Source organism: Python bivittatus, unplaced genomic scaffold, assembly GCF_059951505.1.
Source record: "Python bivittatus isolate LINGU-HERP-01145 unplaced genomic scaffold, Pbiv_v1 ctg000580_np1212, whole genome shotgun sequence".
Lineage (NCBI taxonomy): Eukaryota > Metazoa > Chordata > Lepidosauria > Squamata > Pythonidae > Python > Python bivittatus.
In genome coordinates this window covers 11,344,310-11,488,488 of record NW_028277087.1, presented here as the reverse complement: position 1 = coordinate 11,488,488, position 144,179 = coordinate 11,344,310, and the positions used below count along the sequence as shown (strand labels likewise).

At 40.7% G+C, this 144,179-nt stretch overlaps 6 protein-coding genes across 12 annotated transcripts; 3 read left to right on the top strand and 3 right to left on the bottom strand.

Annotated features, from left to right (window-relative positions):
• Positions 1–40,449: 40,449 nt before the first annotated feature.
• CYB561 (cytochrome b561) lies at positions 40,450–58,772 on the bottom strand. 3 transcript variants are annotated; one of them, XM_007433149.4, is made up of 7 exons: positions 58,550–58,772; positions 57,078–57,255; positions 52,050–52,298; positions 50,766–50,864; positions 49,549–49,652; positions 46,813–46,970; positions 40,450–42,315 (listed from the first exon to the last, which is right to left on the bottom strand). In XM_007433149.4, exons 3-7 carry the CDS (start codon positions 52,255–52,257, stop codon positions 42,120–42,122), a joined length of 765 nt encoding a protein of 254 aa, XP_007433211.1. In that variant the 5' UTR covers positions 52,258–52,298; positions 57,078–57,255; positions 58,550–58,772; the 3' UTR covers positions 40,450–42,119. The 3 variants fall into 3 exon arrangements, with proteins under 3 accessions (XP_007433211.1, XP_007433214.1, XP_007433213.1); XM_007433152.4 differs by having other exon boundaries at positions 58,555–58,772; XM_007433151.3 differs by lacking the exon at positions 58,550–58,772 and adding an exon at positions 57,742–57,829.
• A 4,846-nt stretch (positions 58,773–63,618) lies between these two features.
• Positions 63,619–71,707, bottom strand: ZNF511 (zinc finger protein 511). 2 transcript variants are annotated; one of them, XM_007433148.4, is made up of 6 exons: positions 71,574–71,707; positions 71,380–71,453; positions 70,821–71,022; positions 70,248–70,372; positions 69,574–69,765; positions 63,619–68,540 (listed from the first exon to the last, which is right to left on the bottom strand). In XM_007433148.4, exons 1-6 carry the CDS (start codon positions 71,649–71,651, stop codon positions 68,471–68,473), a joined length of 741 nt encoding a protein of 246 aa, XP_007433210.1. In that variant the 5' UTR covers positions 71,652–71,707; the 3' UTR covers positions 63,619–68,470. The 2 variants fall into 2 exon arrangements, with proteins under 2 accessions (XP_007433210.1, XP_025025543.1); XM_025169775.2 differs by having other exon boundaries at positions 71,364–71,693.
• A 14-nt stretch (positions 71,708–71,721) lies between these two features.
• Positions 71,722–88,782, top strand: TUBGCP2 (tubulin gamma complex component 2). The gene is made up of 17 exons (XM_007433147.4): positions 71,722–72,007; positions 73,356–73,484; positions 74,679–74,867; positions 76,046–76,205; positions 76,536–76,743; positions 76,913–77,112; positions 78,147–78,336; positions 78,576–78,721; positions 79,499–79,679; positions 79,822–80,002; positions 83,770–83,942; positions 84,200–84,328; positions 85,205–85,325; positions 86,315–86,458; positions 87,028–87,156; positions 87,658–87,821; positions 88,128–88,782. Exons 1-17 carry the CDS (start codon positions 71,855–71,857, stop codon positions 88,240–88,242), a joined length of 2,712 nt encoding a protein of 903 aa, XP_007433209.1. The 5' UTR covers positions 71,722–71,854; the 3' UTR covers positions 88,243–88,782.
• A 2,701-nt stretch (positions 88,783–91,483) lies between these two features.
• On the bottom strand, positions 91,484–104,776 carry LOC103052219 (erlin-1). The gene is made up of 11 exons (XM_007433145.3): positions 104,517–104,776; positions 103,604–103,685; positions 102,765–102,811; positions 100,517–100,578; positions 97,061–97,186; positions 95,015–95,088; positions 94,253–94,311; positions 93,880–93,971; positions 93,242–93,331; positions 92,680–92,759; positions 91,484–92,462 (listed from the first exon to the last, which is right to left on the bottom strand). The coding sequence occupies exons 1-11, from the start codon at positions 104,663–104,665 to the stop codon at positions 92,256–92,258; spliced, it is 1,068 nt and encodes a 355-aa protein (XP_007433207.1). The 5' UTR covers positions 104,666–104,776; the 3' UTR covers positions 91,484–92,255.
• A 41-nt stretch (positions 104,777–104,817) lies between these two features.
• Positions 104,818–121,679, top strand: CWF19L1 (CWF19 like cell cycle control factor 1). 4 transcript variants are annotated; one of them, XM_007433143.3, is made up of 14 exons: positions 104,818–104,873; positions 105,429–105,513; positions 106,551–106,629; positions 108,288–108,389; positions 109,301–109,515; positions 110,982–111,100; positions 112,389–112,473; positions 114,666–114,806; positions 115,394–115,505; positions 116,041–116,120; positions 116,776–116,985; positions 117,496–117,615; positions 118,365–118,462; positions 119,008–121,676. In XM_007433143.3, the coding sequence occupies exons 1-14, from the start codon at positions 104,848–104,850 to the stop codon at positions 119,150–119,152; spliced, it is 1,617 nt and encodes a 538-aa protein (XP_007433205.1). In that variant the 5' UTR covers positions 104,818–104,847; the 3' UTR covers positions 119,153–121,676. The 4 variants fall into 4 exon arrangements, with proteins under 4 accessions (XP_007433205.1, XP_088005727.1, XP_088005725.1 ...); XM_088149601.1 differs by having other exon boundaries at positions 104,867–104,885; positions 106,551–106,628; positions 108,286–108,389; positions 119,008–121,679; XM_088149600.1 differs by lacking the exon at positions 104,818–104,873 and adding an exon at positions 104,883–104,901 and having other exon boundaries at positions 106,551–106,628; positions 108,286–108,389; positions 119,008–121,679.
• Positions 121,680–125,603: 3,924 nt separating this feature from the next.
• On the top strand, positions 125,604–142,879 carry LOC103051981 (cytochrome P450 2H2). The gene is made up of 9 exons (XM_015888911.3): positions 125,604–125,831; positions 127,981–128,143; positions 133,683–133,829; positions 134,122–134,282; positions 135,536–135,712; positions 137,633–137,774; positions 138,482–138,669; positions 140,447–140,588; positions 140,887–142,879. The coding sequence occupies exons 1-9, from the start codon at positions 125,655–125,657 to the stop codon at positions 141,066–141,068; spliced, it is 1,479 nt and encodes a 492-aa protein (XP_015744397.1). The 5' UTR covers positions 125,604–125,654; the 3' UTR covers positions 141,069–142,879.
• The last annotated feature ends 1,300 nt before the right edge of the window (positions 142,880–144,179 follow it).

Genomic DNA, 144,179 nt, shown 5'->3' with positions numbered 1-144,179 from the left:
TAAAAGAAGTGGCTGCTTTAATGAACTGAATCATTAAAGCAGTGAATTTTAATGCAACTCTTAAAGCAGCAGAGTTGTATGGAAGTCTCAGAAAAGACATGTGTGCTTTTAGGAATAGCAAAGAGAGGCTATACTTGTACATGATCTGAAGCCCTTCTCTCAAATTATTTTCCAAGTGTGTGCTGCCTTAATAAACAGGCTAGAGAAATAGCAATAGAAATAGTGATAGTGACAATAGAGATAGAGAAGGATATTCACAAGGGGAATCAAAACAGTCAGGATGGTGGTTGTAACCACACAAAGTCCCAGCTCTTTTGTACCTGCATTGATGTCACATGCACATACAAAGGGGCAGGCCTTCAATTATATGGTTGCAACTGTCATTCTGACTTTTTTGATATGCATACATGCACACACGCACACAAGTAGATGAAGCCACAAATAGAAATGGAGATAGCTCTCCATCTCTATCAAGATACACATATGATCAAGCTAACACCCCCTGCATCTAATAAAATCAGTTGTTGTTCAGTCGTTAAGTCATGTCCGACTCTTCATGACCCCATGAACCATATCACGCCAGGCCTTCCTGTCTGCCACCCTGAGTTTGCTCAGTTTCATGCTCATTGCTTCAGTTATGCTATCTAACCATCTCACCTTCTCTTTTTGCCTTCAAATAAAATCAGCCATAACCACAAAAGTTTTTGTTATATGAAAGGTCGATTAGTTGTTAAGGGTGTTAACATAACACCCTTGTTCTTTCCATTGCAAGAGACTAACATGGACTAGGCCTTTTGTAAATTCATCTTTCCATGCTCCAAAAATTTGGCTGTTGATTAACCAAAGTAAAATAGGAAAGACGCTTGGCATCTGAGGATGTCTTTCAAGGTGCAACTGTTGAGTCACGCAACTGTCATGTAGTAGCTGGTTCTTTCTTAGAGGAAGTTGGAAGGACATACCATGTTATCTTCCAAGTAGAAAGGCTCATAGATAAACTAAAAGCATATTTTAAAGTTGTCTCTTGTGAACCATTCTGGGCTCCTGTGGATGGAAGTATGGTATAGAAATCATCATCTTCATTATCCTCATCATCATCTGGGACTATCCATCCCAATGTTTGCCACTAAATCCAAAAGAAACTTTTTGAATATTCTCAACATTTTTCAAGCCAGAAGATGAAACTGCTTCCAAAATATTCCCCATCCCAATTTTTTTTTCCAGACAGTTCATTTGCATTTATTATTTGCAGTAAAGTTTATTTATACATTTTCACTCTAATGTTCAGCATTTATTTTGTGACTAGTTTATATAATTTTTATTAAGGAATTGTATACAATAGTAAAAGCAAATATACAATATAAATTTTAAGAAAAGGAAAAGAAGAGAAAGAAAGAAAGAAAGAAAGAAAGAAAGAAAGAAAGAAAGAAAGAAAGAAAGAAAGAAAGAAAGAAAGAAAGGCAAGTGAATAAGTAAAAAAAGTAAATAGAGAAAAGAAAGAAGAAAAGATATAAAGAATCAGCTTCCTATCTTCTTTACAGCAGTTATAAATAAATTTATTGTTTATCCTTCCTCTTTAAGTTTACATCATAATTCCCTTCTTCCCATATTTTTCCCTTTCTAATCATCAAATCTATAAATTCCCAGTTCATTTTTTCCATTTTCAGCAAAAAGTCCATAAAGCGTTTCCAGTCACTAATGAATGTACTTCTTGTCTTCTCCCTAATCAAACAAGTCAAGTTTGCCATTTCTTCAAGTTCTGTCATCTTCACCAACCATTCCTCTGTTGTGGGTATTTCAGAGTCTTTCCATCTTCGTGCATATAATAATCTCACTGCAGTTACCGTGTACAAAATCAATCTTCCACAAGTCTTTTCCAGTTGACTATTCATAAGTTCCAAGAAAAATTCTGGTTTCAGCTGTATATTAATCTTTAAAACTCTTTGTATCACGTATGTATTTGTACCCAGAATTTTCTAGCTGTTTTACAAGTCCACCATGCATGGTAAAATGACCCTACATGTTTTCCATATTTCCAACACAAATTAGACGTATCTTTATACATCCTGGACATTTTTTCTTGTGTCATATACCAATGGTATATCATCTTATAAAAATTACAAGTGGCAAGCACAATCAGGTCTTCGATCCACTGAATAAATGGGGCCATACATTTATCTTTCCAATGCTGCAATATCAGATTTTTGGCCATAGTAAGGCCAAAATCCATTTACATTGTCCAGATGTCATATTCCATGTACTAGGTATATAGTTCAAAAGAATATTATCCTCTAACAGTCTTAATGTTTAGTTCATTCAAATATTGTCATAGGATTTGATTTTTCTTCTTCTAGCTGCTTTTCCCCTTGAGCTTTATTTTTTAATAAACCAAATTGCAGAATCATTTTCAATCAGATCATTTAGATGTGTTGATGTGGGCTAAAAGCTATCAGTTTGATAGAGGATTCATTGATCAGGACAAAGCTTATTCTGTGTGGACAAGTGCTGAAGATCTCAGGGAAAAACTTTAAGGAATGCTATATGTTTTTCTCTGCAGTCACAAATAGCTATATAACAGACTAGCATGTTAAAGTACCTCTGGGTATATCTTATTTTAGCTTCGTGTACATTTATAAACAAGTCCTAGAATTTATTTTCATTGCAGATGAAGAAGCAGCTTTAAAAGGCTATATATTATTTGTGTTATACTGTGCTTACCCCTGTGCACTTGCCTTATGGTATATAGATTTGAAATCTGGCTCAAAAAGGATGTGGAAAAGAAATTAGTTCTACACCTGCCTACCAAAAATTTGAGGGAATTTTGGTCGGAGGGCAAATCTTCATGCTTTCCACAAGCCAGTTGGAAGAAGTGCTGTGCTTAGTTCTTGGGCAGTCATGAAGTGGAGGGAGTACAATGCTGAGGGATTGGGTGGCAAAAACATTGCGTGGTAATGCCCTCAACTTTCCCCAACTGTTTCTTTCCAGATATATTTAGGACTCAAACTCCCAAAATTGCTAGCTGGGCATTCTGGGAGTTGCAATACCAACAAATTCAGAAGATGCTGGGTTTGAAAAGGGTGGTCTAAATTTTAAATATATTCTTCTGCTCTTTAAAGAAAAAGCTAGTTCAAAGTAATTAGAAAATCTGAAAAATTGCCAATCTTACTATGATTCAAGGATGAAGAACAGCCATTTGTAAATCTTTGTCTTTTAAAATTAAAGCAGCCTAAAAAATCCATAAATACATTTCAAAGTGGAAAAACAGACATTTTATTTATGCCATCCCACAAACAAATGCTGAGCTATTTTGAACACTCGTTCAAAGTGTGTGTGTATCTGTATATATATTAAAAATGAGTGACAGAAAAGTTCATTCATTTGCATCCGTAATTTTGAAGCACTGCTGTCCTATGCAAATTTACTTTCTTCCGAACAGACATTCTTATTTATGCAGTTATCCATTTTCTATTCTGTTCATTCCTTGCCAAAGGCAATACAGTACCACAGTAGTATATATTCATTTTTAAAATACGATATTACTATAAATCTTAAATGACAGAAAATACTATAAAATCAGCTAATAAAAAATGACCAATCTAGATTTTATTTTAACTTTTCAAAACTTCTCTACAGCTGTCCCTGGGCACAGGGGGACATTGAATTTGGTGACGGAAAGGACATTGTCAGAACGGATGTTATTTCAGGAACAGGTATGCTGGGGATGATCAAGGGACTGGGGAAAAAATTCTGCAGGGAAAGATTGCAGGCTTTGCAAGGCTTTCTTAGCCTTGGGAAAAGATACAGAAGGGAAGTAAGATAGCACCTTACAATTCCCTGAAGGAGAAAGCCACAATGTGTTCTCTACCATCCCAGAACACAGAATAATGGAGTCAAGTTGCAACGTGGCATATTCTAGTTAATGTTAGGAAATGGTTCCATACAGTAACAGCAATTCAACGGCAAAACAAATTATCTTTGTTATGGGCAATGGTTGGATGGCCGTTTGCCAGGGGTACTTAAATTTAGTCCAAGATCACCGCAGACGGAGACTGCAGCCATGAAATTAAAAGACGCTTGCTCCTTGGGAGGAAAGCTATGGCAAGCCTAGATAGCATATTAAAAAGCAGAGACGTCACCTTGCCGACAAAGATCCGCATAGTCAAAGCTATGGTTTTTCCAGTAGTAATGTATGGCTGTGAGAGCTGGACCATAAAAAAGGCCGAGCGCCGAAGAATTGATGCCTTTGAACTGTGGTGCTGGAGAAGACTCTTAAGAGTTCCCTGGACTGCTAGGAGGTCAAACCAGTCAATCTTAAAGGAAATCAACCCTGATTGCTCATTGGAAGGATCGATAATGAAGCTCAAGCTCAGATATTTTGGCCACCTAATGCGAAGAGAGATCTCTTTGGAGAAGACCCTGATGCTGGGAAAGATTGAAGGCAAAAGGAGAAGAGGACGGCAGAGGATGAGATGGTTAGATAGCATCACTGAAGCAATGAGCATGAAACTGAGCAAACTCAGGGAGGCAGTGAAGGACAGGAAGGCCTGGCGCAATATGGTTCATGGGGTCACGAAGAGTCGGACACGACTTAACGACTAAACAACAACAACAACTTAAATTTAGATTCATGTAATGAACAGGAGGTCATACTCAGCTGCAACTGCCAAGTCAAGAACTCTGAAATTATTCTGGGAGGACATCCCAAAATCAGAGCACTACCACGGAGAAGGACCTCTCTGTTATAAATGTCTGGCATACTCTAATGATATTTCTTATTAAAAAGGGTGGCTATTATTTTGCATGACAGTGTAATACCACAGGTAGCATTCATTCAGATATTTGAACCTTTGACCATTCAAGTCTTATTGGGATGACTTCCACATTTTATATTATGCAAGAAGCAAATCGTTAAGCGGTTGAGTTCTTCCAAAAATTGTTAAATCATGGCTCTATCAATGTTGGCAATTATTTGAGGTTGAGGACCACTTTCTGTTCAGTTGCATTTGAAGGCTGTACTGTGAGTGAATGGATCCCATTACTAAGGATAGTATCAAAGGAGGAAAGGAGGTGAGATCTAACCCCCCCTCAAAAAAAAGCAGGGCATAATCTTCCATCAATGAAATTTTTAAAATGGTGGCCAGCGAGATGTTTTCAAAGCTCCAGGAGAAAGTCACAAAAGCCAAGAGTGCACACTTTCAAACTTTTTTTCTGCTGTTTATATTTTTTAGGTGACTAAAGCAAAGTGACTCTGATCTAGATACATCTGCGTAAAAAAATAAACCTCCAGATGGTTCACCATCTGAAAGCCACTTACTACAGTATGCATGTCTCATCACAACACATCCACCAACTTCTTGGGTACCTTACTCAAAATGGAATATTTATGAATGATGGAACAGTTTTTGCTGACAGGTTCGTTCCAGGTCCAATGAAACTAAATCAACTATTTCCTCAATAAGGCATTACTAACTTTTTAGGCCCAGCTGTGAAAGGCTTACGATAGGAGTAGTAATCATGATGTCTATGGGCAGCAATACACCCTGGACAACTCCTTGGTGCCAAAAAAACTTTGTGCCTCATCTGATTTCTTTTTAAAGATTCTTTTAACAAGGAAGCAGGTATTCTGCAAAGCAAACTATCAGACTCTGGTATCCTATTTACTTACTGAAATGTCTTTGGAACCCCCCATGGGTTCCATTGAAATGGTAGTGAATTTCCTGGGGGCTCGTTTGCCTTCTGGTAATGGGTGTTAAGGTAACTGATCATGCCACACAGGGCAGTGATTTTATGACTAGACAAGTCTCCTATGACAGTCATTTTGTGAATGCATTCACCACATGCTCTTAAAATTTCAAGAGCAGCTCAAGAAAATGATGTATCACTAGCTTAGGGTCACACTACATGAACAATACTCAGCAAAAGAAGAGTTATTTCTTTATAATGTTTGCATTTACTCCTCATTTGCATGTTGGATGTTAAGATGAACTATGATATTTAATATTTGTTTCTTCTTTGAAACAACATATCTGAGTTTATATATACCCAAAATAACATTTCCTATGTGTTTAAATCAAGGATTGCCAATATTTTCAAACATTGGACATACTGATCATCAGACATTTTTATCATTCTGTGAGATCTCAGAAAGTTATCCAAGATCTCAAGAGCTCTTTCATGAGAACACCAAAATCTCATGGATATACAAAAAATATCCATGTCCTTGGACAAGATCTCATGAGCTTTCAACATTCTCAGTTGGGATTGCATGAGACCTCGGATGAGATCATAGAAATCTTTCAAGATTTGGCTACTTTATTCCATTTCAACTATTTAAAAAAATAATAATTCATTGGAGAGGGAAGTGTTATGAGAATAAAATGTTGCAGCTGTGGTACAAATAGAATGGGATAACCCCACAGTTTAAATTGCTCTGAATTCCAGAAACATTAAGATACAAAACAAAAGGATGTTTTCATCAAGAATGCTAAAGAATAACAAATACTTAACATGTAAATAGATTGTTTAATCATTATTTTGACTCTGAAAGGGAGGCCAACTTCCTGTAGAAATCAAGACCTTACATCTCATCTACTCCAAACTCATGCTTAGAGCAGAATTCTGTGACTATTGGTTGAGAATTATTTGTGATGCCATTGCTGTCAAACTTCACACAGACATGGGTTGATTCACAATTCTTCAGATACTTGACCCTTACCTCCACCTCACACATCAGCTAATAGCACAACCTTAAAGAACTCAGCTCAGTTTGATATTGCGAACTAGAAGAAATCATATCTACGCAAAAGATCAGCCACTATAACATGCAAGAATCCAGATCTATGTATGTGTGTCAGCCCCAGGGTTTAAATCCTAGGTCTCTTTCTCGTACTCTTCTGTGGTAACTAACCCTTTGGTGCTCTTTTCTCAGGCTGGAATATGGCAGGTACCTCTAGTATGTTTAGATAATGCTCTTGGCTGGTCTGGGGTTCTTTGCTCCTTGTCTTGCCAGCTTTGTCTTCATAAACCCAATCATCTGCTGTGATATAACGTATTTTATCTATTTCCCCTTCCCAAATTGTACCTACACCCTAATTTATCCAGTTTTTACACAACGAAATTTACCCAGTTTTTACACAGCTTGGATCAAGCCAAAAGGGCACAAATGGTGTTTACAGCAAGCAGCACACACTCCAGTAGTGAAATAGACATCCTTATACTCTAGAACAGTGTTGTCCAAACTTGGCCACTTTAAGATGAGTGGACTTCAACTCCCAGAATTCCCCAGCCAGCCATGCTGGCTGGGGAATTCTGGGAGTTGAAGTCCACTCATCTTAAAGTGGCCAAGTTTGGACAACACTGAGTCTAGAAAGTGGCCAGCAGGCATGTCTGACTGGCTTGCAGAGGGACTCAAGCCAAGTTCAGAAGTGAGGTGCCAATGACAAACCCCTGCTATGACCTTTTGAGTGCACTTCTTGTCTGGACTACCTCACCAGGCTGACAAGGGCTTTAAATGTCGTATTAGCTATCGATCAGTAGGAGGCACTACACAACCTGTTTCATCCTTATTGGGACTCTTGGGGTGTAGGTATCCCCCATACTAGATGTTCTATGTTCAACACTAACGAGATTTGAATCCTCAGGCCTTGCACTTGATGACTGTACAGTGCATTTAGCTTTAGAGCTATCTTGACCTACTCTCCAGAATGACAGCATATAAAAATTAAAAAGGAAGATATATCTGTATGGTTTCTAAAAGACCACTCTTCCTGCAAGCTATTCATAGCCAGGCCAAGATAGCGCTATACTTCAATACACTGCATAGTCACCCCATTAAAGCATTGCACATAGAACACCTACCACTGAAGAGTCCCAATAAGGATGAAACCAGTCATGTAGTGCCTCCTACCGGTCAGTAGCTAATATAATACCCCAAAAGCCTTAACCTACATTTTTGTTTTAATTTTTATTTTTTCTGCTTTCTGAATGCTGTGGAAGGCCCCTGCTTCCTGTAATAAATAACAAGAACCTCACATCACATCACTCCATGATGATGATGATGAAACTGGGGGCAGCATATCAGCATATTTCTCCCCCAGCCATTTCTCCCTCTGAATGACCATTTAGACATCTTCATTCATGTCTTAATTGCCATTGGCTATATTTGCCACGTGGCACTGTCAAAATGAGCCATTTTTCAAAATGAACTTCCTTGCTGATGTAGGCTGCACTGAAAGTAAATGGCTTGTAAGCCCCATAATGTTAATGTTGGTCTTTTGCTTTAATGGAGAGGATAGAGATTTGAGGTCAACTAGAGCAATTTACCCAGATTGTTGTCAGCTTTTTGAGCTGGAGTTTCCATTCCTGCTTCTTCTACTGGCAATGACTATTTCCCTATAAAAAGTAACTTGTGCATATATGCCTTTTATTATTTATTTATACCCATTTTTATATGCCACCTCTCAACTGCTGGGCTGCTCTCCTAAAACAATGCATCCAAAAATACACATGAAATAGCCTCCATAGTTAATCATTTACAAAATCATCAAAGAATGTTGAAGCCTTCTCCAAAACTGAAACCCAGACAGCAACAATGATCCATAGCTACCTGGTATTTTCTGCCCTAAAAGTACTACTAAAGAGAGCCATCTTAATGACCTTTCTGAGGAAGGAGTCATCCTGACTGCAGGGAACTAGCTTTAAAAAAAGTAAATCATCCTTCAGGTTGATCTCAGTTCCTGGTGACCTCATGGACACATAGATACAGTTTCCTGGCAACAGAAGTGGTTTCATTTTCTTTCCTCCAGGGTGTCTTTTCTACTAGTCTAACCTATAATCTTGGTGGTTTCTTATCCAGACAGGCCTGGCCATGCTTAGGCTCCAAACCCAGACAAGTTCACGTGCTATGACCTGCTGAGACTATACACCAACTGCCTTTTCTTAATTGCACCTAACTATAGCACAGACATGCCTTAGTAACCTCTTTCCTGCCATGTCCACATTTTGACATTACATTCATCTGATCCCTAGCCCATACCTGAATCAGCCTTAAGTCAGTTGTGCTGGTCTACATATACTATTTTCCTCATTATCCTAACACAGGTTTTGTCATGGATATAATCTGATGCCCTTCAGCAACTGATCAATGTCTCATCAAGAGTCCCAGGGTGGTGGGATCAGCTGGCACCTATTGTCTACTATAGGCTAGTGTGAGCATGCCCCTCCATCCCTGAGCATTGTTTTTCAGAGCCATTCTGCCTCAAATAATGGGAGAGTCTATTTCTGTAATGGAATGTGAAAATGACCTTGGAAGATGGGGGTGGGGGGGAGAGATGCTGCCTAGGGAACAATCAGAAAAAAGGGAGAGAAGCCTGCAACTGAATAACAGGCAGAGAAAGAAACTTAGACCCACCCTAACTGATCAGGCAGTAAAAAGAGACGGCGGGAGATTTGTACTTTCAGACTTGCAAGATTCTGTTAATGTAGCCTAACAATAAAGTAGAAGTAGGTCATCTGGTTGTGTTTCCTGTCTGGTTACCTGGGAGGGCTGACAATTTCTTGCAAACTGGGTACTTCCTGTACATGCCATGTCTCCCAACCAATCCTGACTCAGAGACCTGGATCAGTCTGAACAGCAGCTAATTAGTGCCCATGATGAAACAGACACAGAAAGCCAGCTGTATCTCCATTACTATACAGTGCAATTCTCCCTGCTTCTGTCAGCTGTTCAGGTTGTTTCTGAACAGGGGCTTAGCATTCTAGAATAACACTAAACCTATGTTCAAAAGGAGCCCAACTATCAGATGACATCACCTGCATAAAACACTTGCACAAAATCAAGGTAAGTTTTGACAGATGGCTAAATCTGCCAGTCTAGCTATCTGTCAAAACTCTCCTCCTTCCATATCTTAGCCTCAGCCTATTCAAGGACAATGATTGTTCGATGTTTCCCCACTGGCTTGGGACAGTTGGTGGGAAGGGATGAAAACAAAGCCAGAGGAGTCTACTAATCCTGGTCCTTAACATGCCTATTGTTATGGCTGGAATGAGATGAGAGTTTATTTCCAGGATACTTCCCTCTGACCTTGAAAGTACGACAGGGACCAGTTCCAGTTCCCCAGATTACATAATTCTGTCAAACCCAAAAGAACTATTCCTGTCCCTAAACCAAGCCCACCACCACCACTAATCCTTTCCTTGCTGAAAAGAAAGAAGCATTGTTCACCATTAACAAAGGCAGACTGATAGGCACCTAAACCCCTCAATGATTCTCTGGTTGCTTACAAGAAACAGCACCTATTTCTAGCACCCCAGCCCCCTCTAAAAAGCCCAATATTTCTTAACAATAAAACAGCTCTCCTTATACAATCACATTTATCCACGTTTTTCTATACAGTCCCAAAATCCTAATAGCAATTCAGAGCCCTAGAATTTCTCATCCCATAATTCAGAATAAAAGATCTTCCTTTCTATTGTCCTCTGTTCCTCTTCCTTTGTAAGCTGAAATCCAATGATCATTGTTTCAATAAAGTGTGATCCTCCTCCTCAGAGTTACGCTCCACCTTCTGCATCCACAACACGTTGTACCAGTGCAGCACCATTTTCTAGCATTTTCTCTATGGTAGGTAGAGATTGCCAGTAGGGGCAGAAGGTTTACTAATTTAACTTTTTCCTGGCTCTAAGACTGATGGATAATTCTTTACGACAGCATGAAGAACAGACCTAAATGCATCAGGATTTACATATTTACAGTGTTTACATGTGCTTTTATACTGTAGTTGTTTTTACTGGTAATTGTTTTTATGTATTTATTCTTTTTAATCGTTGTACACTGCCCAGAGTCACTTTTATGTGAGATGGGCAGCTATATAAATGCGATAAATAAATAAAGATTCTGTAAAATTTCTTATTATAACACACACATTGCTTAGTCTTGAGTGGGATCATATCCACTGATTAGCATCAATCTTGTTTCTGAATCCCGGGGTTTGTGGGAAACAAAGATCATCTAGAGACAAATATAATGAACAAACAGATATGTAAAAATATATGTTCCATCATCCCTGTTCATAAAACCCAAATAGCTCCCATTTCTTCTCTGCAGTAAAAGTTTTACTAGAATCTCCCAGAAGAGCTGGAAAGTGTTCAAGTTCATGGAATAACTATTTCATATTAAAGAGATGCTCAAATAACTTCTGGCCACTTTACAGCCCAATCAACTCAAGGTCAGGAGAAGGACTCTGAAGACCTAGAAGCTCAGCTCTCTGTACTTCTCAAAAGGCAGATGTGCAGAAGCCACAGGGCCAGCCTGAGAACAAAGCAGAATGAAAGCTCAGTGGTACCCATATGCTAACCAGCTATTTCCATGTTGAGTAGTAAATAAAGACCAGTCTGGGTTCTTATCCTGTTTGGAATCACGTTGCATGTACATAGACATTTCATCCAAACCAATCTTCTCTACTTTGATCTCCTCCTGATATGTTTAACTACAACTCCTATCATTCTTAACCAGTATTAAGGTTGGGATTATAGTCTAAACTGTCTGCAGAGCATCAGGTTGAAGACTGAGAAGTCCCTTCCATATACTGTATACAGCAATGTTTCTCAATCTTGGCAACTTTAAGATTGAGAAACATGCTGGCTGGGGAATTCTGGGAGCTGAAACCCACACATCTTAAAGTTGCCATGATTGAGAAACATTGGTATAAAGACTCTGCCAGTGCAAAATCAGCACCGTAACCCTGGCTGCTACATCAGTCTTGGGAGACTTTCAGCAGTGGAGGCAATTAAATTCTGGCTTACCTGTGGCTCTAGACAAAATGTTGCAAAGATTGCAGCATTTCCTCTGAAGTTGCAGATATGTCCTTCTCCATTGTCCCATCTTCTAGGTCCTCAGAACTCTCTCCCCCTTCCTGAAGGCAATTCACCATTTTGTGCCTTTCCCTTGGCCTAACCAGTAGACACAAAGTATATTTTTGCCACTCCAAGAATGACATTTCCCCCACCCCCACCCCCTGAAAACAAATGTGGCAAGATAAGAAGGAGGAGGGAGCCCTGGTTGAAGAGCTGATTTCTATTTGCCCCAAATGGCTAGCTAGAAGGAACTTTGGTCAACTTCATAGCAGCAGCAGTGAGGACATTTATGGGACAGCTCAACATTTTGCAAGGCAAAAATGCTGACTGTGTGGAAATGCCCAGTTAAGTGTTGCAAACTAAATCCAATAATTTGGCAATATTTACATAGTTCTAAGCAAAATCCTCTGGCAAACCAAAATAGGTTTCCAACAACACAAAATATATATGCACACTGTACAAGAGATAGATAACCTGGTGTTCTCCAGATGTTTAAACTTCAACTTCCATCAGTCCCAGATAGTGTCACTAATGTGGGATTGTGGGAGTTGTAATCTAAAATACTGGAAGATAGCAGATTCCCTATTTCTCCACTACACACAGCCCATTTTATGCATCAAGAAAGTCCTGGTACCAATGCCAACTTCTATATGTGCTTCTTAGACACTTTGGGTACAGAATTCCTCATTAGTTCAATGCCCTGAGTGAGCCCAGCTGATTCATTTTTAAAGCACAAAGGAGAAATTAACCCTTAGCTTTTCAGTGTGATTCCCCTGGCATTGTTACTCAACAACTCAAGCAAATTATATCCCCATTCATAACTATCATATCATCAAACAAAAAAAAAGTCTTGGAAACAGGTCATGAAACTAGAAATCTGTCCAACATAGAACACCCTGACAAAATTCCAAACATAAGAAGAGTTTGAGGCTCTATCTGGCCAAATAAAGCTCATAGACTTTAGTGAGGCCATTTGATCCCATGATGATGGCAGGATATTTATTAGCTTTTGAAGGGAGATTGAAAATCTACTGCAATATGTAACATTGAGTTCTTTCTTTCTTTCTTTCTTTTCTTTCTTTCTTTCTTTCTTTCTTTCTTTCTTTCTTTCTTTCTTTCTTTCTTTCTTTCTTTCTCTCTCTCTCTCTTTCTCTCTCTCTCTCCTCCCCACCACATCAAAGTGCCTGACTCTAAACCTCAGTTCCTGATCAAGATTTGTCAGCTCCCCATCAGATTGACTGAGTGATTGCACTGCATTGCATTTTTAAGCTGTTCAAAAACAAAACTCCTCTGGTATATTGCATTAATGGAATATAAAAACTTTTCAAAACTTGGGTTAGCTTTCCATCAGCAACCTGCTGTTTTTATTACATCTTCGACAGAGTTCTGCCTTCCAAAGTTCTGCCGCTGACTTTTTTTTATTGTTTTATTGTTCTCGTTTAAGAGTGTATTGTATTTTACAGGGTGGTTTTTGTTTTTTGCTTTTTGTTTTTATTGTGAGCTGTTTAATTTTTTTTTAAAGCATCGCATTTGAATCATAAGTTAAAAAGCAGAACATTCTTGTAGTCTATGCTGCAGGGGAGAAGATAGGACACCATATGAGCAGTACAGCAGAAGGCTTCTGTGTGATATCCATTCTCAGCCCAGGAAGAAGAAGGAGAAAACGTGCAGTGAAACAAAAGATATGGAAAAGGTATAAAAATAACAGGATCAGCCAAACATGGCACTACTTTTCTTTCCATTTCAACTGAACCTGAGAGAGAAGCAAAATGATTAACTCAGTAGAACTCAGTATTTTAAAGGGAAGCCATGATGTAAACAACAAACATTGAACACTATTTATATAAACTCAGTTGAGAGGTTTGTATTGATTGTGGCAAAGTGTCCCCAAACAATTGCCAAAGTACATCAGAGAGAGAGGAAGCAAACAAAAGTGTGCTTAATATTTCCTGCAATGCAGCAGTGCCATCTTCTGGCCTTTGTCCCCTCAAGGATGAAAGGGAGAAGAAAGAACTTCCTCAATCTTCCCTTACCATAGATACGTGGCCGTCACACTGACCTCTTCCAGAGTAAGCAACATGATGCAAATCACAGAAAGGAAATAAGAGATAGTAAGCAAAAGAAATTAAGGCATGAGTTAAAAAATGGAACCTTAGCTAGTTTACTTCAACACTATTCACTATACTTTTCCATACCTCTCTATACATTTCTGTCCTCGCAGACCATCTTTGTATCACATCTACATTATTAAAACATCTCAACTCATTCTTGTTTCAAGAGCTCAGTTCTATCCAACCACAACTTTCTCTCAATTCAGCCACTTTTCATTCAGATATGTTTTGTGATTTTATCTTCATTCAGACAACATTGTTTCCTATTGGGCACTTACTTCTCTATTCACTTGTATGCATTCAACACTCATTCGTTTATTCTTGATCTATCTCTTCTTGCTTTACCACCCACATTAATTACCCTTCTTCTTTACCCTTTCCCTCTTGTTTTTGTTTCTCCTCATAGCCAATTCTCACTTCCTAGCATGTCTTATACACAGCCATTTTCACTTCTTTCAGCATTAATTCCTCACATACATATTATCTACTACTTTTCTACAGGATTTGTACATTTTAAAATTCCTCAATCCACTGTCCCATTTTTAGTAAACATTCTACAAAAGTACACAAATCAGTCTACTTGCTCTAGTTTTTCACTATTTATATATAACTTGCAGCTGGTCATTCCTTTTTCCCTGTCAAACACCATTATCTTGGTCTTTGATATGTTACTTCTCAAATCCATATTCCTTATTGCATCATAGATTCTATCTAACAATCACTGCAAATTCTGAGGCAACTATGCAGCATTTTCTGTATACAAAAGTACTTACACATCTACATCTCCAGCCAAGACACCTCTAACATAAGCATTCTTTATACATTTATCCAAAAATACATTAAACAACCAAATGGACATTACACGCCCTTATCTTACTCCCCCCATTTGTAAGAATGCCACTTTTTCTCACATATGCTTTGCTTCCATCATATATGACAATTATATATAATATATATATGGAATTATATATATATATATATATATAAATATATATATATATATATTAAAATCAATAATTGTCATATATGATGGAAGCAAAGCATATGTGAGAAAAAGTGGCATTCTTACAAATGGTTCAATGTAGAGTGGAGAGTAAGATAAGGGCATGTAATGTCCATTTGGTTGTTTAATGTATTTATATTCATATAATATATATGATACCCATCACTCCACAACCATTCCGGATTCAAGCCAATTCACTTTATCATATGCTTTCTCTAAATCAACAAATGTACAATAAACATCATTTCTTACATTCATATGCTCAGCGACCTGCTGATGAGCAAAAATTGCCTAGGCTTAGCCAGTCATAGAGCCATACCGCACTTCCCAAATTTAGTTCAGTGTCACCTCGTTTACCCTGTTGATTAGAATTTGGGCAAACACTTTCCCAGGCACACTTAACAAACTACACTCCTGTATTTTTACATTCATTCTTGTTACCTATCCCATTATTACAGAGGAACAACAATGACATTCTTCTAATTGTCAGCCACAGATACATTTAAAAAGTTGCCCAGTACTCTGTAAGCAAATCACATCCATATTTTAACATTTCCAGTTACCTGCTATACCTGCAGCTTTACTGTTTCTCAACATTCTCATGACATTTATGACTTCTTTTCATTCATTTTTTTCATGGACGCTGACACTGACAGCATAGATAGATGCAAGGTCCAAGATCAGAGATATAAAAATAAAACATCACAAACATCACAAAACAATAGTTAAATACATGAAGGAGACTGTATAGTAATGATAATGATTTGTGTTTGTATGTGTGTCTTCAAGTCAGTGTTGATTCCTGGCAATTACCTGGACTAGTCTCTGCAGTTTTCTTAGCAAGGTTTTTGGAAGTGGTTTGCCATTATCTTCTTAGGAATGAGAGAGTGACTTGCCCATTTGCCTTTGTACCTGGCAGGACTAGAACTCACAGTCTCCCAGTTTCTAGTCTGGTACCTTATCCACTACACCAAACTAGCTCTTGATAATGATATTACCAGCAGATTAAAAATTAAAAAATAACTCAGAAAAAAATGGGTAGCAGGTGAATCATGTGAAAATTAGTCCAGATGTTAAACCAGTTTTGAAAGATACTGAATCAAACCATACATCAGATCCATACAGTTCTCAAGACTGCCACTCTCTGAACCATGTGGCTACCAGATCTAGGCTGCAAAAATTCAGATATCCATTAGGTGACAGCAAAGAACTATAGGTTTCTATATCTTTCTCCTGCCATCTAGCAGTTACCTCATCAACTAGATTTTGCAAACAAGAACTGCTAGCCTTAATAATTCCCCATTTCTGATTCTGCGGTCTAGCTATCTCCCTTGCTGCCCAAAACAAGAGCATGTCATTATCATACATAAAAATCCACCAAGAAATATGCGTGCATGCACACACATACTCACAAATACACATGGCTACTAAGAAGCCACACAGTCCTGTAACCTTAACAGTCCAAGTGTTGCATTATTTATTGTCAAAAATGGTTTTGATTGATTGATTGATTGATTGATTGATTGATTGATTGATTGATTGATTATGTGCCATCAGGTCACTGTCAACTTGTTGCAACCACATAGATAGACCTTCTGCAGGATGATCTGTCCCCAACCTGGTTCTTCAGGCCTTCCAACAGTGCAGCCAATCACTCCTGTAATTAAGGCTATCCACCTTGCTGCTGGTCATTATTTCTTTCTCTTTCCTTCTACTTTTCCCAGCACTGATGTCAGTCTTACCAGGTAGACTAGACAGGAAACATGACCAGATGAGCTAATTTACTTTATTTTAAGGCTACATTAACAGAACATTGCAAGCCTGAAAATACAGTTCTCCTGCCATCTCCCTTACCCCTGAGAAATTAGGGAGGGTCTCTTCTGAGCTTCTTGCCCCACCCACTATCTAGCTGTGGAGCATCTGTCTCTTATCTGACCATTTCCTAGGCAGCCTCTCTGGATTCAGTCTCCCAAGATCATTCCCACATACCATTACAATTATGGACCTTACAGGAGAACTGGGTCTTGCATAATGTGTCCAAAATATGATAATTTGAGTTGTACAGGAGCATTATTTGTCAGATAAATAATATGCAAATATTAAAGGTAGAAGTCAATATCCTTCAGTGGAAAGTAGCTGAGCTGCAGAGCAAGAAATGATTATGCAACAGGAACTCTGGTAAGCAATCAGGAAAACAAAGGACATCTTTGACATATGATTCATCTTCTATATAGAGAACTCCCCCCACCTTGCATACATTTCAGATCCAATATCAAAAATATGCAGTCCTGCTTTGCTTTTCCTTGTTAGCAGACTTTCTGTAAAGTTGTGAGAAAATCTGGAAAAATTGGGATATGAGGTAGGAACTACAGATGAATAACAATGTTGTATAGAGTTCTTATAAAATATGAGTGTATCCCCCATGCTGATATCACCATAAATGGTCATCTAGAAGCAGCCTTAGAGAGAAGTCTTTCATAACCTTACCTATATAGGCCTGTGCTGAATCTGAGAGCTTTTTTAATGCAAAATAGATACCTTGCCAGTGACCTAAGGTCCTTTATTTATTTATGTACTTATTAAGCAAATTTATATAGCTACCCATTTCACAAAAAGCAACTCTGGGTGGCGTTCCTGATTGTCAGGTTTGGAAGATCTACATTCTTTGTTATGAAATGTGTACCTATATGAAAATAACAATACTTTTCTACAAAAAAAAAAATCAAGCTTCCTTTTCTCTTAACCTACCTCCATGTTTTGTTCTGTTTTACTTCTCAGCATAGGCTACAGCACTGGAATGCCTTGATGATCTCCTGTCCTCCAACTACTAACCAAGCCTGATCCTGCTTAGATTCTAAATGCACCCTAGATCTTTCAGGGTCTTGATGCCTGTTGAGACTCTCCAACCAATGCAGATACCAAATACAATGTTGATATGGTAGAGCCAACAGATCTTTTGAGCTGAAAAGGATAGATGATTAACATAGGCCTATTCATCAAGCATGCTTAACTGAAACTTGGAGGGGGTAGGGTTACCTTGTTGTGCAAACACTCTAATCCAGACAAATGTTTCAACACATAGCACAGAGAGTTATTTTTAGCCCAAAACAGTCCCTTGCCTATTTGACCTGTAGTACCTCCACCAGTCAGCCAGGTCATCCACACGCTTTCCTCTATCCAAGACAGAGGTAAATCCTAGAGAGCCTTTTTAATTTCCCCACCTAGACATCTAGAGGTTGGGAAAAGAAGAGAAAGGGATGGGGGTTGCAAGTTCCTCCTGTTCCCAGTGATGCCAACCTCAGGGAGAAAAAAATGATGACGCCATGAAATGAGAACATTTCTGAAAGCATCCCAGCCTCCTTAGCAGTATCTGGGAGGACTGAACAAGCAGCCAACAGATGGTTGAGCCATTTTTCCAGATGTGCACTGCTGGGGCACAGAGGTGAAAGAATTGCTGAAGGACAAGATGACCATCAGAGGTGTCAGCAGGATCCAAGACACAGCACAGATATAAAAGAATGGAGCTTATATCACAGTAGCATGACACTGCCTTTGTCCATTCATTCATTCATTCATTCATTCATTCATTCATTCATTCATTCATGTAAAGAATTCATGAGGTCACCATCTCAACCTAGTGTCTCTGGATGGCTAGTAATACAAGACTTAAAATAATATCCACCCACCCACTCCACCCACCCACCCAAAAAAATACAATAATGCAATGCAGTGCAACTGAGGCTTCTAATAAGCCTCTCCCCAAACACTTCATAATACATCCATACCATGCTCCACTAACATCCTGGCCCCAGTGCCTAAGGAAAAAACCAGGTCTTTGTGGCTTTTTGGAAGGGCTAACAGGGTTGGAGCCATCCAAATCTCAGGGAGAGGTTGTTCCATTGGACACCTCTGACTGTCATGAGCAAGCCAGCAAGGCCATAATGTGACCCTTGCCCCTTCAGAACTTTTGCATTCATTCAAATGCAAGTATACGAACAACTCAGATACAGTGGTACCTCGGGATACGAACACCTCTACTAACGAACTTTTCGGGTTATGACCAGCTCCGGCCGCAAAAATTTACCTCGATGTGCGAACTCCGCCTCAGGGTACAGTCATTTTTCCACCCTGACACGTGGTCCGCAGCCATTTTTCTGCCCCTGACACGTGGTCCGCGGCCATTCTCCTGCCACACCGCGCTGCGCCGCGCCCGGCCATTCTCCTGCCACGCCGCGCCGCGCCCGGCCGTTCTCGCGTGGTGCCCAGACGTTCTCCCGCCGCGCCACGCCGCGCTGCGCTACGCCCGGCCGTTCTCCCGCCGCGCCGCACCACGCCCGGCCTTTTTCCCGCCACGCCATGCCACGCCCGGCCGTTCTCCCGCCCCTGATGCATGGTCCGCGGATGCCAGAACGGATTAACGGTAATTACATTGAACCTTATGGGAAAATTTGCTTCGGGGTGCAACCAAATTCGGAGGGCGGAACGGATTAATCGGATTTACATTGAACCCTATGGGGAAATTTGCGTTGGGTTATGACCAACTCGGAATACGCCCAGAGTCACGGAATGCATTAAGTTCGTATCCTGAGGTACCACTGTACTTGGCTTGGCGAGCTAGACTTTCTGGGTTTACACAGGACCTTAAACTAACCCAACAGGTTAGTTAAACCATAAAAAGGAAAAGAAAAAAGACCTTAACACCAAGCAAGCTTAGCATATTGTGCAGATGGCTGGACGTTAACAGAAGTTGATGACCAAAACATGTGGAAGAAACCAAATCATGTAGCAGTTAATGACCTCACTAATGAGACATGCTACCGTTTAATTTTGCTGTGCTTTTATAGTGATCTTATATGAGTTTTAAAGGTAGTTGCAAACAGCTTCAATATTGATTTACTGGAAAACAATCTAAAATGTTTTAGTATACATTTTTCATCAGGTTATCTAAGTGCATGGTTGTTACTTCTTTGGAAGTTTTAAATCAAATTACACATTTTCTGTCACTGGAATGCTCAATCTACCACAGCTGAAAAGCAGATGCATTTTGTTGCCACATCTGGCAATTTCATATGTACGTGCCACAGTTCTATGCATTAATCTCCAATACTGAGATTTTACATTTTTAAAATGTTCAATACATTGCTTGCATTTTAAATTAGAGGTGGTTTCTTTTGCAATTAGCTTAATATTGTACTTTATTTTGATTGAACTCTACAGAGGCTGCTGGATAACTATGTACCAGGGAGTCAAAGGAGTAATAAAAGTAGATAGAAAAGTTGCAGAGAATCTGAATGAATTTGTTACATTTCTGGGTTCACAAATTAAGCCACAATTTGTTTAACCATACTCTTATGAATAAGCCCTATTGAGCTGCAAGCACATAATACACAATGTTATAAACTATGGATTACAAAACAGAATGGCTGGGTTCATAGAGCACACTTAATCAAAACAAATAAGCCATAGTGTGCTGTTTGAATCTAGCCCCTGTGTTTTCACTTTTTTATAATAATTTTATTAAAGATTATAATTACAATGGTAAAAACTAATACAAACTAAAAAATAGAAGAATAAAGAGTAGAAGGTGCAGAAAAGGAAAAAAGGAAAGAAAGAGAAAGAGAAAGAGAAAGAGAAAGAGAAAGAGAAAGAGTAAAGAAAAATAAGAATATAGTAAAGCAAACAGAAGATATATATAAAGTGACTTCCCACCTTCATCCCAAGTATAAACAATTTTAGTACGTTATCTTCTCTTAAAGTACAACAAATTATCTCTTCTTCCCATATCCCGTCTCTTATCTATAAACTAATCCATAAGCATCATCATTTCAGTCCTGGTGTCAGCAAAAAAACATTAAGGATTACCAGAGATAACAACATATATATATATTAACCTTGATCAAATAAACCAATTTTATATTCCTTCCTTTACTTCTAACAATCTTTTTAGTCCATTCAAATAATGTCCTAGAATGTATTGTCAAAGGCTTTCATGGCCGGCATTCGATGGCTGGTATGAGTCTTCTGGGCTGTGTGGCCGTGTTCTGGAAGTTTTGTTTCCTAACGTTTCGCCAGCACCTGTGACCGGCATCTTCAGAGTGCAGGAGCACAGACAGGAGCAGTTCTCTCTGTGCCCCAGAGAGAACTGCTCCTGTCTGTGCTCCTGCACTCTGAAGATGCCGGTCACAGGTGCTGGTGAAACGTTAAGAAACAAAACTTCCAGAACACGGCCACACAGCCCGGAAGACTCACACCAGCCAATGTCCTAGAACTTGATTTCTTTTCATTGTTTCTTTGTCCCTTCTCACAAGATTCTTCAAAACTTTAACAAAACTCTTAAGTCCAGTATAAGAAAATTATCCAGGTCGCTTTCTTGTTGTTGGTATATCCCTTTTAATTATTAAGACATCAACCGGTTTTTCTTGTATGTCCAGTGTAACATCTTTTTCCATGTCATTCTTGTAGCCTGTCATTTGTAAATCCACTTTCATCTCAGTCTTGATCTTGTCAGGTAGAACTCGTTCTTCTTCCATAACATATTTTAGCCACAGTCTCTCCATAGAGGAAGGTGTCTCTGTTGACACTATTAAAATTAACTTCTGAGTCCATTGTTCAAAAATATCCTTCAATATGATCAGTGTTAGAATATTTTGCTTCATTCTGTAATTGTAAATTGAGTTTATGTGTTCTTCTCCTTTAATTGTAATCTTTAGTTCCCTCTAGTGTCCAATTTTTAAAATCTTATTTAAAAAAAAAATTCAAAACAAAAGCATTTTCCCACAGGAAGGATTCTTTATAATTAATTCCAAAATTTGATTTCAAATTTATCTGGATCCTTGGGATTGAAAAGGAAGTATGCTAACTTAGTGTCCTTTTAAAGGCGTCAACCTCAGTTTGAGCAAGATGGCTATTCCCTCGTCTCTCAGAACTCTAAACCCACTGGAGACTGCTATCTTGTGTTCTCCTCGCGAGGAGCAGCTGTCTAGAGCACTTGTGGGTAATCTCAAGTCCTCTCTTTGTCCAGAGAGGAATTATTGAAGAGCCAATCTACTCGCTGGGTCTTCATTCCGCCCTGGTTGTCGGCTCCGCTTTTTGGAGCCATCTTCAGTACGCCATTTCTTCCTCCGGAAGTCCCTGTATTTTCACTTTTAAAAACATTGTACAAATATCTATGCCTAAACTGATGTTTTCAAGAAAACCCCCTAAAGAATTATGGCAAATGACTGATAAGAAATGAGGTTCTAGATCTTGTTGACAAATTGAAAAGAAGCAAAGTGCTGAATCCAGGCACCATCTATCCAACAGCAATTTCTTATGCATTTGTTCTTCTTTGCAGATAACCACACATACAGGTAGTCCTCAACTTATAACCATTAGTTCAGCTACCATTTGAAGTTATGGCAGCAATGAATGAAGGGAGTTATGACCCATGCCCGAAGTTACGGCCATTGCAGCACCCTCCAAGTCACGTAATCAAAATTTCAGCACTTGGCAGCCCGCCTGCAATTTACAACCACAAGGGCAATTCAAATCCCCCCAACCGCCTATCTCCCTCCACCTCTGCCCTTTTGGCCCCCTGCCACCCTGCGATCTGCCACCCCAGCTGACCTTCTCTGCCTTCTTGCTCCCACTGGTCACAAGGCATGCCAGGCCTGGCTGCTGGGCTGGACTGGGGCAGGGTTTCGCACTGCAAAAAAAAAAAAAAAAAGTAAAAAGCAGCCCCTGAGCCACAGCACAGCACAAAGCCAGCCCCAGCCTGGCCCAGGAACACAGCACAGAGGGGCTTTTGGGCACGCTGTGGCTCTGGGCTGCTTCTTGCTTTTTTTTGCTTTTTTTTTTTGGCAGGATGAAGCCAGCCCCAGCCCAGCCCAGCCCAGCGGCCAGGCCGGGCACACCTTGTCAGCAGCGGGAGCAAGAAGACAGTGAAGGTCAGCTGGGGCAGCAGAGCAGGGTGGCAGGGGTCTTGGAGTGCAAGGTGGCAAGGGCGGCTGCAGCTGGGACTGGGCTGGGGCAGCTGCAACTTCCCAGGACATGGCAAGCATCCCCAGAGCTGTGCGGTTCTGGGGTTGCTTGCCATCCCACAAGGCAGGGCAGCCAAAAGGGCAGAGATGGTGGGGAGATAGATAGGTGGGGGGAGTTGGAGGCAGTCCCTTACCTTATTGAGGCTCAGGGCTGGGAGGGACCAAGCCCGAAATGGCTTGGATGCAGGTGGGTACGCACTTAACAACCCGTGATCCTCAGTTAACGATGGCAACTGGGACTGCCAGGATTGCCGTCACTAACTGATGCGGTCACATGACATCTCACTTTATGACTGCATCACTTAGCGATGGAAATTCCAGTCCCAATTGTGGTTGTAAGTCGAGGACTATCTGTACATGAATATGAATGCAAGCAGGACCAAGTACCAAGTTCAAAATTAGGACTAGGAGCACAATTTATTCTTTTTAACTGCATGACGCACCTTTCATTCCAAAGTAATAAGTGTGCCTTAAAGCAGGATCAGATGGTTATCATTTCCTGCCTATGAGAAATTGAGCTTCTCGTATGAAAAACCGCATGTATGGTTCAAGCTATTTAGCCTCCCTAGCTCTTCTAAAAGGAACTCTCAGTCCTGATGAGCAACTGAGTCACATTGCCTCATTCTCAGTTATTATTATTAATTATTAATTTAAATTCATTGGCTGCCCAACTCCACTGTACTCTGGGTGGTGTACAAAACTAGAAAAAATGTACAGCTAAAAACATAAAGTCAGACAGCCCAGACTAAAATGATCTAATAAACAACAAAATCAAAAAAACAAAGCAGGGGCCTTAAATAAAACATAAACATCAACCCCAGGCTTAGGACCAAATCCAGGTTTTCAACGCTTTCTGGAACCCTAGGAGAGAGGCACCATCCTTATCTCTGGGGGGTGCTATTCCAGAGGATGGGGGCTGCAACAGAGAAGGCACACTTCCTAGGTCCCAAAAGATGAGTGTTTAATGGAGGGGACCTGGAGTGCACCCTCTCTCTTCTGGAACATACTAGGTGGGCAGAAACGATTGGAGACAAGCAGTCTCTCCGCTATCCAGGCCCTAGGTCATACAAGTTGAAATATTCCAAAGAATTTCTAAAAAAAACCACAGCCTCTACGTTCAAAGAATGTCCTGATAGCTGGTGTGGGTCTTCCAGGCTGTGTGGCCGTGTTCTGGAAGTTTTGTTTCCTAACGTTTCGCCAGCATCTGTGACCGGCATCTTCAGAGGGCAGGAGCACAGACAGGAGCAGTTCTCTCTGTGCCCAGATTCCGACAGACACGGAGACTAGGAACACTCCGGAACAGAAAAGCATACCTACTATGCTCCTTAACCTTCCTACTACGATGCAGAGACACTGGGACTATCCCAGCCTTTCTCAGAACGAAAAGGACTCTCAAATCTCCACAAGCTAACCGCATTTACAACCGACTCGAACAAGCCCTCCTGCGCGAGAGAATATGCACAACCCACAGAAAACTTGCCATCACAGACAAAGAACTATTTGACACACACATCAGCATCAGTCAGAAAATGAGAAGCCAGGACTGGGACAAGACTGACACCCTAACCTACAGGAAAACGGAAAAGGACATCATTGACCACACAACCAGGCAAAAGCAAAAATTTAACAAGTGCCAAAGCAGTCAACCAAAACTGGTGCTGGATCCCTCCCGCATTGTCATCAATTTGATGGAATGCCAGCTCGCTCCGGAAGAAACCACCATCCTAGCCAAGGGAGGAAACTTCGCAATCACACCCCCCAGAATTCCCATGGAAGATATCATCGCCAATGTGGAATCAGCCATCCACCACCGTCCTGAAGAGGAAGCAGAGGAAATAAGGGGAGAAATAGCAAGGATCCTACAGAGAGCAAAGCCCCCCACCAGCAACATAATGAAGAAAGAGAGAAATGCCATAGAGACCCTCAATTCGGACCCCGACATCATCATCCTGCCGGCTGACAAGGGCAATGCCACAGTCATTATGAAAACAGATGAATACAAAGACAAAGTTAGAGAACTACTAGACCCCACCACATACAGAAAACTAAAACGGGATCCGACCAGCAAAATCATGGAACAAACCAACACACTGACAAGGAGCTCCTCCCTTCACCCGAACGTACTTCAACACATATGCAAGACAGAAACCCTTTCAGCCAGACTATACGGACTCCCCAAAATCCACAAAGACTCGATCCCACTCAGACCCATTATAAGCGCCATTGACTCCCCAACATATGAATTATCCAAACATCTGGCCACCCTTCTACAGACGCACATTGGACAGACTCCAGCCCACATCAGAGACTCAGGACATTTCATCAACAAAACCCTGAAACTCAACCCCACGGACAAACTGGTCTCCCTGTTCACCAAGGTACCAGTGAGGGACACCCTGGCACTCATCAAACAGATCTTCCCAGAAGACATCACAGCTTTATTTCAGCACTGCCTAACAACCAGTTACTTCCAATGGGATAAGGAGTTCTACGAACAGATGGACGGCATCGCCATGGGAAGCCCCCTGAGCCCAGTTGTAGCAAATTTTTACATGGAACATTTTGAAAAATGGGCTTTGGAAATGGCACCCGTTACCCCAACAGTCTGGTTCCGGTTTGTGGATGACACCTTCGCAATTTGGAGTCAGGATGAAGAAGAACTAGAAAAGTTTCTGAACCACCTAAACAGCATCCACCCCAATATACAATTCACCATGGAAAAAGAAATGGATGGCAAACTTCCATTTCTAGACATGTTGGTCATACGCAAACGAGACCTCAAATTAGGACACAAAGTTTACAGAAAACCCACCCACACAGACCGGTACCTACACAAAAACTCCAACCACCACCCACAGCAGAAAAGAGGGATTATCAAAACCCTGATGGATCGTGCCAATCGGATCTGCGAAACACAATTCTTAAACCCAGAACTTAACCATCTTAATTGGGTCCTACAAGCGAATGGCTACTCCAAGAACGAAATAAAAAGAGCCATCAAACCAAGAAAACAACATGCGACTGAAGAAGAAAAACAGCCACCCACCAACAAAGTATTTCTGCCCTACATCAAAGGGGTCACGGACTGCATGGGAAAACTGATGGAAAAACACAACTTCCAAACAATCTTCAGACCCACCAGAAAAATACAGCAAATGCTAAAATCAGCAAAAGACAAAAGGGATCCCCTCACCGCCACAGGAGTATACCGCATACCATGCAGTTGCGGACAAGTATACATCGGGACCACAAAACACAGCATCCATACCAGGATAAAAGAACATGAAAGACTGCAGACTACAGCAACCAGAAAAATCTGCAGTAGCTGAACATGCCCTCAAGCACACTGGACACAAAATCCTATTTGAAAACACAGAGATACTGGACAACACCAACAGCCACTATACCAGGCTATACCGGGAAGCCATTGAGATTCACAAACACCAGCACAGTTTCAATAAAAAAGAGGAAAGTCTAAAAATCAACAAAACCTGGCTACCAATCCTGAAAAATACAGCCTGCAAAAGGTCAACGAACTCAGCGCAACCACCAGGATGTGTGAACAATTCACACAATGAACATGCTAATCATCCTCAGCAGCCACTCGTTAACAACTCAATAGAAAAAACCCTGCCTAACCCCCAGGAAGATACACACAGATGCTGACACCAAAACAAGCAGCCAATCATTAACCCAACCCAACCCCCCCACACACACACACACACCCTTCAGGCACCCTCGCTGATCTCTATAAATACCCACAACAGGGTCACATCATCCTGGACACAGAGAGAACTGCTCCTGTCTGTGCTCCTGCCCTCTGAAGATGCCGATCACAGATGCTGGCGAAACGTTAGGAAACAAAACTACCAGAACACGGTCACATAGCCCGGAAGACCCACATCAGCCATCGTATTCCGGCTGTGAAAGCCTTCAACAATACAATGTCCTGATAAATAAATCAGTGAGTGAAGAAAGTAAGAAGCAGCCCTCTAACCTATTGGCCAAACTTATCTGGATTATTTGTGCTAGGTCAAGGCACCAGGTGCCATCGTTCCCTGCCAACATCAAAAGACCAGCAAATCTTCTTCCAAAGTCCTTTCAGTTTTGACAACCTGATGATAAGGAAACTGCTATTACATAGCTTGGTTTTTTTTCCTTAGCACATTTACATAACGCAGCATAAACTTGCTAATTACATTAGGAGCCTATTAAAATAACAAGACTTGAACATGAAAACAAAGTAATTTTACCATTCAGCAGAAAGGAGATAGGAAAACAACAGGGCAGCATTGTCAGGCTTGCTGCTGAGACCCACTGGCTGCATTGCAAATTCTGTATTTATTGTTTTTAACTACAGTCTTATTTTATCGCTGCCTTTTGCATAAGTGGCCTTCAGCCTGGGAAAGGTAGCATCTAAATATTTAAAAGTTAAATTCCTCCAATAGACATAAGAACTTAAAAACCATTTGTTTTTAATGACAGAATCTCCATCTGAGGCGATTAAGAACCCTGAAGAGTCATCACAAAGCTATTCCAAGTATAGAGTATAACCAAGATCCAATTTCTAATACTAAAGTAAAATCTCAAACCCTCCGTAGACATCATATGGTGCTGCTTCCAGCAGAAAATGTGCGCTGGGGTTCGTTGGGTGATGTGAGGTACACGCATTTAAGTTGGTAGCACGAAACTGCAAATTTCCAAACACCATTTTTGTGTCCTTTAGAGCCACCCCCAAAGTTATAGGAACTAAGCATTTGGATTTCTTTTTCTTTTGCATTTTTAGGGGCAAAGGATACCTTAAGTACCTTGCCGATACATAAGGCACTTATTTCTTTCCTTCAAACTCTGGAAGTCTCTTCCTCAAACAGACCTGGGCCCTAGATGATTTTGAAGTACAGCCCTCAACTTGCCATGCAAAACCTGATGAGTCCTCAAACTGATGGAAGGTGCTCATTCCTGTGTTACACCCTTTCCTCTCATATGAATAGTCAACAGAGGGGACCATTAGAATGCCAACCACCTAAGGTAGGTAGGGGAATATTTTTTTCTAGAAAGAGCTGAAATCCCTTGGGAGTGTTCTATTTATGAAAGGTGAGGCTTAAGCAAATAGTAGGTGGGACCATTGCCCAATGTGATGGAGTCAGGCATTATATCTCTTTTGGACACTCTTTTCCATGCCTTTGTATGTACTCCCTCCATGCAGGAGGCTAAGACAGTAAGCAGATGTCTGAGTTTCTTGCTTACAGAAGGCTTTTCAAATTAGTTCAACATTTATGATATTAGACCAAGGGCCACTTCTGGCCTAAGGGCTGTGAATTGCCCAGCTATATTGTAAGGAGTGAAATCTATGCAAGGTTCCAAGAGCTGCACAAAGAGAAGGAAGGAAAAAAGGGGTTGGGGTCTACCACAAGGAGCAAAAAGAGAGGTTGTTTTTAAGCATAAAGAGTCCATCTGGTGTTGCTGACAAGTGACCCTATAACTCATTAGCTTGGGTTACAGATTGATGACTTCGAAGGCTTTCAGTAAAACAAATTAATCTATGGCTAATTCTTTATGTTTTATGAAGCTTGGCCAACGCAGCTGAGGAACAACCATCACTGAACAGGCCCCTTCTTGGGTGGGTGGAGAAAGTAGGTAATCAGAAAAGTAGTCCTTGTTAGGAGGGGGCAAAATCAGGCCATTTGTCATCCTTATAAAATGCTTCCAACTGCACCACTCGCTTATAGCACTCACAGTTCCTATTATGCCATGGGCTCCTTCTGTTAAGAGCATGTCCTAAAGTTTTGTGTGATACCCGTGATATCAAGTACAGTATTAGGACTAGGGTATTGTTTTTATTGGGCTTCTTTTTTGCATCTACTTTTAATCAAAATGCATTTATAAGATCCCTAAACACCAGAATTCTCCTGTAGTAGTAGGAGCCCTCTTCAGTCAATAAGCTTCCCAGTATGAAATTGAAAGGAATTATGCAGTTGGTCAAAATGAAAGGAACCCAAAATATCAGCAGGAGGTATGAAGCATTTTGTCCATAGTCAGAGACCAGGATATGCGGAGAGGCTATTCCACCTTACAAGAATGTTGAGTGCCCCACTGAAAATTTGCAGAATATTTTTGTCAGTTGCATTAAGTGGACAGCTGTCCTTCCCTGAGTTAAAGTGGTCCTTTGAAAGAAAATGATGGGGGGGAGGATGAGCAATTGCACACTGTACTTCGTTCTTCCCATCCACTGAGATTGGGGCACAAATTCCATTCATGGAGGGAATTCCATCAATCTAGAAAAGAAAGATTGGAATGATTGACAAGTTTTGGCGAGCACCTATTGATAGCTTAGGGCACCACCGGACTTTTAGGCAATTACATTCCGGTACACTGAATTATCCCATAACTCCTTTGTTTAATACAAAGATTATGGGATAACCGGAATTAATGGGAATTAATGTTCCCCTGTAACTTTTGGAATTAATTACAATTATTTATTTATTTATCAGATTTACACGCCGCCCATCTCACTATACAAGTGACTCTAGGCGGCTTACACACAAAAAATGATAAAAACAATTAAAAAATCTTTACAAAAAAATAGAGAGAGAGAAGGTTAAAAGACGAGGGAAGTGACATCAAACCACCAACCACCCCCAGTGCTGTGAGCCCCCATTAGATCCCCATGCTAGGTGGCACAGCAGGCCTTCATGCTCTTCCAGAAAGCCAGGAGGGTGAGTGAAAAATATACTTTTCAGCTCCTTATATAACGTAATCGTTTACATTTAAGTAAAAACAGAAGAGCCTTTCAAAAGCCAAATTAAAGGTATTTCCATCAAATATGCTATATGGTAGATTTCAAAAGATCCCCATCTCTCAAACATTATGGTATTGATCTTGAAATGGTGGATTGTATTTTATTGTACTGTGAATCTTACAAGAATTTTGGCAGGATATTATCTGGCCTATTTTAAAATCAAGACCAGGAAAAGATATTTTCTGAGTATGTTAACATTTTGCTTGCAGATGAAAATCCTAAAATTACAGAAACAACAGCCAGATTTTTAACTATGGCTATAAAAACAAGGTCTTTAGTAACACATTAATAAACTAGGGTTTAAAATGTTTTGTGTAATATTGATCAATTATTTTATGTGTTAAACTATTTTATCCAATGCCAAATTTTAGATTATTTTGTAATTTGCTATTTGGGTCTTTTGGCCATAAATAAATGTATTATTATTATTATTATTATTATTATTATTATTATTATTATTATTATTATTATTATTATATTAGTAGTAGTATGGTATAATAATTATAGTAGTATAGTATATACTATTATAGTAGTACAATATAATATATATTATAGTAGTATGGTATAAAAGTTATAATTATTATACTATAAATAATCAATTATTGTTATTATTATTCCAGTATACATGATCTTTCCTCTCTCTTTAGCTATCTAATCAGCAAAGTGTCAGAGAATGCTTTTGTCCTGATCCTTCTCTGTCCTCCCACTTTCCTCGTATGCCTGATACGTAGTAAATCGAAAATGTAGTGATGTAGTACAGCTAGGACGGGACTCTGGGGCCAAAGCCTAGGATCTCACAGTCAAGAGGCCCCCAAATGTCTACTAAGTTAACAACAGCTGATGGGGACTGCAAACTGTCCTTGTGTTTGATACATGGACTTACAAAGGCTATGACAGAGACTAATGGAGTAGGTAATCTATGGCCCTTCAGGTGTTCGTGAACTCCAACTCCCATCAGCCACTGGGGAAGAATGCTTCAAATTATAGGTCAGCAACATGGAGGGTCATAAGCTGAGTCCCCTTGGACTAGAATGTCTTTCTACTTATTTGGGAAAGTATGTAATCATGAAGGAGGGATCAGTTAGGCAAGAACATAATCATAGACATAGACTTTACTGCTCTTCTTTTTTAAAATATAGCATTATTTTCTGCTACAAAATTATGGTTATTCCTAAGAAAGCTATATGGCTGCCAAAGGAGTTGAGGACTGTAAGGCCATTAGTCCAGAACCTAAAATTGCCTAGCTGAATCACTGAGCAAAGCCTGGATGTGACTAAATTTAGTTCTATCTGACTAAACCCACTTTAGCTGCAGGAGTGCAGAGAAACAGCCCACTGTAAAATTGACTAAAACAGTTCCCTGTCAGTTGAGTAATGCCAGTCGTCCTCACATCACTTCTGCCATTGTCTCTGAGGGCTGATTAATTCCAGCTCAGTGCATATACCACAGTTTCAAAGCCGTTTGAACCACAGAATACAGTGACATTTCCTTTAAAGCTAACGAAGAAAACCTCAAACATTTCCCACCATCTCCATGATCTTACACTGAAGTCTCATTTAGAATAACTGTAGATGCCTTCAAATGCACCAATGCCAGGGTTGAGGGTTCCCCTGCTGTATATTTTCAATTCACCACCAAGAAAGCTTTTATTGACAGGTAGAAAAAAGTACACATACATACACACACAAACATATTGTGATAGAATGTATCTACGAAGAGGAGGGTGAGGTGGGAAATCAAGGCTATCAGGAAGGAGGGGATGCATTTCAGGAAGGGCAAGGAGACAAAAGACAACACAGTCCGCAGGGGGAGCGTGGGAAGCATAAGAGGTTTAGGATAGCCACTCCCTAGAATCTCCCAGGATATATCCACTAGGTGCAGTAGTATAGATTGAGTCTGGCAAGATTCTGTCTATATGGTGTAAGCTAATAAAGGAACTATACTCAACTGGACTGTTTCACCCTTGTTCTTGGGCTGGCCCTGAGATACACACACACACACACACACACACACACACACACACACTTCAATGAGGCAGTACTCTCCTTATGGCTGGGACCAACACTTCATCAACGCTTCCATCCAACACAATTTCCTTTTGAATCCACACTTTTGGTAGATGTAGCTCCCTGGTAATTTTTACCACTGATTTACCATTCTAAGAGCAGCTTCCAGAGGCAGGGTATTGCTTGGTGTATTGGGAGAGCCTTTTCTGCCTCACCCTGCAACCTCCCATGCCTGTCCATTGTTTTGGGGACTACTTCTAAAGGCTTAGCATTATTCAAAAACAGCAATACAGGTAGTCCTTGCTTAATGACCATTCATTTAACGACAGTTCAAAGTTGTGACAGCCTTGGAAAAAGTGCTTTACAACCTGTACTCACACTTATGACTATCGCAAACCATCATGCCACCCCCCCACAGTCACATGATTGCAATTTGCGACCTTTTTTACAATGGTCATTAAGCAAATCATGTGGTTGTTAAGCAAATTCCAGCAAAAAACATCCATAGGGGAAGCTGGATTCGCTTAATGACCACATGATTCACTTAATGACCACAGTCATTTGCTTAATGACCATCATAAAAATGGTCATAAAATCAGGTCTGGTCACATGGTGACTCGCTTAATGACCACCTTGCTTAGCAATTAATTTTCTGGTCCCTATTGTGATCATTAAGTGAGGACTATCTGTATTCTGGAACAGTGCTAAATCCATGTCTTCAAAGGCCCTGACTATCACAAAACACTTGTGCAAAACTAGGGATAGTTTTATGTCAGAATTAGTCTCACATAAGGGAGACCAATTGGCGGATGTTTATTCCCACTATCAGCCAACACTGGGTAGGAGGGGAATTTAAGTCCAGGGACTCTACCAATCACTTTCCTTAATTTGTCCCTCATTAAAAGTGTAAGTACTATACCAATCATCTGCCCCATTCCGGAGGCAAAATAGGGCTCGGCCAATCGGGCAATGCAATTTATATAAGCCAATTTTTCTGCCAGCTAAAGGACTGGAGAAATGCACTTTAACACAGCCATAAGAAAGAGCCTGTACATTTATTTTGTACAGCATATATCAAGTAACACTTGTCCTCTGTGGTCCCTGCTCAGAAGTCATTGGAGGGGAGACAGAAGTGGAATAGATACATGATGCATAATCAGACAAGTAAAAATAGAAAAGCTGGTGAATATATGCGTGGCAATCTATATACGCTGGGAAGAACATATCTAAGCATCTCTTTACACCATCAAGTAGTTCAAATGTAAATTATGTTTGAAATTAATGAAGCAAAATTATTCATGGGAGTGAATTGATAGAACAAAGAATGTTTCAAAATTCAAGAGCAGCACTTTAAAAAAATGATTCTATTATCATTGAATTAGGGGAGTTGAGGTATGCAATTTATCAGTGCTAAAATGTTCAAGGTGCTTTAAGATAATCAAGAGTGAGGGTAATGGTATGTCAGAAATTTCATTTGGTGGTACAATTGCCATTAAAGCCATGCTTTATTAAGGCTAAAGCAATGGCAGAAGGGGTAAGATTTATTATCAATGGAAAGGTAGGCCTCCCTGTTGTGCATAAATCTCAGCCAAGGAGCCATGATTAATGTGTAGCTGAGAGACAGCACTGCTGCATTCTGAAACATGTTGCATCTGTGGGTTGTTGTTTTTTTTAACAGAGTCTACAGGGAAAACAGCTTTTCAGTATGAAGAACATGAAGGGTATAGCTCTTGTCCAACTGTAGGCCCTATCCAAATCATACCCTACTCTAACAACATGGTGCCCCTTCCTCATTCCAGGTTACCCAAGCCAACTGGATTAGCATAGTTAACTATTTTAGGGACCAAGAAAGATTATGCAGCCTGCTCCATTCTGTCCTCCAAGAGAAGGAACCAGACAAAAAGGAAAAGCTAGGAATCTGCTGTCCAGCAGAATTTGCCTCCTGAGATAATCCTTTCCCTTGGCCTCAGGGTACTGCTGGCCCTGGAATGAAATTGTCAGTTTTCTTTCTGGGAATCAGCAACATGTTTGTCAAAAGAACCTGCTCTTTTGCTTTTGGGCTAAAAGGATGTAGATGGATCATTTGGTCATAAACTCTGCAGTGGTGTAATGGTCTCTGGGAATGTCTTTGAAAGACAGGAGGAGGAAGAGCTGCAGCTATGGCAATGGTCAGATAAGAGACATCTCAGCCCATAGGAGGAATGGGGGCGTGGAAAGTGACTCAGAAGGGATCGTCCCTAATTCCCTGGAAAGTAAAGGCAAGTGGGGAGAGATGTGCTTTCAAACTTGCAAGATTCTGTTCCTGTAACCTTACAATAAAGGTAGAGTTAGTACTCATGGTTTTGGTTTCTTGCCTAGACTACCTCAAAGGTCTGACACCGTCTGGCCAGCCATTATCTAGTTCATTAGAAACAACTTCATTGGATTCTTTCCATACCTAAACATGATCTATATCCCTCAGCATTGTAACCACACCTTTTTGAAGATCTCCCACTGGCATCAGGTGAACTATGGAACAGCATAGAATGGGTTTGATCTAACAGCCAGATAATTCTTACCTCCTTTCATCCTGAGTTGAATGAGGGGTGCTACATGGCCCTTTGAGACTACCAACTTGCCCACCACAACAGCAGCAATGGGCTTGTTGATGAAGAGAAAACCCTCAGCTCTGCATCATCAAACAAAGCACAGTACTCAGAATGTGATGGGAAGACATGAAAAGATTTCAATTAACATTATTTCAAAAGGCTCCAATCATTACACATTGACAATCATTCTTATCTGCTCTGTATCACACTAAATTAAAATGATTAAAATTAATTAATTCAAGGACCATGAAAGGACGCTTCAGCCAACCCTTCTTTGCACGCAGAGATGAGTACTCAATGTATCCTCTTAATCACAAGAGTGAAAGTTGAGATTTTGTCAGCAAGGAATTATTTTGGACTGGGATTTTATGGCTCACCTTCTTCACAGAATTTTACAATGCCTGCCGTTTCTCCCCATTTCTTCCATCATTTTTTTCTTTTTGAAGAAACTCAGTCAAAGAGGAAAATTCAGAACTTCTGTATAATGCCTTTTGATTGGAGACAATAGAATCTATCCAGCAGAAATGGATTCTATTGCATTTTATTTATTTCCATCATAATTACCATATCATCTTCATTATTACTATATCAACTTTCTTAATATCTCTGCTTTGGGCAACAACAGTGGCATCTTTTCCTGCTGCTTTCCAATATGCCATTTCTCTCTGAGAAGATAAGTGTGTGAAAATCCACCTTGCCAATTCTCCGAAGTTTACTTCCCTTGCAAAAAGTATTTCTATTTTTCTGTCATATTCTCAAGGTACCTGAGAATTTCTTTGGAATTCTTCTTGGTGGTGTTTTTGAGCAAATGTAATTGTTGGAGGTGTGGCATGATGGTTTTCTGTTTCACATCTTTCTGTCACTCTGTAGTTTTCTTGATTGCTCATTCTTGTCATGACAGTAATTCTCTCCTTATGTCTTCCTTTCAAATTTTATAGACATCTAAGAGGCTGCAGACTGCTGTAAAAAAAATGCTACAATGAATGACAGGGCATTCATACCCATTCCTTAGCCAACTTATAACAAAATAATACAAAAATATCACACTTCATCCATAAGAATTTCCCTAAAATTCTCTTCACCTTTGAAAAAAAAATTAAAAGCAAATTCTCTTTTTATCAAATTGAAAACTGCTAGGAAAAAAAGGTGTAGGATAACTTATTTTTGTATGACACTACTGAATATGGATAAGTGAGGTGGTTTCACTTTTTTTCTCCATGTGTGGAATGATTTGGCCTATGGCCAGAAGCATCCACGGGGGGTGGGGGGAATCAACCTTTGCAAGATAATGGGTACAGCATCTCAACTGAAGCCATGCCTACCATATTATAGATTTTGACCACCACCACCACCACTTCTTGCAAATACTCCTGCCTGTGGCAACTGATTGTTGGATTTACTCCAGGCCATTTACTACCAGCCATCCAACATGGGCTATTTATTTATACCCCTATAAGCTAACATGTAGTCCTTGTCATGACAGGGATTAGTGCACATGGGTTCCTATATGGTCCTTCCTCTTCTCTACATGCCCTTAACCTCTGGTCCTTTTCACAGCATGCTATCTCCTATCTTCCTTCTGTGCTGATCAGTAAGAGCCAGAATTGCATTACTGTATGTGAAAGAAAAACATGTGGATTTCCAGCTCGGGGAAGGAAGCTAAAGCCCCACTCTGCAGCCCAACACTGGACACAGTATTCCAGATGTGGTTGGACCAATGCAGCATAGAACAGAACGATCACTACCCGTGATCTCTACATATACCTCTGTTGATGCAGCCCAAGATTGCATTGGCTGTTCTGGAAGGTGCAGCACACTGCTGACTCATGCTTGTTCTGCAATGTACCAGGACACCCAAATCCTTCTCACAGGTCCTAATGCTGAGCCAGGTACCACCCATCTGTACATCTGACTTTTCCTACCTAAGTGCAGAACCCTACATTTCTTACCACTGAGCTGCATTTGTTGGAAAGGGCACAGTGATCAAATCTATCAAGTTCCTTGTTGTATTTTATATTTGTATTATTTATGTTTTTACTGATTTTAAATTGTTTTGTTGTGAACCGCCCAGAGTCCCTCCTTGTGGGGGAGCTGGGCAGTGATATAAATTTGACATATAAATAAATATAAATAAATAAGCCCTGAGCCTATCTTCAGATGTGCTAGCAGTCCCCCACCCCAGCTTTGTGTCATCTTCAAATTTGCCAAGCATCCCTTCTATCCCATCATCTAAGTTATTTTAAAAATGTTGAGGAGCACTGGTCCCAGGACAGAACCCTGAAGTACCCAATTGGATACATCCTTCCATTGTGACGTGGATCCATTAAGGAACATCCATTGGGTGTGGTTGTTTCGTGACAGTTTTCTACTGACTCAAGGATGAGTAGATAGGACTTCAGATCAACAGTGAGATAGGCCTTTTGCCACCTGTCACTTTGCAGGAAAGTCAGGTGCTGCTATGACTTGCAAACAGAAGGAACACAGGAAGGAACAGGATCAGCAGTGGAAACAAGAAGTTTTATGCACATACGGTTTTCTACCAATTCAGAGATTTGTTCTATAGCACTAAGGTTCAGTTGGGGGGGGAGGGGAGAAACAGAATTACATACTCCTGCTCTGTTACAAAATCAGAGGGGAATAAATTGTCCAAAAATATTAATGGAATCCACAACATTTGGGAACAGTCAAAAAGCCAGCACAAATTTAAACATTGTTTATTGATACAGAAGGGTTTTTTGTCATGAAAACCTTAGCTGTTAAATTGATAGGATCTTTAGGGTTCTTTTGTGTAATTATTTTACTCCTTTACACACATTAACCGAAGTTATGGAAGTACATTAAGGGATGGATATTATTATGCAAAAGCTGAGATTATTTTACATTCATGGTATAGCTATTAACACTTCTGCAAAGCCAGGGGACGTTGTCTTTGTTCTTCAGCTCTGTGATTACTGTACAAAGAACAAAGAAGCCATCTAGCATTCTCACTAAGAGGATTTTGCCCAAGCCTAAGATTGTCACAACCTATTAAAGCAAATGAAGCTTGGCATTTCATAAAAGGGGGAAATGCTTTAATTTGATTGTGAGAGATAGAATTTCTCATCTCCATGGTTTCTATTTCAGTCTGATCCTACTCTAATGGCATAAGTACTTTCCAACCAGCGATTATTTCTAAATCTCCACACTTGACAAGGGAAACATGACATTATTTCTCTACTGAGGAGTTACAATAGCTTTTTTTTTTTTTTTATGGTGGCAGAAAAAAACATGAAAAAGGGAGGGTAGAAGTGAATCCTCTTAGGAAAGGACCAGCAATTTAAGTGATGCCAGTCCAAAGCTGAAGGGATACCTAGCAGATCCTGGATGTAATCCATATTGCAGAGATTGAATTCTGTGACTCTGATCTGATGCCGTTATACATAAGACCCTTTGGCAGTGTAACAATTCCCTCTAACCAGATAAGCCCCTGGAGGCCCCCACTGGATCAAAATGCAAACAGAACTGACAATAGCCAAGTATTTTTTACTTTTAATAAGGAAAACCAGAAGGAACACTTGGCTAAATTTCTGTATAAACGCAACTCCCTTCCTCCCTTGAGGTTAATTAGTAAGAGAGGAAGTTACTCAAGACTTTTGCTTTAGAGCAGAGGTCTCAAACCTGTGGCTCACCAGCTACATGACAACCCGCCAAATCATTTTCTACAACCTGAAACAAGACAGTCAGTGCTGATTTTAAAAAATGCATATATATTACTCATCAACCCTGTCAGTGGTGTTCTAGTTAATGAAAAATGCTGTTAGCTAAGTGGCCAAAGTGAAATGTCTTTGTTTCACAACTCTGTTTTGCAGGAAAAGTTTGTTGCTGTGGTTTTAATTTAATGTTTTGTTTTGTTTAATGGCAAACCATGATCCTTAATGTCATCACTAGAGACTTTTGTACAAATGTAGGAAAAGGCTTCAGTGTGGCAGCCCTCAGGGTAACAAACTGTGTTTTTTCTTCTTTCTTATTATTGTGAGCCGCTCAGAGTCACCCGTTGGGGGAGATGGGCGGCATACAAGTCTGAAAATAAATAAATAAAATAAATAAACTAATCCTAGTCTGGTACTCATGGTGATTTGACTGAGGCCCATCTTAAAGTCTTCCTTGGGTAAAATGAAGAGAAAACAGGGCCCATTGCTGAAGTGAAGAGTTTCCAGGGCTCAAGAACGAATCAATCCCATACAGGCTTCTAGGATCAGTTAATCATACTATGTTAGAGTCTTGATTTTATACAGCTTTGCCCAATTCTTTTCACTCCTCTTTTTCCATGAAGCTCCATTTTTGAAGAGTTTCTGTATTGTTCCTTTGTTTACCCTTTCTCTTTGAATCGAATTCTTCTTCTCTAAACTTTCAAATCATCTGTGCTTCTTTGTATTGCAGCGGGTTTTCTAATAATGTAAAAAGTATTTTAAACAAGGTTGTTGCCTGAGGCAAAGTAGGAAATGCACCTAGACTCAGATTAAGGTGCATCATGCCCGTAGTATATGAAGTATAAAATCTCCTAAACACCTCTCCCCATCTGTAGCAGTAAATATACAACAAAACAAAAGGAAACTTCTATACTGCCTATGGAAACTGCCTCCCTGGGCTTAACTGTAGGGCCATAGTCTAAATTATACTGTATTAAATTCACCATATCTGGATGCTTCTGGGAACTACTCAGGGTTTACAAGATCCACTCCCCAATATGGATTATCAAGCTAAATCAGTGACCATTTCCTTTGCCTTTCATCTAGAACCCTTTGGCCCTATTGGAGATATTGAAGTGTAAAGGGATGTGTCTTGATCTCTTGCATCTTCTCATCTAGCAGAATGGTCTTCTTGCACATACGGATGTAATTCATGCACTTGGCACCCACAATTTGCCAATTTGCAGGCTGCTCAACCCCATTTTAATCTAGTAGTCTGTTGTACGTGTTGACCTAGGATATTCTCAGGCTTAAAGGCAAACATGACACATCCTTGCAGGTCACAGGAACTACTCCCTTAATGTCCTCAGTGCTAAGATCTTCAAGTAACTGCTGTTTATTTAGTCACTGTCTGAATCTTCTTCATTAAAGTCCAGTGCAAATTGCCCTATTTGTTTCCATTGGGAAATACATGTTCCTATAGATCTATGACTAACCCCAGTTGTAGAGGCCTCTACTGCCTGGTGCTTTCCTCCAGATGAGTTAAACTACAACTCAGATCATCCCCAGTCATTATGGTAGTTGGCTGGGAATTGGCTGGAACCAAATATCAAAGGCGGCTTTTTATGGTTTTGTCCAGCTGCTTGAAGTGGAATCATTAGAAGTGTTCTATAGTTTTAGGTGATATGAATTTTTATGCAAAATCAAGTTTGAACTTATTGGTTTGACTTCTTTGCTGCAATTCTTCTGTCCCTTTAATACTTCAAGTGTAAAAAGAAGAGTTGTTTTGCTGAGCAAGCAGCTCTGCAGCATTACTGTTTTGCTCTATGTGCTAATTGAGGATGTACTGTTTAGCTCTATGTGCTAATTTGCATTTAGGATGTAGGCAGCCAGGCAGGGAGGAAACGTTTTGTGTATCCTAGGATGGGGCCTCTATCCTGGCCAGTGTTCTGCTCTCTCTTTCCTCATTCTATCAGGCAGAAAATACTGATGGGTCTCTGGTAAGATGCAGCCCCAATGCAGATCTGCAAGTCCTAATATTCTACCCAAGAGGATGTAGTTCTGAACAGCCTTTTGCTGCCTCCTTGTGGTACTTGTTTTTGCAACTCTTTACAATCCCCCAGGCCGCCCTTGGGAACTGCTGTCAGAGAAAGAGGCTGTTTTTAACTCACTCCATTCAGCTACTGTCTTCATTGAGCCCAGCCACACACCCATGAGAGGGTCTGTGGTACATCAAGAGATAGTAAGGAGGTTGTTGGGAAATCTCACATTTTTAGCAGAATGTAAGTCTTTGACTTCTAGAACAAGCTTGGGTGTGGCTGGAGAGTCTGGAAAACACAAAGGGAGGCTAAAACACTTCGTTCAGTCATGCTAAGCACAAACAAGAGTCAGACTGCTTTTCTTTTTTGCTGCAAATATTTATTGGAATCCAGCTAATGTGTCAAACACAAGGGAAACAACTCCAGAATAAGAGAAAGTTCATTTGTTTCAAGGCAACACTTGAAAAAACAAAGTAAAGGTTGTTAGAGAACTGGATCACTTCCCCTTTTGACTCTGTTAAATATTTGGGGTCTGCCTTTGCTGAGAAAAGTCAATGAGTACTTGAGAAAATGCATAATTCACATGTAATACTTGGCATTTGTGGAGTGCCTTCAACTTTGTTAGCTAAGCATTCTTATAGCTGCGCCATGAAAAATATTTTAGGTCACTATCTTTTTCTTATTATGACAGATGCACTGAATATCTCTGTAACTGCCCAGAAAGAAAACTGAGATCTCCAATCTTTTTTTAATAATCCTTCTGATTTTTCAAAACATACCATTGTTTAGGAAAGGGCAAAGGAGAAAGACAGACATACTGAAACAAGCCTTTCCCTCTGCTACCTTCTAGATATCTTGGGCATGCAATTCCCAAAATTCTCAGCCAGCTTGAGAAAAGTTAGTTTATGAATATAAATTCACTTGGTTTTAGAGGCATGAATTGAATTGGCATTCCTTTCCTAAAAGAATCCCAAAGCTCCCAACCTTTTGCATATATCGGATGAAAGGCTTTTACCCACACATATTGCAGAGAGATTATTTAACAGTAAGTCCAGATGTCAACAAAATAAAGTCTGATAGCTCTCAAGGCAATGATGATGGAAAGAATGGACATTTCAATCAAATATCTGCTGGCAGAGGGAAAAAGATGTTAAATGGCAAAAAGAACACTTCTATTTTCTATCTTATCACCAACTGAGTTTGATTTCTTCATGGAAACAGATGGAAAAACTACATGTATACTTATGACACTAAATGGTGAAATATCATTTGAAATTTTATTTGCTATTGATCTGTCAACACTACAGTTTCAAACTGGAAGGAAACTGCTATCCTCCTGATATCTGATCCATTTGGGGTTGCCAACAATCCTTTGAAAGCAGTGAACACCGGAGTGGGTAGCTTGTGGTCCATAAGCATTTTCTGAATCCATTTCTTGCGCTTTCCAGAGGCCCCCAAAATTACTACTGAAATTTAGCAGCAAATCACCAAACAAAAGAGAGGTGTTATTTTCTGCTGATTATCAGCAGGAAGCAAAACAAAGAGGGTGTAAGTCAATTGATAAATTTAGCACATCCCCCAAATTACACACACACACACACACACACACACTCTGGAAGCCATCAAAATCTTTGATGGAAGCCATCAAAATCTCAGTCCCACCTCCTTCTCTACTGTGGCACTGATACCCCAAAAGTGCAATCTCTGTCCCCCCAAAATTGCCCACTCCTGATTTAATCCTATGGCATGATAACCAGTTGAATCCTGATCATGCTTTTATTCAACAGGGAACATGACACCAAATCTCCATTTGCACAAATGACTGACACAGCACAGGCGCTACAAATCCTTTTCACCATGCTACATTTATAGTGGCCATTGAAGAAAACAGTACAAAAATATAAGGCAAGTGGGAGGGGGTCATGAAACAACAGTGAAAGGACTGCTTACACATGTGCAACAGTGGCAATTGCATGATGCTACAGGACAAGTCAGATACCACATAGAAACAGATCCTCAATGTGGATGGCAGAGCAAGCCTCAATGCAAACTTGTGGGGCTGCCTTCTTCTGTGAGGGTTTTGAAATCCATGGACAATGCCAGCTCCTCAGCCAATGGGGGTCTCTGCCATTCATGCCGGGTCAAGATGTAACCCACAACTGCCCCAAAAGCTATTAGTACGAGGCCCAAGATGTTGGCAAGGATTCCTTCAGGAACAAAGAGGCTATAGGTATCCCTGCAAAAGCAGAAGGGACAATATTAGGGTTTTTCCGCACTGCTGAATTAATGTACTCTTCCCCCATTCTTGAGTTGGCAGAAAACCTATGCTGGTTTCATGAAATCTGCTGTTCCTATTGTTAATCTCTCTTTTGCATCTATTTCTAATCACTGCCAGTCACCTGTCTTGCCTACAAATTCACAGATAACAAAGCCTAACAGATTTTACACACTACTTTCTCATCAGTACAACCAAGGACAACTTACATATGTCTCACCCATAGGCTGGGGACAAATTGAAGGCAAGTCAATAGGGACAGAAAAAAGATGATCCCAGGGCAAGTTTCTGTTGTGGTTAGGGGTGGCTAATGAGGTCCTTAATGCAACAACCTTTTCTCCCTCTCTTCTCCCCAATCCTTTTTTTGTTTGTTTTATTTTCAAAAAGACCATGTTAAAATTCAGGGAACTCAGATATGCAAGACCAGCAGCATGGATAATATTCTAAATTAGAGATAGAAGATCTTTAGTTCTCTATATGCTATTGGATTTTAACTTTCATCAACAGCATCTGGCAGTCCACAGGTTCTGCTTTGAGTGTAGAAACTAGCAGGGAAACAAGGTTTATTTAGTCCAAGATTCTCAACATGGTTCAATTCAACGATTCAGAAAAACGTGTGCACAAAAATAAATCCTTTTCTATAGCAATACTCAAATATAATATTGGAAATAGTTCTTTAGGAATCAGGAAATAGTCCTGATTCTGCCCATCTTATGCACACTTCCACAAAGGAGATGCTTAAGGTCCTATCTCTAAAAGACGTCAAAGGGATATGGACCCAAAGACAATCCTTTGTGATGGCCCCAGTGTTGTAGAACATCTTGACCAAGGGGTTAGCCTGGTTTTCATAAAATGTCAAGACAGCTCTGAGTAGACTGTGGGGAGATGATCTGGATTTGAATTGTTTGATTACTAGAATTTGAATCTAATGTAATTACTAGAATTTTATATATATATATTTCTGGCTAGGGATGGGTATAATAAAGCTGGACTGTCATTTTTATTTTTTGTACTTCTTCTATTTGATTATATGTGTTTGTAGTCTGCATGTTGCTTTTTTGTCTTGGTAGGTGTGAAGTTTATAATGGGATTTTCCTTTACAGTAACTATAAAGTGTTAAAAAGCTACAGTGTCAATAAAACAAATATTTATTTCTGTTGTTGCTTTTATAATGTGTTGTAACCCATCCAAAGTATTTTTTTTAATTGAATTGGGTGGGCTATAAAAACAAATAAACAAATAAAAGGAAATCCCTACACTACATTTTTATGGACACCATTACACCCAATTTTACCATGCAGAGCAGCACTGCAGATGTTAATGGGCTACAGAACGTAACAGTCTTCTGCTCAGAATCTGTTGACTAAGGACCAAAGAATTTCATGGAAGTCCTGCCGCTAAGATATAACATCTCTCAGCTACTGAGATCCATATTTTTTTGCTCCTCATTGCCACAATTGGTCTATAGGATTGCTCTTTTGCAGCCTTAAAATATAATGTAAGGCAACCTTCTCATACTTCATGCTTCCTGTAGACATTGGGCAACAACTCCCTTCATTCCCTGCCAGGATAGCTGCACTGAGTTGAAAGTTATAGTCCAGAACATTTGGAGGGCATCAGATATTGGTTGAGGCTGACACAACCAGATAAATGGTCCATGAAGCACTCTGCTTCTGTAAGCCTAATTAACACATATAAAACACTACCTTGCATCCCATTAATGCATGTCTAATTATACCATCATACCGGTAAAAGGGCACTTTCTTGTCAAATTTAATACACAGTGGTGCTTAAAAGTTTGTGAACCCTTTTGAATTTTTCAGTATTCCTGCATAAATATGACCTAAAATGTGATCTGTTTTCCACACAAGTCCTAAAACTAGATAAAGAGAACCCAATTAAACAATGAGTCAAAAATATTATACTCATTCATTGATTTACTGAGGGAAATTATCCAAAGCTACATATTTGTGTGCAAGTATGTGAATCTTTGCTTTCAGTAACTGATGTGCTGTCTTGGGCAGCAATAACTGCAACTAAATATTTCTGATAACTGTTGATCAGTCCTGCACATTGGCTTGGAGGAGTTTTAGACCATTCCTCCTTACAGAACAGCTTCAATTCAAGGCTGTTGGTGGGCTTCCTTGCATGGACTGCCCACTTCAGGTCCTTCCACAACATTTCTACAGGATTAAGATCAGGACTTTGACTTGGCCATTTCAAAACATTAACTTTCTTCTGCTTTAATCATTCTTTGGTCATACATATGTTTTAGGTCATTGTCTTGCTACATTACCCATTTTCTCTTGAGCTTCAGTTCACAGACAGATACCCTGACATTTTCCTGTAGAATTTGTGGCTACAATTCAGAATTCATAGTTCCATCACTGATGGCAAGCTGTCCTGGTCCAGAGGCAGCAAAGCAGACCCCAACCATGATACTGCCACCAACATGTTTCACAGATGGGATAAAGTTCTTATGCTGGAATGCAATGTTTGCCTTTCACCAAAGATAACACTTTTCATTCAAGCCAAAAAGTTCTATTTTGGTCTCATCCATCCAAAGAATATTCTTCCAATAGCCTTCCAGCATATCCACATGGTCTTTCGCAAACTGCAGATGGGCAGCAATGTTCTTTTTGGAGAGTAGTGGCTTTCTCCTGACAACCCTGCCATGTACACCATTGTTGTTCAGTGTTCTCCTGCTGGTGGTCTCAGGAACACTGACATTCTCCAATGCAAGAGAGGCCTTTAGTTCCTTAGACATTACTCTGGGGTTCTTTGAGACCTTTGAGATTGCTCTTAGTGTGATCTTGGTTGGGTGACCACTCCTGGGGAGAATAACAATGGTGTTGAATTGCCTCCATTTGTACACGATCTGCCTGACAATGGACGGGTGGAATCCAAACTCTTTGGAAATAGTTTTGTAACCTCTTCCAGCCAGGTGAGCATCAACAAATGTTTTTGGGAGGCCCTCAGAAATCTCCTTTGTTCAAGCCATGACACACTTCCACATACATGTTGTGAAGATCAGACTTCGATAATGAAAACCCAGAATTCTGTTCTTTAAATAAGGCAGGACCTCCCACATTCACACCTAATTATCATCCCATTGCTTGAAACACCTGACTCTAATTTCCCTTTCAAATGAACTAGAGGCTCACATACTTCTGCTACACACAAATACGCAGCTTTGGATAATTTTCCACAATAAATAAGTGAACAAATATAATGTTTTTGATTCATTTGTTTAACTTGGTTCTCTTTATCCAGTTTTAGGACTTGTGTGGAGAACAGATCACATTTTAGGTCATATTTATGCAGAAATATTGAAAAACCAAAAAGATTCACAATCTTTTAAGCACTACTTTATATGTTAGGGTTGTTCATTTCACAGCTCACCCATTCATTTATTTATTCATTCATTTTACATGGCTTATAAAGCTGCTCCAAAAAGAATCAGCTTTGACCCTGAAAATCTAATGGCAGAAATTCTGTGGAAGGAAGAGGAAGAAACAGGGAAGAAATGGAGCCAGGTAAAGGAAATGTTAGGACAAAGTTAAAATTCACCAAAAGGAAATTCTGATTTTGACAGACATCATCTCTGAAAATCTCCAAGGAGATGTAGCCAGTCATCAACATGAAACAGGCTGATACTACAGGTGTTTGATCAAATGTAGTGCCATAAATCAGGAAAACACCATCAAAAGAGGCTGGCAATAACATTGTCTGGATCACCTTCCAGATGCACTGGATTGCAACACAATTCCCAGGCAACATGGCATTTGGCTAGTTGGAAATAGTAGTCCAATTGTAGTCCAACAAACCTGAAGGACCCAAAGTAATAGGGAAGGATAGTCTGTGCTGTCCATGAAAATGAAGCAAGCAAGGACTAAAAAAATAGCACAGATTTAGCCCATTCTCAGGCCTCAGCACTACTCATGGAGAAAGATGCTTGGAGAAAGAAATAACCCACTTAGGAAAAACATAGTTTATAACTGGTTGAAGGAAATCACCATGTAAAACATTTGCAAGAAAATGCTGAGAACAGACCACCAATATTCTACCAAGGTGGAGACTACTTGGTCATGTAACATTATGAGATGGTTCACGGATCTGTTAACATGCTAAGTTTTTGGCTCCAACTTCATTAACTAAACATGCAAAACCTCAATTAATGTTTTAAGACAGGGAAGAACATACAAGGGAAACAGTGCTAAGTTCCTACTACAAATGAGCATCAGGAGCTGGACAAAGCTGAAACATTGCTATTTTCCAGAATGTCTAGATTGTTTGTTTTCCATAATATCTGAACTATACCAAGCACCTTTATTTCAGTTATCAGCCATAAGCAAGTATTTATATTTCACATCTTTGCTGAGTAAAGAAGGCCCCACAATCACCAAACAGATCTAAATATAAACACTGTGTGCATAAATTAACAAAAGCATCACTTGCTTTATTTTGAAGAGTAGCAGTTCCAGAATTCCCAACAGGGCAGTGGCAATGGAAAGGATGAAGATGAAGGCTCCAAAAAAGACATGCTGTGGTTTGTATCTACTGCGGAGTGAGAATGATGCTCCAGGGAAGAGGAAGATGTAAAATCCAAACAACCACTGAAAAGGGAAAGAAAGCAGAATTCAAAAATCATAAATACTGCACCTATAACAGCTCTTCTCTTCCATGGAATGTAGCCTTGCTTACTCTAGAACTTGCCTAAAGTATCAGAAGCCAAGAGAAAATAAATCCCTAATGATGCTAAGCCCCATTAAACTTAGAGGTTTACATTACCCCACAATTTGAAAAATCTTTCTCTAAAAACATAAAAGCAACCATGTTGGATGAGATCAAAAGCTTAACTAGTCCATCATCCTATTTCTCCCATCTGATGGCTTTGGGAAGGCCACAAATAAGACATAAGGGCAATATTCTTCTTCTATCATTCTTCTGTATAAAGTTATTGATCCTTCAGTAGAATTATAGCCAACATTAGTAGAAACCATTCACTGCTTTATCCTGTTTGTATCAGTCTAACCTTCCTTAGAAGTCATTGAGGTCAGCACTCTATCTGATTAGAGCCTTCAGAACATCTTTATTATGGAATAACATACAGCTTTGTAATAGAACATATAGAGCTCAAATGGAAAAACATTAAAAAATTCTGATTTAATCAAGAAAAAAGTAGCAATAGAATATAAGCCCCAGACTGTTAAAACTATTTAAGACCAAGCCACTAAGTGATAAAGCTTCTTTGCAATAGTATAAAAGAAAAATATACTCAGTCATAAAGATATATTAACCCTAACATAAAACAGCATAAAACCCTAGATAAATTTATAATTTATGATATAAATTTAATAAATTTAAATAAATAAATTTAATATATTTATATTAACCCTAATATAAAATAGCATAAAAACCTAGATAAAATTGCCAAATTACGTTGTTCCTAACCAATATGATCCCTGTCACGCTTCACTGTTTGTTTCCTAGCAATACAAGATCCAAAAGAAAATTTGGCAAGTTTAAAGGTGGCATCATCATTATGGACTGCAAGAAGAAAGAAATACAGGATTTGTCTAGCCTACTGGAGAATTTGCTTCCAATTAAATACGGGGGACAATTTCATCATAAAATTGGCAGTACACCAGCACATGGCTCAGAGTGTCAACTGTTCAGAATGGCAAGTATGAAGCCTCTCTGTGAAGAGACAACACTGATATCTTCCTTCCAGCAAGGCAGTGTGTTGAAACTTGCTAGGGTAAAGGCCCTAAAATATTTTGCAGTAACAAGATTGTATAGATGTTTAGCCACAGCAAAAGGTTTACTTGGGTTCCCCTTCTCAAAGCAAAAGCAACTCCTAACATTATCCCTCTGCAAAGTGTTTGGCAATTTTTTAGCTTTGGGAAAAAACAAAATGCAGGGCTGCTACAGTCAAGCCAATATACTATTGTACTTTCTTCCTCCAAGATCTTCTTAGAAGCTGAATAAAAATTATTTAATGATGTCAGTGAGGATAGGGCCTCAGGGATAAATGAATGGAGCAAATTCCATACCTTGCACTACTACAAATGACATTATAATTCAAGGTGTGAACATAATCTGCATACGTGCAATGTGAAGTTTTTGCCTCAACACACATCATTTGACATTAATTTGCAATTAACAACATTTGCCATTTTATTGTCTATTCATAAAGTTTGGAGAGATTGTTTTCAAGCCTATTGCACTTTCTTTTTACCATCCTGAATAATTTAGTATCATGCTCACACTTGGTTACCTTACTGCTCACTACCAGCTCATTTAGATTAAAAGCACCACTTCCAGGCAAGACTCCGATGGGAGCTTACTTTGTGAGAAGTGATTAAGCCAGTGTTTCTCAATCTTGGCAACTTTAAGATTGGACTTCAACTGCCAGAATTCCCCAGCCAGTTTGTTGGCTGGGAATTCTGGGAGCTGAAGTCCACACATCTTAAAGTTGCCAAGGCTGAGAAACACTGGGTTAAACTATTGCCAGCCACTCAGACAGAGCTCTTCCTTGACGATCTCATATCTTTTCTGAAGGAAAAGACACAAGGCATCTAAAGCTGACGTAAGCTAGAAGGCCCTCAGGCATGGATCTGGTCATGCACACCTTTTGTAGGGTGAGTAAAATAGAATGCAACAGGCCTGATAAGGATCTTTCTAAACTTGATGAGTAAGCAATAAAATTGCAGTGATACTTAACTGCAAAGAAATAGAAAATATGTGCTGAGACAAAACATCCTCATTCTACATATACAAACTGAGTTCACAGATTGCACTAAGCCATAGTAGCATTTATTACAGTGCAAGGTATGGAATTTACTCTTACCATTCTTCCCTGAGGACCTAGCCTTACTGAAGGTATTTGATAGCTTGGAAGAAGACTGTTGGGGCAAAATAACAAAATATTGGCTTAAGTGTTGATACCTGAAGGTACACCGAGAGATGAATTTTAAATGCCCCCTACTTGATGCTTCACCCACCTCAATGCAAGCATCTTCCATGGCCCAGAGTCCAAATACAAAATCAAAGAAGTAGACCAGCTAGTCTACTTTTCTGCCCTCAAGCTTTTTATTAAGCAGACACTTTCTAGGGCAGAAGTATGTTCTGGAAAGAGTTCAGACAACCCCAAGCATGCTTGCTCCACAAGCCCTCCCTGTACCACCTCACCTGTATAAAGTAGAAGCCAAATGCAGTGATGCCACACCAGCTGTGCAGGCTGTACATATCTGGAAAGCCTTGCTTCTTGTGGTACTGGAAGACAGCAATCAGACCTAAAGGGAGAGCAAGGCAGGGAGATTCCTTAGACGACTCCCTGTCTTGCCTAACCTACCACTATCCACTCCATAATATTGAGACAAGGACAACCCACTCTAGAAATAGTTGGGAAATAGAAAAACAGCAGGTCCACCCTTGTCTGGGATGAGGAAAATAGCCCCCGGCATCCCAAATCTTTTCCAAGCCAGGAAACAAGTTCCAAAATCCCCTCTGTCTTTTGGAGACATTATAGGACATCTTCCCCCAACTAAACTGGGGGCCAGGGATAGGAGATGGATTTTCATTACAGCATTTAAATATACAATAAAGAATGGATTTGAGTTACACAGAAGGACATACAGTATTCCAACTAAGCATGAAGAAAAAATCTAATAGAAAGAGCAATTAGATAATGAAACCAGTTCCCTAGAGAGGTGTAAGCTTACCTTCACTGGGTGCATTCAACTGGAGGCTGGACAGCCATCTATCCAGGATGCTGTTATTTAGATTTCTGCAGTGAGCAGGAGGCTGGACTCAGAGGCAATTAATTTAAAGGAACTCTGAGCAGGGAACCCTTATAGTACCATGGTGAGACCCCCCTCTTAGCAAAGTCTCCCTCAAGTCAAGTTCAACTCCTAGCAAATATACATATACATGTCCATATAGTTCCCTTGGCAATAATATGAAATGGTTTCCCACTGCCTTTTTTTATTTCTCAGGCAAAAGGCAGAGACCTCTTTCTTTTCCCTTTCTTTATAAGAGTGGAGGTCATGCTGCAAATTGAAGTACCAACCCAAGCTGCAAACAAGCTCCCAGTTACATTCTTGTGAGATGAAAATGGGAGGCAGGTAGAGTCCCAGTGAGCACTTTGCTCTGCACCACCCAGCCACCCCAGTAGAAATGTTTTAGATACAGGAATGTTGCCCACTGGTTTCCTCTTCATGAGATCCAGAAGATGTTGATGCTATGACTTGCTAAAGAATAACACTGAAATAGAGGCTCTCAAGTAATCTGGGAAGCCTCATCTCTTCTCTCGAGCCTAACATCCCATGGGAACATCAATGATGACCTTTAGGGACGAGGCTCAGAAAGTGTGATAGAAGATTCCAGCCAGGTTCATTGTGCCTTACCAACCAGTGCAATGATAAGTGCAAGGACATGGATGAGCCCATGCAGAATCTTCGTGGAGCGCTTGCTCTCATTCCTGAAGACACGGTAGACCAGAAGGGCTGGAGGATAAGAGGAAGAAGTAGGAATTAGGGGGGTGGCTGGCCAGTTCCCCTCACTTCACTAGTCCCTTGCCAGAATAGATTACAATCTTTGGGGTATCAAGCAAAAGCATTTTAATTGATCCAAGGACTATTAGTAGATCGTATTTTGAGCTGCTTCATTTTTTATGTCTTCACGCGTATCAGGTTTATGTATTCAAATCATAAGTACGAGATTTGAGTATTTTAAATAAATATATGCAGTCAAGAGGGAATTTAAGACAGCAGTAGCTATGCAGTTCCCATTCTACAGGCTATCTGGTTGATTCAGGTAAAGATGAATCATGGTTGTCAATGGCAAGAGCAAGGAGGGATGTGAACACAGCAGATTGCCAGAGGAGGCATACTGGGGACTTCATAGGCTGTGCACAGGTGTACAACTCTTCTGTGTATGCAGACTGAGGGTCTCTGTGCTCCAGCTGCTAACACTCCTCCTCTTGCTTTCCATTGGCCACTCTACCATAGATAAAGGATCCATCCCACACTCCATTGCATGAAGACCAGGAAAAAGTCTGCCTATCCCATAAGCACCAGCAATGACCAGGAAACTCCTGGCTATTTCCCAGTGTTTTTTGTCCCTGGCTTGCTCCTGAATCACTACAAGTTCTATGTCAACTAGGCAAGTGAAATGGTTCCTAGCAATGTTGTAAGGGTCACTGCATCTAGAGTTCTTGTCTGTCCAATTATGGGCAAGTACATACCTTCTCCTTTCAAAATAGCAAATGACTTATAAGAACTCTTTCCCCCATTCTATTGGGGTTCTAGGTTCAGCTCCCTTTAGGATGTATCCTATAGTAACTGAGGTTCTAAAAAATACTTGTATCTATTTGCATAAGTGGAAACAAGTAGGAAAAACTTTGAAATATATATTTTTTAAAAAAACAAAAGGCTGTCAAAGCTATGGCTGGCTGCTAAGCAAATCAGAGTTTGTGGGGCCCCAGTGGAAGGAGGCCTTCTGGGCCTCTCCAAGGCCTTCTCATTTGTGGGAGGAGGCAAAAGGTCACACCCAGTTTACCCACCTTCCAAATTCTGAATCCAGCCACACCCAGTTGGGTCTATTCCCTTGGATGACAAACCTCATTTACACACCTTGCATGTGAAAGTTTCCTGCCAAAGCAGAGCTCCCATTCCTTTCAAAATTCTTACCATCACCTTGAAGAAATACCATTCCAATGACCATGCAGAGAGGGTGGACGTTAAACAGTAACTGAGAGCTGTCCCAGGCAATGCCACCCCGATACTGTCCAATCCAGGCTGCCATCATAGTGATGACCACGAGGCCCAGGATCTGTGAGGTGGCCACTACATAGGTCAGTCCTGTGGGGCTTGCAGGTCTGGCAGAAGAATCCTCCATCTTCTACTCAGGCAGGAATTACTTCCCAGCCGGGTTTTGAGCTGCCAAATTTAGGAAGAAGGGAGAGAAGAATCAGCATCCAAATAATTTTTTTTCTCCATCTTGCTTGAGTTCTGTTCCATTAGGGATCCAACAGGATTTTTCTTTCCTTTCCTGGATTAGGCCAGATGGGAGAAGGAACACTGAGCAGTTGGCACCTCTATATCACTCATACCTTGGGCAAGGAGAGTGAGACCCCTTGCTTCATCCCATCATCTTTTATCTTTACCTTTTATGTTTTATTGATTTTATTGTAATTTGATTGTTTGAGCCATCCAGAGTCATTGAGAGTCAGGCAACATACAAGTTTAGTAAAGTATTTGCTAGCAAATAGACGAGAATAGGAAAATAGTGTTTCAGTGTGAGATGCAAAGAAGCCTGAAACAAGCACTGTACAAAATCAGTCTAGAGATCTCAGGTGGAAGTGCATGGAATACAGTGTTTTTTTCAGGATAAATGACGGATAGCCAGAAGCAGCACCCCTGTTATTGAAGGTGGGGAGAAAAATATGGTTGGGGAACAAATGGTGCATAAGAGAACGACTGATACTAGAAGATCTTTATCAGCGAACCACACGATTCCTAGCCAGAGACAGAAGTTTTATTAGATCATGATAACTAACTAGATTAAGGTAATTGGTTTAGTCTCATTTCTGTTTCTGGCAAATGCCAGCTCCGTGCTGTGCAACATAACCTCCAGGGCAAAAGTGTCTCTAGAAAAAAGACAAAGAATCAAAGCCTGGAAAAGCAGTGACATTGCTAAAATCAATTCATCAGTATCTAAATTAAGGGGGACTGGCCTTCTTCAGCACCACCATCCATAATGTGCAGTGGTTCAGGTGATGGACTAAGAGCAGGTAGACTCAGGTTCAAGTCCACCATCAGCCGTGGAAGCTCACTGTGTGGCTCTGAGCCAGTCACTTGCAGCTCAAGCAACATCATAGGGTTATTACTGTGGGGAAAAGAGGAAGAATACTACAGGTAGTGCTTGACTTACAGTCATTCATTTAACGACCATTCAAAGTTACGAAGGCGCTAAAAAAAGTGACTTGCAACCAGTTCTTGCAATTACAACTGTCACAGCATTCCCATGGTCACGTGATCAAAATTTGGCCACTTTGCAACCGGCATGTATTTGCAACAGTTGCAGCATCCTGGGGTCACTTGATCACCATTTGTGACCTTCCCTGGGGGCTTCCAACAAGCAAAGTCAGTGGGGGAAGCCGGATTTGCTTAACGGCCACATGATTCACTTAGCAACCACAGCAAAAAAGATCATAAAATCGGGTGCGATTCACTTAACCACATTGCTTAGCAACAGAAGTTCCAGTCCCAATTGTGGTCGTAAGTCGAGGACTACCTGTATGCTTTCTGCTTTGAGCTCTTGAATGAAAGGCAGGCTATAAATCTAATAAATAAATGAATAGGGCTAGGCAACATTTTTTTACCCTGGTGAACACATCTGCAAGTATGAGACGTCCAGGCACTATTATGGAACATACACATTTACTAAAACCTAAATTGCTAAGAGTGCTTGCTGCTACCTCCTCTTCAATCCCTGGAGGATGCTACCATCTTCAAACTTACCCTTTCCTTCCTCTGAGCCCCTCCATCATTTTGCACATCTGAAGGGGAAGGAAAAGAAATGGGGGAACATGGTCGTAAAAGGTGCCCCCCATTCACATGTGAGCTGCAGTCACTACCAAACCTATGAGATGCCCCTGTGAATGCAAGAAAATATTCACAGCAGGTTGAATTGGCCCTGAGTGGTGACAGGAGGAAGAATCAGTCCAGAACCTGTGGCCCAGTAAACCAAATTGTTTACATCCACTGACCATATCTCCAAGATAGTATAGCTAGCATGCTGACCTAGTAGGAAGGGATAAATATTTAGAAAATCATCCAGATGGGTTTATGAAAAACATTTCCAACCTCATGCTGTAATTCCTTTGTCTTGTCTTTGAAATGTAGCTATATAAGTGCTGGTTCTGCTTTTGATCAGGGCTGCTCAGCAAGCTGCCAATGCTTTGCTGGGAGCGCAGTGTACACTGATTTATTGTTTGCATGCTAATACATTTATGTTGTATCTTCATAGTGATTTGGTTGCTTTGGATGAGCCAGGTTCGGTCCACAAGAGTTCCTGCCTGCCTGTCTTCCTGCAAAGATTTTACTTCTGATCACATTCAGCCTTCATCATGTCTAATAATTTCTCTATTCATTTAATTGCCCATAAAATAAGATAGCCAATTTATAACTTTACATGACTGATACATGCAGCTGGGTCAATTATTTCCCCCCTCCCCTGCCCTCCCTTCCCTCATTCTAGCAGCAATAGCAAAGACAACAGAAAAGCAGGTTGAGAGCAGGTGAAGAAAAGGAGTAGTTACACTGGGAAGGGAATAACATCGGGGGCAGGAGGCAGTGGGGGGAGACACAAAACAAGATAGAGTAGAGAGGGAAAATCCTGTTTAAATTTTAGGAAAAATGGTTAAGTACATCAGGCAAAGGACACAGAGAGGAAAACTGTTGTCTTCCCACATACACAACTATCAACAACTATTGAAAGAATAAAGTCCGCTTCTGGAAAACAGCACTTTTGAGTAACTTTTTTTGAGGTCTACAGTCATTCTTCCCATCTGAAGATATGGCATTGATATGGTGATGTCATAAGAGACAAAGCTGATTTATCAGTCCCTTTTTTCATTGGGGAGAGCAATGAGATTTGTTTTACTAAAATATATGTCTTAAGCCTGTTTCCAGTTTTTGGTGGCATTATTTGGGAGGCTCCAGGAACTGCTTAAAAAAGGTGGGAGTATCAATATATTATTCAAGGGCTACCTACACTAGTCCACAAAATAAGAAATGATACAGGTAAATACATTGGATAATCTTCCTCCTTACTTGCTAGGTACTCAGCTGGATTTCTCACCCACACTTCCCTGCTTAAGCTGCTCAGCCCATAGAAGGAGACATATACATGAATATGGGGAGTGACCAGGACAGCTCAAGACTGACAAACGATGTTGTCCAAAAGGTTCCTCACTGTTGATTGCAAAGCATCCTTTTCACTCAGGATTCCATTATGAATTATAGGGACAAATATAGCAAGTCCAGGGGAGATTACATATCCACAGCAGTGCAGACAGGAAATGAAACCAAGAAGCAGGATATATGTATATGCACCCACACACATTTCAGCAGGAAGCTGAAAGTAATAAAAGTAATTATCCCAATGGTATTCTATACTGTGTAGAAAACCACAATATGTTGCAAAGGTATGTCACTTACTGCCTTGGTAAGTCAAAGAGGTTCTACTGAAGGTGGAGTGTATATATTCAGTAACCTTCTTAGCTAGTAAAAGAAGCAGGATGATTTCTTGTTTTAAAAATCAAGAGAATCATCCCCAGAGACTAACATTAGAAGTCACAACATGATCAATAGCAACAAAATCAAAACCTACCAGAGCAGAATGCACTAGGTTATAGACCAAGAATATTACTATTTTGGAATAGTAATGTTCTTGGACTCCAGTGCAAACAAAGTGCACCAGCTTCCCTGGCTCTTGTCTATGTTTAAAATGTATCACATTTATTTTTCTAAAAGTGAAATTCCCTAGTATATCATTTAGATACAGAAGAATCAACAGGTTTCTTCCCATGTATGGTATCTCTATCCCATTAGTAGTATAACAAGAAAAAAGTAGACAAGAAAACAGAAAATATTCCCTTATTCAGAACCTTTTTCAGAGAGGAGACAATAGAAGTGATTGTTTCAAAATGGCAGAGATGGAAGAAGACCCACTGAAACTATGGTTCACAGTTAAAAAGGATCAGAGGGTTTAATACTTTTAAAATATAATCCCAAGAGTTATTTCAAGCGCCAGCCTCTAGCATCATCTTTATTACCAAGATTGCCAATGAGCCTCAGATGGGCGTCTGACTTTCTTCATAATAAACACAATGAGTTGCTGCAGCCCTGTGCTAATTTTGGAAGCCCTGAAACAAAGGTAAGCAAGCAGAGATAGTAGCAGGAAGCACTCTGGTAAATCCATGGTTTTTATCTGGTTATATTGCCAATGGAAGTCATTTTGTGAACAAGCAAAGCTGCCACAGCAAGCCATTTGCAGTCACAGAAGATTCTTAAAGTTCTTTTTGTGCTCACCAGCCCATTAAGATCAGGAAGAACTCCAGGCCTTACTTGCCATCGATTTCACAGATTATAAAACAATGGAGAATTACACTGGCAAGAGGTGCAGTGAGAAGGAAATTAGGACTAAGTTCAAATTAATATTCTAGGTTTCTCTTTAAGTCTTTAAAAGGGTTGATTCTTATTGTTTCCACTATACATACCAGCCCAAATCTTTTAAACCTGAATTCTGTCCTCAAATGGAAAAAACATTCATTGCAATTTGCAGGGAAGAAACAGTAAGCATGAAAGTATCTGCTCCATCAGCCCCACCTTCATTTACAAAAACAATATGTTTAAAGATACAGGAAGTTTTAAAAAGTCTCTAAGAGCCAAAGGGTCAACAGCGTGCACTAAAACTTCTTGTCTGCTAGCCACAGATAAAAAAAAAAGCAAAATTGAGAGACTTGGCACCAGTCATTTCAAATGTTGAATGTTTAATTACTTCCCTTAAACTCAGGCCTGACGCCCATTCTCATTCATCCTCCCTTTTGCAAATTCATTTAAATTTTATACCAGAAATTATTTACATTGCTGTACTACTATTCCCTCTCCCCACCAAAGTCTATTATGGATATAATTTTATGAAAGACTTACTTTTTTCTGAGAGCTCAGTTCCAGGCTGGAAAACCGTCTCCTCTGTACCTAGCTCAAGAGATCTTTTATCCAAACAAACCAGGACTGAATTCTGTAGATAACCGTCCTCTTCCTTCACTGTGCTGCTGATGAGTCATACGAATCACTTCTCCCGTCACTCCAGTTTCACAAAGAGCACCTGGAGCAAAATTGATCATTAAACTCTCAGGCAGACAGCCAGTAACTTGTAACCTTTTGTGGACCATGCACCCAGGGGTTTACAGGTTTCTACTGTAAACCCTTTCCTTTCTACTGGTCTCAAAACAGAATCTTATTTGGTCCTTTCTCCCAGCCAGCATTTATGTTGAACCGGGTCTTTGAAAGCATTTGAAATGGTTTGGTAGAAAGGAGAGAGGCGTGTTCAGCCATTCTTAAAACCTGGCAGCCTTGATTAGCTGGGCCACAGCAGCTAAAGTTTAGGGCCTCACCTTCAGCTAACACTGACTCAATTTAATGTTTATCCTCTCTTGGAAGGAAGGAAACAAGTAAAGGACAAGAGAACGTGCACATATTTCTTCCAAATAACAAAGAATCAAGTAGGAGACTGAGCATGACCAGAAAAAGAAGCCCACGGCACAATTCAAATTACATTTCACTCACTGCTGTTTAACCAGAGTTTCCTTACCTGCTTTTTAAAGGTTGCCCCACCACTTTACACAACTGTAAATGCCAGCAAAGCAACTGTCTCATGGATTTCAGATACCTCAGTCCCAACGTGCATGGTTTTCCTATGCTTCCTTTTTAAAAAAGTTTTGCTTGTTTTTCAGAAGTTGCATAACTTCCTTATGTTACTATTAAGCCTGTTATGGTGTCATCTGACAAAAGTCTTCTTAAGCAAGTGGGTGGGAAAGGCATCTCAAGTACATACGAATCAATGTTCATTTGGGGGTTTTTTTTACTGTAAGCCCCAGCTCAGTTTAGGGTATCAGGTTCATAATTTGCAAGCATTAATAGTTCACAAAATATCTCGCCTTTCACTTTCAGGAAATCTCGGTGGATGGATGGCTTATACCCCTCCAAGCCTGGGCTGGGGGCTTGGCTACTCTGAAATATGTCAGTAGCCAAAGATCACCATGGTAACCACCAGCCAAAACTAAAATGAATTAAAAGGCAACCTTGTTCCTTGTTTATCAGCACAGCTGGAGAACAAGAAAGCCAGTAACTGGTAACTGGAGAAAAGTAAGCCACGAGGAAAGGTGTAACTGTGGGGTCCTCCTGTCACAGGATGGTTCCATCTCATCCTTTTCAGGCTGACACCTGCCGGTGATTTTTTTCTGCCTCCCCCGTGGGATCCTCACAGCAACCCCGTAGGGTAGAGTAAGCGGAACGAGGGCGTGGCTTTTAATGTCCAGGGAGGGTCGCAATACCACAGCCTCTCCCCTCTGAAGGTCTGCTCCCATCCCGTCACACCCGCCGAGCATGCGAAGACTCACCTCACCTGGCAGCGGCTTCTGCTCCTCCAAACCGCGGGCGAGCTGCACCTGCCGCCCGGGGAGGCCTCCCCGGTTCCGAAGCGTCCTCTCCCGCGCCGACGGACCCACCTTGCGTTTCCTGCCGGGAGGGGAGAGAAAGAGCCACGTTGCCACAGAAACCTAAGCAGACCGCGCCGTGCTGGGCGAGGGAGCCCGCAGAAGGAGAAAGACTGGGCGGGCGCAGCTGGAGAGGTTCCGGTCTGAGAGAAGCGCCTCGCGGGACGCGCGCGCCTTGGATCCCCACGATCACCTCGCGTGGCTTGACCGCCCCTCCGCTCCTGGCTCCCCATTCCCCTTCTCTTTGTCGTTTAGCTTTCCAAGGGGGTCGGCTTGTTCGTTAGCATCAGAGCAACAAAGCATCAGCTGCCACTTCGAAGACCACGGGGACATATGGCGCTCTCCAGAGGCACCATTTGTCGAGGCATTCATACCGCGCCTTTTCTCTCTATGAAAACATCCCTGTTAGGTAGGCTGGGCTAAGAGAGACACGATCCCAAATCACTCAGAGGGCTCCTTGGCGGTGTGGGCCCCGAGAACTGGAATTGGGGTATTCCCAGCCCAGGTGCCAAAACCTCACCTCTGCACAGAGTTGCGCTTTGGAAAGCCCACGCTTTAGAACATCCGAAGGTTGAGCTATTTAAAAGGCATCCGGCAACTGGCATGTAATTCTTGGATGACTGTATCTGAAGATGTGTATCATCCATACAATGTGCACTGTATCCATGTTTGTTTTTAAAGGCACCACAAGCTGTTTCACATGACATGCATCCCTACATTTAGCCTATTACTGATTTACTCCATTTTCTCCAATTTATGATTTATCCACAGATGGAATCATGACTCACCAACAGGGGCTGAGTTCAGACAACAGACTAGTTGTGGCCAGTTTGTGCTTCTGTGTATGACAGTCACATGGCTTGTCACAATGCACATGTCGTTTGCCACTCCTTCCCCGCCCTGCAGAAGCCTGTATCAATATAGTTTGTATATAGGTAGGTGACCCTCTAGGACAGTGCATTTTGGCTTCTGACACCTCTCAGGATTTATACCTAAGATTGTGCATCTCTTTCCCGGCTACTTAAGGCCATGTTGCTGCACTTGAGCATATTGTCCACAATCACCAGTCATTCTCAGACCTTGAGCACATTGTCAGAAAAACATGTCCGCACAGTATATTAAACCCTAAAGCCAGGTTAACGCAGTGCAAGTGTTATGTTCATATGGCACGTGCCTCAATAGTCCATGGCATGGCAAGCTACACCAGAGGCTTTATCTAATGTAGAAAAAGAAATCTCGGGTTACCATTTTTTTTCTTTGTGTGCACTCCGAGGGTTGCAGACTTATATGTCAGCCGACGTGGCCAGCGGAACAGAAAATACAAGCCAATAAAAAGGTGGTTGACTGAAGAGCAAAGACTTCTACCAGAGATGCATTAAGCTACTTTGTCAGTGTGTGAAGGTAACAGCCCATCCTTTCTGTACCTTCAGGGTGCTTAGAAATTGCATTATTTATGGGCAAAGCACTATTTCCTCTGCAAAGCAACAAGCAACAGGAAAACTTGCCACTTCTTTTGCCTTATTCCCCTTTTTTCCAGACATGTTAATTTGCTCTAGGCATGTTTCTCTCTGTTCACTTGTAAGCATTCTTACAACTTACTTCACTGTGTGCAGATGCTTGTAACCTACAGATACCCCATTGCCTTGAAGATGGGCACCTCCTCAGCCATTTCACCCTAATGGTGCCCTTATTTTTAACATCCTTTTATCCTTTGTTTTATTTTTATTTTTATATTTTTAATGTATTTATTGACTATTTTTAGCTTTGTTGTACGCCACCCAGAGTCACCTGTGGTGAAATGGGTGGCTGTATAAATTGGTTGCATACTGTACATACATACATACATACATACATACATACATACATACATACATACATGCAAGCTGTTTGCATTGATTCACCTATAGGGAAATTTAGCCGCCTCCTTAATGTAGGAGAGAAAAAGCAGAGAAATATAATTTGTGATGGTACCAAAAGTTACATGCTTTACAATATTATGGTTTAGCTTATTTCTCAAAGTTATTGGTGGCTTACAAGAAGGAATAAAACACAGAATGTGCAATACAGAAACAAAATACCCCAAACCCATACAGATTTGAATTCTTAAAATCCTTAGAGTCTAAGCTCCTGATGCTCCTCTAGAACAAACTGTCTCCATGGTAGGAAATATGCAGAGCAGATAAAATCACATTCTTCTGTAGCATTTGTGAACCATGAACACCTCAGGAAATGATGCTCAACCTCCATCATTAGGGGCTAAAGGGTTTCTGTAACAGGAAATGCTTTCTTCTTGGTTCCATCTGGTTCACAATCTGCTCAGACATTATCTAGTCATTATATGTTCTTGTAGCCTCCTGACTGGAGTAATGGACTATGAGACTGCCAATGAAAACCATTTTAATTAGCTCAGTTGAAGATGATGATGGTTACAGTATTTTTGAAGAAGGGTAGGCAACACTTGAGAGAAAAAGGCCCCAACCCAGCCTCCCAACTTTCTGAAGGCTATTTGGTGATGTGCTCTGATGTCACCAGAATTGTGAATCAACGACTGACATTTTTAACCTGTTTTGGGGCCTGGAGGTGGATTAAGGGTGGGGATAAGAAGCACCTTTAAACTTCTCACACTGCCAAAATTCAGCAGCACAATCTCATAGTGCTTATGATGACTGAAATAACTTAAACTCAAAAATCTCAAGCAGCATCTCTTCATGTATCAGCTGCCAGTTCCTTCTCTGTACCTCTTTCATTAAAAAAATAAGATCATTTTGGGGAGAGTGCTTCCTCAGCAGTGCTGTGTTGGTTTGAATTGCCTTATCCAAACAGTTCCCCATGTGCCAACAGCAAACAAAAACTTAATTTAACAAATTCACCCTTCCTAACCTCGTGCCTTTCAGTATGTAGTTCCTATGATCTCCTAACAAGGAAATCTGGCCTATCGTTCCAATGCCAGGCAAAAATATTATTTACAGAAATACTTTTAATGAATTTAATCAAGCAAGTTTTAGACCATATTAAAATTTATACTTTTCTTGTATTTTAGAATAGTGGGAGTTTGGAATTATCTCCAGGCACCCTAAAATTGTTCATGCCTGCTTCTGGGATTAAACAAATGATCATAAGGATAGCTTTCCACTTGCTGCTTTCTCTATTCCTACCAAAGACAAAATATTAAGGGATGAAACCTTTTAAAGAGTCACAATACACCTGGCCTTTGAGCATGTCAACAAGCACAAGGATAACATAATCTAGCAGACACATCTTTTGATATTCAAATGTCTTCAGACAAAATCCACTTCCAAAAATTCCTGAGTAAATTAAGCAGTCGAGAGATAAGGGAACTTCCCACCTCTGATTGATCGGTACTAAATTATCAAAAAGAAAACAATAGAGTGAACAGTTCCCATAACACTTAGATTTAAATAGCATACCCACTCCAATGATCTGTAGTGCGACTGGTAGTTTAACTTGTTCATAATTTTACAGTTTCAAGTGTGGCCCAGGTTGAAGAGAACACCAAAGAGTTCAAGGTGGCAAAACCAAATGATTACAAAGAGCTCAAAATCCCATCTCATTCTAATAAATTGGCAAGAATTGTTGCAGAATGGGGGGGGGGGGGGAAACCTAATTTCACATATATACTGATGGGATTCAAACTGGTGTTGATGAGCAGAAGAGAATCTTAGATCACTCAATGAAAACGTTTACAGGTAGTGCCCAGATTAAGAATGCCCCAGTTTAAGGACAACCCACAGTGAAGAACAGAGCCTTTTGTAGCAAAATTCGAGTTAAATACAAAATAATCTGAGTTTACACAGTGATTCAAGTTCATTACACAATGCTACTTACAGAGTTTTATATAATAATACTATTCCGGCTTACATACAAATTCAACTTAAGGACAGTCCTTGGGAACACAACTCATTCTTAAACTGGGGACTACCTGTACCTCAAATTGTGACCTTTTTAATAAATATTCAGTCCAGTAATACTAAAAGTATGTCTATAATTCCTAAGGCTGCATTTTTAGAAAAATATCGTAAAGTTGAAAGAGGTGCATGAAATACCAGCTAGCAATACAATCAAGGAATTGGTATAACTCCCCTATAAGGAAAGGTTCAAAGCTCAAGGGTACTTTGTTTGTTACAAATGTACAAAAAATAAAAGGGAAACATTATAGAAATGTATGGGATGTAGAAAGTCATCCGAGAAAGGCTTTTTCTCCCTCTCCCATGATACTAAAATCTGAGATTCCCAATGAAACTGAATGGTGGAAAGCTCAGCTCACAACTGCACTTTATTAAACTATAGATTATGCTTTCTTCAAAAAGTTATAATGGCCACCAACAACTTACAAAGTTTTCAGGAATAAGACTCAGATAAAACCGGCAACAACTATTGGTTATAGAGGCTATACACTAAGCATCATGTTCAGAATAGTAGTTACTGGTGAAGCATAGTGGGGGGAAAAAACTACTGCATTCATACCTTACAGAGAATATTCCTAAATTTTATTCTGATTTAACATTAGAACATGATAGTGTGATTCATCCTTATATTTCCTGGCTTGTATTAGCTTGTAATCTTAATGGATCCATTGCTGTTAAAGGTCATTTCATTATTGTTTTCTTGTAATTTAGGCAAGGGTCAGAGACAATGAGGCTGGGCTACAGGGAGGAAATAATTTTTATGCCTTGTTTGATTCTCTGTTGAGTGGTTTCTTCTTTGTTATTTTAACTCTTCCCATAACCCTTTTTCTGTAGCAAGTATAAACCACAGAATCCTCTTTATCCTTACCATTACTGTCCTGCTGATATGCCAGTGCTGTTTTTTAGAATCAAACAAGTGGAGTGATGTTTTATTTATTTATGTTTATGTCGCATTTGTGTTAAAACCCCTTTAATTGGTGCAAGGGCCCTGTCTTAGCTTTGATTTTGCCTGTCTGAGAACAGAAACAGTTTCACTTACTGAAGCACTACAACACAGAAAATTTATTGCTCTTCAACTTCAACATAAAGCCTCTAGAAGTTATTCTCCAGCATAGACTTAGGTATTATCAGTATGCTGATGACATTCAGTTATATACTCATTCATTCATTCATTCATTCATTCATTCATCCATCTATTCATTCTATCACATTTACAGTATATCCTATCACAATCACGAGCCAACTCTTGGCAACTCAAGATAAATAATAAATAGCAATAAAAATAAAAATTACAAAAACTTACAATGAAAAATACAAAAACCTCCATCCCAGATACCCTCTGGAAGAGCTCCATGTTCAGCTGCTTCCATAAGGCAACCAGAGTTGGAGCCAAACACACTTCCCATGGGAGGCCATTCAACCCAGGGCCACAAGGGAAATAAGGCTGAGGCATGATTCCTGTGCCTGGAGGCTATAAATGTCTGGATGGGGAGAAACAGACTCAACCTTAATTCCACCGAGACAGAGTGAATGTAGGTTTGGAACCCAAGACCACTGACAGTCCATCTTTAGTTCAAGGTGGGGTTGCACAGATAGAACTGGCTTGTAATCTAGAGGTGCTCTTGAACTCTACTTTGCACAATTCTATCCTGTACAGCAGTCACAACTAGCCTAGATCAACAGACCCACTCACAGTTGCTCATGCCCAGGTCATCTTATTTGATTATTGCAATTCACATTATATGCAGCTGCCCTTAAAGACTACCTGGAAACTACAACTAGTCCACAGTGCAGAGGCTCAAACAGCTAAGGGCACCTGCTGCTTTGCCAGAGTAAGACTACTACTACTATGAGAGCTCCATTGGTTACCAGTTGGCTTCAGGATGCAATTCAAGATTCTACTTTTAAGCCTCTACATGGCTCATGACTTGACTTACTGCAAAACTGTCTTCTCCCAGAGGTTTCTGGAATAAGATCTAAAGGGGAGAGTACCATAAGAGTGTGCCTTTTCTGCAGCTGCCCCTCTTCTTTGGAAAAGTGCTTCACCTGACATCAGGTAAGCATCAATCCTGTTGGCATTCAGGAAAACCACCAAGACCTGTTTGTTCCAAAAAGCCTTTGGGGATTGATGGAATGGCAAGACTTCCCCCTCTAATAGGCAATTGTTGCTACTACAGCTGTTACTATAGAGAGCCACAAAGATAACCTCAGGGAAGCTAGGCAGAACAATCTCTATACTACTAAAACTCTCATGTCTGTTTGTTCATAACCATTAACTGGGCAAAACAGTGCATCTTAAGCCAACAATTTTTGAACCTAAGTACCTCAAATCGGCTTACAGAATGCAACCAAAATCCAGGATCCATGACTCCCGTGGAATTGAAATTTGGCAAATTTTATAAAACATTTTATGACATAATACAAAATATCATAAAACATTTCCTGTGGTCAACTCCTGATGTTTGACTGTGCTGTACAGTTCAATATGAATGACATGAGGTATTTTTAAGACAGATATATTTCTGAATATCTTCCTGAATTTTTAAGAACTTTTCCAGTGAAGGCAGTACATTAGAAGCTCTGCCATTGTTGAAGGCATTGAGGAATCTGGTAAGGAAATATCTCTGAAACGATGACCCAACAGGTCACGGGTTGTCTAGTAGTTACATAAAAAAACATACTTTGAGCCCAAGCAACGGCAAAAGTATGAGAAAAATGCTCAAAAAGACTCCCCCTTAATTCACTTTTAGTAAAAGAAGAGGGGAGGAGAGAACTCAGGCTTTCAAATTTCTGTTAGTATAACCTATATCATTATAGGTCTAGTCAGATTTCTGGAGTCTGTTTCCTGTTCTGCTCTGTCTCAAAGAGCTGACAGTTACCCTTGAGGCATTAATAGTTAGAAAGGTTTATTGTCATTGGCTTTTGGATTAAATTAATTCTATTCCATTCATTTTATTTTTATTTGTAAGCCACTCAGACCCTTCTTGGAATTGAGTGGCATATATACTGCAGAGACCAGCAGACAAATGCTTCTTGTACTTGTCAGCCAATTGCTGCTCTGAAGAGTTTCTGAAGTATATTAGTGACTGTAGCAGTCATATCTAAAAAGACACCACCTTACAGCAGCATTGTTGTTCAGTCGTTAAGTCGTGTCCAACTCTTCGTGACCCCATGAACCATATTGCGCCAGGCCTTCCTGTCCTTCACTGCCTCCCTGAGTTTGCTCAGTTTCATGCTCATTGCTTCAGTGATGCTATCTAACCATCTCATCCTCTGCCGTCCTCTTCTCCTTTTGCCTTCCATCTGTCCCAGCATCAGGGTCTTCTCCAAAAAGTCCTCTCTTCGCATTAGGTGACCAGAGTATCTGAGCTTGAGCTTCATTATCGATCCTTCCAATGAGCAATCAGGGTTGATTTCCTTTAAGATTGACTGGTTTGACCTCCTAGCAGTCCAGGGGACTCTCAAGAGTCTTCTCCAGCACCACAGTTCAAAGGCATCAATTCTTCGGCGCTCAGCCTTCTTTATGGTCCAGCTCTCACATCCATACATTACTACTGGAAAAACCATAGCTTTGACTATGCGGATCTTTGCCGGCAAGGTGACATCTCTGCTTTTTAATATGCTATCTAGGTTTGCCATAGCTTTCCTCCCAAGGAGCAAGCGTCTTTTAATTTCATGGCTGCAGTCTCCATCTGCGGTGATCTTGGACCCAAATAAATGAAGTCTGTTACTGCTTCCATTTCTACCCCTTCTATTTTCCAGGAATTAATGGGTCCAGATGCCATGATCTTAGTTTTTTTAATGTTGAGTTTCAAGCCAGCTTTTGCACTCTCCTCCTTCACCCTCATCAAGAGGCCCTTTAGTTCTTCTTCACTTTCTGCCATTAGGGTGGTATCGTCTGCATATTTGAGGTTATTGATGATTCTCCCTGCAATCTTAATTCCGGCTTGTGATTCTTCCAACCTGGCATTTCTCATGATGTACTCTGCATATAGGTTAAATAAGCAGGGTGACAGTATACAGCCTTGTCGTACTCCTTTCCCTATTTTGAACCAATCGGTTGTTCCGTGACTGGTTCTAACTGTTGCTTCTTGGCCCGCATACAGATTTCTCAGGAGACAGGTAAGATGGTCTGGTACCCCCATCTCTTTAAGAATTTGCCACAGTTTGTTGTGATCCACACAATCGAAGGCTTTTGCATAGTCAATGAAGCAGAAGTAGATGTTTTTCTGGAACTCTCGTGCTTTCTCCATGATCCAGCGAATGTTGGCAATTTGATCTCTAGTTCCTCTGCCTCTTCAAAACCCAGCTAGTACATCCAGTAGTTCTCGGTTCACGTACTGCTGAAGCCTAGCTTGTAGGATTTTGAGCATAACCTTGCTAGCATGTGAAATGAGTGCTATTGTGCAATAGTTTGAGCACTCTTTGGCATTGCCCTTTGGAATTGGAACGTAAACTGACCTTTTCCAATCCCGTGGCCACTGTTGCGTTTTCCAAACTTGCTGGCATATTGAGTGCAGCACTTTGACAGCATCATCTTTTAGTATTTTAAATAACTCAGCTGGAATACTGTCATCTCCACTAGCTTTGTTGTTAGCAATGCTTCCTAAGGCCCACTTGACTTCACTCTCTAGGATGTCTGGCTCAAGGTCAGTGACCACACCAGCATGGACATCAGGGACATTAAGATCTTTCTTGTATAGTTCTTCTGTGTATTCTTGCCACCTCTTCTTAATCTCTTCTGCTTCTGTTAGGTCCCTGCCTTTTTTGTCCTTTATCATGCCCATCTTTGCACTAAACGTTCCTTTGATATCTCCAATTTTCTTGAAGAGATCTCTAGTCTTCCCCATTCTATTGTTTTCCTAGATTTCTTTGCACTGTTCATTTAAGAAGGCCTTCTTATCTCTCCTTGCTATTCTCTGGAAATCTGCATTCAGTTGCTTATATCTTTCCCTTTCACCCTTGCTTTTCACATTCCTTCTTTCCACAGCTATTTGTAAAGCCTCATCAGACAGCCATTTTGCTTTCTTGCATTTCTTTTTCCTTGGGACGGTTTTAGTTGCTGCCTCCTGTACAATGTTACAGACCTCCGTCCATAGTTCTTCAGGCACTCTGTCTACCAAATCTAATCCTCTAAATCTATTCATCACCTTCACTGTGTACTCACAAGGAATATGATCTAAGTGGTCCTGAGTGGTCTAGTGGTTTTCCCTACATTCTTCAATTTAAGCCTAAATTTTGCAATAAGAAGCTCATGATCTGAGCCACAGTCAGCTCCTGGTCTTGTTTTTGCTGTCTGTATAGAGCTTCTCCATCTTTGGCTGCAAAATATATAACCAATCTGGTTTCGGTAATTCTCAAAAGCAATGCAGATTAACTACTTAGAAGCAATTCAAGGAAGCTTGTGCCCATTCAAGCAGGAATAGAATTAAATCTGATCCCAACAGAGACTGCCCAGTAGCTATATACTCCCTATGCACCTATATCTGCCTACACTGTGCTTATCTGGTATTTAGCGACATGACAGCCTACTTTACAAGGTTCTTGTTAAGATCAAGAAAACTGTACTATACCATAGATGCTATTTTATTATTATAATCGTTCCAGGGGGAAAAAAACTGATCACTTTCACTCCACACCCTACATTTTAAAAAGCTGTAGAAATAGACCTGGGCTATTTCTGACACTGTAAATGGAGCTGGACTACAAGAAGCAGGTTACGGCAGCATTTGGCAGCTTCTCATTGAAATATCTCCAATGAGAAGGGCAAGAATCAGTTCCAATATTTAGACTAGCTTTGCCTCTGTTCATTTCTCTGACCTCCAAGTAAATGAAGCCAGAGCTCTGCTCTAGTCTTAATGCATTTTTCTGCTGGTGAAATTCCTCCTGGCTGTCATATTCAGCTTTTCTTTTTTCTGCCTTTGAAGACACGGGTAGCCCCTTGTCCAAAGCAAATAGCAGGTGGGATTCTGAAAGACAAAATGCAAAAGAATGCATACTGGCTTGGTTACAGTAGTATAATAAACAAATGAATACAGGCTGACAAGTCCTGCTACGGTTTCTTAGATTTCCAAACAATCTGAACTACAGAAGACAATATTAGTTTTACAGTATATAGATCCAAAGTGGGGAAAGGTGCTTCAGATCCTTCACTATACCTGTCAGCAGCTCCTTAAAAGAGCCACACCTTTTCCAGGACTTGCAGGATTTTTTTTTTCCTTTGGTCAGCAATTAGCTCAAAGAAGGAATCAATTCTTTCACTGAACTATTTGTGATTTGAATATATTTAACTTCTCTTAAATATTTCTGACATTGTGAGATTGGTCCTCTGACCAATAAAAAAGAAAAAATAGTAAGCATTCAGGGAAATATATCCAAGCATTCAAGTTATTAAATTATGCCAATTATATCCAGATTGGGTGGTTATCAGATTTTTTTTCTGAACCAGAATTCTACCAATCATTAACAGAGTTGATTAGCAATTTCATACAAACAAAAATCTGTAACTAGTATTTCAGAATCTGAACAATTTTTGGCTTTATTCTGGCACTCAGAGATCTTTACATTATATTAACAGGCATACATAATGACATTTTTTAAAAGTACAATAGCTGCAGTGCAGGCCAACAATTCTGAAATTAAAAAATGTAAGCAATCATGTGAATATTCATAGGACAGAGGATAGGCAGATCTGCTAAAGGATGTAGGATTTTAAGTCAAATAATGAAAATGAATTATCAACTGATTCAGGCTTTATCTTAATTTAGACAGTTCCAGTGAAAGATGATATTGGACAGAAATTCCAGTAAACTGACATCAGTTTGTTGAAAAATACATATTAGGTCAAAAAGTTACAATAAATACCACCTTGTCTCCACCAGTGAACTAAAATATTCAAATTCTGTATAGACTGAAACAAACACAGGTGTTTCTGTGCAAAGTCAGGTGGATGTTCATACCAAAAGGTGATTCTAACTCATCTAAAAAAGCAAAGCCACCAACCTGGATTTATAGAGCCATTTTTCAGATGCTGGAAAGACCACAGTACCCTCTGTCCCAGACTGAAAGCCACTTTCCATTATACTCTCATTTGGACCTATTTCCATGGCATCAACAGGTGATTGTTCTGAGTCTTCCACAGTCATATCCATTGATGCACTGCTTTCTTCTGATGGAGGCCTCATTTTCTCTTTCCTATTGCAGAAATATAGCTCAGAATCAAAATACTGAAAAATTGTTGGCAAGAATATTATAAAAAGCCTTTAACATCCATGCCAGTCCTCAATGATATTCATTTTTCCTTTTAAGCAGTCAAGACAGAAGATGTTATTGTTAGTGATTTAGCTTAGACTTCAAGCAGAGAAAAACCTAGGTTCAAATCTGTATTCAGTCATAAAGCTCATTCAATGGCTATGTGTCACTCCCTCCCTCTTAGCCTAACTTATCCAATCAAATTGATGCAGAATTAAAGGGTACGTGTGTGCAAGAACTATAAATATTGCTGTGAGCTTCTTGGAAGAAGAAAAAGAATACACAGTGATCACACCAACAATAATCATAACTACAAACTGCTCTTCTTTTAGGTTTTCTGTAATTCCACAGATCAAAACATTTCTAGTGAGCAACTCATCTCAAATATACATTCTACTGTACATTTTAGGCATTTACACATTTACCTTCGTGCCTTCAGGGATTTATCAAAGCGAAAATCAGATGGATACCGATGAACTGTGATTAAGTGATCCTTGCGGTCTTTGCTGCTCTTGAATTTCTCTAGACAGCTCTCTACCAAACACTGGTACTGGAAAGAGGCACAAAAACTAGTAAGAAGTAAGATCAGCATTCCATGTTCTACTTTTGAAGTTACTAGTCCACCGGTAGGGAGTATACTAGCACATGACCTTAAATTCAATCTTCCCAACAAGTTTGGGAATGGCCTTAGTACCAGCAGCTGACAGAGTCCAACAATACTTCATGAATCTATGAAGGGGACTAAGTATACGGCAGTTTTACTGTTTTCAATGCACAAGAGAGAAATGAACTACAGGCAGAGCACTGTTTATGTTCCTAAGCTTTTTTATAACAACTGGATCAAGACTGCATGTCTTCTAAATGAGGTATTGTTTGTGGTTGTGATGGTAACATTCTTGATTACAAAAACACAAGCTGCAACTGTTAATATAACTAGGGTTACATCTGTACTGAAGCCACTGAATCATGGGCAATCTATATGTCTCATGGCCGCTTACCATATTCTGCTTCTCTGCCATTATGTGGAAGAGGGAATCATGCCACTCCAGAATGTGAACATCTAGCAAATGTGTTGAAGGGAAGGCTCGTTTGCAAGAAGAACACACATTCCTGTGCAGCATGTTGTAATGATGTTCATAGCTCTCCAAGGTGTTGAAAACCTGGCTACACCCACCAATTTGGCAAGAAAATTCAGAGGTTCTGAAAGGAAACATAGAAAAGGAGTCTCTACCAAGCTGTAACATTCCAGAGACGTTGGTTTTTTATTTAGTGCATTTTTATTTACATTCCCTACAGTGGCTGAAGGTTGCTTTGGAGGCTTGTTATTCTTTAAGGAACGATGTCAATAATAGCAAATAGAATAGAATCATCCCCATCATCGTGGCTGTACGCTAAAATTGGGGGTAGAGGGGAGGATTTGAGGCATTCAGTGTACCTCTCCATTATTAACTGAGCTTGTTTCTGCTGAACATTTTATAATGCAGGAACAACAACGAGGCTATCTCTCAGTCAAGGGGGGGGGGGGAGGAAGGGCCGTGCACCTCTCCAGGGGTTTACCGGGGCCTTTCGGTGTCCTTCGTGACATTCTCCAGGAGACCTTGGAGGTACATATGCCGGTGGACGTCGCCGTCCTGGAGAGGAAGAGAACAGGATTACAGCCATCGCTTCAGACGCAGGGAAGAAATGCGGAGGCGGGCCGCTTCTGAGGCAAGGCGACCGAGGCTGCGAAGGCAGAGCAAGGAGGCCCCTACCTCGAAGAAGGGATGGTCTGCGGGGTAGCGGACCCAAGTGGGGCGGAAACGGAAAGGACCTGTCTCTTCGCCAGCCATTCTGCCCGACCGCTGTTTCTCTCCCTGAAACTAGAGCACCTCCGCTTCCGCTTCCGGGTCATGCGGAGGATGGTTGCTGGGAGACGAGGGGGCGGGCCAGGAAAGGTAGAGGCTTTGGTACCTTGCTCCTAATAAGTATGGTCCTGCCTTGCAGGGTTGTTATTGCTGCCCTGGTGAAGCGCTAATGCTGCTTTCTCGTCACTATGAGCGAGTTTCGGATTCATCACGACGTGAACGAGCTCCTGAGCTTACTGCGAGTGCGGGGCGGCGGGGAAGGGGCGGAGGTTTACATCGACCTGCTGCAGAAGAACCGCGCTCCTTATCTCACCACCACCGCCTCCGCCCTCGGAGCCAAGGTGGGTCGGCCGGGAGAAACGGGGGTCGGGGAGGACGGTGGGCGGACAGCGGAGTCCTTTCGGGCCCGGGAATATCCAATTTGATAGCAAAAGGCCTTTTGTATAGAAGAGAATGAGATATTTTGAAGTAAACGCCGTACAGGGATCACGGATAGCTGCGTACGCCCACTCGGCTGTTCCTCGGCAGTAATAATGTTCAACGGTAAAGTGTTTTTAAAAATCAATTTTAAAAGGGCTGACTGGCCTAGCATAAACTCTGGTGAGATGAAGATACCCATAAAGCACCTTCTGGGTCCAGTGACCCAGAGGGGGCCTCTGCCACCTAAAAGAGCTACTGGTTTCCTTCAAAATACGGAAGCTGTGTTCGTATTTGCTGGCCTCGCTGACCATCTTTTATCCCGGAGTGAGCCAGGCAAATCCAGATTCATAGAGTTATGCAGAGCCATTTAGCCCATCAGGTCCGATCCCCTGCTTGGGGTAGGAACCAAAATTAAACTGTTTATTTATATATATCAAATTTGTCACCGCCCATCTCATTAAACAGCTCTGGGCGGTTCACAAAACAATTAAAATAAATTAAAATTACAAAATTACAATAATAAATAGAAAATAAATAAATCAAAAATAATTAGCAGTCACTCAGGGAGCATCACTTGAGGCGCTAGCCAGCCCCAGGATTGGGTAAGGTTGTTATCACCCCACGCAAGCTGGCAGAGCCAGGTCTTTAATTCTTTCCGGAAGGCCGGTAGGGTGGGGGCCTCCCACACCTCTGGGGGGAGAATGTTCCAAAGGGCGGGGGCAACGGCAGAGAAGGCTCTTCTTCTGGGCCCCGCAGTTATTGGTCTATTGGTGTATAGACATGGTGATAGCAAAGATGTTTTCGCCAAGATAGAAGAAACATGGGGAGATGTGTAAGTGATGTTGGTCTCTTTATCTTTTTTTTTTTTTTTTTTGGCTTCCTCACTCCTCTTCTTTTGCATAATGTTGCATACCCCAAAGAGGAATGGCTTGGTGGGTACATATATGATGCAAATACAACCAGAGAGGGAAAATGTATAGCAGCTTTTTTTCCTCCCACTACAGGATCACAGTCTGGCTGCCTAGCAATTCTGCTTCATGCCAGAGCAAAGAGGCTTTGTTAAGTAGAAAAGTGCTCTGGAAGTCTATAGATAAATATGTGTGTATTTTCCTCTTGTAATACATAACAACAATACTGTTATTGTTGGCTGTTTTATTTTGGTTGTTTTTGTACACGATCCAAAGTTGCACTTCTCAAGTTGGGCCGCCATATAAATTCTTTAATTAAAATTTTAAAAGTAAATAATAATAACAGTAATGTGCTCCCTAGGTTAAAATTGCAGAGTTTTCTCGGACTCCAGAAGATTTCTTGAACAAATACGATGAACTGAAATCAAAGAACACAAGGCATCTTGACTCACTTGTGTATCTGCTGTCCAAGCTTACAGAAGACAAAGAGGTAGAAGCAATTTTAATTCTTCTTTAGTTGTGTTGGTAAGAAGAATAGGATACCAAGCATTAAAGGAGTCAAGACCAACCACGGTTGCTCAGTGGGGTCCAGAAAGGAGTAGAAACAAGAAGGAAATTCTCTTGCATTCTCAAAGTAACAGCATTGAGTTGAGGAATACAGCAAAGCAAAATAAAAGTCTAGTCTAAGTAACAGTAGTTTTCCAAGGCCATGGGCAGAATAATTTCTATATGTAGTACCAGAGTCTTTTTAATTGGGGATGTTACTGGAGATGATAATAGAATGTAGGGGATGAAAGAGATTTGGGAAATTATCTAGTCCAGGGTTCCCCAAAGTGGTCAATATCAACCACTAAGGGTTGATGGGACTATCCATTGTTGTTATTATTTGTAGTGCTATTAGTTAAAGTAGTATTTATTAAATTATTTTCATATAATAAATGTTTGGGTGTTGATGAACAATCTGAAACTTCATGAAGGAGTCAATGAGCTGAAGAGTTTGGGAACCCCTGATCTAGCCAAACCCCCTGTCCAGTCAACCCCCTGTCCTGATCTAGTTAAACCCCCTGTCCAGTGTGGGAATTCAGTAGTATAGCATCACTGACTGACAAGAGATCCAGTCTCTATTTACACACCTCTGGAGAAGGAGAGTCCACCATCACTCAAGATAGTCTGTTCCATTGTTGAACAGTTCTTACCATTAGGAACTTTCTTCTGATGTCCAGCTAAAATCTGCTTCCTTATAATTGAAACCCATTTAACTAATACAGAGGATCTTCTGCACAAAGAGAATACATTCCATCCTAAAAAAAAAATTTTTTTTAAGTAAACACTTATTCAAGGATGTTTCAGAAACTGAATTAAGTTATTAACAGGTACTCACTATAAAGCTATAATCAAGAACACCTGGGCAAGAGAGCTTTGTGCTACAGAACCAAAAGCTGAACGCTTTAAAAGATTGTGTACAAAACTCATCTTGCCATACAGACACCCAAACTCCATAAAAGGATACTCTAATCTGAAGGGGTATCTGAATTGCCAGAAATGAAAGTAGATGTCCAGATATGTTGATAGCCAGAAGTACAGCAAGTTTAATGAATAATAATGAAGGAAATCATCCATGTGTATGTGAAAGACTTTGGAGCCGTCATTATTTCTGAGTTTTGCTTTTTGGACCATTTTTTAGACTCTACAATACTTGCAGCAGAATGCGAAGGAAAGGGCAGAACTTGCAGCAAATGCAGCAGCCAGTAACAGTGGTAGCAGCAGCCTCACTTTCTCTGTCCCCTCAACAACTTCCAAAATGACTGTTCAAGAACTGGAGGAGTTACGGAAACAGCTGGGCACTGTGACAACTGGCTCCAGCTTGCAGCAGGTCTCTGAGATTCTTCCTTTGTTTGTGTATTTGATGTATATAAGCCAGTCACAAGGGTACATGCATATTCTTTATGATTCCACATTTATTGGGGGGGAGTGAAATTTATTTTCCTAATAAGCAATTGTGATTTACTTCTTACTAGAAAACCTTTAGAAAGATTGAAGCCATTGGGGGGAGGCTTTTTTCCTCGGTTTTTTTTTTTTAAATAAGATCATAACTTTGGAGAGAAAAATAGAAATTCGTGTTATAAGTTTCTTCTCAGACTTAAAATTTTTCACTTTTGCTAACATAGATGCTTCCCTCTAAGAAAGATGTGGAATGCTATTTGAACGTCAGCTGGTTATTGCCAAAAACATCTAGTGGAATTATTTTGATGTTGGAAGGTGATAGAAGAGATTGCAAATAAAATAATTGCCGAAACCTTTGATTGTGAATGAAGAACATATCCCCTGTCAAGAAACAAAAATTGAGGTTATCCAATATTATATATTTATCAAAAGTTATAAGGAATCATGAGGAAATTATACATACTCTAGTAACTTCTTGGGTAGATGCTGCAATATGTTATATATAGGCTATCTCTGAAAATCCTTTGACAACTTCAGTTACTCAATATAGCCCTGAAAGGTTACTTATAACCTATCTAGTACTCTGTTAGCTATCGTGACTGCCAATTCATTTCTGAGCGCAGTTCACTATCTTGATGTTGATTTTTAAAGCCCTGAATGATTAGAGGCCAGGCCTGAGTGGCCTGAGGAATGCTTCCTCCTGTATGGACTAGCCTGGCTCTTCAGTCATTTTCTGACGATCCTGTATTTGTAAAGTGTGGTTGTGGATGCTTAAAGAGGACTAAACAATGTTACTTGGCACCTTTCAATTTTTCAGTTATATGTACAACTTTTGAGCTCTTTGTGGAATGTGAAGACTGTATGAGAAGTGTGGTATTAACTGGTTGGGGTTTTTTTAAGAAATATTTTTGACTGCTCAAATAAAGATAGATAACATCACTCTTTTTTTTTCTTTTGGCCCTGCAGTAAATTCATTGCTAAAAATATTTCACCCTGCTGTGACAAAGAACCAATTTGTCTCATCTCTTCTGTGGCAAAAAGGCTTCTTTTATTCATTTGATAAGAATTTCACTCAGAGAGTGCTCATGTCTCTTTTTTGTTTGACAGCCTCTTGAACTTGTACGAAAGGCACTCAGAGAAAAGCAGAACAAGAAAAATTCTGGCCAGCCTATCCCATCGTTCCCTTCCTGGGTGTATGAGAGACCAGCTCTTATTGGAGACTTTCTCTCTAGCTCTAGTTTAAGCACAGATACAACTGTGCCAATAGGTAAGTAAAAGTGGTAGATTATAAGACCATCTAATCTTGAAGCTCAACACCATTTGTTTGGTTGGAGCCTTTCATTGGCACTTAAACATTCAACCTATATATATATGCTAGTAACATCCAGTTTCTTGCTAGCATACCTCAAAGGAACTGGGATGTATAGTTAGAGATATTAATTAATCTGTGTACATTACTCTGTCAAACCAGGGAAAATTCTTTTGCATCTAAACTTGATCCTTTTAATACCAAAACTTGATTCTCCAGAAGTCTGAAGGTTATTTGTTTTTAAGAGCCCTTCCCCAAAATAACATATCTCTTTGGTTTTCCCATCAGGAACATTACCATTGGCAGCCCAAGAGTCTGCAGTTGTGGAAGACTTGCTGTATGTTTTGATAGGTGTGGACGGCAGATACATCACAGCACAGCCCCTTGTTGGTAGAGAGAATCGTACTTTTTTAGTGGATCCCAATCTAGATATGTCAGTTAAGGAACTGGTCACTAGAATCCTCCCTGTCGCTGCAAGTTACTCCATAATATCCAGGTACCAGTGATTGCCTTGAAATTTCACTGGGGGAGAACTATGTAGGTGCCCATCCCTTGTGTGCTTTATTGCAACTACCCTAGAATGCCAGGCTCCTATTTTAGCTAACAAACCATCCTACTGGTTTGGTCTTGCATATATGATTGACAAAAGGCTTGGATCTTTGCAGGTTTGTGGAAGAGAAATCTTCCTTTGAATATGGACAAGTGAATCATGCATTGGCGGCAGCAATGAGGACCCTCATTAAAGAGTATATGATCCTGATAACCCAGCTGGAACATCTCCAGCGCCAAGGACTCCTCTCTCTGCAGAAGCTTTGGTTTTATATCCAGCCCACAATGAGAACCATGGAAATCTTGGCCTCTCTTGGTGAGGAATTCTTTTTCTGTTTTGATTTATTGGGGTGATGGCAAATATTTTCTGCTAGATGGCTTTAAGCATTTCTCTGTATCTGTAGTATGGCCAGTTTTGTTAGTGAACCAGATGGATTTTTTCTGCCTGTATTTCTCTTCTTCAGTTGTTTGTCTAAAGCAAAATCCTAATTCAATTACTATTTTTAGTAACTACACTGTCTGGCGGTCTAAAATAATACCTGTTCTTTGACTACATGAGGCAGGGCATCAAAGATGTGAAAACTGCACCTCCTGCTTCCAAGGAAAAATGTCTCAGCAAGGGCTAACAAATATCTATTGGCTGAAGAGAGCCCTCATATGCCACGCGCTTCCCTCTCTACCACTTTCCAGCCAGAAAGAATACTCAGGTCTGCCAGAGGCCTAAAACTTCAGAAGTAGAAGGAAGCATGCTATTACTCCATATTTCAGCCAGGGGGGTTAAGACTGCTGGGTTATGTGACTGTGCATTTGTACTGTAGTGTAAGCTGCCTTGAGGCTATCATTCTTGTTATAATTTTAGGTGTGATAATTTAAATCACTCTGGAAACCTATTGAGCTGAATAGCAGGACCTTTTCAAAGTTACAGATGAATACATACATAAAGAATTTGGTTTCACCATAGAACATGCTTAATTTGAGCTGATCGCTTAGAGCTGAACAATCACTTTTATGTGTACTTTGATAGCATCAGTTTGACTAGCATTTATTCTGCTTGCAAAATTATTCCTGCTGATTCAGAGATGTTTAAAATTGCATTGTGGCACTTGAGAGCTGTATTTAATTTTTTTTCCGCATGCAATTTACTAAGCTCAGTGAGTCTTTTTGAAGTTGCACATTTAGTGGGATAGCAGTGTTGCAGTTGAATATTCAAACAGGTGGGATACTTGTAGAAAGTATGCAGCAGATTCTTTCAGCAAATGAAGGATCTTTCATGATGAGTGATTGGTTCAGTAGATCTTAGAAATGCATTTCTTCACAGTGAAGTTTTTAAAAGTGTGTCTTTTGTTTTAGCTACTTCGATAGACAAGGGTGAATGTATGGGAGGTTCAACACTCAGCCTACTCCATGACAAAACATTCAACTACACAGGAGACAGCCAAGCCCAGGAGCTGTGTCTTTATTTAACCAAAGCTGCCAGTGTTCCATACTTTGAAATCTTGGAAAAGTGGATCTACAGAGGCATTATCAACGATCCTTATAGGTACCCTGAGGAATCACGCTCATTTTTCTTCTTTGGTCTATGTATCAACTATGGCATGCTTGGGAAGCAAGGTAAAATTGTCTGCACTGATTGTAGTGGTGTGCTAGCATTGCCAGAGCATAATACCCTAGAAAACCAGAAATCCTCTTCCGCTTTTGTACTCTAATTTCCCCCTTTCTCCCTACCATCCCCAGCTGCTCTTCATCACTCCCAAACATTGATTGTTTTTACTTTTACAGTGAATTCATGGTGGAGGAACATGAACTCCAAAAGGAAAAGATCCAGGAGGACTATAATGATAAGTACTGGGATCAAAGATACACCATTGTCCAGCAACAGATTCCCTCCTTCCTGCAAAAGATTGCAGATAAAATTCTTAGCACAGGTAAGCATTTGTCTGTCAATGAGCAGAAAAGGGGCCAGAGGCTCCTGGGGGTGGGGGGGGACTAAGTACTTAAAAACATGAAATGTGCCTCCTTTGGAAGCTAAGAGTGAGATTTTTTTTTTTATCATGAAAGAGCCATGGCTGTTCATGGAGCCTGAGGAAGTCCTATGGACGGAATACCACTCGCCTTTTTGCAAAAAATTAGTCTGTAATTTTGGAATATGCTTAAGCCAGCTTTTCCAGGATGGCATTTTCTTACTTTCTAATTTTATTCTCACAAGGACTATGTGAGGTAGCCTATCTTGTGAATGAGTCAACTAATGAGTTTATGTAACCCTACGGAACTGGAACCTGATGGGTCTTCCCAAAAAAGATCATGGAGATTTTTATTTATTTATTTATTGATGCCTTCAAGTTAGTCTTGACTCCTGGCAACTGCCTGGACAAGTCCCTGCAGTTTTCTTGGCAAGGTTTCAGAAGTGGCTTACAATTGCCTGCCTCTTAGGACTGAGAGAGAGTGACCCAAGGTCACCCAGCTGGTTTCATGCTTAAGGCCAGACTAGAACTCACAGTCTCCCAGTTTCTAGCCTGATGCCTTAACCACTACATCAGACTGGCTCCCTTGAGGATAATAGTTATTTTTAAATGTATTTGTAGTGTGCCATGTGTTAACCCACTTCTTTTGGCTCCACTACAAGGCAGAGCAAATTAAGCCTTGTTTGATGCAGAGTTTTTATTCAGTCTGTGCCCACCTGAGTTATTCCCTTCTCCCTTCAGGGAAGTACTTAAATGTGGTCCGGGAGTGTGGTCATGATGTTACTTGCCCAGTGGCAAAGGAGGTCGTTTATACTTTGAAGGAGCGTGAATATGTGGAACAGATAGAGAAGGCCTATAATTATGCCAGCAAAGTCTTGCTTGATTTCCTGATGGATGAAAAGGAACTTGTGGCCCACTTAAGGTTTGCTTCATTTGTTACATTCAGAAAGTATGGCTTTTTCCTTGTTTTGCCCAAGAAAATGATTCAGGGAGAGTGGAAACATGCTGGCTTTTGGTAGCATTTCTTCTTGCAGAAAGTTAATATGTGCTTTTTTGTTGAGCAGGTCCATCAAACACTATTTTCTTATGGACCAAGGTGATTTCTATGTCCATTTCATGGATTTGACAGAAGAGGAGTTGAAAAAGCCAGTGGATGATATCATTCCAACTAGACTGGAAGCTCTTCTGGAATTAGCATTACGTATGAGCACAGCTAACACTGACCCATTTAAAGATGATTTAAAGGTAAGTGAGTTCTTGCAGCCTGAAATGAAGGCAAGATGTTCTAAAAGCCAGAAAATAAAGACGGATCTCAGATCCACAGATAAAAGCTAGGAAGCCTAGGTTATCTGTTTCTGTCTTTACCAAGCGAATAATATGAAACCATGTCAGGGATACACATTATTTGGAATAGTCAATTATATTTTGTATTTTGGGCTACAGTGGCAAAACCCAGATCATCAGTGATCATAACTTAATATCACTATTCATTCAGCAACCATTATGACAGCGCTGAATGAATGGTACTTAGAGTCGGTCCTCGAAGTTATGACCATTACAGCGCCCCCGCAGTCACATGATCCAAATTTGGGTGCTTGGCAGCCCACCTGCATTTATGACTGTAGGGTGCACTTCAACTCCCCCCACCTATCTCCCCCCATCTTCTGCCCTTTTGGCTGCCCTGCACTCCTCCACCCCACCACTCTGTACTCCACCCCTCTGTCCTGCACCCCCTCCACCCTGCACTCCACCACCCCAGCTGACCTTCACCGTCTTCTTCCTCCCGCTGCTGACAAGGTGCGTCCAGCGTGGCCCCTCACAAGGCAGCTGCTGGCCGTCCCAAAGCCTCACAAGGCCTTCCCAAGGTCACACACAGCTAGCAGCTGCCTCATGAAGGGCCAGGCCAGGCAGCAGGAGCACAGGGCAGCCAAAAGGGCAGAGATGGGGGGGGAGATAGGAGTTGAAGTAGAGGCAAGCACGGCAGAGCAGGAGAAGTGTGAGGTCCTTGCCTAAGCGTGCCTAACGACAGCACGGTCCTGGGCTAAGAACCTTACCTGGGACTACCAAACTGCTGTTACTAAGCAGTGCAGTCACGTGATATTTCACCTAATGACTGCATTGCTTAGCAATGAAAATTCCAGTCCCAATTAGGGCGTTAAGTGAAGACTATCTGTATCTGGTGTTAGTGACACTAGTGTAAATTTATAACAAAACTTTCAAACTATTCTATTTAATTAAATGAACTGAAACCTATTTTATTTAATTTCAAAGTTTCTGTCCTGTCTTTAAAACAAAGCTAAATGCAAAGTCCAATCCCAATTTTTGAGAATTTTTCCAGGTCCCTCGCTGTGTTCCAAAGATGGTGCTTCACTGGGAAGCAGGAGTTACTAAAGTTGAATCTGGCCTTTGGATTATTAGTTTTAACTTTTAGGTTAAATTATTGCAAAACCCAGCTGGATTGGCTCTTTTGACTCCATTTGGGAAAACGCAGTTTTCAAGAAATTGCACTTCTGTGGCTTTTCATGGGACCATCTTTTACCAGTGATGTATTTATTAACAACCTCTTTACAAAATACCGATTAGTATGGATATGGTTAGTTATCTGCATAAGATCCCTGTTTCAAAATTCAGAAGTAATATAGAAAAATTTCCTTCGCTAAACAATGGTACACCTGTGAAGTACCTTTGTTTAAGGTGCAATAAAAGGTGCAATAAAAACCACCACTCATGTTCTGTTACACTGCCAGTTGTATACAGACACTCCCTTGCAATTGATCTCCCGCTCCTCTCTAAATTCTGTATCCCGAAACGTTGCTAAGTTTTGTTATACTGTGTGCAAACTCTGCCCTACTATGAGCTGTAACTGTTAGGCTTATGCAATGTCTTACTGTGGTAGTCTTTTTTTTGCGGGGGGTGGTTATGATTGTAATCAGGTCTATTGATTCAGGTAAAATATTATACAATGTATAAAATCCTATAGGGCAAAAAAAAATCCTGAAACAACCATAATAATAGATACACTATTAACAACAGAACATTAATTCATGTAGCATTTACTATATAAGCCAAGAGGACATGCAGCTGAAAGCCTTTTAACTGGGTGAGTTTCAAGAAACTACCAAAGACAAAGGGTCATGATTATTATGATTATTACACTTATATGCTACCCAACTCTCACTTGTCAGTTAATAATTCCATAATAGGGTACACATGCAACAAACTATATTTTGTGGATAGAAGAAATGCCTTTTGCATAAATTCCCTTATATACAGTGGGGCAAAAAAGTATTTAGTCAGCCACCAATTGTGCAAGTTCTCCCACTTAAAAAGATGAGAGAGGCCTGTAATTTTCATCATAGGTATACCTCAACTATGAGAGACAAAATGGGGGGAAAAATCCAGAAAATCACATTGTCTGATTTTTAAAGAATTTATTTGCAAATCATGGTGGAAAATAAGTATTTGGTCACCTACAAACAAGCAAGATGTCTGGCTCTCACAGACCTGTAACTACTTCTTTAAGAGGCTCCTCTGTCCTCCACTCGTTACCTGTAGTAATGGCACATGTTTGACCTTGTTATCAGTATAAAAAACACCTGTCCACAACCTCAAACAGTCACACTCCAAACTCCACTATGGCCAAGACCAAAGAGCTGTTGAAGGACACCAGAAACAAAATTGTAGACCTGCACCAGGCTGGGAAGACTGAATCTGCAATAGGCAAGCAGCTTGGTGTGAAGAAATCAACTGTGGGAGCAATAATTAGAAAATGGAAGACATACAAGACCACTGATAATCTCCCTCGATCTGGGGCTCCATGCAAGATCTTACCCTGTGGGGTCAAAATGATCACAAGAACGGTGAGCAAAAATCCCAGAACCACACGGGGGGACCTAGTGAATGACCTGCAGAGAGCTGGGACCAAAGTAACAAAGGCTACCATCAGTAACACACTATGCCGCCAGGGACTCAAATCCTGCAGTGCCAGACGTGTCCCCCTGCTTAAGCCAGTACATGTCCGGGCCTGTCTGAAGTTTGCTAGAGAGCATTTGGATGATCCAGAAGAGGATTGGAAGAATGTCATATGGTCAGATGAAACCAAAGTAGAACACTTTGGTCTAAACTCAACTCGTCGTGTTTGGAGGAGAGAGAATGCTGAGTTGTATCCAAAGAACACCATACCTACTGTGAAGCATGGGGGTGGAAACATCATGCTTTGGGGCTGTTTTTCTGCAAAGGGACCAGGACGACTGATCCGTGTAAAGGAAAGAATGAATGGGGCCATGTATCGTGAGATTTTGAGTGAACACCTCCTTCCATCAGCAAGGGCATTGAAGATGAAACGTGGCTGGGTCTTCCAGCATGACAATGATCCCAAACACACACCCCGGGCAACGAAGGAGTGGCTTCGTAAGAAGCATTTCAAGGTCCTGGAGTGGCCTAGCCAGTGTCCAGATCTCAACCCCATGGAAAACCTTTGGAGGGAGTTGAAAGTCCATGTTGCCCAGCGACAGCCCCAAAACATCACTGCTCTAGAGGAGATCTGCATGGAGGAATGGGCCAAAATACCAGCAACAGTGTGTGAAAACCTTGTGAAGACTTACAGAAAACGTTTGACCTCTGTCATTGCCAACAAAAGATATAACAAAGTATTGAGATGAACTTTTGATATTGACCAAATACTTATTTTCCACCATGATTTGCAAATAAATTCTTTAAAAATCAGACAATGTGATTTTCTGGATTTTTTTTCCCATTTTGTCTCTCATAGTTGAGGTATACCTATGATGAAAATTACAGGCCTCTCTCATCTTTTTAAGTGGGAGAACTTGCACAATTGGTGGCTGACTAAATACTTTTTTGCCCCACTGTACTTTATCTAACCTAATTACTTAATAATAATAATGCTTTATATTTGGTAAAAAGATTATGATTTCTGCTCCCATATTGCATTTGTCAACTTTTTATTTTGGTTTTAAGCTAACCTCATTGCTCTTGTGGTCTTTTTCAAGGTTGACTTGATGCCACATGATCTCATAACACAGCTCCTGCGAGTTCTGGCCATTGAGACAAAGCAGGAGAAGGCAATAATCAATGCTGATCCAACAGAGCTCTCTCTCAGTGGCCTGGAAGCATTTTCTTTTGATTACATTGTGAAATGGCCATTATCTCTCATCATCAACAGGTAAGCCAGAGAGAGGAATTTCTGACAGAAAGAAGCAAGTCGTTCATACATATTGCCATCGTTATAATTCTGTGGTGGTTTGATCATTGATTATTGGGATCCCAATAAAGGAAGTGTTCAGGGTGGAATGAAAACTGTCCTTGCCTAGATAACTTTCCTTCTGGGAAAATCTAACGCTTGCTTAGCAATTGCTCATAGGTCAGAAATATTCTAAGATTACACTTCTGTATGTTGCTATCTTTGTGCTTGACTTCTAGAAAAGCCTTAACACGGTACCAGATGCTCTTCAGACACATGTTTTATTGTAAGCACGTGGAGAGGCAGTTATGCAATGTCTGGATCAGCAGCAAAACAGCTAAGCAGTGTTCACTGCATTCATCAAAATGGTAAATAATCCTTCAGTTTTCAGAGGACTAGAGATAGTTGTTCAGCTATTTATGCAAGCAGCCTTCTCCCTGTGACTTCTGTTTATGATCTTTCCCTGCCAAGGCATGTTTCCCAACCTGGAAATTCTTGGCCCCTCTTATGGAGATGCAGAGAGGAGTCTTTGCTTTCTTAACAAAGATGGTTAATTTTTTGCCATTCTAAAAGTGAAGGTAGAGATCTCATTTATGTTAATGGTTTCCAGCTTTTTTCCTTCCCTTTCCTCCAGTGAAATGTTTTGACCTAAAGCTAAACATCATGAATGTTTGAAAGATAAGTAAATTTGAAGCTGCAGCTGATGCATGAAAAACTGCCTTGTATTGTGTGAAGTTGTTAGTACTTCAGTATTGTCTGCAGTGCTGGGGGTGGCTTTTCTGGATTTTTGCCATTTCTTTCTCAACACTCCTTGAAGATGTCATGGATTGAGCCCATCTGCATGCAGAACATAAGTAGTAACTGAGGATGTGTTTGCATGACACATTAAGCTGCAGGGAACAGTTAATGAGAGTATGCACTATTTGCCTTTATACCACTTTCTTATGTGGCTCACTAACTACAATTGAAGACTTACTTGAACCATAATGTATCATTGAAACCAAAGTGGTTGCTGTTTAGATTTCTGGAAACTGAAATTGAAACCTACAATGAGCATTGGTTCCAAATCCTGGTTTCTGCAAATAGAACAATGGCCACTCCAAATTCAGAAGCATGTTACCCCTCAGTGGCAGGCTTGGACTTATTACCCTGACAATCTCTCTTAAGTTTGTTGTTCCCTTACAAGCTTCATCAATCCCAATTAGTGAACTCCCTCCTTGTGCTCACTGCTCCTCTCTGTTTAGGTTTGCAGGTGCTTTTACTCTGCGTCAGCGGATGCTCAATTTTGTGCAGAACATCCAATACTATATGATGTTTGAAGTGATGGAACCAACATGGCATATTCTGGAGAAGAATCTGAAGTTGGTTAGTCTGGATCAAACTGTCTTAGCGGGAATAATTGTTTAAAGAGTTAGCTATGCTGCTGAGTCAAAACCATAGGAGCCAGTAGGTTTCTGCCATCTATTCTAACTGCCTATTAGCAAAGCTGTGAGAGACTTCTACTGAAAAAAAAATTCCTGCCACTAGGGCTCATGTAAATCCACAGAACATGGTTTATATTCCTGAGCAGGCTTCCTGGATGGAATTTTTGATTGCCTACGGCAACCAGGCAAATGGATAAACATTATTTCCAAGTACAAGAAGTTTAGAACTTTAACAGTTCTTTAAACCAGATGCTTCTGAAATACATGTAGATTTTCTAGACAGAGCAAAGATATCCAATCCTACCATGAGCAGTTACCATCCTTTTTTATCAGCTATTGCTAATCTAGCTTCCTCCCTTGTTTAAATCTTTGGCTGCATGGATGTTTCCAAGCTACATCATTGCTGCAGTTTGGCTAGATTCACATGACATGCTTAACCAGGCCAGTTAAAAAAAAAAAAGCAGTCACATTCATACAACATGATAATTTGATTAATTTTAGTGTTGGTTACTTTGTGACTTGGTTGTTATTCAACCCCCAGCCCGCTTGATTGGTTTGTGATTGATTGTATTATGTGAACACTGAAAACCAGTTAATTCAGTACCCAGATTATTGTATAAATTGAGGCTTTAGAGCAAACTAGTTTTGTATTGCTCCAGAAGACATACCTAGAACTGATAGCTGGAAATGGTATGGAAGCCAGTTTCAGCTAAACATAGGGAGAAAATTCCAAAGGATAGGAGCTGCCTTGGAAGATGGCAGACTATCTGAAGAGAAATATTTAAATAGAGGTTGGCCACCATTTCTGTGAGATAAACAAGTTGGATTCTGTTCTGCAGAGCATCAAACAGGATTACACTAGACAACTTCTAAATTTTCTTCCATGATTGCTGGAGGAAGGGTTGGTTGATATTTTATTTCCTTCAATAGGCCTCCAATATTGATGATGTCTTGAGTCACCACACAAGTTTCTTGGATAATTGCTTGAAGGATTGCATGCTTACCAATCCAGAGTTACTGAAGATCTTTTCCAAGCTAATGTCTGTGTGTGTCATGTTCACCAATTGCATGCAGGTAGGACCCATATAGCTATGGAATAAGTCTCACTCTAGATTTGCTGAGAAGGGCCACCTGCTGGGCTATTTAGGACCCCAAAGGGGATACATGTATGCCTTAAGATTGGAACATGAGCATTAACACCTATAACTGCAGTACTTTAAAGCAGTCGTTCCTTTTTCCCAGGATTGCACAGCTGTCTGAAGAAAAGATGCAGCTTATTTGTTTATTTACAAGATTTGTAAATTGCTGCAATTATACTTGCCCCTGGCAGCATATACCGAAACCAAAACAAAACCAAGTAGAAGTATTGGCTTCATGGCTGCCATTGGACATGAAATCTGGGAGTGCAGATGTGCACCACCCAACCACATCTCAGTAATGCAAGCTAAGTCTAGGCAATTGTCCCTTACCATGTCATAGATTGACACAATCTTTAAAGCAACACTGCTTTAAAGATAGGCATTATGCAGACAGGCACTGAGTTCATGCTCTTACATGCTCTGGAACATGAAAGATGATGCCTAGTCCTAGTATGTATGCATTTTGAATACTCCATCCTTTCTACTTTTCTTTCTGCCTGTCAGAGATTTTCCCACAGCATGAAGCTGGATAATGAAATGGACCGCCTCACTGTAGAGCATGGGACTATGAGAGGCCCACCTACTAAACAGGAACGAGTAGAAGAATCCACACGAAAGCAGCTTGCTAATAAGGTAGGTTGTGGGCTCCAAGCTCTACCCCCTTCTTCCCTTACTCATTAATTTCCAACATAGCACTTGAAAATGTTAGGCCATTGTATTTTGGCACTGTATCAGAATCACTAACTGGGGTCACACATAGAGCTAAACCATAATGTGGCTTGTTTCATTTTGGTTTGTTATATGAACCTAGTAAGTTGTGGTTTACAGACCATAGTTTATGGCTAAATGTGAACCAGACACATGTTCCATATATTTTGAAAAAATACCATGTAGGAAAGTGCAGCGCCTTTTCTCTTAATGCTGTACAATACAAATAGAGATTCTCATAATGGAGTTTGCAAGTTCTAAGAGTCTTTCAGTGCATTTACGTCCTTTGATTGTTTGAAAAATCAATTTTCTATGAAATGTATGTAAAGCAACATAAAATTGCAGGGTTCTTCCCCTTTCAGTTTCAATATTTTGGGGATAAGGAGAAAGAAATGGTGCTTCATTTCCTGTATTTTGCTTTTTCAGCTTTTAGCAGAGCAGGCAGATTCCTTGCATGTAAGTTCTGGCTTTGAGGCAACAATAAACAAGTTTGACAGCAATTTCTCTGCGCATCTCCTGGACCTCCTGGACAAACTGAGCATTTACAGCACCAATGACTGTGAGCACAGCATGATCAATATCATCTACAGGTGAGCAGAGATTTGTTCTCTTTCTCAGAAAAAATATTCCTCTTCCTCAACAATCTCTGTTGAGCGTATAAACCCCTGGAGAGCAAGGATTATCAATGGCAATCAGTTATCAGTGGCTATCAACATGGCTTTCCATTCCTGTTGCTGGGGAACAGCTTTTGCCCTCACATCCTGCTTGCAACTTCTCATAATCTGATGTGGCAGTGAGAAAGTAGATGCTGGGCTAGATGGACTCTTGTTCTAGCAGAGCTCTTAATTCAGTCCTTTCTATGGTCCACCCACATAATCCTACCCTTTCTTTCCTAGACTGGACTTCAATGGCTTCTACACAGAACGACTGGAGCATATGTCTGCAGAAAGGAGCCAGAAGACTGTGTTGCATGCGGCTCCTCCTCCCAGGGTTGCTGTCACCACTCAGTGAAAGGCTTTCTTTTTATGAAAGGCATTTTCCCAAAGAAAAGCAGGAGGGGCTAGGGGTTGCACTGAGAACTACATTGTTTCATCAGCACTTATGTTGCACAGGAATTGTAGAACAGCAGTGGAAGTGTAAAATACAAACTCTAGCAACAACAGCGTGTATAAGGGATTGTGACTCTGAATGCTTCTATATTTTTAAATCCAAACATTTTAATTTTAAATTCTCTGTATTATAGGTGAAAAATAGTGTTTCTAAGGAGCACCTGTAATCTTTAAAAACGTACTTTTATATGTTCATATTTAAGTCCTGGCTAAACTAATGGTGTCAGTGACTGCTCAATTCAGTCAAGAAATAGGATCATGCCATCTATTTTGATCAGGCAATAACATTAGTTTGGAGTAGAATAAATAAGATATTACATGAGCTTTCATGGACACTGTTCTGCTACTGGCCAGCTCATTTTGGTATTTGTACACTTTTGCTGAGAGCTTGACCACCTCCTCTTGTGTGCATTCCATTCAGATAAAGCTTCATTAAATTTCATCTTGAGTCTCTGTTGTATAAGTTTTCCAAAACTGCCTAACCCAACATCAGGTCTTCAAGAATCATTTATGTGCACATGCAAGGGAAAGTGGATGAACAAGAGTCTGGGAAAGTTGAGGGAACTCTGTGCTTTGGGAATAGTAGCACAGGAAGCAGGAGTTCAGATCTATTAGGTACATTGGGAACTACAGGTAGTCCTCGCTTAACAACCATTAGTTTAACGATGGTTCAATGTTACAACAGCCTCAGGAAAAGTACTTTACAACTTGTACTCACACAACCATCGCAAACCATCACACCCCCCTTGCAGTCACGTGATTGCAATTTGCTACCTTTTTTACAATGGTCGTTAAGTGAATTCTGGCAAAAAGGTCCATTGGAGAAGCTGGATTTGTTTAACAACCAAGTGGTTCACTTAACAAGGACATGACTCACTTAATGACCAATTTTCAGATCCCTATTGTTGTTAAGTGAGGACTACCTGTATTGTTGGAACCTAGCCACTAATGCCCCTAAAAAGAGTTTTCAAACTAAATCAATTTGAAGTCTTGAACCTCACATTGATAGGTACCAAAGGAATTCTGGAAAGAAAGAAGTTGTAAAGACTGAATGTGAAAAAAGACTGCCAAAGACCAAGAAACAAAGAAAGCAAACTGGATGTCAGAACAGACATGGAACCCAAGAAGAGAGCCAAAACCAAGTAAGACCTCAGGAGGGAAGATCTCAGAAAGAAACTTAACAAAAAATTTCAAAGACCTTTTGGAAGACACAATTAGTAGTATTGTAACAATATCTGTAAAGGCCTCAAACATAGAAACAGTTATGGAAAAACAAGGAGAGTTCCAAAAGATCTCTGAACTCAGAAGGTTGCAACTTTGAATTGACATGCTAAAAATCACCCATGAACAGATAGTAACTGATTTCAAGAAGATGGAATGTCAATATCCAAGACACTTTAGAACATATTGTGTACTTTCAAGAAACTCTAGTGTTAGGAAATCAGTTCAGTACTCCAGGCATTATCAAGTCAGAAGGCTACAGAAACTGATAGAATATCTACAGAAATATGGCAAGCAACAGAAGAATCCATAAAGGTTCTAACCAAACTATCCCAGCAAATATGGAGAATGACACCATGACCAACCAGTTGAAAGAGGTCACTGTACATAATACCAAAAAAAGAAGACTTAACAGAATATGCAAACTGTTATAAAATATCTCACATGCTAGCAAAATAATAAGGATCATCCAACCCAGATTAAAACCCTACATGGAATGGGAAATAACAGACATTCAAACTGATTTAGAAAAAAAAACAAGGAACAAGATACATTACCGTTGATGCATGCTGAATAATTAAGAAAACCAAAGAATACCAAAAGAAGTCAATATCTGCTTCACTGTTTATAGAAAAGCTTTCAATAGTGTCAAGCTGCCCAATGTCTTTATGAAAATGGGAATCCCAGAACATCCCACACAAAACATATACACAGGCCAAGGGGAAATGACAATCTGGAGGGAATTTGGCAAAACGGACTGGCTCCAGGTCAGGAAAGGATTGAGGCTGGCTGTTTACTCTCTCCTATTCAACCTATGTCCTGAATATATATATTGAGGCACTGAGGCTAGGTTGGAAGAACTATGTGCCTAGTTTTAAAACTCGAAGAAGAAACATCAATAACTTACATTATGCTGATATCACTACTCAGATAAATGAAAATTCCAATGATCTGCAAGCTCAATGAAAATCAAGCAGCAAAATGAAAAAAATGGGACTAAGATTTAATACAAAGACCTAACTAATGACAGTGGATACAGCAACTAGCCTTAGAATTAACAAGATACTGAAGTGGTGGATAGCTTCTGCCTTTTTGGATCTACTTACAACATTAAAGGAAACAGCAGCAAAAAAGCATGCCACAGACTAGCACTTGGTAAGGTAACAGTGAAAGCCCTGGAGATTTTGTGATGTATCTATACCTACAAAGATCAGAATTGTACAGGCAGTGGTTTTCCCTATGACACTTTATAGAAGCAAAAGTTGGACTTTGAAGAAACAGCACAGAAAGAATACTGACACTTTCGAACTCTGGTTTTGGAGAAGACTCCTGAGAATACCATGAATAGTCAAGAAAACAAATAGATGAATCACAGAACAAATCAATCTGAAGTTTTCACCCAAGGCACAAATGACCAGATCGAAATGGTGGAAATGGGTTTTGACCAGATCAAAAGATGACTGAAATCATCTTTTGAACACATTATGTGAAGGCCTAACTCTCTTGAGGTCTATAATGCTGGGAATAGTGGAAGGAAAAATAAGAGGACAACAGTGGTGATGTAATTGGATACACTGATGGAAGGTTGGGGACAGATCTTCCTGGAGAATGTCGATTGAGTATTCACTAAGAGTCAACTAGAATTTGATGGCACGTAATCATTTGTTATAGATTTTGAGTTAATAAAGCTTCGTTGATTTCTGAATTTTAAAGACATTTCTATTTTCGTTTTCTTTTTAAGCAATTAATTTAAGATCAGAAGGCAGAAAATTCTAGCTGTTACTGAGTTGTTGTTCCATCCTACATCTCCCAAAAAAGACTAGCCCATGTTAGCAAAGTGACTGTTTTCTGAGATTTTTTAAGCAACAACTGGTCTATGATAGTATAGGATAAACAGTTGAATCCACCATAGATACACCTATCTTAGAAAAGGTTATGAAAATAGCTTTATTTTCCCTATTCCAAATACCAACATTTTGCATATATACTTGAAATGCAAGCCTTTTTAAAAAAAAAACAAAAAAACTCCAAAATGGTACTTTCCAGTCATGAGATGTATCTTCTTCAGACACATTTGTAAATTCTGAAACAGTTTTCACAGCAAGAGCACAATTGAGTTGGAGCCAGAGCCTAAGAAGTAGTCTCAATATTTTTTACCTTTCCAACAAGTGGCACCAAAAATAATTTTGGTACATACTCCCCTGGAGTCATGAGTTGATCTCACTGAGTCATGGGACTAAGCTATGCATCAGCTCTTGGTTAATAACATCAGTTTCCAAACGATAGTAGTAAAATTGATTGAGGGCATTAAGATCTAGTACACCAGTCCCTATATTACAACTGCATTCAGTGTCGGAACAAGTACCTCCCTGCAAGAGCCAGATAGCCAGATTTGGATATTTTAATTGCCAAATCTTTTCTACTAATAAATGTTAGCACTTGGATTACTTTTGTTCTTGGAAACCCCGAGGAGCCAGCTTCTGGTATGAAATAGTCAAAAAAGCCTTTGGGTTCTCTTCTCAGCAGGCTATGGAGGATGACACAAACTCAGTGTAGAATTATGTTTATATGGCAGAAAAACCTGTGGTTCCTTTCCTGTTTCTCAATAAGGCAGTCTGAGATCAATAACTGCCCTGATTTTGAGGCAGTAGATTACTTAGATGTTCAGATCAAGGAGGCTACATAGTATGAGCATCAAGTAGCACTTTCTCGAGCCCTGAGGTGGTGTTTCCCTGTTTCCGAGACAAGGTGAACTTCTTCAGCAGTCCTTGCAATCATATGTTCAAAAGCCCAGGAACCTAGAAACAAGTTAGTGGGGAGGCTACTGCCAAAGTACAGCTTGCTGTTAGTAGCGATTGCTTGGTATTTCATCAGCTCCAGGTAGGCTGGCGTGAGTTTCAGCTGTCAAGGAGAAGAAAAAAAATGAATACACCTGGGAAGACATTTGCACCACAAGGATTAAGTGCCAACACAGCAGGCCACTGGTATGGATGTTTTGATACCCATACATACAGCCACCAAAGATTTGTTTTCTCCCACAAGAAGTAGGTTTCGCATTCGTGTGTCTTGTTCCCCTCAACCTTTGGTCAGAATGCTGGTGTAAGCAAGGGAAACTCACCTTATTTGAGTCAGCTGCTTTTTGGGCGGTGTAGTATTCTGCATCAGCCTTCGCTTTCTCCCTTGCTAAATAAGCAGCATCTAAGGAAATAGCCGCAAACCTTTGGTCAGCCAGTTTTAAGCCATCAACTCACTGTCCGTCTCTTTCCTCAGGTTGCCAAAATAAACCTTTCTAAACCTCTGCAGCATAGCCCCGTGTGGAATACCTGAAGCCTAAGCACATTTCTTTTTGGCCTCAAAGACTTAATACAAAACAGGAGACAAAATATTAGGGAAGATTTTGAGGGAGGCTGAAGTATTGCGGGGGGATGGGGGCAGGAATGTAGTGACCAGAGGAGATTCCATGAAGTCCTGCTCCAGTTCTGCAACCCAGGGGCGGGGGGAGCAGGGAGGGGATGGAAGAACTAGTAAGGAACAAGTAAACAACATTAATCATGCCAAGCAGACTGCCCCAATCTTTGGAAATCAAGGCGACAGGCCTTCTCCCCTAGCTCCCAGACACTGTGGCCCTTTGCTCAGAATCTCTAATTAGCAAGGGAGGGCAGGGTGGAGCATATCGCTACCTTCAAGCTCAGAAATCCGTTTCTCTGTCAAAGTCTCCATGACCTTCTGCTGGAACTGTATCTTTGCCACCTGAGCGATCTTCTCTGCTTCTGCAATTGGAAAGCATTCACAGTCAAGTACAAGAACTATATAGGCTGCAACAACAGTCAAGCACACCAATGCCACAAATTTATTCAGACAACCATCCTGAAGCTCACAAGAACAGATTTGTGGTCTGGCATAAGCATGGTGAAACCCTTACAGGTCCAGGAGAGTGACATATGGCACATCCTTGCCCTTAACTTACTTACCTTCTCTTAAAGACTCCATTATAGCAAAGGTACACTAGTACTGTAAAATGCCTGAAACTAACCAGTGGTCAGTATGGATCATCTCAACACTTCTCATTCAGAGAAATGCTGCACACAAGATGCCCTGCAGATCTACTGGACACACGTTTAAGGCTCTTTCAAAATTATGTCACACAACTCTAGCTATTTTGCTACTATATTCAATACCAACTACCACCCAGGAGGTCTATGGTTCAGCCATTACACTTGCCTATCTCCCCACTGTGATTTTCTTAGACCTAAAGAGAATATTTAGCCCAGAGGCAGGAAAGGAAAAAAAATGATGCCTACTGGCAAAGGTGAATTACCTATGACTGCCTTCCTCCTTTCCGTTTCAGCTTCCTTTTCCACGACTTTTTGCTTCTGCGTAGCTATCAAGAGTTTAGTCTTCTCTGCTTCTCTGCAGAGCAGAAAACAAAAAGGCTTCTTGAGCTACCTACCTAGAAGGCAATCTTTGTGAACCTATCTCCATTAAATGTCCTCAGCACAAGAGTATATCTTTGCAAAAGTCTCCATTTAACCAATGAGAAATCAAATGAAGACTTGGAAGACAGAGACTACTATGCTATTGCATCCATGTGCTGCTTTGTAAGTGCCCCAGAGGCATCCAGCTGACCCCCATGAGAAGCAGAATTCTGGATAGGCCTCTGATCTGATCCAGCAGGGTTTTCTTATACTCACACAAGTTCAAAATTTCTTCTGATTGCTTCAGGGATTTTGGGCTTTGTCACACGCACTGCCTGTACAGAAACAATCAGATGTCTTGGTCAAACAATACCCTTGCAGCATTTCCCAAGCATAAGTTCTATGCCAGTGTTTCTCAAACTCGGCAACTTTAAGACGTGTGGACTTCAACTCCCAGAATTCCCTAGTCAGCCAAGTTTGAGAAACACTGTTCTATACTCTCCTGCTTAAAAAGTGCTTCACTCTAGTTTGTGGGAATACCAACATGGCTTTTCCCTGCAGATATCCTTCCCCTCTGATGGCATTTCCCTGCTGCTTTCTATTCTTCCCCAAGCCCTTTTGGGTTTTGAATCTTAAAAAAATCATGCTACCCACCGGCTTCCCTAGCCCATCACATTCACCAAACCACCTCCTTAGAGATTCTGGTTCTTTGGGGTCGAGAGCAGAGCAAAAAGCAGCCCACAGAGCAGCGTGGAAAGGGGATGTGCGTTCCTCTCTTCCAGACAGCCTAGCATCCTCTGAGCTCAAATTTCTATATAACAGCAACAAAAGGAAAATCTTGGAAGCCTGCTAAGAACCCTGCGGTAAGTACCTAGAAGCAATACTGCAAAGGTGCTCCTATTTGGAATGTAAAAACAGATACAAGCATTAACTGGAAAGACGCTTGCTTAGCTATTTATCTTTTTTCTTCATTTAATTTGGCAGCTGTGGACATCTCTGTCACTCACATAGACAGAATGGGCAAGTCATAGGTTGTACCTGGATGGTAAGGCCTGGTGCCATGGCATTCAGATCCTGTTGTAGTGCCAGCTTCAGGTTTTCGTCAATCTGATCTAGTACAAGGAAACACAAAGTAAAGAGGTAAATTAACCAAACAGGGACACTTACACCAGAACCCAAAGTTTTTCTGTCAACCCTAAATGCAGGACTGCTCATGGCAATGCCATCTGTTCAGCTGGAGAGGGGACTGGGATTAGGTAGTTACTAATGTAGCCAAGGTGCAAGAAAGAACAAGAATATAGGACATATCTAGGTGGCCCCCGTTACTCACATAGGTTCCATTCCAACCTAACCACTGCAGATAATAAAATTGTGAATAAGAAAACCTTCAAAAACATGTTTGACTTAAGACTGGTCCTTGTACTTACATTGGTTGCAACGTCCCCATGGTCACATGATCATGATCCAGGCGCTTAGCGCCTGGCTCACAGTTACAATGTTCGCATCCCGCAATCACATGATCGGCATTTGCAACATTCTTTGCTGGCTTCCTACAAACAAAGTCAATAGGGAAGCCAGCAGGAGGTCACAAATGGCAACCACGTAATATCCTCACTTAACAAGCTGTGGTGATTCGCTTAACAGCGCCAACCAGAAGTGCTAGAATTTCTGTTGCTAAGTGGCACAGTCACAGGACATTGCACTTTATGACTGCGTTGCTTAGCAATGGAAATTCTGGCCCCAGCTGCTGTTGTTAAGTGAGGGCTACCTATACAGGTAGTCCTCAACCTACAACCATTCATTCGGCGACAGTTTGAAGTTATGAAGGCGCTGAATGAATGGTCGTTACAACTGGTCCTTGGAGTCCCAGACTTCCCAGCACTACCATGGTCACATGATTGTGATCTGGGCGCTTGGCAACCAGTTCACACTGATGACTGGTTGCAGCACCCCACGATCATGTGATCGCCATTTTCAGCCTTCCCTGCCAGCTTCCCCAGAAAGTCGGTGGGGAAGCCGGCAGGGAAGGTCACAAGTTGCTGGGGTAAGTCTCCCCCACCCATGCACCCTCCCCCAGCCCTGCTGCACTCATGCCGCGCCAGCCACTTGCGCACCCCCAGGCACCCTCCCTGACCTGCACCGGGCCTCTTGCGCACTCCCTCACACCCTCCCCAACCTGCACGCCTCTCACGCACCCCCCCATATCCTCACACATCCTCCCTGACCCGCAGCAAGCCTCTCACTCACCCCCACACACCCTCCCTGACCCACACCTCTCGCACACCCCCTCACACACCCAACCTGCGCACCCTCCTTGACCCGCACCTCTCGCACACCCCCTCACACACCCAACCTGTGCACCCTCCCTGACCCGCACCTCTCGCACACCCCCTCACCCCCGTGCACTCTTCCCAACCCATGCCACACTTCTTGCTCACTCCCTCACACCCTCCCTGACTTGCGCCATGCCTCTCACACACACCCTCACACCCTTGTGCACCCTCCCCAACCTGCACCACACCATGCCTCTCGTGCACCCCCTCACACCCTTGTACACCCTCCCTGGCCTTCCCCCATGCCCCCATCCCTCCTTGTTCCCTCCCCCATCTGGTAGCAGCCACTTACCTGCCTGCCAGCCTGGGACTTGCAACTTCCTGCTGGCTTCCCCATTGACTTTGGTTGTGGGAAGCCAGCAGGAAGTTGCCTTGCCTAATGACCGAGGGATTGCAGGGATTACCGTCACTAAGCAATTTATGACTGCATCACTTAGTGACAGAAATTCTGGTCCCAATTGGTGTTGTACATCGAGGATTACCTGTATGCGGAAAAGCCTATCCTCCATTGTGCAAAGACATAAAATAGACAAAAAACACTCCAAAAGCCATACTCCAAACAGAACTATGCACCCAAAGCCACAGATATGCAAAACCCTGTACCATGGATAGCAAGATCCGGTCTGTATTTACCAACCTCAATTATGTGAAACTGCAGGTAACAGAACCACCATAATGAGGATTGTTTGGGACACGCTCAGCTCAAAGACTCTCGTGGGAAGCAGCATAGCCAAGGCACAGTCACACTTACCAAAGAGCTCAATGTACACCTCCTGCAGGGTATGGATGCTGCAAAACTGGTTGAGCTCATGATGGATCTTGTTGAAGATGAGCGCCTTGTCATAATCGGCAGTATAATTCCTCACAATGTCATAAACTAGGAAAGGGAATGTCAATTTATTTGTCAAGTTACATGCCACCTCAATCACAAAGTGATTCTACGAAGCTTATACAATACAATTACAACATCAGGTCAAAATAACAACTACAAATAACTAAAAACAACCAGCAAAAGAATATATGGCACACATCAAGAAGGATAACATGTTACCCAACAACTACCATCAGGGAGCAGATCATTCTACTCTACCCTGGGACCTGTCGAAAGAGCCAGATTTTACAGAAGTGCAAGAAGGTGAGGGGCAAATAATCTCAGGGGGCATACTATATGTTCCACAAGAGAGTGCTTCACAGCTGAGACCTGGAGTGCACCAAATCATCCAGAATTTACTGATTGGGCAGAAACAATGTGAGCAAAATGGTTCTTTGGGTAACCAAGTTTTCAGCCATGAAAGCCTTTATGGGTAATAACCAACGGTTTGAATTTCACCTGGAAGCTCACTGGTAAGCAATGCAGCTCACAGAGCAGTGGGATTACCTGAGCAAAATAAGAAACACCCTTAACTACTTGCAAACCATTTTGGACTAGTTGTAGCTTCCATGTAGTCTTCAAGGGCAGCCCCATGTACAGTGCATTGCAATAGTCCAAAGGGGAAATGACTACAGCATAAGTGATTGTGCAAAGGTCCTCCTGATCCAGGAAGGGACACATCTGATGCATAAATTGGATTAGTGCAAAGGGGCTCCTGGCCATGTCTGCCACCTGCTCACTGAGCATGAGCCAAGAACCCAGGAGCACCCCCAGGGCAGTGCCACCCCCACTGAAAACTAAAGATGATAAATCACTGTAACCAGCAGGTCCTTGAAACCAAAGCCACTCAATCTTCCTAGGGTTGAATCTAACCCTTTCCCTCCCCATCTAGACCCTTACAGCTTCCAGGCACTGGGACAGGACCTCCATAGCATCATCTGTTCAGTCAGGGGTTGAGATATAAAGCTGGGTATCTGATGATATCTGATTTCATGTTGGCAGATAACCTCACCCAGTAACCCCATGTAAATATTGAACAAAAGTGGGGAGAGAGTTGAGCACTGTGGGACCCTGTAAAGCAAGAGTCTTAGACTGGATCTCTCCCCACCTACTAACACTGATTGGAACTGTCCCCAGAGGAAGGAAAACCGCTGCCGAACACTACCACCCCTCCCATCTCCCAGAGATGGCGCAGAAGAATACCATGATCGATAGCACTGAATGCAGCTGAGAGATCAAGCAGGACCAGGAGAGACAAACCACTCCTATCCCAGTCCCATGAGAGATCAACCACAAGCCTGATCAATGCTGTATCAGTGCTGTATCCAGATCTAATGCCTGACTGAAAAAGTCCAAATAATCCTCTTCCTCCCAGGCCCTCTGGAGTTGTCACACCACCACCTTCTAAATCACCTTTCCCAAAAAGAGAAAGCAAGAAACAGGACAAAAGCTATTCAGTGTTGCTGGGTCCACTGATGGCTTCTTGAGTAGACAGGAAAACCATTTAACTCAAGGATGAGTTAACCACCGCTTGAACCCAGTGGCTGGTCACCCCTCAGGAGGCCTTGACCAATCAGGAGGAAAAAGGATCTAATCTACAAGTGGCAGTGCTGACAACTCCAAGAACCCTGTCCCTCAAGATTCATAGGCTCAACCTCCTCTCAGATAATAAGACAAGACCCCTACCCAGCTAAGGCCCTAGGACTTGCCCAGCTAGAATCTGATTCCAAATGAATCTAAGTGACTTTTCCTATAAGATGCCCAGACTATTTCTCACAATGACTTTTGAGATGTTCTTCCTGTAGCTCAAGCCTCATGAGAGTCTGAGTTCCCTTAAAAAGGGTTGCTGGGTGGCATTCTATATATGCAAGGAGGGCAGAAAAACAATCATGCCTTTATTGTTGCTGTATAGGCCTAAGCTTGTATATATATTTGGTAGGACTCATTCTTCATCTTCTTTCCTTGGCACTCTAAAGACCGTTTCTAATGCTTTACCTACCAGAGCGCCTCATAAAACCAAAGAACAGCATAAAGAGACCACTCAAGTGCCATCCTATCCAAGGCCACTGATGCTCCTTTATTTCTGAAAGCAATTAAGACTTCAGCCAAATTGTCTGCCAGAGATTCAGAGAATTCCTCAAGTACCTTCTGGAAAACAAGCATCAATCACTGGGGGCAGACCAGTCTAATAATCCTCTCTGCAAAAAGAGGGGGGCAACACTGGAAAGCTGCAAAGGAACCAGAGAGTGATTCAACTATGACAAGGGACAGATGCACTGTCCCCACTCCAGATCATGTCACCTCTGCCCCAAGACAAAAACATGTAACTACCTATGTGAGTCAGGTCCTCAATAATCTGGGGTAGGTCCATGGCTGTCATAGTGGCCACAAACTCCCAAGCCATTTTAGGTTGAAATTCCCCAGAACTAACAGTCTGGGGGACTTAATGACCATTCTGGCAATGGCATCAAGCAGTTCAAGCAAAGAACCTGCTATGCATCAGCGAGGTTGATGCTCCAGCAGCAATCTCACCTGCTCCCTACTACCCAACTTCACATTTACAAGAAAGGAACAGCACTGTCTGTGCCCAACCAGGTTCTGGTAATACACACTATGTTGACTCCCTCATGGATGAGGAAGGACTTACTACAGGCCAGCCTGGCATTAAGCAGAAATAGCCAGAGCCCAGGGACACAAAGAATCTGGTGACCTGAAACTTGGGCTCAGAACTGGGGTGCAGAAGCAGAGGGGGGGGCTCAATGTAAGAAACAAAACCTCTCTTTCTCAGGAGTGGTCCACTCCATCTCCCATCATATCTCCCTCTGCCCAGTGCCACCAAGAGGCTCCTACAATAACAGGATAGTCATTAAGCTCATTCTTGTTTTTTCTCCAATATATACATGCAAGTTTCCACAGTAAAGGCCCCAATCCAGACTGGTATCCTCCAGATTTGTTTGTTTATAATTTCTATTTATAAGGCCACCCCAACACAAAACTAACTCTGGGCATTTGTTCAGTCAACATTTATTTAGTTGATATAACTTCCAGAATTTGATATAACTTCCAGAATTTGATATAACTTCCAAATTAGCCCAGAAATCTTACTTCTTTATGAACCAACTATCATATAAAACAATAACAAGCCAGCTATAATGAACAACATATCCCTTTTTAGGAGCAATAAGCTTCATAGCTTCCTTTCCTATTTCTACTTGCGCTTGCCTACCTTCAACCCTCCCACCACTGATCTTGCTTTGAAGCTCCCCTCCCAAACCTGAAGCACCTCACTGTCCTCTTTCCTGTATTTGTTTTCTGTTAAAGGGAAAGGGAAAATACCTGCATATGGTGCCAGCACATTCACCACCTCAATTCGGTCAATATAGATCATGACACCACCACTGCAAGAAGATAAGAAGAAAGATCAGTTACACTAGCAGAGAAAGCTCTTCCTTCATTCATTGCACATACATATTTGCAAGGTTAACAATTATCCAGCATGTCCTCTTTTGACAAGACAACTTCTCTGGCAGCAACACACTGTCTATGCAATAAGGACTATAAACTATCTGCCTCCAGACCAAAACTTTTGCAGAGAGTCTTGCTCAGCAAGAACAAATGAAGGTAACTTCGTTACTAACAAACATTCTGCTGAGACATTCTGAAAAAAACCAAACTGAAGATGCAAGCTGGGGACTGAACAGCTGTGATCAAAAGATTGCATGGAACCCTCCTTGTACAGGCAGTCCACAGGTTAAGAACATTCAACTTACGGCCAATTTGTACTTATGAACAGGCTGCCTATTACTAACAATGGCAGATGTTGTTCTCCTTCCTCAAGGTGACGAACTGCTGAAGCCCCACAATGTTTTCATGAACTGCTGAAGCCGTGCGTTTTTAATATTCAGCCTGTTTTCAGCAGTTTTTAGTGGTTCATAAAAACATTGCATGGCCTCAGCGGTTCATCAGCTCAAGGAAGGAGAACGTCATCTGCCACTTTTAGTAATAGGCAGCCCGTTTGTAAGTACAAGTTCCGACTTACATACAAATTCAAGTTAAAGACAAACTTAGGAATAGATCTTATTCTTGGAGACTCCCTGTATACATCCCTATACACAAAAGTTCCTTTCCACCTGGTGCCCAGATCATATGCAAGATGTCACAGCAGCACCACGTGACACAGGTCCAGTTTATCTACTTCTAGAATAGGGAATGAATCTCCAATCTGTATCACTGAGCATGCATGTAATCATACAGTAATCAGCCAAGTGAACCACTACAAATAGAAGTCCTGATGTATTAACATGCTGACAGCTCAGTTTGAACACTAGCCTCTGGCACACTTAGCAGCATGAAAGAAGAAATGCTACTTACCATAACCATTAAGTAAATGCACAAAAAGTAAAATAAGATTCTGAAGTGGATCCCAATTGGTGGGTCTCTGTTCCTTGTACTGTCCACATTCATCTGTTGCTATAGCTACAGATAGTCCTCGACTTACAACCACAAATGGGAGTGGAACTTCCATTGCTAAGCAATGCGGTCATTAGGCAAAATATCACATGACCACACCACTTAGCAACAGCAGTTCTAGTAGTCCCAGTTGCGGTCATTAGTCCAGGACAGCGCCGTCATTAGGCAAGTAATTCACACTTCTCCAGCCCTGCCACGTTCACCATCACTTCAACTCCTCCCACCTGCCTATCTCCCTGCATTTTAGCTGTGTACAGCAGCATTCCTTGGTGGCAGCAGCAGCTCTGGGGCTGAATTAGAGGCCTGGGGCCTTCAGCAGTCTCAGCCAGCCGCCACCGCCCCAGGCTTCCACTTCAATCCTAGCACAACCAGCACTGCTGCTGAGGAGTGCTGCCTCAAGCCCCGCACCACGGTCAGCCACCACAGCACCACAGCACAAAGCCCCAGCTGCCCCGCCACCCTGTGTTCCACAGGCCCTGCCACGCACAGGTGACCTTCACCGTTCTCCTCCTCTGAAGAGGTGTGCCCAGCCTGCCTTATGTGAGGCAGCTGCTGGCCATGCCAGCCCTTCTTTCCAAGGCACTTGCATTGTTCTTCAAATCACGCACCCCATTTCCACGCTGCTTTGGAAAACCTTTGGAAAGATTCTGAAGTCTTCCAAGGCATCACAAGAATGGGGCACACCTACCATTCTCCAATTGTGCACCCCATTCTTGAGGTCTTACGGATTTTTTTTTTAGCTACTAAAGCAGTCAAGTCGACTCTGTACTCATCTCCTTTAACAGGAAAGGTTTGCATCTTAAAAACTATAGTTAAAAAGACTTTTTTTTTTTTTGGCTTTAAAAATTAAATTTTATTTTGTTTATCTTTGGTGAGATTGGTCTTTTTTCCACAAAGGGAAAAAAACGGTTGAAACCTCTAGTCACACACCTCTAAGCCGTTCAGTAAGGAGGTCGCATTATAAAAATTACTTCCTTTTTTCCATTTTTACCAGAAGGAAGATGTTTGACACCTCTACCCTTCCACCCTATGGGCTCAACCATTCAACTATACATCTCGATGTATTTCCCAACTAGGCCAGAAACACAATGTGAACTACAAAAAGACAACATACCTTGTCCCACAAGGCACATTTTTCACTTCATCTGTCTGCAGTGTTGTCTGAAAAAAAAGAACACAAAATTGATCAGCAAAGACACTGCAGAGTGTAACATTTACTAACTTAAGAAATATTGATGACACAAACTGAATTTCAGGAACGTTCTGCTTATTTTTGGAGAAACAATTTCAAAACTTCAGTCCCACAGAGCTACAAGTGCTCCCACCACCATCTCCAACATCTGGCAGGAATTGCAGTTCATTTTTGACATGAGATTCAGATCAAGAAACTGGGGGGGAGGGGTCAGGGGATTTTTAAAAATTATATTTATTAACAATTTTCCCATAGAATAAAAGAAAAGAAAAAAGAAAAGGATATGCAAAAAAAAAGAAATAATTTAAAGTTAAGGAATATATTAGTGACTTCTGACCTTCTTTTCAACAGGTAATGACAATCTTATTATCCCTCCTCCCTGTTAGATGTTATACAAGTCCCTTCAGCCCCTCATTTAATCCAGGGAGACAGGGAAATTGCTAACAAAGAACTTGCCAGATTGGGGTTTTTTTTCTCCTTATCTTCAAGCAACTAGCAAAATCAAGCATGCAAATGAGAGGTATAAGCTTATTTACAAGCATTTATTTGTACTGCAAGGTTACTCATTACATACATCTAGTAACATATTACCTTTTGGTGGATTTTTAGTAATGGCGGGCTATAATTGCAAGTATGAAAACATGCAGTAGATTCTGCCCTGACACTATCCATGTGGTGTGTGAAAGACAAAGGCAGCCCTTTTGTCACCAAGCCTGCTTTCCCTCCCTCTGTTGTTTTCTGTCCCAAGCAGTTACACAAACCTGTACTGCTCTGTAAGTTGTGAGAATTGGGAGCATGATGTGATAGCCTGGTCCACTCAGGGTAGACAGCAGTGCACCTCCCCTGCAATAAGTTATATACAAAAGAGAAAGCAAATAAACATGGACAGAGGTCAGAGAGGACAACGTTTAAAACAACAGCCACAGCAAACATTCGTTTCAGCTGTCCAACTCACTTTCCTAATACCACACTCCAGTGGTTCAGTGGCAGACAGCTGAAAATTAGAGAAAGAGGGGCAACCTTACAGGTGCAATTTACAAGTTGCCTTCTGCATGCTACCAACTTAGTCTGGCTCTGGCCTTTTCAGGAGCAGAGCAAAGCAAAGGGTGAGGGGGCCAATGCTGCTTCACACCCTTTCAGGAACAAAACAGGAGAGCTGCCCTTTATTTCTGAGATAAGGTGTTGCTAGATGGAGCCCTGCTTGTCTTAGGACAGCCGTCTTCCACCTGGGACCATGCAAAGGTACCTGGGACCACAACACTCAGTTTGGGCTCATGCATCATGCTAAGCTACCATGCGCTTGGTTAACCACGGCTTAGCACGGCTGTGAACCCAACCAACTGAAGTTGCTTAATAAACTACAGTTAAGCAAACCAAGACCGAGCACCACTACACACACAGCCTCCGAACCCCAAGGGCGAGCTTGGAATCCTGGGAGTTGTAGTCTTAACGCAACTTGAGGACCAGTGTGGGACAGGGTGGCCTAGGTACTTGCCCGGAAGGTCTCCACCCAGGGCAGATGGACGAGCACTTGCGGGATCCAGAGCGAGGCAGGCACCGCGCCCCGCTAAGGGGCTTCCATCATCTGCCCGGAGAAGGAAGGAGGCTCGCAGCTTCTCGGGACGGGAAGAGAGGGGCCTAAGCCACACGAGGGACCCCGTCGCCCGGACTCACCTGTAGTAGACAGCCAGGTGCCCCTCCTCCACCTTGTGGACCGAGGCCCAGAGCAGCAGCGACAGCAACAGGCTAGCCGTCACTGCAGCTGAAACCGCCGGCCCGCGCCTCCGGCTCCACGTCGGGATCCCGCCGCTGCTTCCAGGCATCCTCCCGCCGCTCACACCCCGCAAGTGCCGCCGCCGCCACCGCGACGTCGTCGCTGCTGCTGCTGCATGTAACGGAACGGACTCTCCGCCTGCCCTCGCGTCTTTCGCGTTTCCGGCGGAGCGGTTTGCTTGTTACACCGCGCGGGGGGGGGCGGAAGTGCTTGCGAGGTGCCGCGGTTGTGATGGCGCCGGAGAAGCCGTTGCGTGTGTGAGGAAAAGCGTGAGGGGAAAAGCGGGTGGCCAGTCTCTTTCCTTAACTAAAGTGGGGAGGATGCGGCGGGATAAAAATCAAGCTCCCGATCTTAATGGAAGCGTAAAAAAGGCCGCAGAGGACTGAGCTTTACTTCCTTTCTCTAGAGCCCACTGGTTGCTTGGAAGGGTGGTAGTTTAAGAGCAGCGTTTCTGGTCTGCGATCAAAAGATCCCAGGTTTGGTCTCCATTTGGAGCTCGAAAACGACCGGGAAAAGCCAGGCTGGGTAGGCGAACGATGTGGCTCTGGAGCATAATAGCCACATCTGAGATATGCTTCAGTTGCAGTTATTAAAGATCCAGGAGCCCACGTGTTTCTTGGCCTCTGGCTACCTGAGGGAATGGAAATGTTTCCTCAGTTCTCTGGCTCATGTCGCTGCATCTCTTCAAAATAGTTGCTGGAGAATCCTTTCATCAGTAATTTTGTAGATTATCTTACCCCCATGTGCCCTGTCACCGTTTGCTGATACAGGGGATCTTTCTCTGATGGTGACACGTTTGTTTCTTTCCTTAGGTTGGCCTGTGGAGATGTTGAAGGAAGATTTGAAGCTTTATATGCCAGAGTTCAAGCTGTTCAGAAGAAAAGTGGAGCATTTGATGTAAGTTTGTCTTCATAGGATAACATCCCTCAAGCACTGTGGCTTCAAACTGAAACATGCCTCAGTTTTATATAGTCCTTCCAGCCTGTCTCAGTATCTGCCAAATGAGGACTCAATCCAGTGTTATGTCAGCACTGGATTCTCTTCTCTTTCCAGACCATTGCCACTTCATTTATTCCACCCTTTGATGAACCTGAGAAGCTTCATAGAGGAGGTGGAACTTCCTACCAGCAGTGGCAGTTCCACTAATGGAATGATACTGTGGGATACAGTTCCAAAGCTGACATTCTGTGCAGCTGATCAAAACCACTTGCTACAATATATCAGAAGATACAGATAGTTTTTAGATACTGCACAGGGTTATTTGTATCACTGCAGCAGATTAAGCTGATATTTTTAATCCACCCAATAACCCAAATTCTCTTGGTGAATTACAACTGATTTAAAGCATATTTATGATAAAACAATAAAAATGATGCACCATTTGAAAAAAAACAACAGCAGCATGCATTACAGAGAAAATGCACAAATAAAAGTATATTAAAGCTACCCTTGTTGAATTAATCTGCTTGGCTAGCTTCTGCTTGGCAAGACAAGAACATTTCACTATGCCATTTCAAAATTTGTGGGTTTTTTTATACTTTTAAATATTTTAACCCAAAGATCCCTGGTTTTGTCCATATAGATTTTTCAAGTTAGCTGAGCTGTTGATTTTAAAATTAGTTTTTTATACCTCTTTAGCTGAAATTGCTAAGAAGTAATTTTAGAAGTAAATTTTTATTTCTTCCCCAAAGGGGAGAATATTGAACTAAGTATATGTGTACCATAACTCCTTTCTTTTCTAAAATTAAACTATATAGTACTGATAAATACATACAACACTTAAATGGCCTTGCTGAAATCGCTAGGACGGCCATTGCGGTGTCCCAGATTAAACATGCAAACCTAATGCTTTAAAGGTGAGGTATTTCCACCTTGACGAGTCTGTTTTGGTTATTCTAATCAGTGTTGTAAAATTGTATAAAATGTTCCTACAGCTCCTTTTGTGTGTGGGAAACTTCTTCGGCTCTGCTCAAGATTCAGAATGGAAAGATTATCAAACAGGAGCAAAAAAAGGTAAGGAAAGTAATTGTCCAGCAGGATCTGTTGGTCTTTGCAACTGCGATGGCTGGTCACGTGGTAGAACCCCTTTCCCAAATCTGTCACTGTAGCTTGTACCACATTTTTACTGATGTGATTAGCCTATATCCGGGCTGTAATACTTGAAGAAACTGGCTTGCTGACACGTCCATAACAAGTAAATATTTTTCACCATAGGAAGTTTGACAAGGGGAAATATTTCAGCCTAACTTTTGCTACCTGCGCATCAGAGCCAATACTGTTTGAGACAAATTCTCTTATTTCTGTAATCTCTTTTGGGCTAAGGCTTTTTCTTCCACCTTTGTGAATCAAAATATTTCTCTTCTATTCCCTGCTCCCACTGATACTTTGACAACAAATTAAATATGCATACTGCTTATTTTCATAAAAAATGAACATTTTATTGCCATAATGTAACATGTATAATGTAATATGTGTAGCATAACATTTTACATGAATAACTGTACAATTTTTGTTATTAAATCACTTATTCACAGGTATGCTCACATAGGATTGCAACCTCAAAAGTATAAATGTTTCAATTTGGTTTAGGCAAAACTGACTGTATTAGATACACAGAGAAATAGAACAGCAGATTGCTGTACTAGCTGGAAATGAAGCACATTAGTTGACTTCTGTCTACCTGGAAAAGTAGGAAAAAACCTTTCAAAATAGAAGCCACACATTTTTGTAGTGAACAGAAGAACGTTTATTATTTGGAGAGTTTCCTGTAGCCACAGAATTATCAGCATGCATGAATACCAAATTCCAGCTTTTACCAACATTGAAAATATTTGAGTGTGACCTACTTCATATGAGCCATTGTAAGGAGGCTAAGAAATAAACAGGAGGATTTTGAGACATAAATAATCCATAGATGACGGAGGAGTTCATTAATAGTTTATCTCACAAGCAGCAGCCAGTCCAGCTTGCAAAAAGAAACCAAGAAGAAAAATTCAAAATATTGAAAGAAGCTCCATCTTAATGAACTCATGAATAAAAGAGGATTGGAGATTACTGCATCTTACCCCTAATCCTTGCATTTTGGTCCATATTGAAGTCTAAGTGATGCTTGCTTGCTTCCTTGATTGTGCCTGGAGGGACAGAGCTTGACAGCCCAAGGGCCAGATTATACCATCTTCCTTCTACCACTGATAAAGGGAGTGGAAGCATTTGCTTCATCTTAATAGAAAAGAAAGAAAGCCTATTTTTCTTAATGGAGAAACACACTTTATGCAGAATAATTCAGTCCCCTTCCCCCACAGAGTTCTGCTTCCAATCATTTGGGACCACTAAGGGGAAAAAAACTTTAATGCTCCCACTTAGAACAGTTAGAAGCCAAGTTATTTTTTTCTACTGTGTTGCTGTTCACAAATACAGAGAGGATGCTTTTAAGTAGCAGATAACAGGGAAATCATCACTACCATTTGCATGAAGCCCAAAGATTCTTCATCATTGGTCTACAGCATATTCTAGAATTATTTTCTAATGACAAGGAATTTCTTACATAAAAATTAATCTCATATATGAAACAAAACTTTGACTTAAAACATTTTGCTTATTCTAAATAGAATACATTTCTATCCTTTTTTTTCTTTAATCATACTTTTTTGGGGGGGGGCTTTCTTCCCTAGCTCCTATACAGACATATGTTTTGGGTGCCAATAGTGATGAAACGGTGCATTATTTTCCTGACGTCAGTGGATGTGAACTAGCTGAGAACATCACTTATCTAGGTAACCTGAAAGTTTTATTTTGGTGCAGTTTGGTGGTGTAATTGTGAAGCAACTAAAATTGGAATTTCTGTCTTCTCCAAGGTATCCGTGCACACTTCTCTGTGATAATGTGGTAGGCATTTCCTAGGCATAGTTGATAACTGGCTCATATGATTCCCGAGGTATTAAGGGTTTGTCAAGCCCCTAGGAGGCATGAAAGAGCCGATAGCTGCTGGAATTGGGACTATCTTTGCATTACTTCTTCTTTGTTTGAATAATGTCCTTTTTTAAAACATCAGGATGTGACCTTTTTGAGGTATCCACAATTGTTTGTTTCCCCATTTCCCCCAGATTGAGACATCTTTCACTGTAGTTCTGTCTAGCTTATATGCAGTTTGGAAAACTGCTGACACCTGTCCATGCCTTGGAGACTATGGAGAAGAAAAGACATTTTGTTTTTGTATGCTTCTCATTTTGACTAGTTTCCCTTTTTTGAGTTCAGTATGGAAAGGAAAGTAAGACTTGGGTTCATCTAATCTTGTAACTCCAGTCTGTTCCTAAGAAGAAGAAATGTGATACCTCTCCAATTTTTTCTCTGTCTGACTCCTTATGTGTGCTAGACTGACTGACACAGTGGCTGAGTTCACATATTATGCTAAGCCAGAGCACAAAACAGTTCAAAGATGTGTGGATTTAGCCACTGTAACAGTCATATAGGTATTCACATGTGTCTTCTATAAGGACTGGACATGGGGGCAGTTCAGTATCTTTCAGCACAAAGCAGAGATACTCCCCTATCAATTAAAATTCCTGTCAGTTTGGAGCTATGTGTTCTTTATATTTGAGTGTACAGTATCTAAGACCTGGAGCCATTGTTGAAGTGTGTTTCCTACAAATTCCCTGGCCTGAATCATGTTCCATTATATGTATAGGACGTAAAGGTGTCTTCTGTGGAGCTTCAGGACTTCAGATTGCTTATCTCAGTGGAGTTGAATCCACAGAAGATCCGGCTCTTGCACACTGTTTTAGCGCTAAGGATGTAACTGATCTCAAGACTTCCTTGCAATCCATTTCACAATTCAAAGGTGTGGACATCTTGCTCACCTCTTCTTGGCCCAAGGGTGTAGAGACCTTTGGCAACAGCCCAGTAAGTAGCGCATTGGAAGTGAAAGGGAGTTGTATGACACGATTTATGTCTTCCACAAGACTCATATTCTGCATCTGGAGTGTACTATATTGGCAGTGAGTGTAAACCTGATCTTTAACATATACCTAGTGGAAAAAACTGGCTGTAAACTTGTGAAAAATGAAACATAATAATAATGATAATGATAATAGTAGCAGCAGCAGCACATGGTAAAATAAAAGAATACTAAATGCAGATCAAACACAAGAATATAGGAAGACTATTACTCTGTTTTCAGTTATCTGAATATTCTAAGAGGGTTTTTTTTTTCCTTTTTGACAAGTCCAGTACCCATTCTGCTGTTGTTTAGAAGAGCTGTGAAGACCTGGCCCTTCACCCAAGCTTTGGCAAGGAAGAGTGAGACTCTTAGCTTCATCGCACTTGCCATCTTTTATCATTATTGTTATTAGATTAGAGAGAGAGATTGATTCCCTCTCACCCCTCTGGGTGGTATGTGTTTTCCTCAATCTCGGGTCCTCTACCAGAGGCCTGGGAGTTTGAGGGTTCTGTGCAGTATCTTAGCTGTTCCTAGTGCTGCACTCTTCTGGACAGAGAGCAGTGATGTTGCTCCTGGGATCTGTTGAAGCCACACTCCCAGCTTAAGGAGCCACAGCCCCAAGTGTTCCTACCACCACTTGGACCACTTTGGCCTTTCCTTTCCACATCCTCTCTAGTTCCTCCTTCAGGCCCTGGTACTTCTCCAGCTTCTCATACTCCTTCTTCCTGATGTATATATATATTGTCTCAAGAGAAGAGAAAAGAAAAAGTGGAAAGTAAAGGACAAAGTGGCCCCAGTGGTGGTAGGAGCACTCAGGGCTGTGATTCCTTAAGCTGGGAGAGTGGCTCCAACAGATCCCAGGAACATCAGAGCTCTCTGTCCAGAAGAGCGCAGTGCTAGGAACAGCTAAGGTACTGCGCAGAACAACTTAAACTTCCAGGCCTCTGGTAGAGGACCCGAGATTGAGGAGGACACATACCATCCATAGGGGTGAGAGGGGATTTTTTTAATTTTTATTTTATATATAAAAAACTCAAGGCGGCAAACATGCCTAATTCTTCTGCCTCTTATTTCCCCCACCACAACAACCCTATGAGGTGGGTTGGGCTGAGAGGGAGCAACTGGCCCAAAGTCACCAGCCAGCTTTCATGCCTAAGGCAGGGCTAGAACTCACAGTCTTCTGGTTTCTAGAACCACTACACTTAACCATTACACCAAACTGGCTCTATTTTTTATGTTTCATTGATTTGATTGTAATTCTTTGTTTAATTGTTGTGAGCCACCCAGAGTCAGGTGGCACAGCAATTTAATAAATTATTGTTATTATTATTATTATTTGATTAGGCTATGGAAGCCTTGTTGATATGTTTTCTATATATAAATCCACAAGCAATAAAAGTTAAATATTTGTGTGTGGCTTTTTTTACAGGGAGATGTGAACTCTAAGAAATGTGGTTCAGGATTAGTATCTTTTCTGGCTGCAAGTCTAAAGCCCAGGTATCATTTTGCTGGTCTTCAGAAAATCAACTATGAAAGACTTCCTTATAGGTATGTGAATCCTTGAATAATAACTGCTGTTCACAGTAAAGCTGTTTCTAAAACTGCAGCAAAGTTGTCCCACTACCTATGTTAATGAAGTGATTTGCATAAATATAAGGGCATAAAAAGAGCTATGCTAGATCAAATCAAAGCCCATCATGTATTCTGTTCCCACAGTAGCCAACTAACTACCTATAGGAAACCCACAAGCAAGATTAGAACATGCCAACACTCTTTCAGTCATAACCCAGGAACTAGCCATGCGAAGCATGCTGCTTCTGATATTAGAGATAATATATAGTCATTATAAATGGTAACTTTTTATAGTCTTAGTTCCCATTCTTAAAGGGAAGTAATTTCTTCCCATAAGCAACTTTTTATGGAATTTGTTAAACTGTATATTGACAATTCTGTCTGGAGTTCATGTTGCACATGGACACCTTATACAGACTAAAGTTTCCAGAAAAAGGTAAATTTTCTGGAAGAGTTGTCACATCTCTTTTCTTAGCGACAATTGAATATCTTCCAGATCAAGGGATTTTTTTTTTCTAAAGTCCTTTGTTACACACGCTGCTCCCAGGTTCGGCTTATGGTCACTCACTCACACAGTCACAGCTTGTTGAGGCACGCAGATCTTGTCAGCCCCCCTTGCTTTCTACCTGGGTTTTCCAGATAGGTGCGGCTGGAGCAGACAGACACACAGCCCTGGTCAACAGCCGGGTGGGAAATAATAGGGATACACACAAATCACTTCCAACCGAACACTGAGGCACAAGAGGTTCTTTGTAATACACGGAGACCCAGTGAATTTAAAGTAACAGCAAAACTTTACTGGTTGCAAGGTACATTTGCTCTTTCTCATATACACACACACACACGCTCTTCCACACTTACCCATGTCCTTCCCAACTAGGCTGCCAGGCACTAGCTAGAGGGACGGAAGCCGCCAAGTCTGGATCCAAAGGTGACTCAGATGACTCAGACGACAACTCAGACGACTCAGAGTGGGCGGGCTTTGGGACCCCTTTTATCCCCAAAAGTCCTTGCTTTGTTGATTCATAAGTCTGGCAGTTGTTGATGGGATTGGGGTTTCCATGTGCTCAGGCCCAACTTTTTTTTTTCTGGTTTAGGTCCTTTGTTTTTTTCCTTAACGACTTGCTTCCTTCTTATCTACCTCCCCGAAGGGATCCCATAGATAAGTTTCCTGGCTTTTGTCCTCTCTGCTTACATGCCTGCTTCATCTTTAGGTTATGGCAGCTTCAGCCTAGTCTCACACCTTGCAAAATTCTTTCTACAGAAACCATGCTGTTCTTCAAGAAACTGCACAACATGTCAGCAGATTCATCGCTCTGGCCAATGTTGGCAACACTGACAAGCGAAAGGTGAGCAGAGACCTTTTCTTTTTCTTTTCATACCTGAACTGAGCAGTAGAATGCCCAGGTTGTATGCAAGTTGATCGTGTTTCTTCCAAACAATGCAGTTCAATTTTTGTCAAGAAATATGACTATATCAACTATTTAAACTAAACAAGCCCCAAGGAGGGCCCATGTAACACCTCTGCTCCATGAGCTGCATTGGGTGCCACTTTGCTTCCGGGTCCAATTCAAGGTGTTGGTTATCACCTTTAAAGCCCTACATGACATGGGACCAGGTTATCTAAGGGACCGCCTCTCTCCTATGACTTCAACCCATCCCACCCGATCACACAGAGAGGGCATGCTTCGGAGCCCCTCGGTGAAAGCACTTCGACTGGCGTGGTCCAGAGGGCGGGCCTTCTCTGCGGTAGCCCCTGCTCTTTGGAACATTCTGCTCCCGGAGGTGCAATTGGCCCCCACACTCAAGGCTTTGAAGACCTGGTTCTGCCACCTGGCCTGGGGTGGGGTGGGAAGACCTCAAGCATGGGGATGGCTAGCCCCCTTCTGCCTTCAGCCTCAGATTTTTTCATCCTCTTGGACTCTCTTTCTCCTTTTTAGTAATGTTTTTAATTAAGGTTTTATATATTTATATATTTTATGTTTTTAATGTTTGTTGTGAATCACCCAGAGTTCCCCCATTGGGAAAAATTTAATTAATTAATTAATAAAATAATTTACTTTACATTTGAAGTTTTGCATTGAAGGATGAGATCCCTCTTTAATTGTCAATTTCCATTCCCCCCTTTTTAAACTGCTTTATTGGCCTTCATATATTTTGTCTCACAAGTTTATGCAGGAGTCTCCAATCTATTTGGGCTAATGAGCATATTTGAAATATAGGCAGACTCACAAATAGTTGTATGCTTAGCATGGCCAGTGATAAAATATCCATATGCTAGATCTGTGCACATTTCAGCAGTGAGTGCAGCAACTCTACACTATTCACAAAAACAATCCAACCTTTTTCAGGCTTCCTTATAAGCCTAAAAAAAAAAAAAGATGGCACCTTGTTTTTCAGGTTCACTTGGAAGCCTGAAAAAAGTTGGGATGATTTAATGGCTAGCACTTGCACAAGGTGTGAAGAACATTTTCTAAATTACTTTTAAACTGACCACAACCCAACTATATTCCAGAAGACAGAGAAAGCCCCGTGCTGCAGCAACCTGCTGTTTTATTTTCTGAGAATGCCCCTGGGGCCTACAGGAGGACCAGTGGTATTGTGCAGTTGCCAGTTATGCTTGAGGTGGAAGTTTTGCTTTGTAGTAGGTAGTAGACTGTTTATTATTCGAAATTAGACTTTTAAATAATTTTAAAAATCAGGCTGAATTCAGAGCTTGGCAAGCCCCAAGGAATATATCACTGAGCACATTTGTCACATGTTATGGACCCAGGATATCTTGAATAAATGACAAGAGGTACAAGGCTGCCTGTGGCCTGATGGGTTGTCACAGCAACAACTCATAACATTTCTTCAACTCTTTCTTCCCTCTCCTGCATTTACCTACAGCTTTACTTGCTGCTGCATTTCCCTTTCCTGCTGCCAGTCCCCTTGCCTGACACTTTTCCTGTCTCCTACACACACCCCTCATTCCCTACCATTCCTTCCCTGCCAGCCTACCTCTAGGCATCTCTTGTGGTTCCCCTAGTCTGCCCTCTGGCCTGTCAACTGCCCCTAGCACTTTGCTCCTTCCCTCATTTTGCTGTTACGTGGCTTGCCAATTGCAGTGCCTCGATTCGTGCAGTACGCTAAGCTAAAACCAAATAGACCATGTATGCCTTGTGTCAGTGTGTGAAGGTCCATTCCCACCAGTGTTTTGAAACTCTCTCCTCCTGTTCCTAGACCCTAAGTGAGGGTTTCCAGCCTGTTCTCCTTGGTCTCTCTGGCTGATCTATTTCACTTATAAAATTCAGCTGCTTCAGCTGGTGCAATCTGTTGTGTAAGGGCTGGTCCTTCCCTTTCATCATTTATAAATATGTCTACATCTTTGTCAGGAACTTTGCTAAAAGAGCCATGTTCTGATAGCTCATAGTTTTCATTGTTTGGGTGAGAAAATGCATACATCTATCCTCTAGTTTTTGAAAGTGCTTAAAAATTAAGACAGTATCCTGCAAGTTTTCTGCTGTGGCTCTACTCTGTTTTTGTGATTCCTTTCTCTCAGTATCTCTATGCATTCAGCATTCTTCCAATGAATTCAATGGATCCTGCAGAACTCATCAGACAGCCCCAAGATACCACCGAGAACCCATACCGAAAGCCTGGGAGTGGAGAAAGTTTTGCATATATGTTACCAGATGCGAAGGTACAAGGGGTGCAGCATTCATGTTTTATAATCTCCTAGGCTTGCTGAACTTGTTATGCAGTTTTGTGACGGTCTGGAATAGCTTCACACTGCCACTGCCTCTGATGAATGGGCTCCACTTCTTGTATCATCTTCTTAGGTAGAAGTGCACAACTTTCTTCAGTGAGTCAGGCTGCTTCTGCTGGACATTTGTAGGATCATGTGACATTTGGGGTAGATCTATGGCCAAGGATGCATCACCACAAATAACACACTCTTTCCCATTTCCTTTCTTCTTGTAGGTGGCAAATACCGATTTTCCCTTCTCTTTGGTTGGTTAGTTGATCCTAGGCAGTTTTTCAAATTTCCTTAAAAATTCTGGGCTTACAGTATTCCTTAGAAATAATAAAGCTACGCTAATTATTGTTCGTCTGTTTGTTTTATTTATTTCACACACTTACACACGTTTATTTTTGTATTGGGAACTCCTCATGTTCCAGTTGCTTTTTGAAAAGAGCTTTATTCCAAAGGTGTAACATTTCAAGCTGAAACACATCTTCCTGGATTTGCCCTCTGCCCTAACAGCCAATTTTGCTGTGCTTCCACAGGAGGAGCCTGCTAGCCAATTTTTTTTTGATTTAAGCAACAAGCCAAAAGGAAAGAAACGACCTATGAAAGGAGAAGAGAGACAGCCACCGAAGCGGCCACCTTTCAAACCCCGTGAGTACCAGACTTGTTTATCTTTTAAATATTGCACAAAAATGAACACATGGCTGCAAATTGGCCTAAACCAAAATTGGCTATGTAGTTTTGATTTCCTAAATTAGTGTAGGGATCGGATTTGTACTCTTGTAAGAGTAGAACATTTTGGTATTTGTTTTAGAACTGTTCGGGATGACCAGCAGATTTAATAAATTTGCACAAAATAATTAAGGTACTTGGAAAAGTCCAGAGGGACTCCCCTCACTGTATTGATAAAAGACTTTAGTTTTATTGGTCTTACCATTGATCAGAACAAACTGAGACAAACTCTTGGTGGTGTGTTGAGAGTTATTATCTAGCAGAATATACTTTAAAGCATTTTCCTTAATTGTGACAGTGTGGAGAAGAGAGGGAAACAGATCCCTGATTTGGCCCATCTTAGACTTCCAGGACCTATTACTATCTTCTGTTAAAGATTTAGCAGAAGTCATTGATGATGTCCTGCTTTAAGTCACTGCCAAATTTCTGATACCTATTTCCTCTGATTTTAAAGCATTGCCGACAGCTGCCTGCTGGTTTTGCCTTGCCAGCCCAGATGTTGAGAAGCATTTAGTGGTGAGCATTGGCACACATGTAAGTGTCTATTTTCCAATAGCTATGCTTTAAGATGAGAGGGCTGAATTATAGAGTACCCAAAATATACCAAAAGTATAGATGTGGAGTTTGTTGGTAATACAGATGGAAGACCAGTGGGAACTGTTTTGAATATTGTTTACTCATAAAAGTGATGTGAAGCTGAATACATGTCGTTCATTCATAAAAGTTATTCATAATACATTTTTCTGTCACTGATAAGCAGATGTTGACAATCTCTCTTTTTACAATTCTTTGGCTATCATTTGGCACCATTCTGCACAGTCTTCATTGCATTTAGGGATATTAAAGTCCCATCAGTTTTCTGTCTGGCTCTTTCATCTAAAACAGTAGTATAAAAATATCTAATAATGACTTTTAGTAAGTTTCCTTGGCTGTAACTTGTTTCTTTGTGAGTTGGTCAGATTTGGGCAATATAGCATCTCAGAATGTCAGTTCTGTTCCTATCGGTTTAACATTAACAGCATGGAAGAGACTGGCTAGGGCAGGGTTCTTCAACTTTAGCAACTGTAAGATGGGGGCTGGGGAATTCTGGGAGTTGAAGTCCACCCATCTTAAAGTTGCTGAGGTTGAGGAACCCTGGGCTAGGGAGTGATAGTGATTCTCATCACTGTTTCTTGGATTCTTTTCCTAGTGCTACCTTGCCCTTGCCAAAGGGGGCTTGTCACCTGATCATGTCCTTATTTTGCCCATTGGACACTATCAGTCAATGGTTGAGCTTGCTTCAGAAGTGGTGGAAGAAGTTGATAAGTACAAGTCTGTGCTGAAAAAATTCTTCAAAGCAAAAGGGAAAAGGTGTGTGATTTATGAAAGGAATTATAGGAGTCAACACCTCCAGCTCCAGGTGAGGTACCTCTGTCTATGAAGGATGATTTTAACAAGGACCCTTAGTGAAAATTTCTGAATGTTCTGGGTATGATCTGATGGCACTAAGAATCGTGGAATACTCCTCCTTTCTTCAGTATAAACTGTATCCGTACATTCTCTTCACAAGCAGTGTTCTGCTTATACCACCTTGTTTTTTCTGGTGACATATTGTGGTAGTTTCTAGCTGGCTGACCAGAAACAGTATCTGAACAGCATCTGGCTACCACAGAGAGTACTTGCGAGGCAAGAAAACTGAGGACTCCTGAAGAAAAACAAGTCCTTGGTACTTCATCTCCCACAGCCAGTTTTTTTCTCTCTCACGTTCATAAGTTTAAGCCTGCAAGAGAGGCATTTGCCTTTCATCATGATGATAACCTTTGCTGAGGGCCCTATTTGGGTCCCAATGATGGAGCTTCTAAATTGCCTTGAATGTTGCTTTTTTAACTACCTTTTTTTATTCCTAAGTGCTGTGAAAATATTCTTCTAGGTTGTTCCTGTAGCCCAGACCTGCTGTACTACTGAAGACATTAAGGAGGCCTTCATAATTCAAGCAGAGGAACGTCACATTGAGTTGTTAGAGATACCAGAACATTCGGCTCTCAAACAAGTAAGAGTCAAGCTGTTCCTTCCTTTGTTTATGCCAAAGTGTTGTTGCAAGGGATTCTGGGAATGCAAGACTTAGATCTCAGCCTAACATGCTCTTTTATGTGCCCCATTTCCTTTATTTGTCAGCATCTGGCAGGACACTGAGTCAGTTTATAACTGATCTGGATAATTCTGAATCCAGAGCAAAACCAGCAAGTCAGACTTCGTCTAATTTGAAATAGGCCTTTAAGTTATCTTCCATTCACAGAAAATAAAAACAAACCCCCTGTTTTTCACTCATATTTCAGCAACTCCGGTGTGTATTTTTCTTAAATGTTACGTAACTTCCTCAGTCTGAGCACTCTCTGGCAGCATAGACTGTAGAAGTAAGAAAGTTACAGAATTCAATTTCCCTGTGTAACTCAATGGGAGCTACACAAGATCTCAGATTTTTCAAAGGTGTGTTCCTCTTTACTCCGAAGACAAAACAGGCTATGTGTGAAGCACTTCAGAGTGAATTAGTTTGTTATTCAGGTGCCAGAGTTCAAATCAAAATTTCTCATTCACATCCTGAATGCTAGACTTCCTGAGCAAAAATCCAGCTGCACCACAACTTTGACACTTGCTTTCGTTTTCCTGACAACTTGGTAAACATGTTTCAGAGATGGCAGAGAAGCTGTGCTCATGTGTTTTTCTCATCCAGACCCACTCTTTTTCTTTCGATTGGGATAGACAAAATATTGTTACGTAGACATGCTTCTTCTCTTTCAGATAGTTCAGCCAGGGACACCATATTTTTATGTAGAACTTGATAATGGAGAGAAACTCTTCCATCGTATTGGGAAGAACTTCCCCTTGCAGTTTGGAAGGTTAGTTCATTTCACTTGTCACTGACACCTTATTTATTCACTTTGTTTTTTTAATTGTGTGATTTATATGGCTACCCAAGTTACTGATTTACTCTGGGCAGCTTACATTTGGATAGAAACATAAAAAACATAGGAAGTGAAAGCAAAGCACAACAAATACCTAGAAGCAGAAAACAGAATAACAAGAGGATTACAGAATAACCAAGGCCAACCATTGCATAGACCTGCAATCTTTTGTTCTGGACTTTGCCCATGAAATGGAATGAAAGAATGTTGTTGTAAAGACAGGCTATAGCTTAGTGGTTGCTAACTCCAGTCTTCTCAGCTGAGGTTGTCTCACCATTTTTTTCCCTTGGCATCTGTTCCTTCCTGCTAGGTTTCAGTTGCCCCTCCACCTGATCCTCATGTGGAGGCATAGATAGAGACACCCAGATGATATAATCAAAAGTGACTTTTGCAGTATGTATCTAAGCAGTCTGTTGGGAATTTGGAGCACTGTGATAAAGTATGAGTAACACTAGTTTGTCTTCTGTTCTTTTCCATAGGGAGGTGCTGGCTAGTGAGGCCATCCTTGGCATGCCTGAGCGGGCAGACTGGAGAAGCTGCCAGACAGGTCGGGAGGAAGAAACTGCTGCAGCCCAAGACTTCCGTCAAGCCTTTGAGCCCTTTGATTTTGCCCAGTTGGATTGAGTACCTGAATGGAGTGGGAAAGCTCTATTGAAGAACAGCTTTCCTTTGAAGTTTCCTACCCAGCCCTAGGAATTTTTCAAGAGTGGGAGTTCATCACCTCTCCTGCTGGCTAGGTCATGAAGGAAGACATTTTACATGACAGGAACAGTGAGAAACTGATTGCTTCCACTGAAGACTTCCTATGACCCTTGCTGGTCTACAGTTTGGGATGTCACCTGCCCTATTCTGTCTGCACTTATTGGTCTGTGGCTTCCAGAAGGCCTTCAGAAGAGGTATGCGCAAAAGATTTTCTTTTGCTGCTGACCACTCTGTTCCAGCAGGTGAGATTAGGAACTATGAATCCTCCTAGATTGGGGAGCCAATTTAAATCCTCTGATATTGGAGGTAGATTTGCAGTGTGCATCACACGGTACCCCAAGTTTTTGTGCTCTGGCAGTAAGTCACTGCTATCCAGGTCATGCACAAAAGGAGAGAATGAATACAATCTTTGAAAGCAGCAGAAGCCTCAGTACTCTGCTGTATAAATGGAGCGGGGGTGAGAAGACTAATGGTGGTCACAAGCTGATAGCGCAAAAGGAAAAACATGCACAGGCAATGAGCAATGTTCTTGTTTTAGGAAAATGAGAAGTCAGATGTGCAATGCAGATAAGTAGTCACTGCTGACTCAAGCTTTCTCTTCAGCTCCAAGTTTAGCTGTAAAGTGGTTGAGGTTTTTTTTATATATATGATTATGTTGATTGTGAATCCTAATGTCAAGCAAAATACTGGCTTAAAAAGAACAGTCTTGGAAAATGGTTAAAATATTTTAATGGTTTACTCAATTAAATATGTATTTTTAATGAGAATGTGCGAAAGGTAGATTTTTTTATACGTGAAAAGCAGATTAAATATTTTCCTGTCAGCTGCTGGCTAGCTCTGTCAGTTGGGAATATAATCATCTATATGAGTTCAGTTAAGATTTTCAACAAGTTCATTAGCTTTGAGGAGGTGATCATGGTTTATGGGGAAGTTGTAGGATCTTCATATATTACAGTAATAGAGTAATATTGAGACTGTTGTCTTATGGTTGGCATGGAACTTCTCAAATGTGACATACCAGCATTTTAATTTACTTGCATCTTTCTTAATTTTTACTTTTTCAATAATTTCCTTGAACTTCTGTTATATGTTGTACCAGTAAGAACTCTTACGTCAAATCTGATAGATTTCAAACAACTTCATGTGACCAGTGTTACTTCATTTATAATAAAATATGGAGTCTAATTTTTGTTAGGCAATACAAGTTAACTTTGAAGAAGTTACAACTTAAAGCAATTAAATAAAAGTGGCTGTGGTTTTCAACACTACTAGATGAACCAGACCAGGAAATCAACTTCACAGGAAGGCTAAAACTACTTTTATTGAGTTGCTATAATAACAGAAGCTTGTACCTCTGATTCTGCTGTACCTCCTCCTCCTTACAGTTCAGTGAATTAGGGAGGTGTCTGCCTGAGTCACTTCCAAATGTTATCTTGCTGTTCTGGACTTTAAAAAATGTTTCAGCTCCTTTTGCCTAGGCAATAGCTCCTGCATATCTCCATCAAGGTCATTTTCCTTGCTCTCTACAGTGGTGGTTAGAACCACCTAGGTCCAGTGATCCTCTATCTTTACTCCTTGATGGGGTAGCACTTTCCCATTCAGGAGTGGTGTACAGACTGTGAGGTCCTCTTAGACTCACAGGTCCGGCTCAAAAAGCAGGTGGCAGCTGTGACCAAAAGGACCTTTGCACAGCTCCATCAAGTGAGTCAGTTGTGTCCCTTCCTAGATCAGGCAGCCCTCCATATTGTCACTCACACGTCACCTCACGGCTTGAGTATTGCAATACATTTTACATGGGGCTGCCCTTGAAGACCATTTGGAAGTTTCATCTGGTCCAGAATGCAGCAGTGTGAGCAGTGGGGGGTATGGGGGGCTTCAGCATGCCCACATAACATCCCTGTTTTGTGAGCTGCAGTGGTTGCCAGTGTGATTCAAGGTGCTGGCTATCACCTAATCAGACCTACATGGCATCGGGCCTAGTTCTTGGAGGGACCGCTTATCTCCTGGCCAGCATGCGTCAACAAAGTGGGTGCACTCCAAGTCCCCTCAATTAAACAGTATAATCTTTGGGACTCAGGAAGCACACCTCTGTCCCTACACCTCCCTTCTGGAATGAGGACCCCCTGAGATCCAGACAGCTCCCACCCTGATGGTGTTCCAGAATGCCTGAAAGACTTGGCTGTTCTTCCAAGTCTTGGGGTAGGGCAGATGGAACCCCTTGTTAAATGTGTTGTATTAGTAGTTGTCTAGATTTTCCATCTTGTTTATTTCCTTTATTCTATTTATTTACCTTATTGTATTTGTATTTCATTTTTTGTACTGTGAGTTGCCTAGAGTCAGTTGGAGTTGGGTGCCACCCAAATAAAATAAATTTTAATAAAATAAATAAAATATTTATAAATATTATAAATAAAATAAAAACAAAATGCACATGAAAAAATCATCATCACCTAGCTTCCTACTAATAGCTGTTTCCCACCCCAGTTTTAAAATAGGGTCTTCCAAATGGGGTGTTCTTATGAAAGAAGCAACCTGGATAAGTAGGAAGAAGGTGCAGGACTTTGTTTAACTTAACGTGAGAATGGGTCAGGGTTGCCCTCTCCAGTTTTGGTGGAAAATGTTCTGCTCTCAGGAGAGCCAGTATTTTTGTAGCCCATCTAGGGTCTTGTCATCTATTTTCAAAAAGTTACTATATCAAGGATCTTGTGCCTGTTCTTGAAACTTACGCTCCCCATTATTTGATTCTCCCTAAGCAAGATACATTTTGAACTGGAATCATAGGATTTTCGTTTCTGCTCTTAGAAGATTCCAACAGCCTTGGAAAGCAATGACCTAATATGGCTTAGGGCCACTGAAAGGATTTAAAGCAGCAGCGCACAATTTAAGGACCCAAGGGCTCTATGGAGTTCCTTAAAATCTTGTTTGTGGCTCCAGGAGACCTTCAAAGTTGTTATCAAATTATATGTTCTTAATATGATGGAAGAGTTATATTAATTTTTTTTAATGATGTTTCAGTGTATAGCCATTTTATGCTGGCATTAGAGAACAATCAGGAGGAAGAGATATAGGTGTACCTGACTGAGCAACCTGGAGAGAAAGCTATTTCTACTTTTGCTTCAGCCCTAATAAGCCAAATACACAAGTTAGAGTATAAACAAAAAAAACCAGTCATCATTCTTTAAAACAATGCTATGTGTGAGGCCACAAAATAGAGCAATGCATTTACTGAAACCTCTAATGGAAACTTCCAAAAGCAGTGTCCAACAATTTATTCACCTCAACAGCTTTGGTGGCAGCTGAGATTGCAGGTGACTCCATATTGGTGTCAGAGTTAGAATTTCTTCTCCCTATTCAGCCTAAATCCAAATTAAAGTTTCTCCAATAAATGGCTATGTGGCCTTGTAGCATCCAGTGCAGGAAAGCAGCTTTCTAGTTAATTGGTTTCATTGTTGAACTGCTGTTACCATTAGAACATTTTGCTAACCTTCAGCCAAACTGGGCAAATAAGCATTAGAGGTGACATGGTGACATTTCAATTAAGACAAAAGTTAGAATGGTCTACTCACTGGTCTTCCTTGTTGTAATGTATGGATACAAGAGGTGGACTTTGCACAAGAATAAAAGCTTTGAACTATGGTGTTGGAGGAAGCTCTTCACATTCCTTAGACAGCCAAGAGGACCAGCCATTCAGTACAGTACTAGAGGAAATCAAGCCTGAATGTTCATTGGAAAGAAGGATGATGAAACAAAAACCGTTGTACTTTAGACACATGCAACCTGATGCATCTGTGGAAAACGTAATGTTGGGCAAGGTGGATGGAAGGAGAACAAGAGGCCAGAACATTAGGTGGCAGATGGAGGAAGCTACAGGAATGCACCTGCAATAATTGCATAATGCAGCAAGAGACAGGGCAGTTTGGAGAACTTTGATCCATGGAGTCACCAAGGGTCGGCTACAACTCAATGGAATGTAATACATAACATCCCTGCAGGAACTTGAAGAATGCTACCATATTTCCCCTTTCCTTGCTTTTTCCCAAGACTAAGTATACTTAATTCCACCAATCTTTCCTCATAGTTTCTAGCCCCCAATCATCCTTATTGCCCTTCTTTGTACCTGTTCCAGTTTGTTTGAATCCTTACAGTGTGGTGCCTAGAACTGGACACAGTATTCAAGGTGGGGCCTAATAAGTATAGAATGCAACAGTATTTACTTCTTGTAGTTTGGAAGCTATACTTTATTTGCAGCAGGAAAAAAAACAGCTATTCAGTTTGCTGTAATAATAGTCAAACGTGGCATTGTAATAATAGCCTTACCCAACCTAACCCATACAACTTGAGGCACAAGGGACATAATGGCAAGCCGGACAGATTCCACATTTAATCAGGAAATTGTCTAATAGTCATTGATGTTGTCATACCAAAACAATGCTGTACACATTACAACTTTTCAGTATTCAAATAAATTATGATGTTCATTCCTGCTGAATTAGTTATGTAGAGAAATATTATCCTTGGCAATTTTCTGGATAGTATGAAGATTGTGATAGTAGCAGTCAGTTCAGAAGCTATACTCAGTTTCTGCAGTGGATGACGTCATCCAAAAAATACTGTGAAGTATTTTGCATGGAAATACTTCACTGTGGATGCAAGAGGAAGCTTTCAGTTCTTGGCAATATATGCAGCTGGGAATCACAGCAATACACACCCACTTGATGTTGGTGCACAAAACTACTATTATAAGGTGAAAGGACAAGCAGTGTTATACACTATAATGTTTGAATCCCATTCTAATCAAACCATATATGCCAAGGTTTTTAAAAATTGAGCAACATCCCCACCCCCACCAAGACCTCATGTGACAGCTCACCACCATTTCACCATCTTTTTTAAGTTGAGTAACAGATTTTTTTTTCCCCTCTTCCCTGTAAAAACAGACCTAGCTAGCTGCTAGGTGGGTGTTTTTTCCCCTCATCTGTCTTGATTAGCCAGAGAGAGCACTGTTCAGCTCAAGTGGAAAATTGAGCAGAAAACCATAAGGACATTTGTGCAGCAGGCTGGCAATGTTTTTGATAGTTTGGGGGATGAAACTGGCAGCTATGTGGAAGAGCCCAAGATTAATTGTGTAGTCTAGGGTATCATACTCTTGTTTTCTGTTATAAGGATCTCAGCATGCCTGTTGATCTTATCTGGGATGTCATATCTTGCAAATGTAAAACTGGTTTTTCAGGGTGAGCTACATTTTTGCAGTAAAAGAGTTAATGCTGCCTGAAGCTTAAAGCTCAAATTGCAGAACAAGGCAAAGTAATTTCCAGTAAGTAATTGAGAAGGGAAGGAGAAATTCCATGCCAGAAACAACTTTCTATGCCCCAGCAGACTTGAACAAACCAGATACTTTTTTTCCCTTTTCTTTTTCTATTAGTTTTTCCTCTTTTTTTTTTTCCTTTTCCATTGATATACCAGCTCCAAAGCTGCTATTGTGGTTGCTAAATGAGGACCACTTGTATATAATGATATGCTAGGTCCAATATAAACAGGAAAAATGTCACTCATTGAAGAATCCCCCAAGCTGGTACCTTTGTGCTCTCAATATATCTCTTTTACTTCATGTTGCAAATTGACTTGGCTTGTCCACTTTTTTTGACTACAGTCCCTGGAGGTTATGCTCCCACTTTAAAAAAAAAAAAAAAAGTGCATCCTTCCTCTGCACCCTTAATTCTCTTCTTTTCTATTTTTTGAAGAGGGTGTTGCTTATTCTGTAGCACCTATACTCCAGGATAAGAAATCCACATTAACCATTAGGTCCCATGAGCCATTTAGAAGATAGTTCTTTCCTGGAGTTCCAATATTTGAACAGGAAAAAAGACCAAAAACAAGCTCATTAATAGAATCCAGAAAAACACAGAGTGTTGCAGGATTAATAACTACAGAAAATAACAGAGATCTTGGGATTGTATACAAGCAAAATGAGGGGAGAGGCAGAAAGAGAATGCATAACGGTGAGCCTATGAGGCACTCTTTTTAATGGATCCAGTTTAATTATGGGGTATTCCCATATGTTCAGTAACTTCATTTTTATGCATACAATATTGTAAGTTTTGTAGGTAGCTGAAGAGAATGCATGTATGTGTGTGTGTATATACACACACACACACACACACACACATATATATATACATACATACATACACACACACACACACACTATAGCTGTAGGATCAGATTGTGTACATAGGCTTTCCTCACAGAAAAAGGCAATTTCCAGAGCACTTTCTGAGCTGGCAAGAAGGTGTGTGTGTAGTAGAATGTTTTTTTGAATGCGTTTGGCTAACTACAGCCCCACCTTCATCTCAGAACTTTGTATATCCTCGGTGATGAAACAGATCTTCAGTCAGTTTTATGACTTTGAGTAACGCTTTGTGCAATGGAGTCTTTCGGAATCACAAGTATTCTCCTGGTCTTTGTGACTTGCCTTTTTTTCATGTCATTCTGGAGAAAGACTTCTCAAAGTAGGAGGCTGCCTCCTGGCCCTTACCATCTCCCACTGATTGGAAACTTTCTGCAGCTGGATACCAAGAATTTCCCCAAATCTTTGGAGAAGGTAAGCAAGTACAACGGATGCCATGCCTGATTGATTGCTCTGCTATACAGAGCTAGATATTGGCATCAAATATGCCATATTAGGGCACTCCTCAAATCGATGAGTAGTCGCTAATCCTCTTGTGTAATACAGTTTGAAATGTGGAGTCCTTGGGGTTTCTGAGCTTGGTTGTTTTCTTGGAGACATTTTGTTACCTGGCTAGGTAACATCTTCAGTGCTAGAAGGGAGTGGGGTTTGCTCTCTGTTTATATACAGTAGCTTGCCCTGTCAGTGTTGGTGGGGGAGTTGTTTTCTCCTTGGTAGTTCCTTGTTTACTGCTTGATTGTCTGAGTTGGTAGTTCCTTGATTAGGGTATTGTTTACTGCTTGATTGTTTGTCTGGTGTTAATCCTCATGTTAATCTCTGCTTATCTGGATTGACTGGTGGTGAGGAGGTGTTCTGGTCTTTTTGTTTCCTTTTTATTGTCTCTTTTGAATAGTGTGTAGATTCTGTTTATCTCTATGTGCCTGTTGATGGCTGACTTGTCTGAATACCAAGCTTCCAGACAAATGATCAAGCAGTAAACAATACCCTAATCAAGGTACTACCAACTCAGCAGACAATCAAGCAGTAAACAACAGCCTAATCAAGGAACTACCAATGAAAAAACAAGACACCCACTAACACTAAGAGGGCAAGCTACTGTATATAAACAGACAGCAAACCCCACTCCCTTCTAGCACTGAAGAAGTTATCTAACCAGGTAATGAAATGTCTTCAAGAAAACAACCAAGCTCAGAGAACCCCAAGGACTCCACAGTTCAACCCTGAGCTACAGATACTCTCTTCTGTTAGTACAATTTGAAATGTTAGAGTACAATTTGAAATGTTAGAGTGCAAATGTGGCCTCTTCCAGCCCTTTCCAACCATATAGTTCAAGGGAATGCATTATAACTGCAGACAGGGACAAGAAGATGGAAACGGGATGGAGGAAAGAAAACTGGGGGATAGTCTCACTTTGGATGAAGCCCTGTTCATTGCCTACATGTAGCACTTACAGATTGATCCCATAGGAATGTGGCTGGAGATCAAAAGTTCCCCTTTTAGGAAGTTCTCAGAGTGACTTAAATGGTTACAGCAAATTAATAGTCGCTTCATACAGGTTTGAAATCTAAAAAGACATGATAAAGACAAGACAACTCAGGCACAATTCTTCCTGTAACACAGGAGTACACAAACTTTTTCAGTCAAGAGGTGCAAGAGGTAACAAGTTTGGGACCATTGGGTGGGTAAGACTGAAAGAAGCAGGGTTATGAGGCCAGAACCAAAAGTATGTGAGGATACCATTTAATCGTTTGGATATAGTTTTTCTCCTTCTGATCCCCATCTCTTCTCCCCCTCTTGCTGATACCTCTCACTCCTAAATTAGTGGGCTGCAGGAAGTTCTTATCAGCAGGTCTGAATTAATCTCTTGTAGACCAAGTTTGAAAGTTAGGACCAAAGGTTGCCCATCCCTATTCTAATGGCCAGCTCTGATGATGTGAGGATGAGGCCCAAATGAAATCACTGCAAATCCCCCAAGCAATGGTCCTGCTATCTTTCCTCATAGTTGGTCCTCATGGAGAAGGGAGAGAGGCCCCCAGCTGAGCAGAAATTAGGGAGATGGCAGTTCAAAGCATCTCACCCTACCAACTGTTCCAAAAGGGACAAATCATGGTAAGATTTATGATCTTGATCCTGTGGATCTCAACCAAGAGCACATTCTACTTCTACATAGCTACATTTTGAAAGATCTATAAATTCTTATGACTGGCAACAGCTCTGGTGGGGGCCTGGTCTTTTGAATCACACAGTAATTAGATCTTTTAAAATCCTATAGAATAAAGAGCAGGATGTGCTCCCTACTGATGGCCAAAAGAAGAGGTTGCCATGTATCCAGCATTAGTCTACCATGGACCACTGAAAATGAAAGGGCTTAATTCAGCTGTCTGACTGAAGAATGCATTAGCAGTCTTGTATGAATAGCTCAAACAAGAGAAAGCTACCTGTGGTCTTCAAAGATCTAGAAAAGCTGTATGTGCATGATAGCCCTCAGTTCTTAAGAACAACCTTACTCTTACTATGGCCAAGTGAAACTGTCATGCCATAGCTTATGGTTTCTCCTCTACAGCTAAGTGAGAAGTATGGACCAGTATTCACCATCTACTTGGGCTCTACACCAGCTGTGGTGCTGTATGGACATGATGTAGTGATGGAAGCCTTGGTTACACAAGGAGACCAGTTTGGTGGCCGAGGAGAATCTCCCATACTTATGAAAACTGCCAATGGAACAGGTTTGTTTTAAGGAACTAACCACAAAAGAGGCACAAATCTATACAGGCATAACCATCTCTTCGAACAGAACAAGAGTAGATTTCAGAAGACATCCTTTCCTGCTTCAGTGACTTCTTCTTCAGCCACACTTATACTCAACCTGTCAGCCTCCCCAGGTAGTCCAGAGAGGAACCACAGCCAGATGAGCTAATTCTACTTTATTGTAAGGCTACATTAACAGAATCTTGCAAGTCTGAAAGTACAAATTTCCCACCATCTCTTTTACAGCCTGATAAGTTAGAGAAGTTCCTTTCTGAATTTCTTTCTCTGCCCATTATGAAGCTGCAGGCTATGCCCCCTCTTATCTGATCATTCCCTAGGCAGCATCTTTTCCCCTATCTCCCAAAGTCATTCTCACATACCATTATACAACCTCAACAGCATGGGTAGGGAATCCCTGTAGGCCTCCAGATATTGTTGAACTATAATTTCCAGCAATCCTCACTATTGGCCAGGCTCCCTAGAGTCACTAAGGTTTATGGTTTAGCAACTGCCAGAATGCTACAGGTTCCCCATCAGTTCGTTAGAGATCACTCTTGCTGGATGTCTCATTGACCCAGCTTTGTCCAATGGACCCACTGCCCCTCCCTCCAATTCCCCCATGGACAGGGAAATAGTGACAGTTGATTGATCTTTAGATTCATAACAGGCATTTTCTCTGAGGTGGCTTAAATGGAAGGGTTCTAGATTATTTCCACAACCCGATGAGGCAGGTTGGGCTGAAAGAGAATGATTGGTCCACAGGCATTTGCTGAACTGCATGATCTAGTAGGAACCTGAATCTGAGTCTTTCCAGTCTAACATTTTAACCACTACACTACACTGTTTCTCTGTCCTGAACTGTACAGATGCCAAGTCTCAAGGCAAACTGAATTTCAGATGGAACTACATATTCCATAAAATTCTGTTCTCTTTTTATCAGTTAAAACCATTGTCTAGCGGAGGCCAGCAACTGATTTGAGAATCTTACTTTCCAACCGTTTGCCCACTCAAAACCTACTCGTTCATTGCTTGGTCCTGAGTCCTTCTTTATCTCCCAAGTGTATTACAAGATTTAGGAGCAAGAAAAGGAAAAAGACACGCTAACTATGCACATTACTTTGACAGTGGAAAGCAAGAGAGGAAGGCAGTGTGTGGGCTGGTCAGCTATTCCAGAGGAGTGTGTGTGTAAAGATTAAATATGAGACAGAATATGGAAGTTCAGGTTAAAAAATAGTAAGCCAAAGGGATAGTAATTCCATTTCCTTTGATGGTCAAGTTTTTTAAAAGAGAGGGCAAAGGAGGCACTTGCCCTGGGCCCCTTGCATGGAGATGTCCACCTGAAATCTAATTCTCTATTTGAAATGTTCAGATGGATGTTTCATTCAAGGCAGCAAAGCTAATCAGTTAAAACAGTGTTTTTCAACTCTCAGAATTAAAGTTACCAAGTTTGAAAAATCACTGAGTTAAAATACATCAGCAAGCATTATTTCAGGTCTCCCCCCTCACCATTTTTTGGATATTGACTTCAATATATAAAAAGTAATGAAGAAAAAAATTACATTGAGGGGGACGCAGTGAGAAAAATGTGTGGAGGGGGAATTCATCCAATGAACATTCTGCCCCAGGTTTCTCAAGGTCTTAAAAAGACCCTGGAGGAGGTGGGTGGGTTTAGCTCAGACTCAGTTGAAGATAGCTGAATGCCATGCTCGTCCTTCAACCTGCCCTATTTAATTATTATCACCTGCTTATCTGCACTGAATTGCCTTCTAAAGACATTAAGAAATGCACTATGTCCAGGAGAGGCATTTCACAACAAAAGAAAGAGATCAAAATGTACATGAAAGAGCCAAAAACAGACAACCAACAGCCCTTCTCTAGTGGAGAAGAGGAAGATGAGGCCAAGGTGCAAAAAAAATTCTAACTCTGTCAAGCATTTAGTTGAAGAATTTAAACAGAACCTGAACTGGAATGGGAGAAATCCTTTATGTCAGTAAAGAAGATTTAGTAAGAATGTCTGAATGAATTAATAAACTGTTTAAAGACTTATCAAGGAAAATATTAGATGTTGCTCATAGAGCTAGTCAAGCCTCTGATTTAAGTACTAAAATGCCTCTAGCATAAAAATGATTGAAGAAGACATTATGGACATTAAAATATCTCTGACAGATGCTGAAGATCATAACAGGCAAAGCAACTTCCATATTAGAGGCATCAGTGAAAAAGCTATGAACATTAACATGATAGATTATGTAGTAACAAAGCACAATTATCTCTTCCCAGGTTTACATTTGTCTAAAAAGGACATACAGTACTGTAGTACGTGCACATAGAGTTCAACCCCCACACTTGCAAAGGTGAAAAAATCAAGATACTGTAATTAAGTTTACAAATAAACCTACTAGATAAAATTATTCAGGAAACCTGTGAGCTGAAAGAAATAAACTGAGGAGGAGACAAGGCCTTATTTTTTTCAAGACATCAATTTACTTTACAAAAAAGAATTGCACTCAAGCCTCTAACAGAACTATTGATAGAAATGGAAATTTGTTATAAAAGGAGATTTCCATTTAAACTTAAATTTGAAACCACAAGTAGAGAGCATTTTTTACAGTCCAGGATATGAATGAAACTCTGGGAGACTTGAAGAAGAAAATTCTGATGCCAGCAAAAGGAATGATTTTGGAGATGAAATCAAGCAGATACAGTACAGCTGCAAAAGGAAGGTTATAGATGAAGGAGGATTCCAACAGAAGTGAGAGCAGAAGGGAGAAAATAACAAAACAAACTTTATATTGACCAGTTAAAGATCTAGCATACTGTGTAAAACGTTAACTTGCATAAGGACTTTAAAATATTCTTAAGTTATAGTTGTATACTTTATTAGGGAAGGAGGGGACGAATGAACAGCAGAAGTCTTCCCACTTAGACCAGGAAGCATCTCAGAGTGATCCCTTGTTGAACCTCTGTAGGTTCATTCCTTACCTAAGATTGAAAAAGAGGGGGGTTGGATAGGAAAAGCAACATGGTTATTAAGAGTTTATTAAAGGAGAAAGAGTTGTGGGGTAGGAATTGATATGAAAAGAGCTAGAAGTTTCAGAGGTGAAAAAGCGAGAAGAAACAAGATCACTGGTATAAGCAATAAAAGGTTTATGCTCACAAGTCCAGAATAAATTCAGATTATTTTATAGGATGCAAGATGTCCAAAGCAGCAGCAAAGATATTTCACAAGTAATATCTATAAATTGAATACTAGAGGGTCAGGGACACAATAAAAAGAGAGCCAGTTTGGTCTAGTGGTTAAGACACCAGGCTAGAAAACAGGACATTGTGAGTTCTAGTCCCACTTTAGGCATGAAAGCTGGCTGGGTGACTTTGGGTCAATCACCTCACAGGGTTGTTGTTGTGGGGGAAATAGGAGGAGGAAGAAGTATTAGGTATGTTCGCTGCCTTGAGTTATTTATAAAAATAATAAAGGGATAAATAAATAAATATATAATATAAAAATATAAAAGGATGTTACATATCTAAATATTCTGTATCATTCATATATATATATATATATATATATATATATATATACACACACACACATACATACATACATACATACATTTTGTGTAACAAAAGAAATGAAGGGAAAAGGATGTTACATATCTAAATATTCTGTATCATTCATATATATATATATATATATATATATATATACACACACATAAAAGATACAGAATATTTAGATATGTAACATCCTTTTCCCCTTCATTTCTTTTGTTACACAAAATGTATAGGATAGACAGTGTCAAAGACCAATATTTTTATAAATAATATTTTGCTCTAGGCACTAATAAGTCAAAAGGGGTTGAAATTTTACTTAAAGATGGTTTAAACTTTAAAGTACAAATACTATTGTAGGATAACAATGGAAATTTTGTATTTATCAAAGGGAAATATATCTATCTCTTTTTGAAAAATTAATACTAAATTGTCACAGAATCTAAGGATGTAGTTTCAAAAATCTATCAGATTTTATTTGAAATAGATTATGGTAGAATCTATCACAGGCCTAAAAGAAGTACAGGACTTATACCTAGAGGAACAATTAGACAATAATACTTGGCAGTCTCTGTGGTAGCATGAAGGATTTTGATCAGCATCCATACAGGAAATCTGTACTTTGGTGGCATCAAACCCCAATACAAATCTCACGTGTATCTTCTCAATATTCGGTGAGATGCTGGCAAGGCTGTGAACTGAAGGGAACATTCTTTCACCTTTAGTGGGAAGGTGATAAAGTATCAGGCTGTTAGAAGGTTGGGACGTGTGTCTACATGTCCCAACCTTCTAACAAGACTTTCAGAAGAACATGTTTAAAGAAATGTCTTACATAACCAAAAAAAAAAAGATTCAATTCTCTCCGAACCTAGATTTGCTACACATATTTGATGGCCAGAATAAGAAACTGCATAGTAAAAAATTCTTATAGTTTTTTCTTCTGGCAGCCAAATTAATCATTGTTAAACAATGGAAACCAGTTTGGTATAGTGGTTAAAACATCAGGCTAGAAACTGGGAGACTATGAGTTCTAGTCCTGCCTTAGGTACAAAGCCAACTGAGTGACTTTGAGCCAGTCACTCTCAGCCCTAGGAAGCAGGCAAAAGCAAACCACTTCCGAAATCTTGCAAAGAAAACTGCAAGGGCTTGTCCAGGCAGTCACCAGGAGTCAACACTGATCTGAAGGGACCAGAATAATAATAGTAGTAGTAGTAGTAGTAGTAGTAGTAGTAATAATAATAATAATAATAATAATAATAATAATAATAATAATAGAAGAAAGATCTGGATATTTCAGTGGATCTGGTTTGCTAAGATCTGGTCTACAGCTTTACTTGAAAATGTCTCTGATAAAATACTTTGTATGTTAAGCCAAGTTGTGAATCATTGTTTTAGAAGGAATGGTGGGATTTCATTATTTATATGAGATAAGCATCCTGGAAACAGCTTGTATGAAACATTAAGGGCATGTTAAAATGTAATAGCACTATGTAAATTTTTGAAATTCAAATAAACATTTAATTTGGGGGGAAAAAGACTGGAGGTGGTGCATGGTTGACTTTTTTTTTTTTTTTTTTTTTACTCCCAAACCAAGCACAGTCCCAAAGGGAGTCCACTGGTTGGTAGTCACGGTATTTGTTCATCTGCACAAGCTTCCAGGTTCAATATACAGTTTGAAAGGGCTCAGGTAGCAGATGATGGGCAAGACTGAACAGCTGCTGGTGATCACAGAAAACATTGTTGGGTCAGAAGGATGAATTCTTTCCATAGTAGAACATTGTGCATTGCATCACTTCGTATTTCTCCATCACAAACAACTGGATAAGCAGCACAAGAAATTTTTCATTAGCATTATGAAAAATATACCTGCAGTGTAATGTATTTTAAGGAATCCAGTGGCAACATTCTCATCCTTGTGAGCTCTTTGTTCTTCCATTCATTGCATTTCTTTGGGTCTGTTTTACACAGGAATTGGCTTCAGCAATGGGGAAACATGGAAACAACTCCGTCAGTTTGCAGAGACTACACTGAACATGTTGGGTGTGGGCCAGAATATTGAGAAGAAAATCCAGGAGGAAGCTGTTTTCTTAGTGGAGAGACTAAAGAGCACAAATGGTAATAATTCTGTTCCTCACTCCAGGCCACATAAGATGGACTTCTCTAGCAAACCTCTTGGATTAGACTCAAGAAGCAAAAGTTAGAGAAGTAAGGAAAAGGCTAGGAACAATTAGAGCATCTCAAAATCTATCATAGATCAATAAGAAAAAGCTCATCCACCCACCAGTAAGAGTTAGAACCTCTCTTCTTAGATTACTCTCCATTGAGTAATCTAGCAGGTTCAGCCCTCCAAGTTGCTTTCCCCATGCCTCATGCCTGGTTTGGAAATAATATATTTGTCCATTGGCAGGAAGGACATTTGATCCCACCCACTTCCTCAGCCAGACAACAACCAACATCCTATGTTCAATTGCTTTTGGGAAACGCTTTAATTATGAGGACAAGGATTTCCTGAGATTCCTTCACTTGTTGAACGAAAATGCTCACCTTCAATCCTCCACAATGACAAAGGCAAGTATAGGGGGAAATGAAATTTCCACACCAGTTGTGAGGCAGGCCAGGACAGCCTCTGCAAAAGATTGGGAATATGGACAGAAAATGTATCAGGACTTTGGTATTCCTCTCCCCACTGCAAAAGATTAAATGCTGAAATATCCAAGACAAAAGGTTCCTTGATTAAAAACAGTTTCAGCTATTATTGTAGAGCAAGAATGTCTAGCAAATCCAATTCATGGGTGCTTCCAAACAGAGAGTTCCTAGCAGTATCAGTTCAAAGGCACTGGATGTAGCTATTCTATCTGTTCCCCCTTGATGAAGTTTCTCTGAAAGAAAAGTTATGTAAGTCATATGAGGGTTGTAAACAGAGAACAACATTGTCTGGATTCCTTAAAGTTCCATGATTAGGTAGGACAGCTAGGCAGAAAAAGCCACATTTGAAAACACCCTATAACAAAGAAATGGGAAAGAACAATGGATTCTGCTATGGAGTTTCTAAACCCTGCCAATCCTTCTTTAGAAACAAGGTGGTACTGCCCTCTTACAACCAGGAGTAACTTTGGAGAGAATGAGGAATAGTTTCTTGTGAGAAATAGCAGTTGGAGATGGAGGAAGGTGAACAAACTGTGGTTCAAAGCTAATTCACTGATCCAGCCACAAATGGTGTGTTCTTTTCTGTTTCTTGTAATGGCCCTGCCTCTATGAAAACAACCATTAAGACCAGGGTATCAATATAATGGATTCTTCCAAAAAGCCAGGATGGAGAAAATATACCCAAGGTAGCAAGAAATATGACCCCATTCATTATAGACTCAAATGTTATTCTATTTCTTCCCTTCCATCTCTATTTACCATATTTAACAGACTCCTTGGGATCCAGCATGGAAACCTACCTGCTCAGGGCCCCACCACCACCACAAAACAATTCCCCTCTCTTCAGTTGATCTCTCAGAATCCCCACACCCAGTACATAAAGAGAGCAGGGGAAGTCTCCTTCCTTGGTCCCAGTGATGGGTCTGGAGCTGACTGGACTCCAGATCATCCTTGTTTAGCATCCTAAGCTGAAACATCATTCCTACAACGATATGATCTTTATGCACAAAAGATTTAAAAAGCAATTTGATTTCTTTTTTTAAAAAAAGGACGTTTACATATGTCTAGAACAGCTGGGGAATTCTGGGAGTTGAAGTCCACTCATCTTAAAGTTGCCAAGGTTGAGAAACACTGGTCTAGAGCATCATCACGACTTTCTCCTGTTATCTTCACAGCTGTACAATATTTTTCCAACAATCTTGGATTATCTACCTGGATCTCATCAGAAGATATTTAAAAATACAGACGAGTTAAAACAGTTTGTTGCAAGGCAGGTGAAAATGCACCAGGAGATTCCACAGCCTGAGCATCCAAGAGATTTCATCGATGCCTTTCTTATCAAAATGGAGCAGGTAATGGGGCCCAAATGGTCTCTGAGGTAGCTCCTTTGCTGTTCTGGCCAAAGGTCAACCTTGTTTAATGGTTAGAGTATTAGACCATGGTAGCAGGGTGACTGAGGGAGGTAAGAAGCCAGACTCCATGAACACAGATCTCCATTCTCCATGTTACATTTTCTAGACCAGAGATGATTGGGGCGGGGGGGGGGAATATGCATGTTTTATTGTATGATGGCAACAGATGACAGCACCTGATCTTTAAAAAGCTAAGTAGGATTGGACCTGAGTAGAACTAGATGGAAGAGGACTAAAAACACCCAGAGCTGTAGATTAGACTGGGAAATTTTTAAAATCCCAGAAAAGCCTAGTGACAAATAACATCTGTATTGCAGAAGAGAATACTAATTTACATTGAGGGACAATGGAGGGGAGAGAAAAGAGAGGCAGAAAATGAAAAGATAAATAAATCCCTTTCTTTTTCATCTTGTTCCTGCCACCAATTCTATTACTACTTCTGTATTGAAGAGGAGAGGGAAAGGGGATATGTTGGTGCATGGCAGAAAAATACTAGTAGTTTTGGAATGTAGGGATCTCTTGGCTGTTCACAGAAAAAACATGTGAGAGAGGAACCTAAGAGTTTGGGAAGGTAGCATCTCAATATGGGTTCAGTTCTTCAGTGCTCAATTCCAGGCTATGCCTGCAAATCCTTGAGCCATGTGCATGTCTTTCTATAATCAAAAGAAAATCTCACTGTATATCTTTGGTAGAAGAATGCATAAATGGAAGAGTTATTACATATTATTTAAAGTTTTGAATATTGTTACAAGAACGATTCTGCAGTGGTCACACTGGATCTGTAAGGTGGGCAGATTCTCATTGGTAAGAGAGCTTGCCTCCTGGCTCCACAGCTCTCCCTCCTCCTTGGTGAAGCCCAGGTGCCATTTCACCATGTTTGACTGACCCAGTGAAGATGTTGGCTGCAGGGAAAGACTACTAAATTGGGACTTTGTAAAAAATATTTTCTTAAAAACTAAAGCACTATGTCTCAGCCATAGGCATCCAATAGAGACAATAGTTTGTTTGGTTTGCATCATTACATCATTGTATAAATGACACTGCTTGTGTAATTTATTACATTTGTCACATCATTTGCACAACAATTATATGTGCATGATGTTACTTGCTCCTTTTGCTCCCCTCACCCCCCCCCCATGCCCGTGGTCTCAACTTCCACCAAAGCAGTTCTCTCTTCTCAATTGTTCAGCTCTTTCCTGGAGGGGTGGGAGTGGCTTGCCTTCAGTCTTCTTTTGTCACAGGTATGCTCCGAAGAAGATACGTATAGGGGACTGTGCCCTTAGGCTCCAGAACTGGTTCCCCATCTCTAGAGAATAAACTGGTCTTGGATTTATGAGGACTGGTACTGCACAGGAACCCTGAAAGCTATTCTACACACATTTCTTTGATTCTTTTCATCATGAAGACACCATGCTGTAATTTAGCTGTTCTGAGTTCATTCATGGCTAGAATACCATGTATCCATCTGAAAATACTATTGATTAAAACATTCCAATCCTGATATTAATCTTTGGATTAACAGGTGAATATACTTCACTAATATGTGAAGTATAACCATGTCCTTAGAGATGTGCCTGTATGCACATCTGTGATTGAATTCACATTACATTAAGCCAATGTTTGCTTAAGCATAATTTACTGAATAAACCACAATTGGTTCATAGAACACATTAAGCCTTAAATTATGACTTACAAATCTCAATGGGTTCATACAACACGCTAAGCAAAAAATTAAGAAATCACATACACAGATGTGTGAATTCAGCCATTGTGTGATGGAAACCTCATAAGGTGGAGTTATTTTGTGTAAGTCAACATGCCTTTCTAAACATTTGTCCTCTATCCCAACATTTTTTACAGGAGAGCCAAAACAGTGACTCTGTCTTTGATCTTCAGAGTTTGGTGAGGAGCACATTAGACCTTTTCACTGCAGGAGCAGAATCAACCAGCCTTGTCCTGAAATATGGACTCCTGGTTCTCATGAAGTACCCCAAAGTTCAAGGTAGGATAGCACTGTCCACTCTGCCTATTCAAGTGATGCAGAGAAGTACACTGTCCATGGTGAAAACAAATGGAGGCAGGCGGCTTATCTTTCTGTGCTCAAACCAAAGGATTTAATTTTTAATTTTTTACAATAAAAATACAAATGTTAAAAACACAAAATTAAAAAGAAACCAATGATGGAAACAAAAGCAAGACGAAGAAAAGCAGAACAAAAACTTGAGAGTCTATAGTTACAATTATTGCTCATTTAGCCACCATTCAGCTTTGAATAGTTCTGCAGCAAATACATGTACAATTTTGTCAGAATTTGTTTAAGTTTTGTAATAAATGGTTAGTGATAGAAAACATTATACTTACATTTTATATAGCAGAAATCAAATACATAAGATTCCTATAAACATGTACTTCTGGTATATATTGTCTTACTCTTAGCTGGATACTTTTGACAAAATGGGACATGCAGGTCAAAATTCAGAAACAGGGTAATAAATAGGACTCATTACATACAATACACTGATAAAAAGTTGTTGAAAAGCCACGAAATATCATGGCATTTTTCTTGTCACATTCCACTGTATCAGAATATTCTCAGATGCTCTTGATATGGAGAACTACGCAGAAGTCCAGCCCAAGATATATTTGCACAGCTATGGAGCAACCTTTGCAGGGAAGCCTGTGTTATAACTCACATATTTTTACATCCAGAGAAAGTTCTTCAAGAAATCGATTGTGTGATTGGCCCATCACAAAGACCCTGCGTGGCAGATCTTGATAAGATGCCCTATACAGATGCTGTAATCCATGAGATTCATCGGTGCCTGGCTCTTGTACCACTGAACGTGCCACGTGCTGTGATCCAGGATACTTTCTTCAGGCAGTATTTCATTCCCAAGGTGAGTCTAGCTCCTATATATGATCTGCAACCAGAGCTTTATGCACATCTGCCTTGTTCTCATTCCTTGTTAATTAGCAGACACAGTAGAACAGAGCTCTACCAAAGTCGCAATCAAATTATGATTGTTGATGTGACATAAAAGACAAAAATGCATGAGGAATACACCCATTTGACTTAAATTGCAGTTACACTAAATATATATCAAATTTAGCTTTTGTCCTGGCTTCACCTATTTTTTAAAAATATCACCTGTGGCAAGTAATTTAAAAGCCAGGTAACACTCTTAGCATAAAACAAATCATGTCACTCTGCTATAGGGCATCATTTCACAGATTGGTGCATGCATGCCCAAAAGAATTCTGGGAGTTGCAGTCCCAGCAAATATGTATGATTTTAGTTGAAGGAAGGCTCAGGAAGCATTCCATGCACTCGTAACAGAAATATTTAACAATACTTGGCACATGAAGTAGAAGTATTCACATCAGTGTAATACACCACTGTGGCTACATCCAGTCTCAGCGCATCTCTACGGCATAGCTGGAGGGTATCCCTATGATTATATCCACTAGCACTTGCTAAAGGAGTCAGAATAAGCTTTTGAGGGTTGTAATTTTCCAAAGGCTGGTGGTAGTTACCAGCAAGACAGCTGTTTCTGTGGGGTACCTAAAACATGAATTTGACCCTCTCATATTACATAGCTGGGATTATCCTTATTCTTAGGTATCAGAGCAAGTCTACCCAAGCCAGTTTCAATTATCTCAGAATAACAGCATTCCACAAACAACTTCCTTTCTCTGCTGTTAGAAGAACACTTCAGCTTATTCCCCTAGATTACTGTTTGTTTGAAAAATCCCATAGGATACATCTACCTGCCCACAGTACATCCTATTGCTTTCAGCAAAAAAGATTCAGTGGAAGTGTATCAATAGATTGCTTGAAACATGCTATATCCTAGACAATTTTTAAATTTCAGAAAGAAAATTCCAGTTGCTCACTGAAACCTGCTTTGCATCCCAGTAGCAGGAATCAACTAGATATTTTATGTCTTGGTGCTTTTTCGTTTTTTAAAATAAGTGGCTGAAATTTGTCACCTACCACACAGCTGATTATGCCATTGAAGGATTATGCAGTTGGTCTATGCTTGAGTATGTTCTACAGTGAAAATGCAGTCAAGGAAGGATTTTGCTCCATCGCTTTCTTGAACGGGATTTTTTTCTGCCAGCTTCTGAGACTCTATTGTTGGTTTTGCCACTGTATTTTGATTCTTTTTATGGCCAACTCACCTTCAGATCAATTGTGATAAAGTAGGGTATATAATGTCACACATAAATGAGGAATAGCAACCTTCTAGGAGGGATTGGTGTGTTCGTACTTTTTTGTTATTGTGAACCTCCCAGAGTCACCCATTGGGGGAGATGGGTGGCATACAAGTTTAATAATAATAATAAATAAATTAATACATTAATTAATAAATAAAATAAAATAAAATAAAATAAACCTTCTCCAACTCTGCTGGTTGAGCTGAAACTCCCAGAATTCCATTGGTCATGCTGGTTAAGAATTGTGGTGGTTGTAGTCAGGATCATTCTACAATACATATCAAAGCATCAGTGATGCATATTATTTGCTTTAGAGGGCTATCAATCTGCAAACCAATTATTCTAGCACCAAGATGGACCCATTCTGGTATATGTGCATCTCTGCCAGAATGTTTTTCTCTTTCTTTCTTGAAAAAGAATCTCTTCTTCAACACTGAACTGTCATTGTCCAACTAGGGAACTACGGTATTTCCTGCTCTGAAGTCTTCCTTGTATGACAGTAGAGAATTCCCCAACCCACAGCAATTTGATGCTGGGCACTTCTTGGACAAAAAGGGAGCTCTGAGACAGAGTGAATTCTTCATCCCTTTTTCCACAGGTAAAGATATCCTAATTTTAGAGCTGAAATTGCAAGAGAAAATCATGTTAATGCCTGTGCTTTCCTAGATCAAATGTATATTGTATTCACATTTTTGCAAAACAGAAATAGAAAAGTAGCTAAGCATATTTCCAGATGAATGTAGAAAGAATTACCTTAAATGTCAGAAATAGCTATTAGCTGCCCGGGGCTTCCCCCATACTAAGTTTGCTCAATCTCACATCCCAACTGCTGAGCATTTTAATCTTTTAAGCAAGCTGCCACAAAGAAATTATTCTTTCCCCATTTGTGCTTGCAGGCAAGCGAGTTTGTATTGGCAAGAAATTGGTAGACATCACAGTATTTGTGGTCCTGACAACTATTCTGCAGCATTTTACTCTGAAGCCATTGGGGGATCCAGATGATCTTGATATATCGCCAACAACCGGATTCCTGACAGTTGCTCCCAAATCCTACCAGCTCAGCGTTGCCCCTCGCTGAACAGAATCCCCCAACCAACTATACCGTGGCAAACACTGCAATTGTTTTCACGTCAGGCCTTGAAGCTTCTGATCCAACATCTGATACATAATGCTTGAAAGAAAAGTCATTTATTTGAATGTTACCTTATTTTTGTGGATTGCTTTTAATTTTTGGTTGCCCTATAAAGTACATGATCTTCAAAAAGGTGAAATATAAATGTTTTAAAAACGAAAAACAGATTTTGAGCAAGTGATGATTACAAGAGATCTGTGAAATGCACCTATCCAAGGCAGCAGGTAAATGGAGAGGCAGAAAAAGCCTTGTTTTCTCCCCATGTGCTTTATTTATTTATCTATTTATTATTTGAATTTATACAGCCACTCACTTGACATATAAGAAAATAGCATAAGAACATAAGCAGTGCACTGCTGGAGACCCCTGGCCCATCTAGTCCAGCTGTCTATACTCACAGTAGACAATCAACTACACAAGGAAGGTCTCCCAGCAGATGGCCTTCAGAGGCAGTCACTCCCTGTTATAGTACCCTGCCTAAAGGCTATAGCACTAGCTTCATAAACCTTTTTATGAATTACTCCTCTAAGAAAAAGACAAAAAAGGGCTGGTTTCAAAAAAGGGTTGGACCAGCTTATGGAAATCTTGGGGATCAATGGCTAGTAGCATTGATTGAAGTTTGACTGCTTCTGAAGGCCTGCTAGGAGGCTAGTGGACTTCCTTGTGCAGTTAGTTGGCCGCCGTGAGAACAGATGGGCCAGGATCAGATCCAGCAGAACACTACTTACGTTCTTATGATCTTATGTTCTCACAAAAAGGACTGCTTCTCTAAAGAACTGAAGAAAAGAAAGGAATTGGCTCCTATCTATTAATCCTAATTAGACATGAAAGTTTGTTTACTACCAAAACAGCTAATAAAAATATTGTTATTATCAGGGAAAGGGATATCTACTAATCCTTAATGATAGGCTTACTGCTCAGTAATGTATATCTTTATTTAGTCCCTTTGGAGTTCATTAAGCTTTGGAGTGCCAGAATCCATTTTATTCTCTTTCTTAATGATGTTTTTCAATACAAATTTATTTTGTTCCACATCAACATTTTCAATCTGAAATCTGTGATATTCCATTCAAAATCACACATGTATTCAGAACAATCCACACACTCGGCTCTGTTTTGCTTTCTGCCCCATGTAGAACCTGGGCAAAGCAGATGTGGCAGCCCTAACTGATTTTAGCTGATCCTGGTGTCAAACTAAGCAAGGTTCACCCTGGTTAGAGTTTAGAAGGGTGATCGTCAGGGAATGTCTGAGCTGTAGAATAGATCAGGAAATCAAAAAGTAAAAATCCTGGAAGAAGCCAGTAACAAGCCATTCTATACTGTTGCCAAGAAAAAAACATGGACATGTCAGGCTCAGTTCGAGGGAATCTTAGCCTTGATAGAGAACGCAGCAGAACTTGTTAGGAAGTTTCAGATGACTGAGGCAATGGCTGGGTCTCAGCTATGTCCAAAGCACAGATGACACTGGGGACATTGTCCTCAGCAATGGCTACCCTCAAGTCTAATCAATCAATATGCCTTCAAGTATCCCAAAATATGTTCAACAACATTATTGCAGCTGGTTAAAGAAGATATTATAATGTGTTTCACACATGTCAAAATAGTCATCAAAAAGACTTCATCAGCTATGTTCTATCTTCTAAAATGGTTCCACAGTTCATGTACTACCGAATCCCCTCATCTTCCAAAATGAGATTTGGTAGTGCATGAACCATGGTTGTTGGATGTGTTAGAACAAACACCCCATAATCCATTGCCTTGCATAACAATGACACAGAGAAATAAAGAGCATCCTGATTTTCGCCATTTGAACCCACCATCACATATATGAATTTATCCTGGTGATCAACTGTTCCTTTCAAAATGACAGAGTAGAAATCTGTATGATGAATATGCTCCAATCCTTGACCAATTGGAGGCTCATATGGTAAGTGACACCAGTACCAGTTCAACGTGTATCCTATTTTTATGTTTCCTATACTTCATCTGAGCCAAAAGGCCGAGAAGCGAAAAAAAGTATCCTATTTTTATGAAACCATCCATTACCTGAAAAGAGAAAGTGCAACAAAATGGGTCATATTTGCGTAGGAAAGACCTTGATCTCAATTCATCTTGCTATTACATGGATTACATCACCCATTGGACTAAAGCATCATTTAAAGTAGCAGCTTATGAGGCTTCAGTCCACTTATTTATTTACTTATTTATATTTCAAAATTGTCACTGCCCATCTCACCACAGAGTGACTTCACTTTTGTACAATAATAGAATTGTTTCTGTAGAGAATTACTGCTGGCTACCATATATTTACTTCAATGTGCTATAATTTTCAATACCACCAGTTCCTTCTATCTTAGTTCCCTGTAAGATTTCCAGAATTCAAAACTCATCTCCTTCTTCCAAAGATTTATATAAATCAGTGTTAACTGTTAAATTGTCCAAGACATGCAAACGTAAAAGTAGTGGGAGACTATTTAACACAGCATGCATGTTCTACTATCTAAAATCTTCCACTGATCTACACACGAGACCATGTGCACAGGGATAGCCAAAAGCTGCTTCAAGAATATTTGAAAAACCCTTGCCTTACCTATGAGAATACATAACAATATGCATTTTTTGCCCTTGTTTGAACTAGTGCATACTAATATAAGAGCAAAGAAAATATATGCAAGAATATTTGGTCAGATTTTCCTGCATCTTATGCATTGTAACTGGCAACCAGTATATTTACCTTTTCCATTTATATGATCATGACATATTAACCCATCTCTCCATTCCTTTTTAATTCTAACTTTATTTTTATTTTGTTTGAAGGTGACCTTTTTAATTTAAAAAGATCCATTTAATTTTAAAAGATCCAGACCTCACTGATATTAATAACTAGCTTTCTGTTACTCACCTGATGAGACTTTTTTTTCTTTCCAACACCAAGAGAAATTCAAGGAGAAAATTATCTGTAGTTTGGGCTGTGTCTAAAAGAACAGCACTGAGTTCTCTCTCTTTGGAAGAATAACAAAAGCATATACCTCTTCCCCAGTTTGCTTCCTATATAAT

Bases quoted from the DNA above. Each gene is read 5' to 3' on its own strand.
- LOC103051981 (XM_015888911.3), top strand. From the start codon at position 125,655: ATGGAGTCTTTCGGAATCACAAGTATTCTCCTGGTCTTTGTGACTTGC. The intron at 125,832-127,980 runs GTAAGCAAGTAC...TCTCCTCTACAG, and splicing joins TCCCCAAATCTTTGGAGAAG to CTAAGTGAGAAGTATGGACC. The intron at 140,589-140,886 runs GTAAAGATATCC...TTGTGCTTGCAG, and splicing joins CTTCATCCCTTTTTCCACAG to GCAAGCGAGTTTGTATTGGC.
- CWF19L1 (XM_088149599.1), top strand. From the start codon at position 105,401: ATGGTGACACGTTTGTTTCTTTCCTTAGGTTGGCCTGTGGAGATGTTG. The intron at 111,101-112,388 runs GTATGTGAATCC...TTCTTTCTACAG, and splicing joins TATGAAAGACTTCCTTATAG to AAACCATGCTGTTCTTCAAG. The intron at 118,463-119,007 runs GTTAGTTCATTT...TCTTTTCCATAG, and splicing joins TTCCCCTTGCAGTTTGGAAG to GGAGGTGCTGGCTAGTGAGG.
- CYB561 (XM_007433149.4), bottom strand. From the start codon at position 52,257: ATGGAGGATTCTTCTGCCAGACCTGCAAGCCCCACAGGACTGACCTAT. The intron at 49,653-50,765 runs GTAAGGCACAAT...CTCTCCCTTTAG, and splicing joins ACTTATCATTGCACTGGTTG to GTCTGATTGCTGTCTTCCAG. The intron at 46,971-49,548 runs GTGAGGTGGTAC...TTCCCTTTTCAG, and splicing joins TTGGCTTCTACTTTATACAG to TGGTTGTTTGGATTTTACAT.
- TUBGCP2 (XM_007433147.4), top strand. From the start codon at position 71,855: ATGAGCGAGTTTCGGATTCATCACGACGTGAACGAGCTCCTGAGCTTA. The intron at 76,206-76,535 runs GTAAGTAAAAGT...TTTTCCCATCAG, and splicing joins AGATACAACTGTGCCAATAG to GAACATTACCATTGGCAGCC. The intron at 85,326-86,314 runs GTTAGTCTGGAT...TTCCTTCAATAG, and splicing joins TGGAGAAGAATCTGAAGTTG to GCCTCCAATATTGATGATGT.
- ZNF511 (XM_007433148.4), bottom strand. From the start codon at position 71,651: ATGGCTGGCGAAGAGACAGGTCCTTTCCGTTTCCGCCCCACTTGGGTC. The intron at 71,023-71,379 runs GTAAACCCCTGG...GTTTCCTTTCAG, and splicing joins AAGGACACCGAAAGGCCCCG to AACCTCTGAATTTTCTTGCC. The intron at 70,373-70,820 runs GTAAGCGGCCAT...GCCTCTTTCCAG, and splicing joins TGGCAGAGAAGCAGAATATG to TACCAGTGTTTGGTAGAGAG.
- LOC103052219 (XM_007433145.3), bottom strand. From the start codon at position 104,665: ATGCCTGGAAGCAGCGGCGGGATCCCGACGTGGAGCCGGAGGCGCGGG. The intron at 103,686-104,516 runs GTGAGTCCGGGC...AACTTATTGCAG, and splicing joins CACCTGGCTGTCTACTACAG to GGGAGGTGCACTGCTGTCTA. The intron at 102,812-103,603 runs GTTTGTGTAACT...CTTTTTTTTCAG, and splicing joins CAACTTACAGAGCAGTACAG to ACAACACTGCAGACAGATGA.